The sequence below is a fragment of the Lissotriton vulgaris genome, chromosome 4_1 (genome assembly GCF_964263255.1).
Source record: "Lissotriton vulgaris chromosome 4_1, aLisVul1.2, whole genome shotgun sequence".
In the NCBI taxonomy this organism is placed as follows: Eukaryota; Metazoa; Chordata; class Amphibia; order Caudata; family Salamandridae; genus Lissotriton; species Lissotriton vulgaris.
The window spans coordinates 2,037,777,576-2,037,921,754 of record NC_141691.1 but is presented as its reverse complement, the minus strand read 5'-3'; positions in this window follow the sequence as shown (position 1 = coordinate 2,037,921,754).

Below are 144,179 nucleotides of genomic sequence, written 5' to 3'. Positions count from 1 at the left end.
CAATACCAATTACTGTGTTTTTTGCAATTTCTGTACTCATATTACATAATGATTTGCCTTTAAAACAGTACATTTCTAAATAAACATTTCAAATATTCACGGTTTCTCTTTTAATCCATAATCTCAACTGAAATGATTTCATATTGAAAAACTATTCATGGGTTCCACATAACCTTAACTTTAGTCACTGAGGACCTTATTTATGAAGACCTTCCGCCGCCGGTGCCTCATTTTTTAAAATGGGAAACAGTGACGCACCGGTGGCGCAAGGCCTTCATAAATAAAGTCCTGAATGTTTTCTTTTCTCGACCTCACTTACTGATACTAGAACCTGCAAGCCAATTACGGCCCGTGAACTCTTTCTTAGTAGGTCGCGCACCGTACAGACAGTTATACCACTGTTAAAAAATTTTTTTTACTGTTACCAAGCACTGCCACAGTTCCGCTTCACTCAGACTAAATCACTGCTTCCACGCTTCTACAGGCCAAATGCTATGTCGTATTTCTCTCCTTATCACCCTTTCATCTCCACAATAACAAACAGTTCTCCGCCAGCCACCACAGAACAGAGTCAGATACAGAGGCACCAAAGAGTGAACCCATCACCAACTGCCATCTCCGGCTGTTTCCATGGTTACACCTCATTCTGCACAAAGCTGAAGGCACAGGTCAAAAGTTCATGTCTCAACGTTCTACAACAAATTAAGAAGACTATTTTCCCTCCAGAAACACCTGCCAATCCACAGCTCTGTTACATGTCTTGTTTTTTCACACCCAATAGTACTTTTCGTTTAACATAAACATTAACATGCAACGTACTGTTCAATCTCCACTTATTACAGTCAACCAATCATTTTTATTTTTTTAACCACACCCAGCCTCTTCCTTTTTCTTCTTTTAGAATTTCAACTTCTAACTACCATTCCACTTCCAGAACCGATCGGAGGACGACTACAAATCCCTTGAAAATGAAGGTCTGGCTTATAGGACACAGTTATATTCACTGGAGTGAAAAATATGCAGTAAGCAGACGAATTTGCAACCTCGGCTTACCAAATGTACACATAACATGGATTGCCAAAAGAGGATTGAAATGTCACCAATTGATTCCATTGGTGAAAACTTTTATGCATCTCCCAGAACCAGACCTTATAATTGTGCACTGTGGTGGGAACGATCTAGGCACAATCACTGGGGTAGGTCTGGAAATGCTTCTAAAAGACACCTTTCGACAATTGATGACACTTTTTCCTCGATCTGCCTTGGTATATTCCAATATATGCCAAAGACAGAAATGGAATTGGTCCAATCAACATTGTGCACAATTTGAGAAAGCAAGGAGACATGTAAATAAATCTGTTTCTGCGTTCCTCAGAGATTATGGCATGGGTTCTATTTACCACAACAACTTACGATACCACATGCAAGACGTCTATAGGAGAGACGGTGTTCATTTCACGAATGAGGGAAACAGAATCCTCCTCTGCAACATCAGGCTCTGCATCGGTACTTACTTATAAATGCAGAAAACACTCAATTAACACAATGGCTCTTTTCAGAGCCACCTTATATCTAAGCACTCAAACTTCTGATTTATCTCCATTTTCACACTCTTGTAAATAGGTGTGCGCGACCGGGTGCGCGCTCCCCGTATTTTTTTTCGGGAAAAAATTATATCTTTTTGCGTTTAAGGGCCTTACTTCACACCCCGAGAAAAGCTACGCAGCAAAACAATCTCTACCTTCTCCCCTTTCCATGTTTCAACGCTTTGAAATGAACAATATATTTACTCGCAGTGACAAAATGGCGAACAAAACTTCCTGATTTCCTTCGAATCAAATGTTAACAGACGTCACGCAGCAAAAAAAAATTCCGCTCACGCGCAGCCGCTTGAGTGCACGCACGCGTGCGCGCCTATAGATATATAATTGACTTTAACTTTAATTTTCTCAACAACTACTGAACGGATTTACACCATTCCAAAAAAAGCGTAATCTGCGAACCGGACTCTACAGTTTTGCCAAATTTCTTATAAATCCATTCAGCCGTTCGACCTGTAGCCGAGTCTAAAGGTCCTATGGAAAATAACATGCAGAAAACACGTTTTGGGACCCCCCTTATATCTCAGCCCCCACTTGACCAATCCCCCCCAAACTTTCAGGGAAGGAGCGCAGCGGACCGAACCATCTTTTTTGAGAAATTCGCTAAGATTATTCAACCAGGGCCAAAGTTATTCCAAATAGAATGTTGAGGATTTCCTATGGAAAACAATCCTAACTATAACTACCTACTGGCGACCGCCAGTAGGTAATATATATATATATATATATGTATATATATATATATATATATATATATATATATATATATATATATATAAATGCTCCTAGTGCATTATAAACAAATCACTCGAGGACGTGTGCTCACATTCGGCGATGCATTCCGCTCCTATAGTAGCTCAAAATGTCCTCATATAGGGGGAAAATAAGCACTCACTGGCGGCGTTATCAAGGATCTTTATTCCTTGAACAAATGTGTTTCGGCGGTCTGCCTTTGTGGTGTTACCAACACACTGTGGTCAGTCGTCTTTTAATCAGTTACATCAGAGGGTAAACATCAAGAATGGATGCAATGGAACCAACAGAAAGCGTTAAAAATTTCACGCCATCTTGTAATGTATAGCAAATAGATATTATTCCTCCGAATGCTAATGCATTACAAAGTAAACATATTTACAGTTGCACCCTTAGTTCTTTCACATTAATGAATTTCATTGATCGATTGCGATGTGCACGGTGAGATCACCATTGTGGAATTGATTGATGTACTTTAGGCAATTCCCAAATCTATTGCCATGTTCAACGTTCTTCGCAATTTGCTATAATTATTTAATGCAACCCTTGTGGATCCATAATTTAAATTGTTTACAACATCTTTTGTTTAAAATCATCAAGCCGTGGATCGGTCAAGGTCCATTGCACAGTTGATACCCTTATTATATCAATTCATTGACATGTCACAAATAATTGTCAACAACAGACTATTAAATGACTAGATTAAGACATCTATCCATACATCTAGACCACTTCACAGTTCATGACAGCACAATTATGTTTTATGTGGCCTGATATCACAGTATTGCACATAGATAAATCACACTGAGTCACTTAATGAAATGTATACTGTCCTCCATCCTCCGATTCATAATCGAATCCACAAATTCATGGTATTACATAATACAATGCTGTACATGGCTCACTGCAATACTCCAATGATCTAATGGGTTTTACCCAATACATGTATCAACTACTATGCATTTATTGCTGTGAATCAGCAAACCGCTGTTGTGACTATTACCTGCATTTTAAAATTGTATTACAGATTCAGGGAGACGAACAGATATTACATACACCCAAATGTGATGTCTATTCCTCACTACTGTTTAACCCTCTAGGGAATTGTGTAGATCAATTATATACTGTGACTATAGTCTGTGCAGTCTTTTTAATCTGTCTCCACCTCTTATTTTGTCTATCACATAATCTAGGCCAAAATACTGTAACACATTTCTATTACTCAAGTGTTTCTCAGCATTAAGCTTTGCCACTGGGTATGATGCATCGTTCTTAGCTATTGCCCTTAGATGTTCCAAAATCCGGATTTTCAGGGGTGGCTGGTACTGCAAATGTAGCGTAAGCCACACGGGCAGACTAGATAATCGACTGCTTAGAAATTGCTACAGGTCAAAAATTTGGTTGTAGGTCTTTTCAAATTGATGTCTGGAAAGTTATATGACAGAACTCTCTTGCTGTTGGTGCAGGTTTTGCACTTTCAACACAGAAATAATCCCTGCATTTCCTTTAGGGTTCCCAACTCTTGTGGTTGCTTCTCTAGATGACTGCGATCCAGCATATCTATGAAAGATCTAGCCTTCTTAAAAGGTCACTAGTGGAAATGTCGTAATATCTTCACTTAAGACATTATCCATTTTTAAGATACGCCAATTTTTTCTCATTGTGCATTTCAAGAAATTAGCCTTGTCTGAGTTGGTAGTAATCTTGCTAAACTTCCCTTCATTCGCAACACTGAACCCTCTCTTTGGACTTTTATTGTCTTTTAACAGTTGTTGACTGGGGATCTTTCTCACTTTTTGAAGTGTGCTTTCTAGAAGGGCCGAATCATAACTCCTCATCTCAAACCTAGCCAAGCTTTCTTTAGCTGCAACTTCAAAGTCCCATGTTCTGGAGCTATTTCTTTTTACCCTTAGTAATTCTCCAGAGAATATACTCTGTTTCAATGTAGACAGGTGTTTGCTGGTTGCAAATAGAGTTGAGTTACCCGCTGTTGTTTTGCGGTACAGGGCTTTATTTAGTTGACCTTCTGAAACGAACAACTTCAGGTCAAGGTTAGTCCACTGCAACTGGACTCACTATTCCTGAAAAGTAAAAATTAAGGTTGTTTTCATTTAACTCATCAATATATCCTCATACAGATTTAGGAGTGCCGTCCCACACAATAAAAAGGTCATCTATATATTGATGCCAAACTATAGCACAGCCTTTATTTTGCCCTCTAATATAGGTTCTGACCACCTGCTCTTCCCACCAGCCAACAAACAAATTTGCATAGCTGGGAGCAAAGCAGGTGCCCATCGCTGTACCAGAGATCTGTCTAAAAAAAGTCTTCAAATACAAAGAAGTTATTTGTGAGGCCAAATGTTGTAAACTCAATCAACATGCCATTGTGTTCAGCAAACAGTAGTTGTCATTATTTCAAATAAAATTGTACAGCTTTTAGACCATCATCATGATTTATACGCATGTATTAACTAGTAATAAACAACAACACTAGTTGATACGAAGTGTCCCAAGTTATATTACCAATCTTATTCAAAAAGTCTTTTGTGTCCTTAACATATGAATCTAGTTCCATCACAAATTGGAAAAGGAAATGGTCAATTATCATAGATACATGTTCTGTCAGACTCCCCTGTGATGACACAATTGACCTACCTGGTGGGTGCAGGATGTCTTTATGGAGCTTCAAATATGAAAACAAGTAGCTATGACTGGATTGCTGTTACTTAGAAATAAATGTTCGTCTGTCCCCAGCATAGACTTAATGTACCATTTCCCTATCAAAGTCTTATAACCAAGTAAACTTTGTTGGTAATCCTTTTGTGTGGTCGGTATATAGTATTGGCTATCTGACAATTGTCTCAAGGTATCTTCACAGTATTGCATCCTTGTTTGCAACACTACATTTCCGCTATTATCTGAAGGCTTGGTTACAATCGACGTATCTTGACGTAGACCGTTCAGGGGCTGTTTCTCTTCAATTGTCAGATTGTCCTTCCAAGGACTTCTGAAGTTTTTGCATCTGAACTTAAGTAGATCATTGACAATAGCATCAGAGAAGACATCTATAGTGTCAAAAGGCATCTGCGGTTTGAATATATATTTAGATTAAAATTAGGCCTGGGCATCAAAATCCGTTCCGCTCGTGGAAATTTGCGATAATTTGACATTTTCGCGTTCCGCGGAGAGCGCGAAAATGTCAAAATTTCCGCAATCTGCATGGTACCAGAATTCCTGCTCGCGCTGTAAAAATACATTCTCGCGCGTGCATTCGCCTTACCTGTATCCCCGCATTCGCTGACAAGTGTTTCCAAACTGGTCGCGTTCTCCATGAGATGTTGGATTGTTGGTAGCCATTTTGCGCTATCTCGTGAGAGTTGGCACCCGCGATCACGTTATTCGTCTTGTGATTACGCCATTCGTCTCGCGATCATGCACCGTGAGAGTATGAGATCTCAAACACGTCGTTCTTCACCGCGAGCGAGAGCATTAAGACGCGGACACGTCGTATCGAACGTGAGAAGGAGCGAGAGAACCTGAACATGTCATATCTAATGCGACAGGGAGTGATAGAATGCGATCATGTAATTTTGGACACGTCGGCGGAAGTGATGTGAAGCTCGAGAACTCGAACATGTAAAATTTTAAATTTGGAGAAGAATGGAAAGGGGAGACCTCTCGGTCACCCCGAACATATGGCTGGGTGCCCCGACCGCCCTGGAAACCTTTGCAGGCGCGGGCGACTCCCCGGCCGGTATGCCCAAAGTGGCGTGGTTGGAGCAAGTCCCCGCCGCCTAAGAAGGAGGTCCTCACACCCAACCGGAAGTCCGTGCACTTCCGGGTGGGAGAAGGATGCCGGCCCGCCTCCTGCTGCAAGTTTAAAAGGCGCAGGGGTCCAGGCAGGCATCCTCTTGTTCCCGCGCTCTCAAGGCTGCACCACTCTTTGCTCGTGAGTCCTCAAGGGAACAAGCAGCAGTTTTTTGAATGTGGTAATTGTTGTTTTTCAGTTTCAGTCATCGAGGCGTATCTGGGATCCGAGGAGCTGCTGGAAGCAGGCGGAGGAAAAACAGAACGTCGGATATGCCTGGAAAGAAGAATGGGAAGAGCTCCGAGATGGAACGGATGCTGCGCACACTGGTAAACAAAGTGTCGGCAATGGACAGGAAGTTTGGTAAGCTGGACCGCATGGGTCACAGCTTAGCGGAACTCCAGAAGAAAGTGGAAGCTCAGGCTAGGCCCGCAGGGAGACCTCAGAGGTTTGTGGGGCCTGCTTTGCCAAACGTTACTCCAGGGGTGGACAAGGGGAAGATGAAGAAAGAGAAAAGGGGTCCTAGCAAGGCCCCGGTCCCGGAGGAGGTTCCGCTGGTCCCAATATTCCCGGTGGCCAGTCCGGTGCCCGCACCGGATGGGGGATTGCCAATCCCTGTGATTATCACACCACTGGATGAGGAACAGGTACCCCCCGAACTGGCGATGCATTTAGCAGCAGTATTGCCTTGGTTGAAGAAGGGAGCTGGGGATCCGTGGTGGCGGAAGATCCAGCTGAGGAGGCCAGGCGAATTATCGACCAGCTCAGTAAGGCAAGGGGCTCTGGGGCAGAGAATGTACCTTCTACTCCTCTGCAGGTGACGAACACGGCCGCGGTCGAAAATCAGAAAAAGGCGACAGACGCAACCGGAGGTGCGACAGAAAATGGTAAGAGGCCGCTCCCAATAATGGGGGAGGGCGCTGTGCCGTCAAGGCGGGAATGCCTGGCACAACATGTTCCGATGTCCATGAAAGAAATGGTGTGGGCAAACAAATATATTAATACGTTTTCATTGTTGACGGACAATCGTGAATTTGAGTATGCCAAAACCCAGAAGGAATGGATGCACCCCAGTGAATGGAGGGCAAAAATGGCAGAATTCAGGGTAGAGGAGTCTATAATGAATTGGATCAAGGCATTTTCTGTGTTTATTGCAATTATGGGTGAGCGAACACCAGAATTGATGGGAGACCTGGCTTGCTACCAAAGCAGGATCACGGGCTTCAATGAGAAATTGGGGGGACGAATGGAAGGGGTATGATGTGTTGTTTAGAAAAGCGAAAGAGTTTAATAAATCGTTGACTTCGGATTGTTTGGACACAGTATCATGGCATGCGCAGTTCGCGCCAGGCCCGGCAGGAGGAGCAGGGTCAAGTGCGAATGGTTTCAGGTCTTTCCAGCAGAGACACCCACAGCCCTTTTGACCAGCCCACGGGTGAGAAACTCAGACTAGATTGGGCGGGAGTGGGAACAAACGAGGGGTATGTTGGGGTTTTAACAAGGGAACGTGTAGTAGGCCGCAGGGAACATGAAGGTTCAGGCATGCCTGCGCAGGTTGTGGTAACACCTCCCACCCCGAAACTAGCTGCCGATCATCCAGAGGCAATGTTACCGGGGGAAAAGGGGGTACCAAGCAGGATTGACACGGTGGCCCGAATGGCTAAGCAATCACCCGTGGATATTTTGGCTATGACCCCCTGGCTGAGCAAATACCCTGATCATGTGTCCACCGGGATCCTGCGGGACGGCTTCTCGTATGGCTTCAGGATCCCGGCGGGTGATTTTCGGGGGGGCCCCATATGCAGGAACTAACTGACCGTTACGCACAACCCGTCTGTGGTCGCCACAAAAATTGCAAAGGAGGTTCCGGGTTGCAGGACCTTTTGGTGAAATACCAGCTGCCAATTTTGTGTGTTCCCAATTATGGGTAGTCCCCAAGAAGGAGCCGGGCGAATTCAGGCTCATACATAATCTGTCTGCGCCAAGGGGGGCTTCCGTGAATGAGACAATCGATGCAGGCATTTGCAGTGTGAGGTATGCATCGTTCGATGACGCAGTGGTCATGTTGAATCGCCTATGCCCCGGGGAACTGTTAGCAAAATCGGATATTGAATCCGCATTTAGATTACTGTCGGTGCATCCCGAGAATCAGCACTTGTTGGGTTTTGCATTCCAGGGGAAGTACTTCATGGATATGTGCATGCCGATGGGTTGTTCAATTTCTTGTGCTTACTTTGAAATGTTTAGCTCATTCCTGGAGTGGGCATTCTCGAGGGCCTCAGGGCACCAACATGTGATGCATTATCCCGATGATTTCCTGATTCTCGGCCCGGCGGGCTCTCGGGACTGTGCGCGTGCATTGCAGGAATTTTGCGTGCTCATGCGGGGTTCCGTAGGCGCCAGGTAAGACAGTGGGGCCAACTACCACCCTGGACTTTCTGGGTATTGAACTAGACTCCGCGGATGGTTGTTTCCATCTGCCGGCGGAGAAGATCGCCAAATTCAGGGCCTCCTTGCTACAATGTCTTAGGAACGACAAGGTGACACTGCATCAACTGCAGCAAACAGTGGGACAGCTGAATTTTGCGCTGAGGGTTATACCGATGGCTCGCCCTTTCTCATGATCCATTGCCCAGGCCATGGCTGGCCTCAAGGAACGGCACCATCGCACGAGACTGTCGGCAGCGGTTCGCCAGGACATGCTCATTTGGCTGGCATTCCTGGCGGATTTCAATGGCCGAGTAGTCTGGAGCAAAGCCCCGGCCTCGTCACCAAAGTTAGGTTTATGGACTGACTCTGCGGGCAGTGTGGGGTTTGGCGCGATCCTTGGTAACAGATGGTTGGCCCAGAAGTAGCCATCATAGTGGGAGGCGAGTGGCTTGACGAGCAACATTGGTTTCCTAGAGTTATTTCCGATCTGGGTAGCGTTGTCGGCCTTGCCAGAAGAGTTCCGTAACCTCTCTGTGATATTCTGGTCTGATAACATGACTGTGGTGGAGTGCATTAACCAGCAGGAAGCACGCTGCAAGTGGATATTGCGATTGTTGAAAGAAATTGTTTTGAAATGCTTGAGGCTAAATGTACAATTCAGGGCAAACATGTGCCGGGAGTACTGAATAATGCAACTGATGCGCTCTCTCATTTCAAAATGCAGGCTTTCAGGGATTGTTTACCCTCAGCGGAGCTAATGGCAGCGCCCTTTCCCGAAGCGCTATGGCAAATCGGTGCCCCAGACTACAAAACCTTGTGGCAGCCAGTTTAGTGCCCAGGACAAGGAAAGCTTATGAAGGGGCGTTCCACTCTTACTGTGCCTTTTTTGGCCCTCATTGGGAGCATATAAGGGGTCTGGAGGGGTCCTTTACCCAATTTTTAGTGGCACTTCATGAGGAGGGCCGGTCGGCGACAACTGCCAGTCAGTATAAGGCCGCCATATTGTTTATGGCTCAGCTCCAAGGGATCGGGGACCCGACAGACTCTTTTATAGTCAGAAAGGCGCTGCGCGACTGGCGGCACTTAGAGGGGCGCAAAAGGGATAACAGGCATCCGATAGGATTTGACAGGTTGACCGCCTTGCTGGATAAACTGGGGGAGACGTGCTACTCACCTCGTGAGGTTGTCCTATTCCGGGCAGCATTTGCACTGGCGTTCTATGGGGCCCTGCGGGTAGGCGAACTGGTGGCTGCCAATAAAAGGGATACCGAGGGCGGTCTGTGCAGGGACCACATGCATGTGAGGGGGGATTCCCTTCTGATCACGGTTGCCAGGTCAAAGACAGACCAGGAGGCCCAGGGGAATAGCATAGTGTTGCAGCGCGCTCCGGGTAGTCGCTGTTGTCCAGTGATGCACGTTGAGGCCTACCAAAAGCAAACGGTGATGACGTGGGGGGGGGCTTGCTGCGGCATGCTGACGGCACCCCGGTATCAAAGTTTCAGTTCCAAAGGGTGTTGGCGATCACGATCACAGCTGCGGGCTTGAACTCGAGTAATTTTGGAACTCATTCCTTCAGGATAGGGGCCGCTACAGAAGCGACGGCCGGGGGTCTGCATGCAGACAATGTTAAACAGATGGGGAGATGGTCATCAGACTGTTTCAAACGTTATGTGCGGTTGCACATGTTGTAACTTATTTGAGAAGTGCACTCACGCTTGTTGTCTTTTGTTTGGATTACAGTTTCGCGAGCCTGTGACGCAAGGCAGAAATTGGGACCAGCCCAGTATCAGCTAACCACCACTTCAAGAGCAATGAATGGAAGAAGAGTGGTCTGGGTCGTGGGCCACTCATACGTGAGACGGGCCGCGGACATTTACAGGGCAGGTGATGCGATCCACACATCTGAGGAATATGGTTTCAGGGTGTCCTTCCATGGGAAGGGCAGTTTGTGTATTGACCAACTGCGAAATTTTGTGGAAGAATTGTTAGGGCGGCACAGGTCACCGCCATCAGTAGTCATAGTGCACATTGGGGGAAATGACTTGGTGATGTTGGGCAGACGGGCATTAATTGAACACATACTTTCAGCAGTTAGTTGGTTGGCAAAGACACTCCCGGGGTACACAATAGCTTGGTCCCACGTGATTCCGAGGAGGGTGTGGAGGGGTGGGTTGTCCACGACAGCGTCGAACCATTCGGTAAAGAGGGTCAACAATAAAATGGAGAAGTTGTTTTGATCTAACCACCTTCAAAGTATACCTCACTGGTGCATCTGGGGGGACCACTGTAATTCACATGATGGGGTACACCTGTCCAGAGAGGGAAATGACATATTGATAGCAGACATGATAGCTTGGCTAGTGGGATTGAGGAGACATGACCTATAGGAGTTGTGGGGGGGCCAGATAGTCGGTCAACTATCTGGCCTGTGGCGGTAAGGTCATGATCGGTGAGCAGTGATTTCAAGGTCCCTAGTGGGGGCGCCACCCATTATGGATGGGAGCGCCCAGGGGAAGGCGGCCATTGGCCCCTGCCACGGGGGGGGGGGGGCACTCATTACAGATGGGATCGCCCATTGGGAGTCGGCCATAGGCCCCTCCCAGGAATGAGACGGCCATAAGCCCCTCCCACGAATTTCCTGGGAGCCGGATATCCGCTGCGGCGGAAGGTAGTGCGGGGAAAGGAAGGGAGTTCACTCTGTCCTTCTTACGGTTACCCCGCACGGGAACTCGGACGTCCTTAAGATGGCACCGAGTGGAAGGGGACCCCCATGACAAGGGAAGTTACGGATGGCTACCAAGGTAAAGTCCTTTGCGCATGCGCCACTCATACGTGAGGGCAGAATTGGTTGATAGGGATCTGACACCGGTTAAGACCTTGCCGTTGGCCCCTAACGATAGGATGTACAAAATTTGTATGCAATGCATGATGTTAGACTCGGTTAGGAAAATCTTTGTATTAGAGATTTGTTAAGGTTAGCCTGGATACCTTTCTACATCAAGTGTAATGGAAAGTTGAATTTTGTACATGACAAATGAAACGTTTTTTAATTTAAAGTTTTACATTTTGTTTCATGTTTTTAATAAATACGGCCAAAAAGTTCAAAACATGTCTGTCTACTACCATTGGGATTGGTGGTGGAAGGGGTGGCGGGCATTCCGGACCATATGGAAAGGGGAGACCTCTCGGTCACCCCGAACGTACGGCTGGGTGCCCCGAACGCCCGGGAAACCTTGGCAGGCGCGGGGCGTGTCAACAGCCGGTATGCCCAAAGGGGCGTGGTTGGAGCACGCTCCCGCCGCCTAAGAAGGGGTCCTCACACCCGCCCGGAAGTCCGTGCACTTCCGGGCGGGAGGGGGATGCAGCCCCGCCTCCCACTGCAAGTTTGAAAGGTGCGGGGGTCCAGGCAGGCGTCCTCTTGTTCCCGCGCTCTGAAGGCTGCACCACTCGTCACTCGTGAGCCCTCAAGGGAACAAGCAGCAGTTTTTGACCCACCCACCAGCCCCTGTTGCAGAAGTTTGGGAGTAAATAAAATTGTGATTTGCAATTAATTGTGATGCATAAACGTCATGTCTAGGCCTTTGTTCCCATTGTAGATTGATACTAAAAATTGTGTATGCAATAGAATACTTGTCTCTCTGCATTTTTCCTTTGTAGAATGGTGATAAACTGTATGCAATAAAATGGTTTCTCTGTTATAGGACCTTTTTTCCTTTGTAGCAATGTTGATAGTATGTTGGGTACTATTCTGGGGACATCCGCTCTACAAGGGCGGGATTAGCAGTGAGGGATATCTCTAGCAATGGTATGAATTATGCCTAGGTTTTTTCCCACTAGTAGGTCATTACCTGTCGTATTTATTTAGACTTCGGTCGGGCGGTAAGGTCATGATCGGTGAGCAGTGATTTCAAGGTTCCTAGTGGGGGCACCACCCATTATGGATGGGAGTGCCCAGGGGGAGGTGGTCATTGGCCCCTACCACGGGGGGGGGGCACCCATTACAGATGGGATCGCCCATGGGGAGATGGCCATAGGCCCCTCCCAGGAATGAGACGGCCATAAGCCCCTCCCACAAATTTCCTGAGAGCCGGATATCCGCTGCGGCGGAAGGTAGTGCAGGGAAAGGGGGGAGTTCACTCTGTCCTTCTTACAGTTACCCCGCATGGGAACTCGGACGTCCTTAAGATGGCACCGAGTGGAAGGGGACCCCCATGACAAGGGAAGTTACGGATGGCTACCAGGGTAAAGTCCTTTGCGCATGCGCCACTCATACGTGAGGGCGGAATTGGTTGATAGGGATCTGACACCGGTTAAGACCTTGCCGTTGGCCCCTAACGATGTACAAAATTTGTATGCAATGCATGATGTTAGACTCGGTTAGGAAAATCTTTGTATTAGAGATTTGTTAAGGTTAGCCTGGATACCTTTCTACATCAAGTGTAATGGAAAGTTGAATTTTGTACATGACAAATGAAACGTTTTTAATTTAAAGTTTTAAATTTTGTTTCATGTTTTTAATGAATACAGCCAAAAAGTTCAAAATATATCTGTCTCCTACCATTGGGATTGGTGGTGGAAGTGGTGGCGGGCATTCCGGACCATATGGAAAGGGGAAACCTCTCGGTCACCCCGAACGTACGGCTGGGTGCCCCGAACGCCCGGGAAACCTTTGCAGGCACGGGCGTGTCCCCAGCAGGTATGCCCGAAGGGGCGTGGTTGGAGCACGCCCCCGCCACCTAAGAAGGAGGTCCTCACACCCGCCCGGAAGTCCGTGCACTTCCGGGCGGGAGGGGGATGCTGCCCCGCCTCCCACTGCAAGTTTGAAAGGCGCGGGGGTCCAGGCAGGCGTCCTCTTGTTCCCGCGCTCTGAAGGCTGCACCACTCGTCGCTCGTGAGCCCTCAAGGGAACAAGCAGCAGTTTTTGACCCACCCACCAGCCCCTGTTGCAGAAGTTTGGGAGTAAATAAAGTTGTGATTTGCAATTGATTGTGATGCATAAACGTCTTGTCTAGGCCTTTGTTCCCATTGTAGATTGATACTAAAAATTGTGTATGCAATAGAATACTTGTCTCTCGGCATTTTTCCTTTGTAGAATGATGATAAACTGTATGCAATAAAATGGTTTCTCCGTTATAGGACCTTTTTTCCTTTGTAGCAATGTTGATAGTATGTTGGGTACTATTCTGGGGACATCCGCTCTACAAGGGCGGGATTAGCAGTGAGGGATATCTCTAGCAATGGTATGAATTATGCGTAGGTTTTTTCCCACTAGTAGGTCATTAACTGTCGTATTTATTTAGTCTTCGGTCGGGCGGTAAGGTCATGATCGGTGAGCAGTGATTTCAAGGTCCCTAGTGGGGGCGCCACCCATTATGGTTGGGAGCGCCCAGGGGGAGGTGGCCATTGTCCCCTCCCACTGGGGGTGGCACCCATTACGGATGGGATCGCCCAGGGGAGACAGCCATAGGCCCCTCCCAGGGGGAGATGGCCATAAGCCACTCCCACGAATTTCCCGGGGGCCGGATGTCCGCTGCGGCGGAAGGTAGTGCGGGGAAAGGGGGGGAGTTCACTCTGTCCTTCTTACGGTTACCCCACACGGGAAATCGGATGTCCTTAAGATGGCGCCGAGTGGAAGGGGGCCCCCATGACAAGGGAAGTTACGGATGGCTATGAGGGTAAAGTCCTCTGCGCATGCGCCACTCATACGTGAGGGCGGAATTGGTTGATAGGGATCTGACACCGGTTCAGACCTTGCCGTTGGCCCCTAACGATAGGATGTACAAAATTCGTATGCAATGCATGATGTTAGACTCGATTAGGAAAATCTTTGTATTAGAGATTTGTTAAGGTTCGCCTGGATACCTGTCTACATCAAGTGTAATGGAAAGTTGAATTTTGTACATGATAAATGAAACGTTTTTAATTTAAAGTTTTACAGTTTGTTTCATGTTTTTAATAAATACGGCCGGGAGGGTCGCAAGGCCCCCCTGCCTTCCAAAAAGTTCAATATGTGTCTGTCTCCGACCATTGGGTTTGGTGGTGGAAGGGGTGGCGGGCATCCCGGACCATATATCAAATCCTTCTGCAAATGATGGTTTGGATGAAAAAAACTCCTCAGATTGACATTTGGCTGTCCTTTTTGGTGCAAGGAGTCCATTTTTAAAAAAGGTGGGGAGAGGAAGGAAGTGCCACAGAATCTCCAACTACCTGTTACTGTCCAGCAGGCTCCTCCCAGTGCTTTGTCCATCCTGCTCATTCTGCCTTTGTATTTTGAGCTGTAAAGATAACTCTTTTCGTCTGCTGCATCATTGCAATTGAAATTGAGGATTTTTGAATAGGATATTTTACAAGTAAGTGGTTGTTGCTTGTTGTTGTGTCTGTTTGATTGGGGGGCATTGTAGTTGTTGCAACTACAATGTAATTTTGGTAACTATCATTCCTTTTTTTTTTTTAATGTTGTGGGTAGTAGTCAGTAGTAGGCCTGAGCTAGTCATGGCCTCGTGGGTGTGTGCATGATGAATCAACCGTTCATTTGGTGTTTTTTGAATGAATTTCATTTTCAAGCATTATTTAGGGCCTGGATGGCATTGGGTTGAATTGGTAAATGTGTTTTTAGGGGTGGGCTTTCTGTTGTTGGGCCTGGCCTTTTGGCCGGTGGCCACTTAGACGCCTAGGCCTGCAAGCTTGTCTGGCCTTGTCTGCCAACAGGCTTGCTTTTATCCAGAGGCCTCAGAGCAAATAGCCACAGCTTTATTAATCAAGTTTTTCTGTGTGGTCTGTTGTATTTTTAGACTTCATTTAGGGCATGGATGGCATTGGATTGAGTTGGGAAATGTTTTTTTGTTGGGGTGGGCTTTTTGATGTTGGGCCTGGCCATGTGATTGGAGGCCATTTTGAAGCCTTGGCCTGCACGCTTGTCTGGTCTTATCTGACAACAGGCCTGCTTTCACCCAGTAGGCTCAGAGCTGGTAGCCACAGCTTTATTAATCAAGTGTTTCTGTGTGGTCTGTTGAATTTGTAGACATCATTTAGGGCATGGATGGCATTGGAGTGAGTTGGGAAATGTGTTTTTTTGGGGTGGGCTATCTGATGTTGGGCCTGGCCATGTGGCTGGTGGCCTTTGTGAAGCTTAGGCCTGCAAACTTGTTTGGCCTTGTCTGCCAACATGCCTGCTTTTATCCTGTAGGCTCAGAGAAGGTAGCCACAGCTTTATTAATCAAGTGTTTCTGTGTAGTCTGTTGAATTTTTAGACATCTTTTAGGGCATGGATGGCATTGGATTGAGTTGGGAAATGTGCTTTTTTAGTGAGGAGTTCGATTTCTGGGCCAGGCCATGTGGCTGGTGGTAAGTATGGGCGTAAAATCTGTTTCGCTTGTGAATTTGCTAACTTTTTATGATTTCGCGATCCGCAAATTTCGCAAATTTACCCAATAATCTCCAAATTCGGAAGCTACGAATTATTTTGCGTGGTCGTGCTTGAAAAATACTATATCGCGAACGTGGCGTTGACTTACTGTGATTCTGAGTCTGCCGAGTTGTTTTCCTCCAGGTTTTGCGTGTGCTGCGCCATTTTCGATCTTGCTGCGTGATCGCGCGAGAGTTTTTCGAACGCAATTACGTTATCGCGGCTTGCCATCTTGCATTCCGAGAGTTTGACAACGCAAAAATTGCAATTCTGCACAAGAAATCCACCGCAGGATGCATAAACCTTGTGAAAATGATGATTTTGATCAGAATAACTCCCCAGATTGACATTTGGCTGCACTTTTTGGTGCAGGTGTCCCTTTTTTGGGGTGGGGTGGGAGAAAGGAAGTGCGCAGAGTCTCCAACTTCCTATTCCTGTCCAGCAGGCTCCTCCCAGTGCGTTGTGCATGTACTGGTCACTTTTCATTTGGCTGGAAGGATTACTTTATGTGACTGCTGCTGGATTTGTATTTGAGGACTTTTTGGACTTTGGAGTTTAGATCCCTTTTGGACATGAGATTTTACAAGTAAGTTGTTGTTGTTTGTTTGGGGCATTGCAGTTGATGCAACTACAGTTCTAAAACTTTTTTCACAAATTTAACAAAATATATATTGTGGTGGGTAGCCACAGTATCCAGTAGGCCCAGGGTAAGTCATGGGTGCATGATACAACTGTTTCTGTGATTTGTTTTTTAACTTAATTCTCATTTATGTCATGGAATTTTGGCTCACTGTTATATGTTGATTTTTTTTAAATTTTGGGGTGCCTGGAAAGCCTCACTAGCCAGTAGGCCCAGGTGTAGTGAGTGGTGCATGGGCCTAGTCTTTCTGTGGGGTGTCTTGAATTTAAAAATCATTGAGGGCATGGATGGTATGGGATTGTTGTGATTTTTGAGTGTTTTTCGACTTTTTGGGGTGTTGTTGGGGCCTGGCCATGCGGGTGGGGGCCATTTTGAGGCCTGGTACAGGCAGGGCCTGACCATGTGGTGGGGGTCAAGGGGTCATTTTGAAGCCAGGCAGTGTGCTCAGGCCTGCACAGAGTTTGCCTTGCTTTCAACCATTATGCCAGGGGTACTCAGTGGTGCATGGGCCCAGTCTTTCTATGGGGTGTCTTGAATTTATACACATTGAGGGCATGGATGGTATGGAATTGTGGTGATGTTTGAGTGTTTTTCGACTTTTTGGGCTCTTGTTGGGGTCTGGCCATGTGGGTGGGGTCCATTTTGAGGCCTGGTACAGCAAGGCCATGGCCATTTGGGGGATCAAGGGGCCAATTTTAAGCCAGGCAGTGTGCTCAGGCATGTACCCAGTTTGCCGTGCTTTCAACCATTATGCCCAGGGGTACTCAGTGGTGCATGGGCCTAGTCTTTCTATGGGGTGTCTTGAATTTATACACATTGAGGGCATGGATGGTATGGGATTGTGGTGATGTTTGAGTGTTTTTCGACTTTTTGGGCTGTTGTTGGGGTCTGGCCATGTGGGTGGGGGCCATTTTGAGGCCTGGTACAGGCAGGGCCTGTCCATTTGGGGTGTCAAGGGGCCGTTTTTAAGCCAGGCAGTGTGCTCAGGCCTGCACCCAGTTTGCCTTGCTTTCAACCATTATGCCCAGGGGTACTCAGTGGTGCATGGGCCTAGTCTTTCTGTGGGGTGTCTTGAATTTAAACATCATTGAGGGCATGGTTGGCATGGGATTGTGGTGATTTTTGAGTGTTTTTCGACATTTTGGGGTGTTGTTGGGGCCTGGCCATGTGGGTGGGGGCCGTTTTGAGGCCTGGCACAGGCAGCGCCTGGCCATGTGGTGGGGGTAAAGGAGACGTTTTTAAGCCAGGCAGTGTGCTCAGGACTGCATCCAGTTTGCCTTGCTTTCAACCATTATGCCCAGGGGTACTCAGTGGTGCATGGGCTTAGTCTTTCTCTGGGGTGTCTTGAATTTAAACATCATTGAGGGCATGGATGGCATGGGATTGTGGTGATTGTTGAGTGTTTGTCGATTTTTTGGGGTGTTGTTGGGGCCTGGCCATGTGGGTTGGGGCCATTTTGAGGCCTGGGACAGGCAGGGCCTGGCCATGTGGTGGGGGTCATGGGGCCATTTTTAAGCCAGGCAGTGTGCTCAGGCCTCCACCCAGTTTGCCTTGCTTTCAACCATTATGCCCAGGGGTACTCAGTGGTGCATGGGCCTAGTCTTTCTCTGGGGTGTCTTGAATTTAAACATCATTGAGGGCATGGATGGCATTGGATTGTGGTGATTTTTGAGTGTTTTCCAACTTTTATGGGGGGTGTTGGGGCCTGACCATGTGGGTAGGGGCCATTTTGAGGCCAGGGACAGGCAGGGCCTGGCCATGTGGTGGGGGTCAAGGGGACATTTTAGTGTTTTTTTACTTTTTGGGGTGTATTATTGATGTTCCTCTGGCTTCCATTGCTTTTAGGTGCACAAGAAAACCACCAGTGCCAGGAAGAAGTCCTGCAGCGGTGTGTGCAGCACAACATTAGGTTATGTCACGTGTGGCCACAGACAATACAACTCTGCAACTTGTGCAACTGCGGCCTGCTGTTCTGACATCTCAAGAAGATGGCCCCAACAAAAGATGGCCTTAGCGCCTCAGCAAAAAATGTTGATAGTGCCACTGCCAGTAAGAAGGAGCAGAAGAAGCAAGTGGCACCACCTACCAAGGAGACTGGTGTGCCCACTGACACCTTTTTTGGGAAAAAAAACTATGCCTGCAGCAGCAGCGGTGTCCGCCGGGGACCAAGCTGGAAGCAGCACCTCCGCTTCATTGGGCTCAGTGCCACCACACCAAGTTAGGTCCAAGACCACCATGAGTGCTGCTGCTGCAGCCACTTTGGTTGTTGAATCGCCATCGACCAGTGATCTTGGCTCATCACAAGCAAGTACCATCCAATCAATGCCAGGTGTAACTCAGCTGACGAGTTTTAAGCAACCACAGCCACAAACACAGGTGCAACTAGTACAAGCGCAAGTACATGGGCAAGAAGAGGAGCAAGTACAGCCACAAGGAGAGGCGCAAGTAGAGGCGCAAGTACAGCCGCAAGGAGAGCCGCAAGGAGAGGCGCAAGTAGAGCCGCAAGGAGAGGCGCATGGACAGGTGCATGGAGAGGTCCGACTAGAGGTTCATGGAGTGGCACAACTGCCTACAACGCTTGTTCCTCCAGAAGTAGGGGCACATCAGGAAATTGCTATTCAAGAGGAGGTATCATCCGAGGAAGCCACTCCTCCAGATGATGATCCATTGTCTTCCAGATCCCCAGCAAGATAAAGGTCAAGGAGGGATACTAAAAGTTCTTCTTCAAGCCCCCTTCCTTCTGATGATCTTGATGTTGATTGGAACCCACCATTGCAGTGTTAGAGTTAATCACGGCATGAGTCGACAAAGGTAGCTAAGCCTAAAAGGAAGGCTCCCGTAAAGCTTCGACTTATGGCTGATGACGACGAACAAGAAGTGGTGTCTTCTGCTGCTGATGAACAGTCTGACGATGACCCAGTCATCACAGTCGTCACTCAAGCCCCAGCAGGCATGCAGCAGACAGACATTTTCACCCTAGCCCGAATGGCTGCTTAACGGGATATGGGTGGCGTGGCACTGGTACCACCACCGTTAACTACAATACCAAAACGATCTACCGCTTCCATCTTTTTTAGTCAGAAGGGCCGGCAAGGACCTCCATCCACCTCGACCTCATGTAGTGGTGCTGTAAGTGAACAACTGAAACAAATTCAGCCATGCTCATCATCCACTTCATCTGGCATTGAAAGTAGCACCTCCACCTTCAGCAGACATCACCAGTCCCCAGTTTGGGACGTCTTTACTGTTAGCGCAAAGGTGGAAAACATGGTTGTTTGTTCGATTTGTAAAGCATGCGTTAGTCGGGGTAAGCTTGGTACCAACTATGGTACCGAAGGCCAGAGAGGTCATCTCAAGCAATAACACACTATCATTTGGGAAACACACATGAGGAAGATCGAGGAAGGCAAAAGAAAAACAAATCCAAATGTATCCATTGATATTGCATCTGATGATGATAAGAATCTGATCGTGCAGGGGGGAAGTGAAGAAGCGACAGACATTTTTTCTGGTACACCCAGTACCCCTGGCAGCAGCACTGCAGTGGTATCGCCCACACCCTCTACCCCTGCAACATCTATGAGGCACACTAAAAGTGTTGGAGAGACACCAATGCGAAAAAATACATCAATGGGCCTAACTGGTTTGAAGACGATATCATCATCATTATCACGTAAAATGATCCAGCCCACCATTCGCGGAATGTTCTGGTCGGAGGCGCCATTTGAACGCAACCACCCAACGGTACGTCTGTATAACTTAAAGCTGGCTAAAATGCTAGTGCTGGACATTCTCCCCTTTTCTTTCGTGGGAGGGGTGGGGTTTCTAGAATTAGTGGAAACAGTCTGCCCTAAATGGAAGGTTCCTAGCCGGTCCTATTTTGCCAGAGTTGCGGTTCCAGCACTACATCAAGATGTGCTGGAGGTGATTGGGGCAGCTTTGCAGAAAAGTGCTGTTCACACTATCCACTTGACAACAGACATGTGGACTAGTTGCCAAGCCCTTGATTACATGTGCATCACTAGACACTGGGTCTCTTTTGCAGGGTCTTTTGCAGGGGTTAGAGACAAGTCAAGTGCAGCTGTTGACGTGGACACAGTTTTTCAATCTACTCGGAAACATGCAACATTAGCCATGTTTGCCATGGAGAAAACTCATACTGCAAAAAACATTTTGGATGAGTTTAACCCTTTCGATGCTGATGACGAGCTCAGCTCGTCATGATGCACGGTTGAGCTGTGCTGATGACGAGCTGAGCTCGTCATGACACCAGCAAAATGGTAATTTCCAGCACAGGACGGGAAAACTGCTAGCAGCCAAGGTGTTAACAGTAAGGCCTCTGAATGGCTACAACCAAGAAATCGCATAGTTGGTTATGTTTCCACGGATAATGGCAGTAATATAGTTAAGGCCATGCAGGACGGTGAATATTTCAGAGTGCCGTGTTTGGCGCACTGTATAAACCTGGTTAACCAAGATTTCTTGAAAACTAAAAACCAAGTCAAGAAGTTACTGTCTACCTGCCGAAGAATCTGCACACATTTCAGCCATTCTTTTAAGGCCCAGAAGCAGCTGAGGAGCATTCAACATGTACGTAAAGTGCCAGTCAAAGGACTCATCCAGGAGGTTGCAACACTTTGGAACTCAACCTTTTACATGCTTGAGCATCTGTTTGAGCAGTGCATGGTAATCAATGACTATATCTTTACAGTAGGTTCTCCTATTAATGACATGAGGTTAGAGTTGGAGGAATGGCAGCTAGTTAAAAGCCTGACAGATATGCTTCGTCCTTTTGAGGTGTTCACGCGTGAAGTCATCAGGGAGGACTGTTCTTTGAGCAAAGCTATCCCATTGTTGCGCATGCTAGAGCACCAACTGAAGGCGGTGTCTTCAACGTTGAGATGATGGTGGAAAGCAAGCTGCACATCTGTTGGCGGAGAACTTATTAAGCCGCCTAGTTGTCAATGAAAGGCTTTCAAAAGATACATACAGAACAACATTACATTTGTGCCACTATTCTGGATCCACTGTACAAAAAAGCATTCATTCCTTTTGATGAGGCAGATGTTTTCAAAGTAAAAACATTGGATAGCTGTGTCAGCCAGTCGGTTCGAAATAGATCGGCTGAAAATTCAAGGAGCTGTCAGAAGTCCAACTGAATCAGCAGATGATCCAGAGTCAAGTTCCACTTCTGAATATGTGGGCGAAGGGAGTAACTTTCCCTCACAGCCGTTAACAACACCAGCAGCAACCCTATCATCATTCTCACCTGCACCAGGCCCACCCATAATATTGTCGGAAACGGATTGGCTAACTCATCAAGGGGTTGGTTATTCCAGTGCTGAGAAGGCCACCAATGATATACAAAGTGGAGCAACCGTGGAGAACCTTGAGTTGATGGTGCAGGCCTATCTGGATGACCCAACACAGGTCTTTGTTAATACAAACCCATTGCTGTATTGGTACAGGAAAATGGCTCTATGGCCACTGATCACCAACCTGGCTATAAATTATTTGTCTTGCCCACTCGCAAGCGTGTCTTCAGAACGTGTTTTCAGTGCTGCTGGTGCCATTGTAACTTCAAAAAGGACTGCCTCTCGGCCAAAAATGTGGAGAGGTTAACACTGATCAAGATGAATCAGCACTTGATACCACCAGATTACAAATTACGTTAATGCACGCAAGAAGAAGAGGACACTGACTTAGGTGACGGAAGTTCTTCTCTGTTTCCTGACCTACTCCCATCTCAATTCATGGAGTTGAAGGACGAGCTCTACTTCCCTGACACCAAGCCCTGAAAATGACTTCCTTTTTTTGTCCTTATTCACTTTTATTCCTGTGTGTCTTTCTTTGTTTTGCAACTTATACCACAACAAAACTCCAATCAACTAATCACAGCAAGTCCATCAGCAGCACTGTCTTCATCTTTTATTCCTTATTGATTTGAAGGTGCCGCAGTCTGCATTCCTGAGGTTCACAAGTTCACAACTCAATCATGCTCCTTTATACTCCTCCTCCAGACTCCCCCTATCCATTTCCCTCAAAGCAGATGGATGGATTACGACGAGTTCCCTCAAGTGGGACTGAAATTACTGACTGACTACATGCTTGCTGATTGCTGACAGAGTTACTTTTGATATTTACAGGAGAGGCTGTCCTGTGGGCCCTCACTTTCCGAAGAAGATGCGGACAAAAAGTCTAACAGGTAATGAATAATTGAGAAGATGGCATGCACTCGACAGCAATGGCTGTCTGGCTCTGATGAAACCAATTGCTGTTTGTTTTTTGTGCATGAAATTATGATTCATATGTCTTGTCTTAGTTATTATTTAATCTTTTGCACAGTAATTGTAACTCATGTAAACAACTCTTTTTTTTACCTTGTTTAATTAAAATTGTACTTCAAATTCAGGGGCCACTATATTGCATTTCACAAAATATGCAAAATGTCCTTGGAGCGGACTCACTTGCCAATATACCATGATGATTGATTAAATATTATATCTTTTTTCTTTACAGTCACTTACTGGGATGGATGGATCATCAGCGTCGATTTACGGAAGAACTATGGCCAATTCGTGAGTGGCAAACAGGTAAACCAGTCTACAACAACTACTACAGCAGGACTACATGTCTATTCGTGGTATGTATTGGTCAAGGGCGAGGCAGTATACTGTTGTTGTTATGCCAGGCAGAGTCCACAGACAGAAGTTCATGTAAAATTGGGGCTATGTGGCTTGCTGCATACAATTAGATATGCTTTGTCTGTCTGACAAAGAGCCTAGGTATAGTACATCAGGTTGCTTCACTCAGGGGTGCCTGCCTTGACCCTCTGCATGGCACTGCCTCAAGCTTGGGCCAAACCTCCGTTATGTTTGCAAAATTTGCTGATATTCAGTATTTCGCAAATCTTCCGAAAGTACAGAAAAAACGCAAATTCTTGAGCGGAACGGATTTTTGGCCCATGCTTGCGGCAGGGCCATGCAGACGGTCAAGGCAGGCACCACTGAGTGAAGCATCCTCCTGATGTAGCATACCTAGGCTCTTTGTCACAGACAGACAAAGCATATCTATGGTTTAGGGTTCTGTGCGATTTACTAGGGTTTTTGGGTTTACGTTGGTATGGTTCACGCTGATTCTAGGGCCCGATGCAGGCTCGTTCATAATGATGTTAAAAATGTTTTAGGGGAGTTTGGTGATCTTTGGTCCAGAATTGGCAGAATTATGGCCTTTTTGGTTGTTTTGCGGGCGCGTGTGCGCGTGTGTTTGGGTGAAAACTAAGTGAAAACTTGTCGTAGACCTTCTTCTTCTTCTTCTTCTTCTTCAAAGAGCGCAGTGGTTTGATTTTGTTCTGCCTTGCTGAGATTCCTGTGAATCGCTGGAACAAGTGACTGTCCAGGTGAGTTTCAAGAGGATCAAAGTAGTGGAAGTTCTGAAAACAGCAATGTTTTGTGAACAGCGCAATTTGCCATGATTTGAATATACCAGTATTGCATGTTTTGAGGGGCTGTTTGGGGGTGTTCTAGATTTGTGGGGGAGGGTGTGGGGGTCTGGGAGCACTGCTGGGATAGCATAATTTTTATTGGAAGTGATTTGAAGAAAATCCATGGTGGGAAAGAGCAGTTAGGGCCTAGCTGCGAAGCGCGTTTCGACCAATGTTGACTGATTGGCTGAAAACTTTGTATGAGTTTTTGCATTTTTGCTTTTTGCCTGTTTAGGGGTGTTCTGCTTTTTTGCGGGTGAGTGCAGGGGCCTGGGGGCATAGCTCGGAAGGTCTAATATCAGAATCAAGTGTTTTGGACCAAATCCATGGTGAAAAAGTTTTTGCATTTATGCTCCCTTGCCTGTCTTTGGGGTGCTGTTTGGGGGGCTTCTAGGTTTTTGTGGGTGGGTTTTGGGTTCTGGGAGCACTGCTGGCACAGTCTAATGTTGATTGCATTTGTTTTTCAGGAAATCCATGGTGGAAAAGGGGAGTTAGGGCCGAGCTGAAGAGCGTACTTGGACTGAATTGAAGGTAGGCCCATTTTTGCTTTTTGCCTGTTTGGGTGTGTTCTGCTTTTTGGCGGGTGGCTGCAGGGATCTGGGGGCTTAGCTCGGAAAGTCTAATATCGGAATCAAGTGTTTTTGACCAAATCCATGGCGAAAAAGTTTTTGCGTTTTTGCTCACTTGCCTGTCTTTGGGGTGCTGTTTGGGGGGCTTCCAGGTTTTTGTGGGTGGGTTTTGGGGTTTGGAATCAAGTGTTTTGGATCAAATCCATGGCAAAAATGTTTTTGTGTTTTTGCTCACTTGCCTGTCTTTGGGGTGCTGTTTGGGGGGCTTCTATGTTTTTTTGAGTTAGTTTTGGGGTCTGGGAGCAATGCTGGCACAGTCTAATGTTGATTACATTTGTTTTTCAGGAAATCAACGGTGGAAAAGGGGAGTTAGGGCCTAGCTGCACAGCGCATTTGGACTGAATTCCAGGTAGGCCCGAAATTTGCTAAGTCTCACTTTTTGCGGTTTTGCTTTTTGGCTGTTTGGGGGGGTTAAACGTGTTTCTACCTGGGTTGATGGGTCTTGGGGCATTGCTGTGAAGGTCTAACACCGGGTAAAAGTGGTTTGGAGAAAATCGGAGGTGAAAACGTTTTTCCATTTTCAGGCATTTTGTTCACTTTAGCATTTTTGGGGGGCTGTTTGGGGGGTTCCTGGTGTTTGTGGGTGGGTTTTGGGGTATTGGAGCAACGCTTGGTATGGATACTTTTGATTGCAAGAAGTTTGACGAAAATCCATGGTGGCAAAGGTGAGTTAGGGCCTAGCTACAGAGCTTGCACAGAGTGATCTGGGAAATATGCAGAAATTTAACAAAGTGCCCATTTTTCCATGTTTTCTTTGTGGCTGTTTGGGGGGGTTAAACTTGTTTCCACCTGGGTTGATGGGTCTGGGGGCATTCCTGTGAAGGTCTAATACTGGATAAAAGTGGTTTTGAGAAAATCGGAGGTGAAAAAGTTTTTCCATTTTCAGGCATTTCGCTCATTTTGGCATTTCGAGGAGAGTCTGGTTGAAGGAATCATGGAAACCGCTCTGTGCAATGACAAGTTTATGGTACTCGGGGATCTCAATCTACATCTTGATAACCCCTCAGACAACGTCAGTAAGATTTTTGGTCAGGCACTGAAAGCCCTCCAACTAACCCAAATTGTTAGAGACCCTACCCATCAACTGAGTCATCTGCTGGACCCCATATTTGTCAACTGGGGGGAAGCGGAAGCTATGACCCCAATTCCCATTCCATGGTCGGACCACTATTTGGTCCCTTTTTCCATACGAATCCCTGGAAGCAGATCCCCACAGCCATCAGTCATGTACCACCTCAAACGGAAATGGGCTACTTTCTCTCAGTCTAAATTCTGTGAAGAATTAACAAAAGGAGGAAGCCCAGGAGGGGAGGATGCTGACACGGCCAATGCTAACCTCTGCATACGCATTAATCAGGCACTAGACTGCACAGCCCCTTTGCTAAAAACCAAATCTGGGGGACGCGTAAACAAAACTGCCCCGTGGTTCAACGCTGAACTAAGAGTTCAGAAAACCGCACTGAAAAGAACCGAAAGAGAATGGCGCAAGACTTTCTCTGAAGAAACCAGAACTAATTATCTAACCGAGAGACGAACCTACCATGGACTAATCAGAAAGATGAAAACAGCATACTTTACGACTAGGATCTGTGAGGTTGGTAACTCGACGAAAGAGCTGTTTTCAGTCTATAAAACTCTTTCAAGCGGAAACTCAGCTATTGTCCCTGATGACTGCTCACCAGAACTGTGTGACAAAATCGCAGACTTTTTTTCAGAAAAAATAACAAAAATCTACTCAGCATTCCCTACGCAGCCCAAAACCGGGGCAGACTTTGTTGAAAACCCAAGGGAGTGGGGAGATAAACCAAGACTTACCAACTTCGTTATCCCTCCCACGGAAGATCTTCTAAAAATCTGTAGGTCGGTGAAGTCGGGCTCTCCTCGAGACCCAACCACACCCAAACGCCTGACGGATAGTCTGAGGGTACCTGAACCATACATTAGACATCTACTCGATGTATCTTTTAGCACCAAGACAGTACCTAGGGATTGGAAAAAGGCGGTTGTTCTACCCCTCAGGAAGAAACATACCATCAGTTTTGAGAAACTTGACAACCTTCGCCCAATTTCACTCCTGCCCTACATGGCCAAGGTGGCTGAAAAAACGGTCAATATACAACTAATGGACTTCGTGGAAAAGGCTGCCCTATTGCACAACACCCAATTTGGATTCCGCCCTCGCCACTCTACAGAGTCCGCACTGCTGTCAGCAGTTGAGACCCTACGTCAGGGGTGGATGAGGGACACACCATGGCCCTCATCCTATTGGACCTGAGTGCAGCATCTGACACTGTGGCGCACGACAACTTGCTACAGTGTCTGAACAATGGAAGAATATCCGAAGCTGCACTCCAATGGTTACAATCCTTCCTGACAGGGAGAAGCTTCCAGGTTCGCCAGGGCGACCACTACTCGAGAGACATAGGTTTGGGACAAGGCGTTCCCCAGGGTTCGTCCATGAGCCCAACCTTGTTTAATCTCTATGTCTCTCCAGTGGCTTTATTTGCCGTGAGTCACGGATTGAGCATCCTGTCATATGCCGATGACACGCAGCTGGCTATCTCCCTATCGTGTGCACCCGGTCTTGCGATGGACAGTTTCAGGGATTGCATGCAAGAGCTTGCAACCTGGATGTCCACCAACTGCCTTAAATTAAACGGCAACAAGACCGAGGTGCTCGTTGTGGGGAGGAACCCATTTGCTTGGTCATCGGCGTGGTGGCCTCCATGCCTGGGTGAGGCTCCCATACCCCGCCAGGGAGTCAAAAACCTTGGCGTATGGCTCGACACTGACCTATCTTTTGGACCCCAAATAGACCGAGTTGCAGGTGTCTGTTTTAGCGTCCTAAAGACCATAAGGAAGGTCCTTGACCTCCTTCCTATGTCAGCACGGAGAACACTGGTACACGCCTTTGTGACATCACGCCTAGACTACGGCAACCTACTTTACCTGGGTACCACTTGCAAAGATATGAATCGCCTTCAGGTAATACAGAACGCGGCAGCCCGTCTCATTCTAAAAATCCCTAAACGATCAGACACCAAAGCCGCTCTCAAAACCCTCCACTGGTTGCCAGTAAAAAGCAAGTGGAATTCAAAGCCCTCTGTACATGTCACCGCATCCTGGCTAAGAAATCACCTATCCCACTCCAGAACTTAGTGGCAAGGTATACACCTGCACGCGATCTGCGCTCCTCATATGGGGGCCTACTTCTGGTTCCTAGGGTCAAAAGGGCCCTTATGGGCGGACGCTCCTTCCGCCATCTGGCAGCGAAAAGCTGGAATTCCCTCCCTCTCCATCTCCGTCTTGATCCATCCGAATCCAGCTTCCGCAAGAACCTAAAAACATACCTGTTCTCCTGATAACTGATCAGTGGTCTCCAACCCCGCTCAGAGTTCTTCAGTTGTAGCACGGGGACACGCTTCTGCGTAACCAAGTGCTTTATAAGCTACCCTTATATTATATTATATTATTTTCGGGGGGCTGTTTAGGGGGGTTCCTGGTGTTTGTGGGTGGGTTTTGGGGTCTTGGAGCAACGCTGGGTATGGATACTTTTGATCACAAGAGGTTTTAAGAAAATCCATGGGGGCATAGGCGAGTTGCAGAAAGCGTTTGACACTATTTTAAACTTAGGGCTCGTTAGGGTTAGCAGTAATGCATGTGTTTGGGAGTGTTCGAGTTTTTGGCAACTGGGTTCTGGGGTCTACTCTTGGAGCACTTGTCAAGAAATGTCTAATTTTGGTTGCAATTGGTTTGAAGAAAATCCATGGTGGGAAAGGGGGGATTTGGGCCTACTTTACTTTAAAAGTACGTTTTGTCACCATTTTCCACTAGGCCTCAGACAGGTAGCAGTATTGTACGTTTATTGTGGTCTGATTGGTGGTATTATACATTTTATCATCTCTGCTTAAGGGTCTTGGAGCACTGCTGGGAAGGTCTAATTTTGTTCTAAAATCGTAGTTGTAGGAAGGTGGATATCTGACTATGGTTACCCCCAAACTTTTCGACTGTATTTTAGCTGGTTTTTGACTTAGTTGGCCTGGGATCCTGCTATTCAGGGCCCCAGGCTAATTGCTCTCTCCTTAAAATGGACTCCATGTACCTTAGGTACATACACAATTGGAACTGGTTCACCTTATAGGCCCCTGTAACAGTGTACCCTAGGTACCCAGGGCATAGGTGTGACCAAGGCCTACCAGGGGCTGCAGCATGTATTATTCCACCCCTGGTCTGGCCTCCATATTTGACACAACTGGCTGATCAATCAGCTGGGGTAAGTTGGTGTAATCACCTCTTACTTGAGTATAGTATATCTATATCTAACATATCTGGACACATGTTAACCTATAAGCCACTCCTATGGAAGGCCTCGACAATCCTGGAGGCAGAATGCTTGGTTTCATGTGAGATGGTGCTTTGGCATGAGCTGAGCATGTCTGCAGCTGTCGGGAACAACTCCCTTAGCTGTTCCGGGTTATTGCCATACCATATACTCTTAAGTGCATTATAATCCTCGCGGTTACTTGCTAACTTTGGTTTGGCTTTATCAAAACATGTCGAGTAAGGTGTCATACAAATTGGAATACTACCCCCTCGCCAATTCTGGTGATGGGGGTAGCATTCCACCCTTATAGAGGGACACGACATGTACATAACCTGAACCCCGGTTAAAGTTAACTCGAGCCTCAGCATCACAAAATGGATGCTGCAACCACAGACACAAGTCTGACCTCCGGCTGCTGGGAGTCCTTTCCGTGAGGGAGGCTTGGACAAAGGGTTTCCTGCCTTGGGAGGTGCAAGCACCACCCCAGACAGGATTTTGTGTATTGGGTAGGACAGGGCTGAATAGAATGAGACATGTCTGGGGCACACAAGGTGTCCCTGTGCATAAGCCAGTCCAAACCGGTGCTGGGGCTTTCCAGCCCCAGTCCTGGTGCAGAGCTGGACAAAGGAAAGGGGGTGTAAACACCCCCCTTCCAGGTCCCACCAAGAGGAGGGACTTAGCAGGTGATCCAGCCCCTAGATTTGGAATAAGAGTAGGAGCTGTGTCCCAAGACTTCAGATCATCCTGAACTCGACTTGAAACTAAGAAGAAAACTGGACTTTGACATTCTACTGCACAGAAGACTGAAGAGAATCTCCCTTGTGGCCAAGGAGTGACCACCCTGTGAATACAGGCACCATCCAGCAACTTGACGTCTGCTTTGCCGCCACCTCCCGCCGGAGCCCGAGCCCAGAGCCCAACAAGACCCAGATTCCCAGACATCTCAGAGCCCCATCCACAGTCCCTGCAAAGAAGAGACCTGTGGAGGCACCGAGAGAAGTGGGACTGGCCATCTTGGAAGATTCACGAGAAGCTGACTGCGCAGCACCCGAGGCACCCTCCATGCTGTGCTTTGGGATTTAAAAAGCCCCCCCCCCCACCGAGCAGTATCTGCACTAGAGATCAGCCCTCCAGCATCTCCACAATCTGTGTGGGGCCCTTTTGCATTTTGCAACTCGATGCGTCATCCCGGTTACTGGCCCGTTGACTAGTGACCATCTTGGCAACGAAATCCAAAATCAACACCACTGGTCTGGTTGCTCCAGACTGGCCCTCACTCCTGTAAAAAGGAGCGGCTCCTCTGACCTGGCTGGTCCGAGTGAGAAGCTTGCATTGTTTCCTGCGTGACTTGTATTTGCCAAGGCCTGTTTGCTCCAATCAAGAAGCGGACACCGCCATCAGCTAAAGCCTTTGTGGGACAGCTCGTGATTGACGCCTGGACATCCTCGACCTCTTCATGTCCACGTGGTTGCAGAGACAATCTTCACTTCTTCGCCTGTTTGTACCCGACATCGCCTGGTTCCCTCTTGGTTCCATGGTAGTCACTGGCTAGTGGCTTTGAACATTGTCCTCTCTGCTTTCAGGTCTTCACCTCTTCAGATCCACCCTTGGATCCACCGGAACTCTACTCGACGACCCGCCTGCAACATCTTCATCTAAAGGCTCCATAGACCAGCGCGACAAAACCCGACACACTTTGAGACATATGCACCCGCTTCCTGTGAGTGAGGTAACCCTGGCACTCCGGTACTCCTGTGTAACAATACACCTCTAGTGTCTATGTTCCAAGTTGCTAGGTTCTAGGTCATACGGAAGGTTCCCTTTTCAGTAACTTTGTACTTTTTACGCACCATTGACTTTGTATTGGTGCATGCGTGTGCTTTAAGCGCTGCACCCGAGTCCCGCGGGCCTTTCCTGACTTAGTCACTGCTAGTCCCGAACAGCTCCAGCGATTCCCAAGGCCTACTTCCTTTTCGATTAGTGATACTTATACCACTATTTTAGTATATGGTTTTAGTGGCCCCTAAGGCCTATCCATATTGTGCAACTTTTGTATATTTAAACAGTGTTTTGTTTTAACGCATTTGCTTCTGTGCTCATAAAGAGTATAGGGGATATTTGTAGTAAATAAATATATATATATATTTTCAATATATATCTGTGTGGTGTGCTTTCATTTGGTATTCAAGGGGATTGTATATGGTAAAACAGCTTGCTTCAAATGCCTTTACAGAGTTTGGCAAAAGATTGCTTTGTCCACGCTACCTCCTGGAAAGTTGGTCTATAAGGTTGACTTACAACCAATCATCATAAGGGTTGCTTGGCATGGTACAAGGTGATCACTAGAACTAGTGAGCATTATATACCAGGCCAACTTCTCACGGTAGTTTACACTACACCTAGCTTGAGGAGAAAGATCCGCAAAATTCGCCCATACTTTTTTATCCTTCAAAAGGAGACTCAGAGTACGCCCTTTCGAAACTATTGTGCTGTTTATTCTAAAACTGAAAGTGTGACTTTTTGCACTACACAGCGTACGTACCTTATATTTATTTCTCAGTGGTGTGTTAATATTACTTCCTGTTTTGCATCAACATTTACAGGGTAGCTTTCACCCTGTGCAATGGAAAAAAGGATGAAGTCAGGCTTCACAATAGCGACCCGCAATTCAGCCTCCGCCAGACAGGCAGTGGACAGGGTGTCTGGACACCAACATTGATCGACGGAGCGTCAGATGGAATGGAGGAGTACAGCAAATAAGAGGAATGGCTTGATGCATGCAACTTCCCAAATTCAACAGGACAAGTACAACAACATACAGTAACAGTATCCATTCATTTATACTTATCTTTTAAGTAATGTTATTGCTGTGAACTTCTATGAGTGTGACTCTGTATTTCTTTGCTCTCTGCTTCTAAATTCATCCCTCCAGCTATTGTATAGTTTTACTTTGCTATTTTTCAAACTAATTTAATGAAAAAAGTGTTTCTCTGAGTTCTGAGATAGGCAAAAACACATAATTACTGCAGCCCTGTACTGTTGCATTCTTTCATTTATTAGAAAGTGCTACTTAGTTTAAGTAACCTAACCATCTATTTAGCAATCAACTTCATGCCTGCAAAAGGGCATGCACTTCCTTTATGTCCCTTAAAATATTTATGGATATCTTCGTATCCAAAGATTTTTTTATCTTCATTTGTTGTTTGCCATGCTGCGTTTTTTTCCATCCTTAATCGCCATTTGCCATGCAGCCAGCCCTGTGCCTAGCCCTATTTTCAAACATGAATTACAGATAAGATAAGCGTTTGGGGGGAGGAAGAATAATGGAGTAGTATGAGAGACGAGAAACTGGCCGTAGTACTAGTAAAGTCCTAGGACAATTGAATTCACTAACTCTGTGAGAGGCACTTACTTTTGTAAACATTTGGGCAATTACTGACACAATTTGAATCAAGACACCACTTAAGTTTCAGGGAAACAAACTTACAGTTAACCCCCCCTCCAGCCTTAACTGCAGTAAAAACACATATGCTATGTTTAAGTTGAAAGTAATAATTATTTATATCCATAACAAAAAATGACTATCCCGCAAGACTCAACCCACCCCCCCACCTAACCCCAACGAATGTCCATGAAATAAAAAGTCCCCCAAGTCCAAAAAACCCAACAACCAATTCCCCCCCCCCCCCAAAGTATTTAAAAAAGGGGCAAGGGGCAGTCTCTCCTTCTCTAATGCCGCCGCCGGCGTACTTTTTGGGCCAGGTGGTCATGCTCCTTGCGGAGGTTCTTGAGCAGGATTCTCAGTTACTTCTGATTCTGCTCAAGGTAGGACACCCTGAGGGTTAGGCGGTGCACGCGTGCCTTGCACCTGCTGTGGGGGGCAGCTGATTTTTTGCTGCTTGTCGGTGGTGGATGGCTGCGGTACCATGGCTCAGTACCGCTGAAGGCCTGCACTGACTGGCTGACCCAAGGAGCACAGAGGAGGATGCAGCTGTCCCTGTGTATGTTGTGTCGACTGCGTGTCCTCCTCCTCCTGGGTCACCAGCCGCCGATATTCGGCGACAGTCGCCTCCAGTTTCCATTGCCGGGCCTGCCTAGCCGGTCCTTCCGTGACAGTTTGGAAGGAGCATCTATATGAATAAAGAAAAAAATAGTCTGTAACCAATGCTCTTTAAGATTAACACAAAATAATTCAGCAGAAAGTTGTGTCACAGTAGAACTAGCAACTTGCAAGCCCAGTACATAACATTTGTGGCCTGTATCTATCTAACCTCCCACTTCTTCAGCCTTGCTCTAACATTAGTGGGAGTTTCAGGAATCAATTCTATGAGTACTATGGACTCAGTACATTAGAGTCGACTATGACAGTACACCAGTCATATTCTCCTTCTTCTCTCTTGTTTAGCAAAATTGGTACATAAAGTTCTGGAAGCCGGCATGATGCCAGCGCAGTCAACTTGCATGCCATGATGACACAGGCTTGCGTTACTGTACCAGTCCAGTACATGTAGGTGGTTAAGCTCTTACTTTTCTATTACGGGTGGCACTGAGAATACTCTGTTACAAGGGCTACTGCTTAATTAATTTAACTTTCACCCTACAGTGCCAATGACTAATAGAAAAGGAAAATGAAGAAGATAAATAATATGATTATCTATCCCTTCACAGGATATGTATTTGATTAAATATGGGATGACTTTAGGTGCTTTGTTTTTTATTGAGTGAACACTGATAGGCCACACATGAATGACAGAGTTGTACTAAAATTAATAACAGAGGTAGCGAGTGGCCCCCGTAATCGCCGGATATATGCTGTGCTTGCAATACAAAGTACTGCTACTATTTATGGTAGTATTCGGAAAAATTACAGCTTCTTTTCCATTCCTTTCCTACACTGGAACGGACGTGCGGGTGCGGTGTTACATGCTCTTCAAAGCATTCCAGTGACCGTCTACTCTCTCTACATACACATATGCTATCTATGAGTCAGATAGTACCATGACCCAGGCATCCATCCATTCAAAGTAAATGTCAATCATTCTTCTTAATGTCTCAAGTGGACAAACCTTACTTTTTCTCACGGGAAAAGAACATTTTCATTTTGGTTTTGGAAACCGCAAGCCATGCATCCGTGCTTGACTTGCATTTGAATTTCATCCAAAGGATATATTGCGCACACATACAGTTTCTGTTTCACCCACCCAGGCAGTCCACTTTCCTATCTCCTTCCACCCATCCTTGCTTCATCCTTCAACCGGACATGCATCATATTTCCAGCCACCTCGGGCAGCATTCAAAAACACGTATTATTCTTTGCCAGTCATCATTACTTTTAACTCACTCGTCCTTCCACACTTACTTACAACCTTCTTTCCCTTTTCGTTCATCCCATCCATTAAGTTCATCTCTGATCTTACTTGGATTCTCGAAAAAACTTTCACAGCTGAGTTGAAATCAATTTAGAGGAGGCTACTACCTGGTTAATAAAAACTTAGTTCTAAATTTGTAAGTCTTCTTAACAGTATAGTATACTTGTACTGAACAACATATACACCCGTGCAGAGAGCATATTCTGCAGTCTGCTATCTCAATACGTAAGGAATATAATAGCTTACAACTGTCCGCCACTACCGTGGCATCCCCCTCAGCAGCTTCCGCTGGCTGTTGCACCGCCTCCGCCCCAGGAGTGCCCACCTCCGCGCCGGCCCCGGCACCGGCAGATGGCTGTGCCGATGTTCCGCCCAGAAAATACATTTCAGATTCTCTAGGAGCCATATACACCACTCCCTAGTATTTTGTCTAGGAACTACGACTACACAAACAAATGTAATCATTTTTGACTGTCTAGTCACAACTAAAAATGTGACTTTTTTTCAGGGAAGGGTGTTGTCTTGATACACTTTTTGGCACAACTGATGAATGTTTGCTTTTTAACATGCACCGTTTTGCCCATAACAGACAGAAGCTTCCCTTCTAAGAACAAGAGCAACATCATATCATCATCAGTAGGACAGAGTCAGCAACTATTCAGCACCACAAAGAAGATTTGAAGTTCCAACCAGGTGAGGGCTCGCCCACAATTAATGTGTGAGATCACTAAGCACTTTTCCATTTTCAATCCACTGTTTATGTCGTATGATGAACTTGATTTTAATAAATGCTTTTACTTTTAATAAAGCTTTAAAACTTACATAGACTCTGTGGTGTTTAGTCATAAGTGAGTGAGCGAAAGGGTTTCCAATTTGCAGGCATGGGTCCGTGGCTCTGACAGTTCTGGACTCTGACTCCGTAGTCTTATGTCCTGGGTTGGATAATCATCATTGGGGATCAATCAACGATGGATGAATTAGGGAGCTAAATGACTCTGTCACTCTAGCTAGTCAGTAAGGAGATTGGGGGTTCAAATTCTGTTATGACTTAGGTATGTGGAAAGTCTAACTGCACCTATTATAATTGATAAACGATGCACTATTTAGTGTCCATACTTCTGTTTGTGCAGAATTGTCCCTGCAACAATAGTAGTATGGATTGTCCTCCTATCCAATCAAAAAGTAAAGTAGTATCTTATTCTTTCTTGGTGGTCATTGACAGTTTATTGTTGGGAATTGTCAAAGCATAAACATTTAGAAGATTTCAAAAGACATTATGGACAACCCAGAGGACTGCACTCAGTGCATAGAGCTATTGCTGAATAGAATGAGAGTTTCGTTTAACACCTTTTGCCAACTGTGCAAGCTTGGTTAGCTACACAGACAGACTAATAATAATCAAGTAGTACCACAGGGAGTCATAGTAGAGGCAGGATAAGAATTTAGAAACAGTCTACAAGAAGATCAAAGACGATGTAGGAAAAATCGAATGTGGAACGTTAGTAAAAAATAGGTACTCTAAAAGATAGGGAAGTATAATTATTAATATTAACATGAAAACTTACTGGGGCCAACAGAGGAGCCCTCGCCTGACCGATCCTGGCCTTCCTGGTCCTCGTCTGCCGGCACCGCTACCTCCTCCGCTATCCTGTTGCCCCTGGGGGAGCTGATGTACAACATGAAAGAAAGACCCAAACATGGATGATTGTTATCAACCAAATCAAACATTTCAAAAGAACACTAACAAATTATTTCGGGGAAATAGCAAATAGACAACAATTGTACTACATTTATTGACCTATCTGATGTGGTCACATTTTAGCGTTTCTCACGCATAGCGCCACACTATCTGATATACATCATAGCGCGACCTTGCTTAGGCTGTTCTGCATATTATTTCAATAGACTGCACACTCGGCGCATTTGAGCATTTGCTGCCCCTGTCTTGCTTTCCCTTTGACCCTCAATTTTGTTGTTGGTTTCCCCTGGCCCGCCCCTCATCTCCGCTACCGCCTCCCTGCTGCCCATCCCACCCACGAATACTGAGCCTTCCACCTCCCCGGCCAAACTGTGACCGCCTGGACCTTCCCCAGTACGGTCACTCCCCCACGCTCCTGATCTCTAACAGCTGCGACGCTCTGTGCTGCAACGCCTTACTGGATCCGGCTTCCATTCACTACCGGTATCGTTACAACTGTAATTGACATCGCATTGTTTTGCCGGTCTCCGTAGCATTTTAGCGTTTCTCACTCATAGCGCCGCACTATGTGATATACATCATAGCGCGACCTTGCTGAGGCTGTTCTGCATATTATTTCAATAGACTGCACACTCGGCGCATTTGAGCATTTGCTGCCCCTGTCTCGCTTTCCCTTTGACCCTCCATTTTGTTGTTGGTTTCCCCTGGCCCGCCTCTCATCCCCGCTACCGCCTCCCTGCTGCCCCTCCCACGCTCCTCCCCATTCACTCTCCATTTATGTCAGATGTCCACATGTGCTGCGGCCGTGCCGAAGGTGCGCCAAAGGTAAGCCCGTCTACGCCCGTCCGCGCCTGGACCGCGCCCAGCGCCAGAACCCCTGGCCCCCGTCCCACCCACCTCACCCGCATCTCATACGACGCCTCCACCCTCTTAGCCCTAAACCCCGGCCGACTCCCCAACTGCTCCCTAGCCCTCCTGAACACACCCATGGACCCTTCACATGCAACTCATGCAAGTTTGACGGCACCAAAACCAACTCCTCATCCACAAACACCAAACAGAGATCCGACACCAACCACCTTAAATGCATTCTGCTCAACACCCCCTCGGTCCACAAACACGCAATCGACCTTTGGAATCTACTAGACACCATCTCTCCGGACGTCGCTTTCCTAACAGAAACATGGATGAACGCCTCCTCAGCCCCAGACATCACCATTGCCATCCCGGAAGGCTACAAGATCATCCGATGAGACCGCACCCACCATACAGGAGGAGGCATCACCATCGTCCACAAGAATTCCATCCGCATCTCAACCAGCTCAGACATCAACCTCGCTAGCGCCGAACACCTTCACTTCCAGATCCACACCGACCCCAAGACCACACTCAGAGGCATCCTCCTCTACAGGCCACCAGGACCCCGGGCACAATTCAGTGAAGACATCACTGACTTTATCACCCCACACGCCCTCCCCTCCGAGGACTACATTCTATTCAGAGACCTCAATTTCCACCTGGAAAAGAGCAACGACCGCAACACTACCACCCTTCTGGACAATCTTGCCAACCTCGGACTTAAACAACTCGTTAATACCCCCACTCACTACGCAGGTCACACACTCGACCCTATCTTCACCTCCAGCAAACATATCTCTTTCAGTCACACCACAGTTCTCCATTGGACGGACCACAGCTGTGTTCACTTTATCTACAAAAAGACCACAACCCACAACCATCCTCAACCTACTCTACGAAGAAACTGGAACAAAATCACCATCAACCAGATCACCTCATCGCTTCTTCAAAACCCCCCCACCCACTCCTCGAACCCCAACCAAGCAGCCATTAACCTCACTCAATGGCTAACCAACCGCGCCGACAACCTAGCACCTTTGAAAAAACGTCAAATCAAACTAGGCTGCAAAAACGCCTCCTGGTTCAACAATGATCTTAAGAAATCCAAGAAACTCTGTCGCTCCCTTGAGAAGGCCTGGAAAAAAGACCCAAACACCAGCACCAGGGACGCCTTCAAAAACGCCACCCGCATACACCACCAACTGATACGAACCGCCAAGAAAGCCGCATTCAAAGACCGACTAGACAACAACGCCCACAACAGCAAGGAACTATTCAACATCGTCAAAGAGTTCACCAACCCCACTGCCAACTCCAACAACATCACTCCCTCTCAAACCCTCTGCGACTCCCTAGCTTCGTTCTTCCACGACAAAATCAAAGACATCCACAACAGCTTCGACAACCAACCCGGAGACCAACCTACACAACCTTCTGCTGTACCTTCACCCCCCCTTTGAACATCCTTAATGACTGGAACCCAATCTCCACTGAGGACACCATCCGCCTGATGAACTCCATCCACTCAGGATCCCCCACAGACCCATGCCCTCACCACATCTTCAACAAAGCAGACTCCATCACAGCACCACACCTCCGAGACGTCATCAACTGCTCCCTCAACTCCGCCACCTTCCCGGAAAGCTGGAAACACGCCGAACTCAGCACCCTTCTGAAAAAACCCACAGCTGACCCCACCGAACTCAAAAACTACCGCCCCATCTCGCTCCTTCCATTCCCGGCCAAAGTCATCGAGAAAGCTGTCAACAACCAGCTCGCCGCCTTCCTCGAAACCAACAAGTCCCTCGACTCCTCACAGTCCGGCTTCCGAGCCAAACACAGGACTGAGACCGCACTCATCGCAGCAACAGACGACATTCGAACTCTACTGGACAATGGAGACACAGTCGCCCTCATCCTCCTCGACCTCTCCGCAGCCTTCGACACAGTCTGTCATAGCACCCTGTCACAACGCCTCAGAAACATCGGAATCCAAGGAAAAGCACTGGAATGGATCACCTCGTTCCTTGCCGGAAGAACTCAGAGAGTCCGCCTCCCACCATTCAAGTCAGAGGCCACTGAAGTCATCTGCGGAGTACCACAAGGATCTTCACTTAGCCCCACCCTCTTCAACGTATACATGAGCCCCCTCGCGTCCATCGCACGCCAACACAACCTCAACATCATCTCCTACGCTGATGACACTCAACTGATCCTCTCACTCACCAAAGACCCTAACACCGCCAAAACCAACCTACATGAAGGAATGAAAGAAGTAGCCGAGTGGATGAAGCACAGCCTTCTGAAACTGAATTCAGACAAAACAGAAGTCCTTATCTTAGGTACCTCCCCCTCCGCCTGGGATGACTCCTGGTGGCCAGAGGCCCTTGGAAAAGCACCCATCCTGACGGACCACGCACGGAACCTGGGTGTCATCCTGTACTCCTCACTCTCGATGACCAGACTAGTCAACGCCGTCTCATCATCTTGCTTCAACATTCTCCGCATGCTCAAAAAAACTTCTCGCTGGATCCCCACCGAAACTAGAAAAACGGTCACCCACGCACTGGTTACAAGCCGCCTGGACTACGGAAACACCCTCTACGCAGGTACCACCGCAAAACTTCAGAAAAAACTCCAACACATCCAGAACGCAGCAGCCAGACTCATACTAGACATAGTAAACCAGTGCGGCCACCTCCTCTGCGCTGAAGATCTCCCGGGCTGTTACTAGCTCCCCCGCAATCGCCTGCATGGGAGCCAGGTACGGGGTGCGGGACCCTTCCCCTTCTCCTTCCTGGCTCCCTTTGCCATGGCCCTGTACGGCAGAAAGAAAAAAAAGGAAAGAATAGGGAAAAAGTAAAGTAAAAAAAAAAGTTTAAAAAAGTAGCTTTAAAAGTAACGAAAAGTTGAAAAAAACACAAAATATAGATCTAGAAAAAAAGATGGATAGATATAGAGTAGGAAAGATAAAAAAAAGTCCAAAGAAACAAAGGATTGCACAGATGAAAGGAGGATTAGAAAACATGCACAGAACCATAGCAATGAATGAAAAACAAGATGGCCGCGCACATTGAGGACCGCGTGGGTAAGTTCGCGAGATTTTTCCCCTGCGAGTACGCAAAAACACACGTGAACTCGTAATAGCGCGCCGCACACAACGCAACATTGTCAATAGCGCCCGGAAACAGAAATATGCAACGCGTACAAGATGGCCGCGCCAATGTACAACCGCATGGGCAACCTCGCGGTCGGTGCGCTGCAAGCGGCCAGCGAATAAGCAAAAAAACGGGTGAACACGCAAAAAAAAGAAATCTGCAAATTCGCTTGAATTCGCGGATTGCAAGTTTGATTTCGAGCGAATTCGCGCCCCGCGAATCTCACGAAATTGCAGGAAAATTCATTTTGGAAAACCGAAAGCCCTTAACAGGTGCAAAAGTTCAAGTTAATTTGTAACCATTCCCTGTAGTGCTTCCTGAGGGGCCCCTCCAGAGTTCAGATGCCTATTTGCAACTATTCTTTGACCCTGCTCTAACCCTCAAAGCGGGGTCAGAGAATAGTTACAAGTATGGCACAATGCTCCTGTAAAAAAAACTTAAACTGCAACAGGAAGCACTTACCGCTAAGGAAGCAGGTGCCAGACTTGAAGCTCAAATTCAGTGACACATTAACCAGCCCCAAATGAATTCATCTCAGTTGAGGCTGGGAAGGTGTGCTTTGCTTTCCCCCCATAATCTACAGTGGTGAACAAGAGGGTGGTAGTGGTGAACCAGAAGGTGCTGCGATAAACTAGAGGGGACAGTGATGATCCAGAGGGTGGCAGTGGCAAACCAGAGGGTGGCAGTGATGAACCAGAGGGTGGCAGTGATGAACCAGAGGGTGGCAGTGGGGAACCAGAGGGTGATGCACCAGAGGATAGCAGTTATGAACCAGACGGTGGCAGTCTTGAACCAGAGAGTGGCAGTGATCAACCAGCGGGTGGCAGTGATGAACCAGAGGGTGGCACTGGTGAACCAGAGGGTGGCAGTGCGGAACCATAGGGTGGCAGTGATGAACCAGAGGGTGGCAGGGATGAACCAGAGGATGGCAGTGATCAACCAGAGGGTGGCAGCCTTGAACCAGAGGGTGGCAGTGATGAACCAGAGGGTGGCACTTGTGAACCTGAAGGTGGCAGTGATGATCCAGAGGGTGGCAGTGGCAAGCCAGAGGGTGGCAGTGATGAACCAGAGGGTGGCAGTGATGATCCAGTGGGTGGCAGTAGCGAACCAGAGGGCAGCAGTAATGAACCAGAGGGTGACAGTGATGAACCTGAGGGTGGCAGTGGTGAACTACAACGTTATGAACCAGAGGATAGCAGTGATGAACCAGAGGGTGGCACTGGTGAACCAGAGGGTGGCAGTTGGGAACCAGAGGGTGGAAGTGGCAAAGCAGAGAGTGGCAGTGATGAACCAGAGGGTGGCAGTGATGATCCAGAGTGTGGGAGTGGTGAACCAGAGGGTGGTAGTGGTGAACCAAAGGGTGACAGTGGTGAACCAGCGAGTGACAGTGGTGAACCAGAGAGTGGCAGTGGTGAACCAGAGGGCGCTGTGATGAACCAGAGGGTGGCAGTGGTGAACGAGAGGGTGGCAGTGGGGAACCAGAGGGTGCTGTGATGAACCAGAGGGTGGCAGTGATGAACCAGAGGGTGGCAGTGGTTAACCAGAGGGAGATGAACCAGAGGGTGGCAGTGATGATCCAGAGGATGGCAGTAGTGAACCAGAGGGTGGTAGTGGTGAACCAAAGGGTGACAGTGGTGAACCAGCGAGTGACAGTGGTGAACCAGAGAGTGGCAGTGGTGAACCAGAGGGCGCTGTGATGAACCAGAGGGTGGCAGTGGTGAACGAGAGGGTGGCAGTGGGGAACCAGAGGGTGCTGTGATGAACCAGAGGGTGGCAGTGATGAACCAGAGGGTGGCAGTGGTTAACCAGAGGGTGATGAACCAGAGGATAGCAGTGATGAACCAGAGGGTGGCGGTCTTGAACTAGAGGGTGGCAGCGATCAACCAGAGGGTGGCAGTGATGAACCAGAGGGTGGCACTGGTGAACCAGGGGGTGGCAGTGCGGAACCAGAGGGTGGCAGTGATGAACCAGTCGGTGGCAGGGATGAACCAGAGGATGGCAGTGATCAACCAGAGGGTGGCAGCCTTGAAAAAGAGGGTGGCAGTGATGAACCAGAGGGTGGCAGTGATGAACCAGAGGGTGGCACTGGTGAACCGGAGGGTGGCAGTATTGATCCAGAGGGTGGCAGGGGCAAACCAGAGGGTGGCAGTGATGAACCAGAGGGTGGCAGTGATGATCCAGAGGTTGGAAGTGGCGAACCAGAGGATGGCAATAATGAACCAGAGGGTGGCAGTGATGAACCAGAGGGTAGCAGTTGTGAACCAAAAGGTGATGAACCAGAGGATAGCAGTGAGGAACCAGAGTGTGGCAGTGGTGAACCAGTGGGTGGCAGTGATAATCCAGAGGGTGTCAGTGGCAAACCAGAGGGTGGCAGTGATGAACCAGAGGGTGGCAGTGGCAAACCAGAGGGTGGCAGTGATGAACCAGATGGTTGCAGTGATGATCCAGAGGGTGGCAGTGGCGAACCAGAGGGTGGCAGTATTGAACCAGAGGGTGGCAGTGAAGATCCAGAGGGTGGCAGTGATGATCCAGAGGGTGGAAGTTGCAAACCAGAAGGTGGCAGTAATGAACCAGAGGGTGGCAGTGATGATCCAGAGGGTGGCACTGGTGAACCGGAGGGTGGCAGTATTGATCCAGAGGGTGGCAGGGGCAAACCAGAGGGTGGCAGTGATGAACCAGAGGGTGGCAGTGATGATCCAGAGGTTGGAAGTGGCGAACCAGAGGATGGCAATAATGAACCAGAGGGTGGCAGTGATGAACCAGAGGGTGGCAGTTGTGAACCAAAAGGTGATGAACCAGAGGATAGCAGTGAGGAACCAGAGTGTGGCAGTGGTGAACCAGTGGGTGGCAGTGATAATCCAGAGGGTGGCAGTGGCAAACCAGAGGGTGGCAGTGATGAACCAGAGGGTGGCAGTGGCAAACCAGAGGGTGGCAGTGATGAACCAGATGGTTGCAGTGATGATCCAGAGGGTGGCAGTGGCGAACCAGAGGGTGGCAGTATTGAACCAGAGGGTGGCAGTGATGATCCAGAGGGTGGCAGTGGCGAACCAGAGGGTGACAGTAATGAACCAGAGGGTGGCAGTGATGAACCAGAGGGTGGCAGTGGTGAACCACAAGGTGATGAACCAGAGGATGGCAGTGATAAACTAGAGGGTGGCAGCCGTGAACCAGAGGGTGGCAGTGTTCAACCAGATGGTGGCAGTGATGAACCTGAGGCTGGCACTGGTGAACCAGAGAGTGGCAGTGGTGAACCAGAGGGTGCTGTGATGAACCAGAGGGTGGCAGTGGTGAACCAAAGGGGGTGCAGTGATGAACCAGAGGGTGGCAGTGATGAACCAGAGGGGGGAAGTGGTGAACCAGAGGGTGATGAACCAGAGGATAGCAGTGATGAACCAGAGGGTGGCAGTCTTGATCCAGAGGGAGGCAGTGATCAACCAGAGGGTGGCAGTGATGAACCAGAGGGTGGCCCTGGTGAACCAGAGGGTAGCAGTGCGGAACCAGAGGGTGGCATTGATGAACCAGAGGGTGGCAGTGATCAACCAGAGGGTGGCAGTTGTGAACCAGAGGGTGGCACTGGTGAACCAGACGGTGGCAGTGATGATCCAGAGGGTGGCAGTGGCAAACCAGAGGGTGGCAGTGATGAACCAGAGGGTGGCAGTGATGATCCAGAGGGTGTAAGTTGCAAACCAGAAGGTGGCAGTAATGAACCAGAGGGTGGCAGTGATGAACCCGAGGGTGGAAGTGGTGAACCACAAGGTGATGAACCAGAGGATAGCAGTCATGAAGCAGAGGGTGGCAGAGGTGAACCAGTGGGTTGCAGTGATGATCCAGAGGGTGGCAGTGGCAAACCAGATGGTGGCAGTAATGAACCAAAGGGTGGCAGTGGCAAACCAGAGGGTGGCAGTGATGAACCAGAGGGTGGCAGTGATGATCCAGAAGGTGGCAGTGGTGAACCAGAGGGTGGCAGTAATGAACCAGAGGGTGGCAGTGATGATCCAGAGGGTGGCAGTAGTGAACCAGAGGGTGGCAGTAATGAAACAGAGGTTGGCAGTGATGAACCAGAGGGTGGCAGTGGTGAACCACAAGGTGAAGAACCAGAAGATAGCAGTGATGAACCAGAGGGTGGAAGTGGTGAACTAGAGGGTGGCAGTGATGATCCAGAGGGTTGCAGTGGCAAACCAGAGGGTGGCAGTGATGAAACAGATGGTGGCAGTGATGATCCAGAAGGTGGCAGTGGCGAACCAGAGGGTGGCAGTAATAAACCAGAGGGTGGCAGTGATGATCCAGAGGGTGGCAGTGGTGAACCAGAGGGTGGCAGTGATGAACCAGATGGTTGCAGTGATGATCCAGAGGGTGGCAGTGGCGAACCAGAGGGTGGCAGTATTGAACCAGAGGGTGGCAGTGAAGATCCAGAGGGTGGCAGTGATGATCCAGAGGGTGGAAGTTGCAAACCAGAAGGTGGCAGTAATGAACCAGAGGGTGGCAGTGATGATCCAGAGGGTGGCACTGGTGAACCGGAGGGTGGCAGTATTGATCCAGAGGGTGGCAGGGGCAAACCAGAGGGTGGCAGTGATGAACCAGAGGGTGGCAGTGATGATCCAGAGGTTGGAAGTGGCGAACCAGAGGATGGCAATAATGAACCAGAGGGTGGCAGTGATGAACCAGAGGGTGGCAGTTGTGAACCAAAAGGTGATGAACCAGAGGATAGCAGTGAGGAACCAGAGTGTGGCAGTGGTGAACCAGTGGGTGGCAGTGATAATCCAGAGGGTGGCAGTGGCAAACCAGAGGGTGGCAGTGATGAACCAGAGGGTGGCAGTGGCAAACCAGAGGGTGGCAGTGATGAACCAGATGGTTGCAGTGATGATCCAGAGGGTGGCAGTGGCGAACCAGAGGGTGGCAGTATTGAACCAGAGGGTGGCAGTGATGATCCAGAGGGTGGCAGTGGCGAACCAGAGGGTGACAGTAATGAACCAGAGGGTGGCAGTGATGAACCAGAGGGTGGCAGTGGTGAACCACAAGGTGATGAACCAGAGGATGGCAGTGATAAACTAGAGGGTGGCAGCCGTGAACCAGAGGGTGGCAGTGTTCAACCAGATGGTGGCAGTGATGAACCTGAGGCTGGCACTGGTGAACCAGAGAGTGGCAGTGGTGAACCAGAGGGTGCTGTGATGAACCAGAGGGTGGCAGTGGTGAACCAAAGGGGGTTCAGTGATGAACCAGAGGGTGGCAGTGATGAACCAGAGGGGGGAAGTGGTGAACCAGAGGGTGATGAACCAGAGGATAGCAGTGATGAACCAGAGGGTGGCAGTCTTGATCCAGAGGGAGGCAGTGATCAACCAGAGGGTGGCAGTGATGAACCAGAGGGTGGCCCGGGTGAACCAGAGGGTAGCAGTGCGGAACCAGAGGGTGGCATTGATGAACCAGAGGGTGGCAGTGATCAACCAGAGGGTGGCAGTTGTGAACCAGAGGGTGGCACTGGTGAACCAGACGGTGGCAGTGATGATCCAGAGGGTGGCAGTGGCAAACCAGAGGGTGGCAGTGATGAACCAGAGGGTGGCAGTGATGATCCAGAGGGTGTAAGTTGCAAACCAGAAGGTGGCAGTAATGAACCAGAGGGTGGCAGTGATGAACCCGAGGGTGGAAGTGGTGAACCACAAGGTGATGAACCAGAGGATAGCAGTGATGAAGCAGAGGGTGGCAGAGGTGAACCAGTGGGTTGCAGTGATGATCCAGAGGGTGGCAGTGGCAAACCAGATGGTGGCAGTAATGAACCAAAGGGTGGCAGTGGCAAACCAGAGGGTGGCAGTGATGAACCAGAGGGTGGCAGTGATGATCCAGAAGGTGGCAGTGGTGAACCAGAGGGTGGCAGTAATGAACCAGAGGGTGGCAGTGATGATCCAGAGGGTGGCAGTAGTGAACCAGAGGGTGGCAGTAATGAAACAGAGGTTGGCAGTGATGAACCAGAGGGTGGCAGTGGTGAACCACAAGGTGAAGAACCAGAAGATAGCAGTGATGAACCAGAGGGTGGAAGTGGTGAACTAGAGGGTGGCAGTGATGATCCAGAGGGTTGCAGTGGCAAACCAGAGGGTGGCAGTGATGAAACAGATGGTGGCAGTGATGATCCAGAAGGTGGCAGTGGCGAACCAGAGGGTGGCAGTAATAAACCAGAGGGTGGCAGTGATGATCCAGAGGGTGGCAGTGGTGAACCAGAGGGTGGCAGTAATGAAACAGAGGTTGGCAGTGATGAACCAGAGGGTGGCAGTGGTGAACCACAAGGTGAAGAACCAGAAGATAGCAGTGATGAACCAGAGGGTGGAAGTGGTGAACTAGAGGATGGCAGTGATGAACCAGAGGGTGGCAGTGATGAACCAGAGGGTGGCAGTGGTTAACCAGAGGGTGATGAACCAGAGGATAGCAGTGATGAACCAGAGGGTGGCGGTCTTGAACTAGAGGGTGGCAGCGATCAACCAGAGGGTGGCAGTGATGAACCAGAGGGTGGCACTGGTGAACCAGAGGGTGGCAGTGCGGAACCAGAGGGTGGCAGTGATGAACCAGTGGGTGGCAGGGATGAACCAGAGGATGGCAGTGATCAACCAGAGGGTGGCAGCCTTGAACAAGAGAGTGGCAGTGATGAACCAGAGGGTGGCAGTGATGAACCAGAGGGTGGCACTGGTGAACCGGAGGGTGGCAGTATTGATCCAGAGGTTGGAAGTGGTGAAGCAGAGGATGGCAATAATGAACCAGAGGGTGGCAGTGATAAACCAGAGGGTGGCAGTTGTGAACCAAAAGGTGATGAACCAGAGGATAGCAGTGAGGAACCAGAGTGTGGCAGTGGTGAACCAGTGGGTGGCAGTGATAATCCAGAGGGTGGCAGTGGCAAACCAGAGGGTGGCAGTGATGAACCAGAGGGTGGCAGTGGCAAACCAGAGGGTGGCAGTGATGAACCAGATGGTTGCAGTGATGATCCAGAGGGTGGCAGTGGCGAACCAGAGGGTGGCAGTATTGAACCAGAGGGTGGCAGTGATGATCCAGAGGGTGGCAGTGGCGAACCAGAGGGTGGCAGTAATGAACCAGAGGGTGGCAGTGATGAACCAGAGGGTGGCAGTGGTGAACCACAAGGTGATGAACCAGAGGATGGCAGTGATAAACTAGAGGGTGGCAGCCGTGAACCAGAGGGTGGCAGTGTTCAACCAGATGGTGGCAGTGATGAACCAGAGGGTGGCACTGGTGAACCAGAGGGTGGCAGTGGTGAACCAGAGGGTGGTATTGGTGAGACAGAGGGTGACAGGGGTGAACCAGAGAGTGACAGTGGTGAACCAGAGAGTGGCAGTGGTGAACCAGAGGGTGCTGTGATGAACCAGAGGGTGGCAGTGGTGAACCAAAGGGGGGTGCAGTGATGAACCAGAGGGTGGCAGTGATGAACCAGAGGGGGGCAGTGGTGAACCAGAGGGTGATGAACCAGAGGATAGCAGTGATGAACCAGAGGGTGGCAGTCTTGATCCAGAGGGAGGCAGTGATCAACCAGAGGGTGGCAGTGATGAACCAGAGGGTGGCCCTGGTGAACCAGAGGGTAGCAGTGTGGAACCAGAGGGTGGCATTGATGAACCAGAGGGTGGCAGTGATCAACCAGAGGGTGGCAGTTGTGAACCAGAGGGTGGCACTGGTGAACCAGACGGTGGCAGTGATGATCCAGAGGGTGGCAGTGGCAAACCAGAGGGTGGCAGTGATGAACCAGAGGGTGGCAGTGATGATCCAGAGGGTGGAAGTTGCAAACCAGAAGGTGGCAGTAATGAACCAGAGGGTGGCAGTGATGAACCAGAGGGTGGCACTGGTGAACCGGAGGGTGGCAGTATTGATCCAGAGGGTGGCAGGGGCAAACCAGAGGGTGGCAGTGATGAACCAGAGGGTGGCAGTGATGATCCAGAGGTTGGAAGTGGCGAACCAGAGGATGGCAATAATGAACCAGAGGGTGGCAGTGATGAACCAGAGGGTGGCAGTTGTGAACCAAAAGGTGATGAACCAGAGGATAGCAGTGAGGAACCAGAGTGTGGCAGTGGTGAACCAGTGGGTGGCAGTGATAATCCAGAGGGTGGCAGTGGCAAACCAGAGGGTGGCAGTGATGAACCAGAGGGTGGCAGTGGCAAACCAGAGGGTGGCAGTGATGAACCAGATGGTTGCAGTGATGATCCAGAGGGTGGCAGTGGCGAACCAGAGGGTGGCAGTATTGAACCAGAGGGTGGCAGTGATGATCCAGAGGGTGGCAGTGGCGAACCAGAGGGTGGCAGTAATGAACCAGAGGGTGGCAGTGATGAACCAGAGGGTGGCAGTGGTGAACCACAAGGTGATGAACCAGAGGATGGCAGTGATAAACTAGAGGGTGGCAGCCGTGAACCAGAGGGTGGCAGTGTTCAACCAGATGGTGGCAGTGATGAACCTGAGGCTGGCACTGGTGAACCAGAGGGTGGCAGTGGTGAACCAGAGGGTGGTATTGGTGAGCCAGAGCGTAACAGGGGTGAACCAGAGAGTGACAGTGGTGAACCAGAGAGTGGCAGTGGTGAACCAGAGGGTGGCAGTTGTGAACCAAAAGGTGATGAACCAGAGGATAGCAGTGAGGAACCAGAGTGTGGCAGTGGTGAACCAGTGGGTGGCAGTGATAATCCAGAGGGTGGCAGTGGCAAACCAGAGGGTGGCAGTGATGAACCAGAGGGTGGCAGTGGCAAACCAGAGGGTGGCAGTGATGAACCAGATGGTTGCAGTGATGATCCAGAGGGTGGCAGTGGCGAACCAGAGGGTGGCAGTATTGAACCAGAGGGTGGCAGTGATGATCCAGAGGGTGGCAGTGGCGAACCAGAGGGTGACAGTAATGAACCAGAGGGTGGCAGTGATGAACCAGAGGGTGGCAGTGGTGAACCACAAGGTGATGAACCAGAGGATGGCAGTGATAAACTAGAGGGTGGCAGCCGTGAACCAGAGGGTGGCAGTGTTCAACCAGATGGTGGCAGTGATGAACCTGAGGCTGGCACTGGTGAACCAGAGAGTGGCAGTGGTGAACCAGAGGGTGCTGTGATGAACCAGAGGGTGGCAGTGGTGAACCAAAGGGGGTTCAGTGATGAACCAGAGGGTGGCAGTGATGAACCAGAGGGGGGAAGTGGTGAACCAGAGGGTGATGAACCAGAGGATAGCAGTGATGAACCAGAGGGTGGCAGTCTTGATCCAGAGGGAGGCAGTGATCAACCAGAGGGTGGCAGTGATGAACCAGAGGGTGGCCCTGGTGAACCAGAGGGTAGCAGTGCGGAACCAGAGGGTGGCATTGATGAACCAGAGGGTGGCAGTGATCAACCAGAGGGTGGCAGTTGTGAACCAGAGGGTGGCACTGGTGAACCAGACGGTGGCAGTGATGATCCAGAGGGTGGCAGTGGCAAACCAGAGGGTGGCAGTGATGAACCAGAGGGTGGCAGTGATGATCCAGAGGGTGTAAGTTGCAAACCAGAAGGTGGCAGTAATGAACCAGAGGGTGGCAGTGATGAACCCGAGGGTGGAAGTGGTGAACCACAAGGTGATGAACCAGAGGATAGCAGTGATGAAGCAGAGGGTGGCAGAGGTGAACCAGTGGGTTGCAGTGATGATCCAGAGGGTGGCAGTGGCAAACCAGATGGTGGCAGTAATGAACCAAAGGGTGGCAGTGGCAAACCAGAGGGTGGCAGTGATGAACCAGAGGGTGGCAGTGATGATCCAGAAGGTGGCAGTGGTGAACCAGAGGGTGGCAGTAATGAACCAGAGGGTGGCAGTGATGATCCAGAGGGTGGCAGTAGTGAACCAGAGGGTGGCAGTAATGAAACAGAGGTTGGCAGTGATGAACCAGAGGGTGGCAGTGGTGAACCACAAGGTGAAGAACCAGAAGATAGCAGTGATGAACCAGAGGGTGGAAGTGGTGAACTAGAGGGTGGCAGTGATGATCCAGAGGGTTGCAGTGGCAAACCAGAGGGTGGCAGTGATGAAACAGATGGTGGCAGTGATGATCCAGAAGGTGGCAGTGGCGAACCAGAGGGTGGCAGTAATAAACCAGAGGGTGGCAGTGATGATCCAGAGGGTGGCAGTGGTGAACCAGAGGGTGGCAGTAATGAAACAGAGGTTGGCAGTGATGAACCAGAGGGTGGCAGTGGTGAACCACGAGGTGAAGAACCAGAAGATAGCAGTGATGAACCAGAGGGTGGAAGTGGTGAACTAGAGGATGGCAGTGATGAACCAGAGGGTGGCAGTGATGAACCAGAGGGTGGCAGTGGTTAACCAGAGGGTGATGAACCAGAGGATAGCAGTGATGAACCAGAGGGTGGCGGTCTTGAACTAGAGGGTGGCAGCGATCAACCAGAGGGTGGCAGTGATGAACCAGAGGGTGGCACTGGTGAACCAGAGGGTGGCAGTGCGGAACCAGAGGGTGGCAGTGATGAACCAGTGGGTGGCAGGGATGAACCAGAGGATGGCAGTGATCAACCAGAGGGTGGCAGCCTTGAACAAGAGAGTGGCAGTGATGAACCAGAGGGTGGCAGTGATGAACCAGAGGGTGGCACTGGTGAACCGGAGGGTGGCAGTATTGATCCAGAGGTTGGAAGTGGTGAAGCAGAGGATGGCAATAATGAACCAGAGGGTGGCAGTGATAAACCAGAGGGTGGCAGTTGTGAACCAAAAGGTGATGAACCAGAGGATAGCAGTGAGGAACCAGAGTGTGGCAGTGGTGAACCAGTGGGTGGCAGTGATAATCCAGAGGGTGGCAGTGGCAAACCAGAGGGTGGCAGTGATGAACCAGAGGGTGGCAGTGGCAAACCAGAGGGTGGCAGTGATGAACCAGATGGTTGCAGTGATGATCCAGAGGGTGGCAGTGGCGAACCAGAGGGTGGCAGTATTGAACCAGAGGGTGGCAGTGATGATCCAGAGGGTGGCAGTGGCGAACCAGAGGGTGGCAGTAATGAACCAGAGGGTGGCAGTGATGAACCAGAGGGTGGCAGTGGTGAACCACAAGGTGATGAACCAGAGGATGGCAGTGATAAACTAGAGGGTGGCAGCCGTGAACCAGAGGGTGGCAGTGTTCAACCAGATGGTGGCAGTGATGAACCAGAGGGTGGCACTGGTGAACCAGAGGGTGGCAGTGGTGAACCAGAGGGTGGTATTGGTGAGACAGAGGGTGACAGGGGTGAACCAGAGAGTGACAGTGGTGAACCAGAGAGTGGCAGTGGTGAACCAGAGGGTGCTGTGATGAACCAGAGGGTGGCAGTGGTGAACCAAAGGGGGGTGCAGTGATGAACCAGAGGGTGGCCCTGGTGAACCAGAGGGTAGCAGTGTGGAACCAGAGGGTGGCATTGATGAACCAGAGGGTGGCAGTGATCAACCAGAGGGTGGCAGTTGTGAACCAGAGGGTGGCACTGGTGAACCAGACGGTGGCAGTGATGATCCAGAGGGTGGCAGTGGCAAACCAGAGGGTGGCAGTGATGAACCAGAGGGTGGCAGTGATGATCCAGAGGGTGGAAGTTGCAAACCAGAAGGTGGCAGTAATGAACCAGAGGGTGGCAGTGATGAACCAGAGGGTGGCACTGGTGAACCGGAGGGTGGCAGTATTGATCCAGAGGGTGGCAGGGGCAAACCAGAGGGTGGCAGTGATGAACCAGAGGGTGGCAGTGATGATCCAGAGGTTGGAAGTGGCGAACCAGAGGATGGCAATAATGAACCAGAGGGTGGCAGTGATGAACCAGAGGGTGGCAGTTGTGAACCAAAAGGTGATGAACCAGAGGATAGCAGTGAGGAACCAGAGTGTGGCAGTGGTGAACCAGTGGGTGGCAGTGATAATCCAGAGGGTGGCAGTGGCAAACCAGAGGGTGGCAGTGATGAACCAGAGGGTGGCAGTGGCAAACCAGAGGGTGGCAGTGATGAACCAGATGGTTGCAGTGATGATCCAGAGGGTGGCAGTGGCGAACCAGAGGGTGGCAGTATTGAACCAGAGGGTGGCAGTGATGATCCAGAGGGTGGCAGTGGCGAACCAGAGGGTGGCAGTAATGAACCAGAGGGTGGCAGTGATGAACCAGAGGGTGGCAGTGGTGAACCACAAGGTGATGAACCAGAGGATGGCAGTGATAAACTAGAGGGTGGCAGCCGTGAACCAGAGGGTGGCAGTGTTCAACCAGATGGTGGCAGTGATGAACCTGAGGCTGGCACTGGTGAACCAGAGGGTGGCAGTGGTGAACCAGAGGGTGGTATTGGTGAGCCAGAGCGTAACAGGGGTGAACCAGAGAGTGACAGTGGTGAACCAGAGAGTGGCAGTGGTGAACCAGAGGGTGGCAGTTGTGAACCAAAAGGTGATGAACCAGAGGATAGCAGTGAGGAACCAGAGTGTGGCAGTGGTGAACCAGTGGGTGGCAGTGATAATCCAGAGGGTGGCAGTGGCAAACCAGAGGGTGGCAGTGATGAACCAGAGGGTGGCAGTGGCAAACCAGAGGGTGGCAGTGATGAACCAGATGGTTGCAGTGATGATCCAGAGGGTGGCAGTGGCGAACCAGAGGGTGGCAGTATTGAACCAGAGGGTGGCAGTGATGATCCAGAGGGTGGCAGTGGCGAACCAGAGGGTGACAGTAATGAACCAGAGGGTGGCAGTGATGAACCAGAGGGTGGCAGTGGTGAACCACAAGGTGATGAACCAGAGGATGGCAGTGATAAACTAGAGGGTGGCAGCCGTGAACCAGAGGGTGGCAGTGTTCAACCAGATGGTGGCAGTGATGAACCTGAGGCTGGCACTGGTGAACCAGAGAGTGGCAGTGGTGAACCAGAGGGTGCTGTGATGAACCAGAGGGTGGCAGTGGTGAACCAAAGGGGGTTCAGTGATGAACCAGAGGGTGGCAGTGATGAACCAGAGGGGGGAAGTGGTGAACCAGAGGGTGATGAACCAGAGGATAGCAGTGATGAACCAGAGGGTGGCAGTCTTGATCCAGAGGGAGGCAGTGATCAACCAGAGGGTGGCAGTGATGAACCAGAGGGTGGCCCTGGTGAACCAGAGGGTAGCAGTGCGGAACCAGAGGGTGGCATTGATGAACCAGAGGGTGGCAGTGATCAACCAGAGGGTGGCAGTTGTGAACCAGAGGGTGGCACTGGTGAACCAGACGGTGGCAGTGATGATCCAGAGGGTGGCAGTGGCAAACCAGAGGGTGGCAGTGATGAACCAGAGGGTGGCAGTGATGATCCAGAGGGTGTAAGTTGCAAACCAGAAGGTGGCAGTAATGAACCAGAGGGTGGCAGTGATGAACCCGAGGGTGGAAGTGGTGAACCACAAGGTGATGAACCAGAGGATAGCAGTGATGAAGCAGAGGGTGGCAGAGGTGAACCAGTGGGTTGCAGTGATGATCCAGAGGGTGGCAGTGGCAAACCAGATGGTGGCAGTAATGAACCAAAGGGTGGCAGTGGCAAACCAGAGGGTGGCAGTGATGAACCAGAGGGTGGCAGTGATGATCCAGAAGGTGGCAGTGGTGAACCAGAGGGTGGCAGTAATGAACCAGAGGGTGGCAGTGATGATCCAGAGGGTGGCAGTAGTGAACCAGAGGGTGGCAGTAATGAAACAGAGGTTGGCAGTGATGAACCAGAGGGTGGCAGTGGTGAACCACAAGGTGAAGAACCAGAAGATAGCAGTGATGAACCAGAGGGTGGAAGTGGTGAACTAGAGGGTGGCAGTGATGATCCAGAGGGTTGCAGTGGCAAACCAGAGGGTGGCAGTGATGAAACAGATGGTGGCAGTGATGATCCAGAAGGTGGCAGTGGCGAACCAGAGGGTGGCAGTAATAAACCAGAGGGTGGCAGTGATGATCCAGAGGGTGGCAGTGGTGAACCAGAGGGTGGCAGTAATGAAACAGAGGTTGGCAGTGATGAACCAGAGGGTGGCAGTGGTGAACCACAAGGTGAAGAACCAGAAGATAGCAGTGATGAACCAGAGGGTGGAAGTGGTGAACTAGAGGATGGCAGTGATGAACCAGAGGGTGGCAGTGATGAACCAGAGGGTGGCAGTGGTTAACCAGAGGGTGATGAACCAGAGGATAGCAGTGATGAACCAGAGGGTGGCGGTCTTGAACTAGAGGGTGGCAGCGATCAACCAGAGGGTGGCAGTGATGAACCAGAGGGTGGCACTGGTGAACCAGAGGGTGGCAGTGCGGAACCAGAGGGTGGCAGTGATGAACCAGTGGGTGGCAGGGATGAACCAGAGGATGGCAGTGATCAACCAGAGGGTGGCAGCCTTGAACAAGAGAGTGGCAGTGATGAACCAGAGGGTGGCAGTGATGAACCAGAGGGTGGCACTGGTGAACCGGAGGGTGGCAGTATTGATCCAGAGGTTGGAAGTGGTGAAGCAGAGGATGGCAATAATGAACCAGAGGGTGGCAGTGATAAACCAGAGGGTGGCAGTTGTGAACCAAAAGGTGATGAACCAGAGGATAGCAGTGAGGAACCAGAGTGTGGCAGTGGTGAACCAGTGGGTGGCAGTGATAATCCAGAGGGTGGCAGTGGCAAACCAGAGGGTGGCAGTGATGAACCAGAGGGTGGCAGTGGCAAACCAGAGGGTGGCAGTGATGAACCAGATGGTTGCAGTGATGATCCAGAGGGTGGCAGTGGCGAACCAGAGGGTGGCAGTATTGAACCAGAGGGTGGCAGTGATGATCCAGAGGGTGGCAGTGGCGAACCAGAGGGTGGCAGTAATGAACCAGAGGGTGGCAGTGATGAACCAGAGGGTGGCAGTGGTGAACCACAAGGTGATGAACCAGAGGATGGCAGTGATAAACTAGAGGGTGGCAGCCGTGAACCAGAGGGTGGCAGTGTTCAACCAGATGGTGGCAGTGATGAACCAGAGGGTGGCACTGGTGAACCAGAGGGTGGCAGTGGTGAACCAGAGGGTGGTATTGGTGAGACAGAGGGTGACAGGGGTGAACCAGAGAGTGACAGTGGTGAACCAGAGAGTGGCAGTGGTGAACCAGAGGGTGCTGTGATGAACCAGAGGGTGGCAGTGGTGAACCAAAGGGGGGTGCAGTGATGAACCAGAGGGTGGCAGTGATGAACCAGAGGGGGGCAGTGGTGAACCAGAGGGTGATGAACCAGAGGATAGCAGTGATGAACCAGAGGGTGGCAGTCTTGATCCAGAGGGAGGCAGTGATCAACCAGAGGGTGGCAGTGATGAACCAGAGGGTGGCCCTGGTGAACCAGAGGGTAGCAGTGTGGAACCAGAGGGTGGCATTGATGAACCAGAGGGTGGCAGTGATCAACCAGAGGGTGGCAGTTGTGAACCAGAGGGTGGCACTGGTGAACCAGACGGTGGCAGTGATGATCCAGAGGGTGGCAGTGGCAAACCAGAGGGTGGCAGTGATGAACCAGAGGGTGGCAGTGATGATCCAGAGGGTGGAAGTTGCAAACCAGAAGGTGGCAGTAATGAACCAGAGGGTGGCAGTGATGAACCAGAGGGTGGCACTGGTGAACCGGAGGGTGGCAGTATTGATCCAGAGGGTGGCAGGGGCAAACCAGAGGGTGGCAGTGATGAACCAGAGGGTGGCAGTGATGATCCAGAGGTTGGAAGTGGCGAACCAGAGGATGGCAATAATGAACCAGAGGGTGGCAGTGATGAACCAGAGGGTGGCAGTTGTGAACCAAAAGGTGATGAACCAGAGGATAGCAGTGAGGAACCAGAGTGTGGCAGTGGTGAACCAGTGGGTGGCAGTGATAATCCAGAGGGTGGCAGTGGCAAACCAGAGGGTGGCAGTGATGAACCAGAGGGTGGCAGTGGCAAACCAGAGGGTGGCAGTGATGAACCAGATGGTTGCAGTGATGATCCAGAGGGTGGCAGTGGCGAACCAGAGGGTGGCAGTATTGAACCAGAGGGTGGCAGTGATGATCCAGAGGGTGGCAGTGGCGAACCAGAGGGTGGCAGTAATGAACCAGAGGGTGGCAGTGATGAACCAGAGGGTGGCAGTGGTGAACCACAAGGTGATGAACCAGAGGATGGCAGTGATAAACTAGAGGGTGGCAGCCGTGAACCAGAGGGTGGCAGTGTTCAACCAGATGGTGGCAGTGATGAACCTGAGGCTGGCACTGGTGAACCAGAGGGTGGCAGTGGTGAACCAGAGGGTGGTATTGGTGAGCCAGAGCGTAACAGGGGTGAACCAGAGAGTGACAGTGGTGAACCAGAGAGTGGCAGTGGTGAACCAGAGGGTGCTGTGATGAACCAGAGGGTGGCAGCGGTGAACCAAAGGGGGGTGCAGTGATGAACCAGAGGGTGGCAGTGATGAACCAGAGGGGGGCAGTGGTGAACCAGAGGGTGATGAACCAGAGGATAGCAGTGATGAACCAGAGGGTGGCAGTCTTGATCCAGAGGGAGGCAGTGATCAACCAGAGGGTGGCAGTGATGAACCAGAGGGTGGCCCTGGTGAACCAGAGGGTAGCAGTGCGGAACCAGAGGGTGGCATTGATGAACCAGAGGGTGGCAGTGATCAACCAGAGGGTGGCAGTTGTGAACCAGAGGGTGGCACTGGTGAACCAGACGGTGGCAGTGATGATCCAGAGGGTGGCAGTGGCAAACAAGAGGGTGGCAGTGATGAACCAGAGGGTGGCAGTGATGATCCAGAGGGTGGAAGTTGCAAACCAGAAGGTGGCAGTAATGAACCAGAGGGTGGCAGTGATGAACCCGAGGGTGGAAGTGGTGAACCACAAGGTGATGAACCAGAGGATAGCAGTGATGAAGCAGAGGGTGGCAGAGGGGAACCAGTGGGTTGCAGTGATGATCCAGAGGGTGCCAGTGGCAAACCAGATGGTGGCAGTAATGAACCAAAGGGTGGCAGTGGCAAACCAGAGGGTGGCAGTGATGAACCAGAGGGTGGCAGTGATGATCCAGAAGGTGGCAGTGGTGAACCAGAGGGTGGCAGTAATGAACTAGAGGGTGGCAGTGATGATCCAGAGGGTGGCAGTAATGAACCAGAGGGTGGCAGTAATGAAACAGAGGTTGGCAGTGATGAACCAGAGGGTGGCAGTGGTGAACCACAAGGTGAAGAACCAGAAGATAGCAGTGATGAACCAGAGGGTGGAAGTGGTGAACTAGAGGGTGGCAGTGATGATCCAGAGGGTTGCAGTGGCAAACCAGAGGGTGGCAGTGATGAAACAGATGGTGGCAGTGATGATCCAGAAGGTGGCAGTGGCGAACCAGAGGGTGGCAGTAATAAACCAGAGGGTGGAAGTGATGATCCAGAGGGTGGCAGTGGTGAACCAGAGGGTGGCAGTAATGAAACAGAGGTTGGCAGTGATGAACCAGAGGGTGGCAGTGGTGAACCACAAGGTGAAGAACCAGAAGATAGCAGTGATGAACCAGAGGGTGGAAGTGGTGAACTAGAGGGTGGCAGTGATGAACCAGAGGGTGGCAGTGATGAACCAGAGGGTGGCAGTGGTTAACCAGAGGGTGATGAACCAGAGGATAGCAGTGATGAACCAGAGGGTGGCGGTCATGAACTAGAGGGTGGCAGCGATCAACCAGAGGGTGGCAGTGATGAACCAGAGGGTGGCACTGGTGAACCAGAGGGTGGCAGTGCGGAACCAGAGGGTGGCAGTGATGAACCAGTGGGTGGCAGGGATGAACCAGAGGATGGCAGTGATCAACCAGAGGGTGGCAGCCTTGAACAAGAGGGTGGCAGTGATGAACCAGAGGGTGGCACTGGTGAACCGGAGGGTGGCAGTATTGATCCAGAGGTTGGAAGTGGCGAACCAGAGGATGGCAATAATGAACCAGAGGGTGGCAGTGATGAACCAGAGGGTGGCAGTTGTGAACCAAAAGGTGATGAACCAGAGGATAGCAGTGAGGAACCAGAGTGTGGCAGTGGTGAACCAATGGGTGGCAGTGATAATCCAGAGGGTGGCAGTGGCAAACCAGAGGGTGGCAGTGATGAACCAGAGGGTGGCAGTGGCAAACCAGAGGGTGGCAGTGATGAACCAGAGGGTGGCAGTGGCAAACCAGAGGGTGGCAGTGATGAACCAGATGGTTGCAGTGATGATCCAGAGGGTGGCAGTGGCGAACCAGAGGGTGGCAGTATTGAACCAGAGGGTGGCAGTGATGATCCAGAGGGTGGCAGTGGCGAACCAGAGGGTGGCAGTAATGAACCAGAGGGTGGCAGTGATGAACCAGAGGGTGGCAGTGGTGAACCACAAGGTGATGAACCAGAGGATGGCAGTGATAAACTAGAGGGTGGCAGCCGTGAACCAGAGGGTGGCAGTGTTCAACCAGATGGTGGCAGTGATGAACCAGAGGGTGGCACTGGTGAACCAGAGGGTGGCAGTGGTGAACCAGAGGGTGGTATTGGTGAGCCAGAGGGTGACAGGGGTGAACCAGAGAGTGACAGTGGTGAACCAGAGAGTGGCAGTGGTGAACCAGAGGGTGCTGTGATGAACCAGAGGGTCAGAGAATAGTTACAAGTATGGCACAATGCTCCTGTAAAAAAAACTTAAACTGCAACAGGAAGCACTTACCGCTAAGGAAGCAGGTGCCAGACTTGAAGCTCTAATTCAGTGACACATTAACCAGCCCCAAATGAATTCATCTCAGTTGAGGCTGGGAAGGTGTGCTTTGCTTTCCCCCCATAATCTACAGTGGTGAACAAGAGGGTGGTAGTGGTGAACCAGAAGGTGCTGCGATAAACTAGAGGGGACAGTGATGATCCAGAGGGTGGCAGTGGCAAACCAGAGGGTGGCAGTGATGAACCAGAGGGTGGCAGTGATGAACCAGAGGGTGGCAGTGGGGAACCAGAGGGTGATGCACCAGAGGATAGCAGTTATGAACCAGACGGTGGCAGTCTTGAACCAGAGAGTGGCAGTGATCAACCAGCGGGTGGCAGTGATGAACCAGAGGGTGGCACTGGTGAACCAGAGGGTGGCAGTGCGGAACCATAGGGTGGCAGTGATGAACCAGAGGGTGGCAGGGATGAACCAGAGGATGGCAGTGATCAACCAGAGGGTGGCAGCCTTGAACCAGAGGGTGGCAGTGATGAACCGGAGGGTGGCACTTGTGAACCTGAAGGTGGCAATGATGATCCAGAGGGTGGCAGTGGCAAGCCAGAGGGTGGCAGTGATGAACCAGAGGGTGGCAGTGATGATCCAGTGGGTGGCAGTAGCGAACCAGAGGGCAGCAGTAATGAACCAGAGGGTGACAGTGATGAACCTGAGGGTGGCAGTGGTGAACTACAACGTTATGAACCAGAGGATAGCAGTGATGAACCAGAGGGTGGCAGTTGGGAACCAGAGGGTGGAAGTGGCAAAGCAGAGGGTGGCAGTGATGAACCAGAGGGTGGCAGTGATGATCCAGAGTGTGGGAGTGGTGAACCAGAGGGTGGTAGTGGTGAACCAAAGGGTGACAGTGGTGAACCAGCGAGTGACAGTGGTGAACCAGAGAGTGGCAGTGGTGAACCAGAGGGCGCTGTGATGAACCAGAGGGTGGCAGTGGTGAACGAGAGGGTGGCAGTGGGGAACCAGAGGGTGCTGTGATGAACCAGAGGGTGGCAGTGATGAACCAGAGGGTGGCAGTGGTTAACCAGAGGGTGATGAACCAGAGGGTGGCAGTGATGATCCAGAGGATGGCAGTAGTGAACCAGAGGGTGGTAGTGGTGAACCAAAGGGTGACAGTGGTGAACCAGCGAGTGACAGTGGTGAACCAGAGAGTGGCAGTGGTGAACCAGAGGGCGCTGTGATGAACCAGAGGGTGGCAGTGGTGAACGAGAGGGTGGCAGTCGGGAACCAGAGGGTGCTGTGATGAACCAGAGGGTGGCAGTGATGAACCAGAGGGTGGCAGTGGTTAACCAGAGGGTGATGAACCAGAGGATAGCAGTGATGAACCAGAGGGTGGCGGTCTTGAACTAGAGGGTGGCAGCGATCAACCAGAGGGTGGCAGTGATGAACCAGAGGGTGGCACTGGTGAACCAGGGGGTGGCAGTGCGGAACCAGAGGGTGGCAGTGATGAACCAGTGGGTGGCAGGGATGAACCAGAGGATGGCAGTGATCAACCAGAGGGTGGCAGCCTTGAAAAAGAGGGTGGCAGTGATGAACCAGAGGGTGGCAGTGATGAACCAGAGGGTGGCACTGGTGAACCGGAGGGTGGCAGTATTGATCCAGAGGGTGGCAGGGGCAAACCAGAGGGTGGCAGTGATGAACCAGAGGGTGGCAGTGATGATCCAGAGGTTGGAAGTGGCGAACCAGAGGATGGCAATAATGAACCAGAGGGTGGCAGTGATGAACCAGAGGGTGGCAGTTGTGAACCAAAAGGTGATGAACCAGAGGATAGCAGTGAGGAACCAGAGTGTGGCAGTGGTGAACCAGTGGGTGGCAGTGATAATCCAGAGGGTGTCAGTGGCAAACCAGAGGGTGGCAGTGATGAACCAGAGGGTGGCAGTGGCAAACCAGAGGGTGGCAGTGATGAACCAGATGGTTGCAGTGATGATCCAGAGGGTGGCAGTGGCGAACCAGAGGGTGGCAGTATTGAACCAGAGGGTGGCAGTGAAGATCCAGAGGGTGGCAGTGGCAAACCAGAGGGTGGCAGTAATGAACCAGAGGGTGGCAGTGATGAACCAGAGGGTGGCAGTGGTGAACCACAAGGTGATGAACCAGAGGATGGCAGTGATAAACTAGAGGGTGGCATCCGTGAACCAGAGGGTGGCAGTGTTCAACCAGATGGTGGCAGTGATGAACCTGAGGCTGGCACTGGTGAACCAGAGAGTGGCAGTGGTGAACCAGAGGGTGCTGTGATGAACCAGAGGGTGGCAGTGGTGAACCAAAGGGGGTGCAGTGATGAACCAGAGGGTGGCAGTGATGAACCAGAGGGGGGAAGTGGTGAACCAGAGGGTGATGAACCAGAGGATAGCAGTGATGAACCAGAGGGTGGCAGTCTTGATCCAGAGGGAGGCAGTGATCAACCAGAGGGTGGCAGTGATGAACCAGAGGGTGGCCCTGGTGAACCAGAGGGTAGCAGTGCGGAACCAGAGGGTGGCATTGATGAACCAGAGGGTGGCAGTGATCAACCAGAGGGTGGCAGTTGTGAACCAGAGGGTGGCACTGGTGAACCAGACGGTGGCAGTGATGATCCAGAGGGTGGCAGTGGCAAACCAGAGGGTGGCAGTGATGAACCAGAGGGTGGCAGTGATGATCCAGAGGGTGGAAGTTGCAAACCAGAAGGTGGCAGTAATGAACCAGAGGGTGGCAGTGATGAACCCGAGGGTGGAAGTGGTGAACCACAAGGTGATGAACCAGAGGATAGCAGTGATGAAGCAGAGGGTGGCAGAGGTGAACCAGTGGGTTGCAGTGATGATCCAGAGGGTGGCAGTGGCAAACCAGATGGTGGCAGTAATGAACCAAAGGGTGGCAGTGGCAAACCAGAGGGTGGCAGTGATGAACCAGAGGGTGGCAGTGATGATCCAGAAGGTGGCAGTGGTGAACCAGAGGGTGGCAGTAATGAACCAGAGGGTGGCAGTGATGATCCAGAGGGTGGCAGTAGTGAACCAGAGGGTGGCAGTAATGAAACAGAGGTTGGCAGTGATGAACCAGAGGGTGGCAGTGGTGAACCACAAGGTGAAGAACCAGAAGATAGCAGTGATGAACCAGAGGGTGGAAGTGGTGAACTAGAGGGTGGCAGTGATGATCCAGAGGGTTGCAGTGGCAAACCAGAGGGTGGCAGTGATGAAACAGATGGTGGCAGTGATGATCCAGAAGGTGGCAGTGGCGAACCAGAGGGTGGCAGTAATAAACCAGAGGGTGGCAGTGATGATCCAGAGGGTGGCAGTGGTGAACCAGAGGGTGGCAGTAATGAAACAGAGGTTGGCAGTGATGAACCAGAGGGTGGCAGTGGTGAACCACAAGGTGAAGAACCAGAAGATAGCAGTGATGAACCAGAGGGTGGAAGTGGTGAACTAGAGGATGGCAGTGATGAACCAGAGGGTGGCAGTGATGAACCAGAGGGTGGCAGTGGTTAACCAGAGGGTGATGAACCAGAGGATAGCAGTGATGAACCAGAGGGTGGCGGTCTTGAACTAGAGGGTGGCAACGATCAACCAGAGGGTGGCAGTGATGAACCAGAGGGTGGCACTGGTGAACCAGAGGGTGGCAGTGCGGAACCAGAGGGTGGCAGTGATGAACCAGTGGGTGGCAGGGATGAACCAGAGGATGGCAGTGATCAACCAGAGGGTGGCAGCCTTGAACAAGAGAGTGGCAGTGATGAACCAGAGGGTGGCAGTGATGAACCAGAGGGTGGCACTGGTGAACCGGAGGGTGGCAGTATTGATCCAGAGGTTGGAAGTGGTGAACCAGAGGATGGCAATAATGAACCAGAGGGTGGCAGTGATAAACCAGAGGGTGGCAGTTGTGAACCAAAAGGTGATGAACCAGAGGATAGCAGTGAGGAACCAGAGTGTGGCAGTGGTGAACCAGTGGGTGGCAGTGATAATCCAGAGGGTGGCAGTGGCAAACCAGAGGGTGGCAGTGATGAACCAGAGGGTGGCAGTGGCAAACCAGAGGGTGGCAGTGATGAACCAGATGGTTGCAGTGATGATCCAGAGGGTGGCAGTGGCGAACCAGAGGGTGGCAGTATTGAACCAGAGGGTGGCAGTGATGATCCAGAGGGTGGCAGTGGCGAACCAGAGGGTGGCAGTAATGAACCAGAGGGTGGCAGTGATGAACCAGAGGGTGGCAGTGGTGAACCACAAGGTGATGAACCAGAGGATGGCAGTGATAAACTAGAGGGTGGCAGCCGTGAACCAGAGGGTGGCAGTGTTCAACCAGATGGTGGCAGTGATGAACCAGAGGGTGGCACTGGTGAACCAGAGGGTGGCAGTGGTGAACCAGAGGGTGGTATTGGTGAGACAGAGGGTGACAGGGGTGAACCAGAGAGTGACAGTGGTGAACCAGAGAGTGGCAGTGGTGAACCAGAGGGTGCTGTGATGAACCAGAGGGTGGCAGTGGTGAACCAAAGGGGGGTGCAGTGATGAACCAGAGGGTGGCAGTGATGAACCAGAGGGGGGCAGTGGTGAACCAGAGGGTGATGAACCAGAGGATAGCAGTGATGAACCAGAGGGTGGCAGTCTTGATCCAGAGGGAGGCAGTGATCAACCAGAGGGTGGCAGTGATGAACCAGAGGGTGGCCCTGGTGAACCAGAGGGTAGCAGTGTGGAACCAGAGGGTGGCATTGATGAACCAGAGGGTGGCAGTGATCAACCAGAGGGTGGCAGTTGTGAACCAGAGGGTGGCACTGGTGAACCAGACGGTGGCAGTGATGATCCAGAGGGTGGCAGTGGCAAACCAGAGGGTGGCAGTGATGAACCAGAGGGTGGCAGTGATGATCCAGAGGGTGGAAGTTGCAAACCAGAAGGTGGCAGTAATGAACCAGAGGGTGGCAGTGATGAACCAGAGGGTGGCACTGGGGAACCGGAGGGTGGCAGTATTGATCCAGACTGTGGCAGGGGCAAACCAGAGGGTGGCAGTGATGAACCAGAGGGTGGCAGTGATGATCCAGAGGTTGGAAGTGGCGAACCAGAGGATGGCAATAATGAACCAGAGGGTGGCAGTGATGAACCAGAGGGTGGCAGTTGTGAACCAAAAGGTGATGAACCAGAGGATAGCAGTGAGGAACCAGAGTGTGGCAGTGGTGAACCAGTGGGTGGCAGTGATAATCCAGAGGGTGGCAGTGGCAAACCAGAGGGTGGCAGTGATGAACCAGAGGGTGGCAGTGGCAAACCAGAGGGTGGCAGTGATGAACCAGATGGTTGCAGTGATGATCCAGAGGGTGGCAGTGGCAAACCAGAGGGTGGCAGTATTGAACCAGAGGGTGGCAGTGATGATCCAGAGGGTGGCAGTGGCGAACCAGAGGGTGGCAGTAATGAACCAGAGGGTGGCAGTGATAAACCAGAGGGTGGCAGTGGTGAACCACAAGGTGATGAACCAGAGGATGGCAGTGATAAACTAGAGGGTGGCAGCCGTGAACCAGAGGGTGGCAGTGTTCAACCAGATGGTGGCAGTGATGAACCTGAGGCTGGCACTGGTGAACCAGAGGGTGGCAGTGGTGAACCAGAGGGTGGTATTGGTGAGCCAGAGGGTAACAGGGGTGAACCAGAGAGTGACAGTGGTGAACCAGAGAGTGGCAGTGGTGAACCAGAGGGTGCTGTGATGAACCAGAGGGTGGCAGTGGTGAACCAAAGGGGGGTGCAGTGATGAACCAGAGGGTGGCAGTGATGAACCAGAGGGGGGCAGTGGTGAACCAGAGGGTGATGAACCAGAGGATAGCAGTGATGAACCAGAGGGTGGCAGTCTTGATCCAGAGGGAGGCAGTGATCAACCAGAGGGTGGCAGTGATGAACCAGAGGGTGGCCCTGGTGAACCAGAGGGTAGCAGTGCGGAACCAGAGGGTGGCATTGATGAACCAGAGGGTGGCAGTGATCAACCAGAGGGTGGCAGTTGTGAACCAGAGGGTGGCACTGGTGAACCGGACAGTGGCAGTGATGATCCAGAGGGTGGCAGTGGCAAACCAGAGGGTGGCAGTGATGAACCAGAGGGTGGCAGTGATGATCCAGAGGGTGGAAGTTGCAAACCAGAAGGTGGCAGTAATGAACCAGAGGGTGGCAGTGATGAACCCGAGGGTGGAAGTGGTGAACCACAAGGTGATGAACCAGAGGATAGCAGTGATGAAGCAGAGGGTGGCAGAGGTGAACCAGTGGGTTGCAGTGATGATCCAGAGGGTGCCAGTGGCAAACCAGATGGTGGCAGTAATGAACCAAAGGGTGGCAGTGGCAAACCAGAGGGTGGCAGTGATGAACCAGAGGGTGGCAGTGATGATCCAGAAGGTGGCAGTGGTGAACCAGAGGGTGGCAGTAATGAACTAGAGGGTGGCAGTGATGATCCAGAGGGTGGCAGTAGTGAACCAGAGGGTGGCAGTAATGAAACAGAGGTTGGCAGTGATGAACCAGAGGGTGGCAGTGGTGAACCACAAGGTGAAGAACCAGAAGATAGCAGTGATGAACCAGAGGGTGGAAGTGGTGAACTAGAGGGTGGCAGTGATGATCCAGAGGGTTGCAGTGGCAAACCAGAGGGTGGCAGTGATGAAACAGATGGTGGCAGTGATGATCCAGAAGGTGGCAGTGGCGAACCAGAGGGTGGCAGTAATAAACCAGAGGGTGGAAGTGATGATCCAGAGGGTGGCAGTGGTGAACCAGAGGGTGGCAGTAATGAAACAGAGGTTGGCAGTGATGAAACAGAGGGTGGCAGTGGTGAACCACAAGGTGAAGAACCAGAAGATAGCAGTGATGAACCAGAGGGTGGAAGTGGTGAACTAGAGGGTGGCAGTGATGAACCAGAGGGTGGCAGTGATGAACCAGAGGGTGGCAGTGGTTAACCAGAGGGTGATGAACCAGAGGATAGCAGTGATGAACCAGAGGGTGGCGGTCATGAACTAGAGGGTGGCAGCGATCAACCAGAGGGTGGCAGTGATGAACCAGAGGGTGGCACTGGTGAACCAGAGGGTGGCAGTGCGGAACCAGAGGGTGGCAGTGATGAACCAGTGGGTGGCAGGGATGAACCAGAGGATGGCAGTGATCAACCAGAGGGTGGCAGCCTTGAACAAGAGGGTGGCAGTGATGAACCAGAGGGTGGCAGTGATGAACCAGAGGGTGGCACTGGTGAACCGGAGGGTGGCAGTATTGATCCAGAGGTTGGAAGTGGCGAACCAGAGGATGGCAATAATGAACCAGAGGGTGGCAGTGATGAACCAGAGGGTGGCAGTTGTGAACCAAAAGGTGATGAACCAGAGGATAGCAGTGAGGAACCAGAGTGTGGCAGTGGTGAACCAATGGGTGGCAGTGATAATCCAGAGGGTGGCAGTGGCAAACCAGAGGGTGGCAGTGATGAACCAGAGGGTGGCAGTGGCAAACCAGAGGGTGGCAGTGATGAACCAGAGGGTGGCAGTGGCAAACCAGAGGGTGGCAGTGATGAACCAGATGGTTGCAGTGATGATCCAGAGGGTGGCAGTGGCGAACCAGAGGGTGGCAGTATTGAACCAGAGGGTGGCAGTGATGATCCAGAGGGTGGCAGTGGCGAACCAGAGGGTGGCAGTAATGAACCAGAGGGTGGCAGTGATGAACCAGAGGGTGGCAGTGGTGAACCACAAGGTGATGAACCAGAGGATGGCAGTGATAAACTAGAGGGTGGCAGCCGTGAACCAGAGGGTGGCAGTGTTCAACCAGATGGTGGCAGTGATGAACCAGAGGGTGGCACTGGTGAACCAGAGGGTGGCAGTGGTGAACCAGAGGGTGGTATTGGTGAGCCAGAGGGTGACAGGGGTGAACCAGAGAGTGACAGTGGTGAACCAGAGAGTGGCAGTGGTGAACCAGAGGGTGCTGTGATGAACCAGAGGGTGGCATTGGTGAACCAAAGGGGGGTGCAGTGATGAACCAGAGGGTGGCAGTGATGAACCAGAGGGGGGCAGTGGTGAACCAGAGGGTGATGAACCAGAGGATAGCAGTGATGAACCAGAGGGTGGCAGTCTTGATCCAGAGGGAGGCAGTGATCAACCAGAGGGTGGCAGTGATGAACCAGAGGGTGGCCCTGGTGAACCAGAGGGTAGCAGTGCAGAACCAGAGGGTGGCATTGATGAACCAGAGGGTGGCAGTGATCAACCAGAGGGTGGCAGTTGTGAACCGGAGGGTGGCACTGGTGAACCAGACGGTGGCAGTGATGATCCAGAGGGTGGCAGTGGCAAACCAGAGGGTGGCAGTGATGAACCAGAGGGTGGCAGTGATGATCCAGAGGGTGGAAGTTGCAAACCAGAAGGTGGCAGTAATGAACCAGAGGGTGGCAGTGATGAACCCGAGGGTGGCAGTGGTGAACCACAAGGTGATGAACCAGAGGATAGCAGTGATGAAGCAGAGGGTGGCAGAGGTGAACCAGTGGGTTGCAGTGATGATCCAGAGGGTGGCAGTGGCAAACCAGATGGTGGCAGTAATGAACCAAAGGGTGGCAGTGGCAAACCAGAGGGTGGCAGTGATGAACCAGAGGGTGGCAGTGATGATCCAGAAGGTGGCAGTGGAGAACCAGAGGGTGGCAGTAATAAACCAGAGGGTGGCAGTGATGATCCAGAGGGTGGCAGTAGTGAACCAGAGGGTGGCAGTAATGAAACAGAGGTTGGCAGTGATGAACCAGAGGGTGGCAGTGGTGAACCACAAGGTGAAGAACCAGAAGATAGCAGTGATGAACCAGAGGGTGGAAGTGGTGAACTAGAGGGTGGCAGTGATGATCCAGAGGGTTGCAGTGGCAAACCAGAGGGTGGCAGTGATGAAACAGATGGTGGCAGTGATGATCCAGAAGGTGGCAGTGTCAAATCAGAGGGTGCTTTGATGAACCAGAGGATGTAGGTGATCAACTAGAGGGTGGCAGTCTTGAACCAGAGGGTGGCAGTGGTGAACCAGAGGGTGCTGTGATGAATCAGAGGGTGGCAGTGGTGAACCAGAGGATGGTAGTGGTAACCAGAGGGTGACAGTGGTGAACCAGAGAGTGACAGTAGTGAACCAGAGAGTGGCAGTGGTGAACCAGAGGGTGCTGTGATGAACCAGAGGGTGGCAGTGGTGAACCAGAGGGTAATAGTGATGAACCAGAGGGTGGCATTGGTGAACCTGAGGGTGGCAGTGATGAACCGGAGGGTGGCCGTGATGAACCACAGGGTCGCAAACAGGCTGGACACGTAGAAACAGCATGGCCACGACCGTTACGACCACACAAGTAAGTTTGCGTTCCCGAAGTTATAAAAAACCCTTGCGAACTGGCAAAAACCCTTGCGAACGTGCAAAAAAAGCAAATTCGCAAATCCGCAAGAATTCGCGGATTTTGCGGATTGCGAGTTCACTTTTGCACGAATTTGTGGACTGCAAATTCCCAAATTTCGCCCAAGCTTAGCTTAGCTGGTGGCCATTGTGAAGCTTAGGCCTACACGCTTGTTTGGCCTTGTCTTCCAACAGGCCTGCTTTCTTACAGTAGGCTCAGAGCTGGTAGCCACAACTTTATAAATCAAGTGTTTCTGTGTGGTCTGTTGAATTTGTAGACATCATTTAGGGCATGGATGGCATTGGATTGAGTTGGGGAGTGTGTTTTTTGGGGTGGGCGTTCTGATGTTGGGCCTGGCCATGTGGTTGGTGGCCATTGTGAAGCTTAGGCCTGCACGCTTGTTTGGCCTTGTCTGCCAACAGGACTGCTTTCATACAGTAGGCTCAGAGAAGGTAGCCACAGCTTTATTAATCAAGTGTTTCTGCGTGGTCTGTTGCATTTTTAGACATCATTTAGGGCATGGATGGCATTGGATTGAGTTGGGAAATTTATTTTTTCGGGGTGGGGTTTCTGTTGCTGGTCTTGGCCATGTGGCTGGTGGCCATTGTGAAGCTTAGACCTGCAATTCTGTTTGGCTTTGTCTGCCAACAAGCCTGCTTTCATACAGTAGGCTCAGAGCAGGTAGACACAGCTTTATTAATCAAGTGTTTCTGTGTGGTCTGTTGAATTTTTAGACATTGTTAAGGCATGGATGGCATTGGATTGATTTAGGAAATGTGTTTCTTTGGGGTAGGGTTTCTGTTGCTGGGCCTGGCCATGTGGCTGGTGGCTATGTTGAAGCCTAGGCCTGCAAGCCTGTCTCGTCTTGTCTGCCAACAGGCCTGCTTTCATCAAATAGGCTCAGAGCAGGTAGCCACAGCTTTATTAATCAAGTGTTTCTGTGTGGTCTGTTGAATTGTTAGACATCATTTAGAGAATGGATGGCATTGGATTAAGTTAGGACATGTGTTTTTTTGGGGTGGGGTTTCTGTTGCTGGGCCTGGCCATGTGGCTGGTGGCCATTTTGAAGCCCTGGCTTGCAAGCTTGGCTGGCCTTCTCTGCCAACAGGCCTACTTTCATCCAGTAGGTCAGAGCAAGTAGCCACAGCTGCATTAAAGAAGTGTTTCTGTGTGGTCTGTTGATTTTCTGACATCATTTAGGGCATGGGTGGAATTCGATTGATTTGGGAAATGTGTTTTTAGGGATGGGGTTTCTGTTGTTTGGCCTGGCCATGTGGCTAGTGGCCATTTTGAAGCCTAGGCCTGCAATCTTGTCTGACCTTGTCTGCCAACAGGTGTGTTTTCTTCCAGTAGGCTCAGAGCAGGTAGCCACATCTTTATTAATCAAGTGTTTCTGTGTGGTCTGTTGAACCTTTAGACATCATTTAGGGCATGGATGGCATTGGATTGAGTTGGGAAATGTGTTTTTTTGGGGTGGTGTTTCTGTTGCTGGGCCTGGCCATGTGGCTGGTGACCATTTTGAAGCCTGTGCCTACAAGCTTGTCTGGCCTTGTCTGCTAACAGGCCTGCTTTCATCCAGTAAGCTCAGAGCAGATAGCCACAGCTTTATTAATCAAGTGTTTCTATGGGGTTTGTTGAATTTTTAGACATCATTTAGGGCATGGATGGCATTAGTTTGAGTTCGGAAATGTGTTTTTTTGGGGTGGGGTTTTCGTTGCTTAGGCCTGGCCATGTGGCTGGTGGCCATTTTGAAGCCTAGGCTTGTCTGGCCTAGGCTTCAAAATGGCCTTCTCTGACAACAGGCTTGCTTTCATCAAGTAGGCTCAGAGCAAGTAGTCACAGCTCCATTAAACACATGTTTCTGTGTGGTCTGTTGAATTTAGACATCATTTAGGACATGGATGGCATTGGATTGAGTTGGGAAGTGTGTTTTTTGAGGTGTTTTTCTGATGTTAGGCCTGGCCATATGGTTGGTGGCCATTGTGAAGCTTAGGCCTGCAAGCTTATTTGGCCGTGTCTGCCAACAGGACTGCTTTCATCCAGTAGGCTCAGAGGAGGTTGCCACAGCTTTATTAATCAAGTATTTCTGTGTGGTCTGTTGCATTTTTAGACATCATTTAGGGCATGGATGGCATTGGATTGAGTTGGGAAATGTGTTTTTTGGGGTGGGGGTTCTGTTGCTGGGCCTGGCCATGTGGCTGGTGGCCATTTTGAAGCCTAGGCCTGCAAGCTTGTCTGGCCTTGTCTGCCAACAGGCCTGCTTCCATCCAGTAGGCCCAGAGAAGGTAGCCACAGCTTTATTAATTAAGTGTTTCTGTGTGGTCTGTTGCAATTTAAGACATCATTTAGGGCATGGATGGCATTGGAGTGAGTTGGGAAATGTGTTCTTTTGGGGTGGGCTATCTGATGTTGGGCCTGGCCATGTGGCTGGTGGCCATTGTGAAGCTTAGGCCTGCAAGCTTCTTTGGCCTTGTCTACCAGCATGCCTGCTTTTATCCAGCAGACTCAGAGAAGGTAGCCACAGCTTTATTAATCAAGTGTTTCTGTGTGGTCTGTTGATTTTCTGGCATCATTTAGGGCATGGATGGAATTTGATTGAGTTGGGAAATATGTTTTTAGGGATGGGGTTTCTGTTGTTTGGCCTGGCCATGTGGCTGGTGGCCATTTTGAAGCCTAGGCCTGCAATCGTGTCTGGCCTTGTCTGCCAACAGGCCTGCTTTCATCCAGTAAGCTCAGAGCAGATAGCCACAGCTTTATTAATCAAGTGTTTCTTTGTGGTTTGTTGAATTTTTAGACATCATTTAGGGCATGGATGGCATTGGTTTGAGTTCGGAAATGTGTTTTTTTGGGTGGGGTTTCTGTTGCTTAGGCCTGGCCATGTGGCTGGTAGCCATTTTGAAGCCTAGGCCTGAAAGCTTGTCTGGTCTTCTCTGCCAACAGGCTTGCTTTCATCCAGTAGGCTCAGAGCAGGTAGCCACAGCTCCATTATACACATATTTATGTGTGGTCAGTTGAATTTAGACCTCATTTAGGTCATGGATGGCATTGGATTGAGTTGGGAAGTGTGTTTTTTGGGGTGAGCTTTCTGATGTTGGGCCTGGCCATGTGGATGGTGGCCATTGTGAAGCTTAGGCCTGCACGCTTGTTTGGCCTTGTTTGCCAACAGGACTGCTTTCATCATGTAGGCTCAGAGCAGGTTGCCACAGCTTTATTAATCAAGTGTTTCTGTGTGGTCTGTTGCATTTTTAGACATCATTTAGGGCATTGTTGGCAGTTGGGAAATGTGTGTTTTTTGGGGTGGGGCTTCTGTTTCTGGGCCTGGCCATGTGGCTGGTGGCCATTTTGAAGCCTAGGCCCGCAATCTGTCTGCCAAGAGGCCTGCTTTCATCCAGTAGGCTCAGAGAAGGTAGCCACAGCTTTAATATTCAAGTGTTTCAGTGCGGTCTGTTGCATTTTTAGACATCATTTAGGGCATGGATGGCATTGGATTGAGTTGAGAAATATATTTTTTGGAGTTGGAGTTTCTGTTGCTTGTCCTGGCCATGTGGCTGGTGGCCATCGTGAAGCTTAGGCCTGCTATCTTGTTTGGCTTTGTCTGCCAACAGGCCTGATTTCATACAGTAGGCTCAGAGCAGGTAGACACAGCTTTATTAATCAAGTGTTTCTGTGTGGTCTGTTGAATTATTAGACATCGTTTAAGGCATGAATGGCATTGGATTGAGTTGGGAAATGTGTTTTTTTGGTGTGGGGTTTCTGTTACTGGGTCTGGCCATGTGGCTGGTGGCCATTTTGAAGCCTAGGCCTGCAAGCCTGTCTGGTCTTGTCTGCCAACAGGCCTGCTTTCATCAAGTAGGCTCAGATCAGGTAGCCACAGCTTGTGTGAAGTAGTGTGGCTCACTGGTTAGAGGCGGCAGACCCGAGAGCAGAGGACGGGCCGGGACCAGGGTTCGATTCCCGGCGCGGCAGGTTTCTGGACCCGGGTCAGCGGACTCGATAATTCTCTCGCCTCAGTGCCCACTCTGATCAGCGATCACACTCGGCAACTCTGGGCATTAGCTTGCCTCATCTTCACTAACGGCCCCACCAGACCGCCGGGGATGCCTGGTCTCACCCTGGAGATACCCATTAAGGGACCATCTCTCAGGGAAGCCAGGAAGGGTTTCGCAGCGGTCAAAGCACCTTGGGACCCTACGGGTAAGTAGTGCGCTATATAAATGCCTATACATTTACATTTACATTTAGTAATCAAGTGTTTCTGTGTGGTCTGTTGAATTGTTAGACATCATTTAGAGCATGGATGGCATTGGATTAAGTTAGGAAATGTGTTTTTTTGGGGTGGGGTTTCTTTTGCTGGGCCTTGCCATGTGGCTGGTGGCCATTTTGAAGCCTAGGCTTGAAAGCTTGACTGGCCTTCTCTGCCAACAGGCCTGCTTTCATGCAGTAGGCTCAGAGCAAGTAGCCACAGTTTCATTAAACAAGTGTTTCTGTGTGGTCTGTTGATTTTCTGACATCATTTAGGGCATGGATGGAATTCGATTGAGTTGGGAAATGTGTTTTTAAGGATGGGGTTTCTGTTGTTTGGCCTGGCCATCTGGCTGGTGACCATTTTGAAGCCTAGGCCTGCAATCTTGTCTGGCCTTGTCTGCCAACAGGCGTGCTTTCTTCCAGTAGACTCAGAGCAGGTAGCCACATCTTTATTAATCAAGTGTTTCTGTGTGGTCTGTTGAACTTTTAGACATCCTTTAGGGCATGGATGGCATTGGATTGAGTTGGGAAATGTGTTTTTTTGGGGTGGGGTTTCTGTTGCTGGGTCTGGCCATGTGGCTGGTGGCCATTTTGAAGCCTAGACCTACAAGCGTGTCTGCCCTTGTCTGCCAACAGGCCTGCTTTCATCCAGTAAGCTCAGAGCAGAAAGCCACAGCTTTAATAATCAAGTGTTTCTGTGTGGTTTGTTGAATTTTTAGACATCATTTAGGGCATGGATGGCATTGGTTTGAGTTCAGAAATGTGTTTTTTTGGGGTGGGGTTTCTGTTGCTTAGGCCTGGCCATTTGGCTGGTGGCCATTTTGAAGCCTAGGCCTGAATGCTTGTCTGACCTTCTCTGCCAACAGGCTTGCTTTCATCCAGTAGGCTCAGAACAGGTAGCCACAGCTCCATTAAACAAATGTTTCTGTGTGGTCTATTGAATTTAGACATCATTTAGGGCATGGATGGCATTGGATTGAGTTGAGAAGTGTTTTTTTTTTTGGTGTGGGCTTTCTAATGTTGGGCGTCTTAAAGACATGCCTTTGTTGTGTGTGTCTGGTGTGTGTTGGTGTGCAATTCATTCACCCTGCAGACGTTTTTGGGGCATGTGAATTTTTGTATTTGCCTTTTGCTGCATTAAAAAGGCAGAGCAGTGTGATTTCGCATGCATCCTTTGCCTGGCTTTTATAGGCCTTTTGTCTGCTCCTGGTGTTTCCCAGGCCCCCTGATTGTTGTTTGTGATTTGTGAGTGTCCTTGTGGCTGGTGGCCTTTTTTGTGGTGGGTGTTATTAGTGTCCTGCTTTTGCAATATAGGCATGCATGATTTTCCTATTGACTTACTGCTTCCATCCATCCACCGCCTTTGCCAGCAGCAGCTCTATGAATGATGTGATGCTCGAATACTTTATTGGCAAATAGGGTCCACCCCATTTCCATTACATTTTTATTTTGGTGGTTCTTATTCTCTTTCCTATCCCTCCTGAGAGTGTAGTATGTGTACACAGTAATATAACATAGCCCTTGTTGACAAAGTCTCAGAAATGGCTAGACTATATCTTTTGTTTTGCACTAGTACAGTAGTAACTGAACCACAACAACAAATGCAACATTTCACTGATATTCTTCTCCTGGCTTATTTGCTTTTAGGTGCACAAAAAGCCAGGGGAGGAGGTGTCATCATCATCTGTTTTACTGCCAGCCAGACAGAAGTCCTGCTGCACATCACGTCCACATGTGACCACAACTTGTTGTGCATCTGCGTCCTGCCTGACATCTGAAGAAGATTGCCCCAAAGAAAGATACTAGGTCCAGTACCAAGAAAGTTGCCAGTGAGAAGAAGGAACAGAAAAAGGAAGTGCCAGCATTGAACATGACTGGTGTGCTGGCCAATGTTTTGTTGGGACCAAAAAACTTACACCTGCAGCAGCCTTGTCCGGGAACCACCAGCGGTCAAACATCTTGAGTGTCGCCGAGGTAGCCAGTCTACTAACGAGCAGCGATGTTGAAATGTCATTATCGCAAAGTACTTCACAATCAACGCAGGCGGAAACTCAGCAGATAAGTGTGCAGCCGCAGCAGCAGCAGCCGCCGCAACTACAGCAGCAGCAGCCGCAAGAACAGCAGCTGCCGCAAGAACAGCCCACAATAGTAGTTGTTGCTCCTGAAATAGGGGCATTTCAGGAAATTGAGCTTCCTACAGACAAAGTAGAGCAAACCACTTTTTCGGACGGTCTATTGTCTTCCAGACCACCAGCAAGGAAGAGGAGACTTAGTTCATCATCTTCTTCTTCAAGCCCCACGTCTGATGATCGTGATGCCACTTGGCAGCCACCAGCTCAGTCTAAGAGTGATGCACGCCACAAGACAATGCTTCTGAAAAGGAAGGTTCCAAAAAAACCTGCAGTTATGGAGATAGATGTACAAGAGGGGGATGATGTTGATGAAGAGTCAGACGAGCCATTCATAACGCACATCACTCCCCCCCAAAGGGGATGAAGACCAACATTCTCACCCTATGCAGATAGGCTGCTACTGAGTGGGATGTAGCACGGATACTCCCAACACAGGTTACACCACCACGACCTCCAGATGCCATACTTTCAAAGGCCCGGCAGGGACCTACAACATCCAGTTTAACCCTTTCAGTAGGTAGTGGTGGTAATAAAAGTCACAGTGTAGCTGCACAGAGTCACATTCCAAGCACACCCTCCAGTTCGTCTGGCACTGAAAGTGGCGCATCCAGCAGTGCCAGATAGTTCTCCTCCCCAGTTTGGGACTTCTTTTCTGTTAGCACCGGGGAGGAGAACATTGCTATATGCTCAATTTGTTGCACCGGTGTTCGGCATGGTAAGCTTGGTACAAACTATGGTACCGGAGGCTAAGCAAGTCATTTCAGAAAACACCACACTATCGTGTGGGAGAATCCCCTACTTCACTTAAAACAAAGTAAAACAACTCAACCTAATTGAAGTTGGGCATGAAGAATCAGGGGACGATATTATTGCGGTGTAAGGTGAAGAAGAGGAAAGCATTTCTAGCCCTGTTCCAGAGGTACAACCACATCCTCCTCTGTAACATCGGAGTGGCACCACAGTAAGAGCCGTACTCAGAGTCAGCTTGAGACACCAAGGTGACCGAATACTGCAATGAGACAAGCAGTGTCGTTCAGCCTAAGTGGGTTATTGAAAACAACAGCACTAAAAAGGAAAGTAATCCAGCCTACCATTGATAGCATGCTCAGGTTTGAGGGGCAGTTCCAATGCAACCACCCAACGGCACGGTTGTACAATGCGAAGCTGGCTAAAATGTTAGCACTGGACCTTCTCCCTTTTTCATTTGTGGAAGGGGTGGGTTTCCCTGAATTTGTGTCAGCCATCTGCCCTAAATGGAAGATTCCCAGCCGGTCCTATTTCGCAAGAAATGCTGTTCCAGCACTACATCATGATGTGCTGGAATTGGTTTGCAGCAGAGTGCTGTTCACAATATCCACCTGACACCAGACATGTGGACCAGTTGCCAAGCCACAGATTACATGTGCATCACTACACACTGGGTCTCTTTTGTGGGGGTTAGAGATAAGCTATCTGAACGAGGAGTTGTTGACACAGCTGAGATTTTTAAAGTTACTCGGAAACATGCAACTGTAGACATGTTCGCCATGGAGAAATCTCATACTGCTCTAAACATTTTGGACGAGTTTCACAGCAATGGGTGCGCCTAAGAGGGTTTTTTTTGCCACAGATAATGGCAGTGATGTACTTAAGGCCATGGACCTTGGTTCCTATTGCAGGGTTCAGTGTTTGGCGCACTGCATAAATATTATAGTTCAAGACTTTCTAAAAAAATCAATCAATCAATCAATCAATGCATTTACAGAGCACGCTACTCACCCGTGAGGGTCTCAAGGCGCAGGTGGGGGGGGGTGCATCTACTGCTCAAATAGCCAGGTCTTTATATGTTTCCTGAAGGTGAGATGGTCCTCGGTTAGTCGTAAATGTGCAGGGAGGGAGTTCCATGTTTTGGCTGTCGGGTAGGAGAGCGATCATCCTCCGGTGGTGGTTCTGCGAATCCATGGCATGGTGGCGAGGGCGAGGCTGGAGGAGCGGAGCTGGTGGGTAGGAGTGTAGAATGAGGTGCGGTTGTTGAGGTATTCGGGGCCCATGTTGTGGAGTGCCTTGTGTGCCTGGGTGAGGAGCCTGAATGTGATCCTCTTGTTAACGGGGAGCCAGTGCTGGTTTCTCAGGTGGGCAGATATGTGGTTGAGGTGAGGGATGTCGAGGATGAGTCGTGCGGAGGCGTTCTGTATGCGTTGTAGTCGTATCTGCAGTTTGGTGGTGGTTCCAGTGTATAGGGCGTTTCCGTAGTCCACTCGGCTGATGACGAGGGCCTGGGTGACGGTCTTTCTGGTTTCGGTGGGGATCCACCTGAGGATCTTTCGGAGCATGCGCAGGGTGTTGAAGCAAGAGGATGGCGGCGTTGACTTGCTTGGTCATCGTGCGGGAGGAGTCCAGGATGAATCCCAGGTTGTGGGCGTGTTCCAAGGGTGTCGGCGCGGAGCCCAGCGCTGCGGGCCACAAGGAGTCGTCCCAGGCAGAAGGGGATTGTCCGAAGATGAGGACCTCCATTTTGTCTGAGTTCAACGTCTTTCATTCCTTCTTGGAGATTGGTTTGGCGGTGGCTGGGTCTTTGGTGAAAGAGAGTATCAGCTGGGTGTCGTCGGCATAGGAGATGATGTTGATGTTGTGTTTGTGTACGATGGCGGCGAGGGGGCTCATGTAGATATTGAAGAGGGTTTGGCTGAGCGAGGAGCCTTGGGGTACGCCGCAGAGGATCTCGGTGGCCGCTGAGCGGAAGGGTGGTCAGTAAGTGGTCAGCAACTTACTGACCACCTGCCGAAGAATATGCACTCATTTCAGCCATTCTTTTAAAGCTAGGAAGCAGCTGAGGAACATTCAACGTGAACATAAGATGCCTGTCAAAGCACTCACCCAGGAGGAGGCAACACGTTGGAACTCTACGTATTACATGCTTGATCGTCTGTTTGAGCAGTACAGGCTACTCAATGAATATGTCATGCAAAGAAGGGATGCTACTGTGAAAGTCATGATTCTTCAGATGGACCAATGGGGCCTAGTTAAATGCCTGACTGAAATGATTTGTCATTTTGAGATCTTCACAAGTGAAGGTAGCTAGGAGGGCAGTACAATGGGCCAAGCTATCCCATTATTGCAAACGCTAGAGCATCAGCCAGAGGTCTTCTGTCAATGGAAGATCTGGACAGCATAACCCCAGTTAACTTTATTCTATCTCTTGCAGAACTGGCAATGAAGCAAAACTATTTCAAATTTGAAGAACAGCTGTTTCTACAGATCTCCGGGACCTCCATGGGGAGTGTCTTTGCCCCGAGTCTGGCAAATATTTATGTACATCAAATGGAACAGACTCACATCCTCAACCATAGCAACCCATTTTCTAAACACCTGGTGCTATGGAAGAGGTATATAGATGACGTCCTGGTAGTGTGGCGAGGCTCTATCCCTGAAGTACAGGCTTTCCACACTTGGCTCAATGGATGTAATCCTCATCTTAAGTTCACACTTGAGTACAGTCATATAAGACTCCCCTTCCTTGACCTATCTATCTTCCCCGAGGATGGAAGTCTCCGCAGTGAGTTGTTTACCAAACCTATGGCAAGAAACTCACTCTTGTCATTTAACAGTCATCACCCACGCTCCCTTAGGGAGAACCTTCCGGTGGGCCAGTTCCTCCGGGTTAGGAGGAATTGTTCATCCAGAGAACTTTTCAACAAACATGCAACCACACTAGCCACTCACCTAGAGGAACGCTATTACCCCAAGCATCTTGTGAACAAAGCATGGAAACGTGCCTCGAACAACAACCGCGAGGCACTGATTGAAAAACGTCCATCTAAACCACCAATGGAGCGCCTGACATTCGTTAGTACGTTCAGTACAATGTCTAACTCTGTCCAGAAAATGGTTCGCAAACACTGGACGATTTTGAATAGTACTGGGGCAAACCTTCCATTACCATTGTTTTCATTTAAAAGGGCACCTAGTCTTCGAGATACTCTTGTCCATACAAGACCCAGGACTACCAAGACTGACGGCTCAACAACCCTATGGAACCTTCCTCCAGTTTCTGGCCACTACCCTTGTGGGTCATGTAGTGTCTGCCCCCAGACTGAGAAAACCACTACAGTTGACATAGGGACTGGGAGGACATGGTTGCTCAAGAAGCATACTAATTGTAACACCGACAACGCTATCTACATGATAACGTGTCCCTGTTCCCTTAGATATGTTGGCTATACCACCCGCAAGATTAAAATAAGAATAGGGGAGCACAAAAGCACCATTAGGTGTCGCAAACAGGCTACCAAACTAACAAACCACTTTCTGGAGCGAGGACACACTGCTGATGAAATGAAATGGGTCATTTTAGAACGGCCATTCATTCCGTCTCACATCAGTGACGTGGCCAAATTTCTTTTCAGGAAGGAGCAAAAATGGATTTTTCTTTTGAAAAGTCACATGCAAGGTTTGAACGATGACATACCGTGGACATCGCTGTAATCCAACTAGTCCAGAGTTTTTTGTCATCTGTCTTCTTCATTGACTCATCCTGTTACCATCTTTGAGGTCATTCAAGATTCCGTCTCAGACCATATTAAGTCAATTTTCGCCTGATACATTATTCCACACATGTAATTGCTTATCTTTAGTACATATAGTCCAATTGTCAATACTTATAGTCATTAGGAGTACATGCACAGGTGCTTCCACTATGGCATAATCTATACATAAATACTTACTTTTCCCAGATTGGTAATAGGGACTATAAATGAGCACATATAATCCCCTTACATCTTTCATTAATTATATTTCTGTGCCTCTGATACGGCTGTCTGTTTGTTGGACAACAGTAACGCTCCTTTTTACTCTGTGGTGGTACACATCGGCAGTATGATCGCCATTGGATGTGTTTTAACATCAGCGCATGCGCAGTACACTCTGGCGCATGCGCGGATCGATGCACATGGCTCAGAGCCCGCGCATGCGCATTGCGGCCGAAGCGCCGTGCGCATGCGCGTTTACAGTTCACTGCTCACGCGTCACACTATTGGGATGCCTAGCGCATGCGCATTGTAGCGCGGGCATCCCTTTAACAAAGCGGACGCGAAGGTAAATAGAAACAGCTGCAACCAGTTACCCAATCAACTAGGGTATAAATACACATGCGCGCTGTGCGTCGGTACCTCCGTTCCTTCTCGGACGCCGGCATCGAGGTACCGACGGACAGGTAGGGTACCAGACCTTCATTTTGCTATCTCTATAGGGCGAGTCATTTTAGTACTAGCAGGAGTCCCTTGAGGAGTGGCTCTGCCTACCTAAGTCTTCAGTCACTTGCCCAATACTTGGTTACTGATAGCGTCAGTGCCTCTTTTAGTCATTTTATCGCTAGACACAGTCCTCCAAGGAGTGGCCTTGCCCTCCTACTTTGGTTAACTAATTCTTTGCAGAGTCTTATAGTCATTTTTCTTAAACTTGGTTGAGTCTTTTTTCTGTTTAAAGCTAGGTCTTGTTAAGAATAATTTTGGAAATGGTAGCTATTATTGTTGTTAGTCCCTTTGCTATTTTTCAAAGGTACTTTCCTGTCCATTTTCCCTCGTTAACTAGAGCGGGGCCTCCCTTTTTCCCGAGTGGGTTCCGGGTGAGGTGAGGCGTACTCCCACATAATGCTGGGTAAGTTACCACATCCATTCCCATTTATGTGATTTTTTTGCACTGATTAAAATATAGTAATATAATTAGCGGGGAGAGAGTGTCTCCATCGCCCTGTTTGTGTGCTTAGCATCTTGTGCTTGTTTTCCTGAAATCAGTTGTGCACTACATGGTTTTTGATTCACGCTTATGTCTCTTCCTTAGGAGATACATACAGTTCTGGACTTCCTACAGTATTCATCTGGGCTCAGAGGAACTGGTAGGACTTATCCAATGTACATTAGCGTGCATCACTAATTTTTTAATTTTTTGATTTGCAGTCGCAGTTTCCTAAATGGTCCTGAAGAAAGCTATGACCAACAGTCAGTACAGCTGAAACATGTCGACCTTCACTCACTTTGCCCACATATAGTTATTATCTCAAACTATTTTGGCAAAATTTTAATCTTGACCCGAGCGCCATACTGATTAAAATTAATTTTGGCCCTTGGAGTCAATTTTACTTTCACGTTTTTCACTTTAATTTTTTGCACTGCACCCCATTAGCATCACCAGTGAAGCCCAGTGGTCTGTATTTACACCATGTTAATCCATCTCTGCACCATGACTAGGTGCGCTGTTTGAGAATTGGATTGGTGACATCTCCTACATGACGACATTCCACCACATGGGTGGGCTGATGGGAATTTTCCTAACAGACCCGGGTTATCACTTCTAGTGCTACTAATGGTCTTGGGGCACTAGTTCAGTTGCGGCACACTTACAGGTTTCTGACCAGGCCACTTTTTGTTTATTGAGGGTGTCTGAATCATACCAATTTGTAGAGGAAAAAAAGGAAGCCTATGACTTGGTGGAGAGCTTAACCCGTCGCTTAGCTGAAAATATAAGGCTGCACAGTAAGATTTGGTCACAAGAAAATTTAATTTCTGCCACAATTCTAGATCCATGGGCAAAATTTGGACTGAAGACAATCATTCCTTTTTTAAAGATGGATGTTGCCCGCTACAAAACATGGATAGCTGAGGCAGCGAGTAAGTTGGAAAATGAACGGCTGCTACTTAAAATCCCGGTAGATCAACCCACAAGAAGTACTGCGGCAGGGCATGCAGCATCAAGTGCAACTTTGGAGGCTGAGGGCAAAGCATTTAGCTAACAACGCTCACCTTTACTATCAACAACAGCAACATTAATTGGATCTTTAGTCCCAGTAGAATCGTTACACAATTGGTGTTTACAGTTAGCCATTAATAGGCACAATGCTGATGCACAGAGAAAAGAGCCCAAAAGGTTCGCAGCAGCACCCCTGAAAATTGAGCGGATGGTCCAGGCCTAGCTGGATAACCCAACAGAGATGTACATTGATCAAAATCCATTGCAGTATTGGTATGGGAAAAGGGCTGAATGGCCACTGCTCAGCAGGCTGGTGATAAGCTATCTGACTTGCCCTGTCACAAGTGGTTCTTCCGAACGTGTTTTCAGTGCTGCTGGTTCCATTGTAACAGTGAGAAGGACCAGTCTGTCGCCCAAAAACGTGGAGAGGTTAATAATGATCAAAATGAATCAGCACTTCATACCACCGAATTACACAACACATGAAGCAACTGAGGAAGATGAGGACAGTGGCTCAGGTGACAGAAGTAGTGTGTCACATCATGATTACCTACTACTAGCTGAAGCCCCAGAGTTTGAGGACGAGCTATACTTCCCTGACAATTAAGCTTGCACTTACTGTCTTCCTCCTTTTTTTCCCTTTATTTGTGTGTCTGTCATTCTAGTTACAAACTTTGAATCACAACAAATCCATTACCAACATCTTCTACTCTTCATATTTCAATATCCAAGTTTAAGGTGTCTGCATTTGACAGTACAGTCTTCCGAATCTAGCTCCTCCACTCCATCATACTGAATCTCCTGCCTAAATCTCATGCCCTCATGATGATTGGATGATGGAAAATAGAAGAAAAAATAAAAACCTTTTCTAGTCCCGCCAAAGAAGTGGAACATGATGACTACTATAGCTATCCTTCTTTCAGACTAACTAACTGAAAAGGAAATGTAACAGGTAATGACTGATGCCATGCATTGGACGCAGAGTCGCAGACTGAGTGATTTTTTTGTTGTTTGTTGTGCATGAAGTTATGTCATTGTGCACTAATCATCTTTCTACAATACATACAAAACGTAACTCAAGGCAAGGTTCCCCTTCTTACAAATAAGAAATTTGTACTTCTACTGCAGCTTGATACATTTCTTTGGATTGAATACAGGAAGGGGGCTCATTCTTCACACTGAGTATGACAACAGCACCGTCCATGATGATGATGGTAATGAAAATGAATGGCATGCATTGGATACCTGATTCTGAGTGATTGGTGTTTGTGTTTTCGTTGTTTGTTTGTTGTGCATGAAGTGAAGTCAAAGTGTACTAGTAGTCTTACTGTATACACTAAAGAGTGACTCAAGGTAATAATATTTCTACTCTTGTTGTGTAATAACAAAAATTTACTTCTACTGCAGGCAGATCTTCACAGTCAGTTAGTACAAGTATCGGAGATGATTGATGGAAGAATAACATGGCAGGAGGACGGTTCATGAGTGGCATAAAAAAAGCCTAAATGTAAACACGTCAACAACAACCACAGCAGACCCAAATGACCGTGTAGCAGTAGAGTCGGGTGTAGCAGTGGGATGACTGCGGTGCCTTGATTTACTAAATTAAATTGTAAAATGCAATGTTTGGAATGGATAAGTACTTTGTCCAACTCTTTAAAAAAAAAGTAATCTAAGAGGAGGATGTGCTAAGCAACATGCCCTCACTGTAGGCCTGCTCTGTCCTGTTGTTGTTGAAGGTCAATGCTGGAAACAGACTAGAGTATAGATGATACATACATGCTGCCTCGGAAAGTGTTCTTGTTGTACTACAGCATAACTTGTACATTTGTTTCAACTTTGTTTCTGCATATCCCCTTTGGTTTTCCATCTACAATTACAGGCTGGGCCTTACCCTATACTTGGGAAAACATTACAATACACACTTAACTTACCAATAAATTTACATTTTTTGGCGACTGCCGAGTGGCGACACCCAAGATTGATGGACGAGAGGACCAAGAGGAATGCCGAGATGCAAATCCAGTCCACATTTTTGACCAGGATAACACAGTAACAGTATCAACTTTCATCTTCTTTTAAATATTTTGATTCATTTTTTGGTCTACAATTCATTTTTTTGTCTACAATCTTTACAACAGTGTGTTGTTGTTGTTGTTGTTATTATCATTAGGTTTGCTCTCTTTTTATGTTTCATCCCTACCAACTTTTAAAAATTGTATTTGCTATCCGGAACAACTTATCAATCATTATCATGCATGCATTTCCTTTTTCTCCCTTAAAATATTGATATGGATATGGTAGTTCCAAAGATTGTCGTTTGTTGTTTGTCCATGTGTAAAAGGGAGAATGGGTGGAAGGAGGAGGTGTCCCCCTCAAGCGACTACTGGGTTGCTGACTCTGCCTTCCCCCCTTCTTTTCAATAACCTCAAGATGACTGATGCACGGACAAATATCCCCTCTTTTCATCACCAGAAGAGCACATGGAAACGGCTCCTTTAACTGGGCGAATGTGGATGAATTAGCCACGCCCCCATCTGCAAGAACGGTGGGATTAGTCAAAAGAGAGGAAGAGCAAAGGTCAGCGTCTGACGACACCCAGGAGGCGTACGGAGTTCAGCAGTTGGAGAAGAAAGGAGCCGGTTACGAGAGCGAAGGAGGAAGACGAGCACTAGCTGAAGGTGTAGCTGAGCCAGGAGGCCACCATCCCCGTGAAGCGCCATGCTACACTCCTGAGGGAGGAGTACGGCTTAAGCAGGTACAGCAGCTAATCCCAAGCTGGGTTGGGAGGCAGGGTGACTCCCCTCCATAGTGCCGCTAACATCTGGTGTGCAGCCTTTGTTTATAGTGTACATACTCCTTTCTTTACCCGCTTTTCCGTATCTCCTCCCTCTCACTGTTTCCTTACAATCCTTCTCACTCCCCTTGTGCAGACCCCTAATACATACAGCCCGTGTACAGCTGTGACCCTATCACTTCCCCAGTTCCCCTCGGGCATTTGGACCAAAAAGCAGTGTCCTGATAGCCCCTCCTCTTTGTTCCTTTCCCTCACGGTCAGTGGTTAGAGCAACCCGGGACCCAGACGAGAGGAGGAAAACCAGGAAGAACAAAGCCACTGAAACTGTACCTGGTTGGAGTGACACCACAAACACGGATCCGGCAGAAGAGAAAGACTTACGTCCTGATACAAAAGAACTTACATAAAATAAAACCCTACTTACTCAGAACAAGTCTCCGGCCCCTTCATAGAACACCGCCACACCATGCGTACTGTTTTTCACTGTCAAACCGTTCCTCAAACCCCTTTCCCATCCATTTAACAAACCCTAACCCGCTCCCCCAGGGCTGTGTGACTTATTGACTAAATTAAATGTACATCAATAATTAATCACATGCTTGCTGGGGGGGGGGGCGAAAGCAACAGTACTTAATTTCAAGGCATAGTGATGATATTCTTCTGCTTGCCCACCCATGAGCAGTATATTTTAGAGGTGATTTTAACAAAGGAACATATACCTCAGCATTATTTGCCGGCATTGATTGGATTTGTTGTCATGATCATCCTCATACACAGCAATAACTGTTACGCTGTAGGCCTAGTCAAGTGACTCGACAAAACTATTGTTTGTAACTCTGTCTAGTAGGCTATCCCCACCACCATGATGTTTTTTTGTACAATATTTGCGCATATTATTGTTGCTCGGTAAGTTTTGTACTGTACTTCATTCTACTACTCCTCGAACAGTCTCTCAAAGGTGACTGACTGTCTCATTTCTTTTTTTGCAAATGCTGCTGCCCTGCCAGTGTATAATACTACTACTACCACCACAATCATGGCATGTTAGAAAAAGAAAACCATCATGCAGCCATTGCTGTGCCTAAGTTAAACACTAAGCAAAGGTGAGAGAATTTTGGGGGAGCCCTAATTAATAATGGACATGTTTTCAGTCAATTCACACACCCCTTTGAGTCCAGATGAAGAATGCATAGACTAGAAGAAAGAGACCGGCAGTACTAGTAGGACAACTTAATCAGTGAGGGGCGTCACATCTATCTGTTTGTGTCTTACACAGTCAGCCAATTATTTAAATCAAACACTGGCTATGGGCGGATCTGCACTACCGAGGAAACAGTGTGATGTAAAACAGTAACCCCACCCACAAAACATTAACAAGATTGTATGTAAAGTACAAATATATATATTTAATATAAGCCTAACAAAAATAAACTATGTAAAACATTTTTTTAAGGTTGACCCACTCCCCTCCCTAACCGCAACCAATGTCCGTAACCATAATGAAAGTCCAAAATGTCCAACTCCAACGCCCAATTCCCACCCTCCAAAACAAGAATGAAAAAAGTGGCAATAGACAGGGTCTATGTGTGGCGGGATTGTCTCTGGAGGACACGTCGCATTTGCTCTTTTAGTTTGGCGACGCTGCGCTTTACAGTGCAGCAGTTGCAGCCACAGTGGGGGTGCACCAGAGATAGTAAGGCGGTGGCGGGTGGCCACCAGACAGTGGTGCCGTACCGCCGTACCTCCTCTTCCAAAACACAAGCCACCGATATTCACGCTGGATCACCTCCAGCTTGTGGCGCCGTGCCTTGGCTGCCAACTCCTTCTGATCAGGTTTGGAACTGGAAGGAGTGGCTGTATATCAAAAGGAAAAAACAAGAGAATTGTAAAATATACTCTTAGAAAAACAGTAAGACAAGTTATTTATACACATAGTGTGGCATGGTAGCACTATAAAGCACAGTACAGAACATTTGTGGTATTTATCTATCCTCCCACTTGCTTGGGCTTTAACATTTGAAGGATTTTTTTCAGGCATTCAACCAACCATGCATCGGATTCTTTACAATCATCATCCTTTGCAATTTGCATGCTTGCATCACACGTATCTTTCTGTCAGTCATAAATATTAAATCTCGCCCATCTTTCTTCTTTCCTACTGTCTTTCACTTTTTTTTAGTTCAACGCCAGGTGATCTGATCTGACTTTTAGTCTTCTCCATAAAACTTTCAAAGCGGAGTTGAAATCACAGATAGATTAATCCATTTGTTACTCAATACTCCCACCCCTAATGCCTTTACTAATGCCAATTAAAGGGTGTCTTCACTCTTCAAACGTTCACAAAAGCTCTTACGTAAGTCCGCCCGCCATCCTCAGGCTAAAAGGGACCGCCCGCTATAAGGGCGGGGGTCCCGTGGGGGCAATTAGGATGCGCCTGCAAGAGTGGCAGGCGCATCCCGAAATTTCAACATTGTGGTGGGCGGTGCTGAAAGCAACGCCCGCCGCAATGCTAAAAATACATGTTGTGCTTTTCCAAGCACAACGTGACAGGCCCCTGCAGAGCCTGCCACGTGGTGCTTTGAAAGGCAGGGGGTACCATAGGTAGTAGGTACCCTCCATGGGGGCCCACAAAGGGCACCCCAAGCATACTCTGCATGCCTTTCTGTGGCGGCAATGCCGCCATGGAAAGGCATTCCAAAATGCAGATTATATGGCTGGCAGTGTGTTTCATATTGAACCCTTTTCCGCCCATATTGAACCCTTTTCCGCCGGGTGGACATGTTGAGTGTGCAGAAAATCGGTGGACGGTTTCTATTCGCTGCGGACCCCCCTGCCATTTGTAATAAGGCAGAGGGTCTTTTCTACAGGGATGGCGGGAGGTTTGCCCCGGCGGGGGCAATCTTCCCACCATCCTAATGGTGCCCTAAGTCTCAACAGTACAGTATACATACAGTACACCCTTGGAGTGAGTATAATGTCAATAGTTAAGGACTATAAATCTAACTTACCACCGGCCGTCACTGGTGCTGGCACTCCTCCTACCGCTCCATCAGTATCGGCAACTGCCGCATCCTACTCCTCCGCGTGGCATTCACCTCCAATGGCCCCGGCAATGGTGGTCGGTAGTGCGCCTAGAAAACATTACATATTTTTTAGGCATCATATCGACCTCCCCCTATTGGTCAGTAGCAAGACTGAAAAGTTAGTTAATAGTATATAACATACACCACTAGTACGAATCAGGTAGTAGTAGAGTAGACACTAGTAGTTATACATGGTCCCTAGGGTCATTCTAGCCTTTGCTTAGTTAGCCGGAGCCATTCAACCATTTTACCTATGTGTCTTATTTTATCACATGTGATGTTACCTTAAAGCTGTTGTATAAGACACCTTGAGCCCATGCTGCGTACAAGTGGTCAACCAAAACATTAACAAGCCACTTTTTTATGAAGTTCTGGTGTACTGTTAATCCATATTGCTTATCTATAAATGCTGTACTTTTTGGAACGGCTGAGAAAGGCTTGCAATATACTAACGTGCACCATTTCATTTTTCACATTACAGACAGAAGATTCCCTTCCTTGAATCAGAGCTTTGCAGAGATTATGATGCAACAACTACCAGTACTCGGTTTTTCTAAGGTGAGGGTCCCCAGGATTCAGTCAGAGAGCTAAATGTATATAAACTATATTCCTACGTAGGGGATGGTCGTGCTTCCACCACGGTTTAGTTATCATGATTTATTTCCCAACTGTAAGTAAGTGTAACAATATTTATTGTTTTAATGTTATTGATTTTCCTGTTGGTTGCGCATTATAGAACAACGTACAGAGCTTGTCAATTCAAAATAAAAATTTTGAACTTACATAGACTTGATGGTATTTGGTGAGGACTTACACAAGTGAGCAAGCGAGCGAAAGGAAGGGTGTGCATGTTCATTGCTTCTACGACCGAGAGGTTGGGTGTGTTCTGTTCTGGGTTGTCTACTTGTTGGGTATCTTGGGGGGAGGGAGTTTGGAGAGCTAATAGTTATGACAAGACACTACTATAACTAGTCGGGCAGGGAATTGTGGTGGGTTCTGAACTTCAGATTGAGGTGTGTGAGGAAGGTCCAACCTCCCTTTCCCAACATCCTATTTTTTTGTGCAAAGTTCTGTATGTGCAAAATCCCTACATTAATAGTAATATGTCCTATCATATCAAAATAGTAATAAATCTGGTTGGCCATATGTTGGTGTGAATTGTCAAAGCCTCAAGATTAACAAAGATCAATAAGACTGGAAGAGGATGACCCAAAAGACTGGACTCGATGACTAGAGCTACTGGTGAATCTGAATTTTATTTAAAACCTTTTAAATAAAGAGTGGCCAACTGTTACAGCTTAGCTACTACAGTACAGACAGACTAATAGTAGTAGTAGTACAGGGAGTCATTATAGCAGAGGCAGGGATAACAGGATTTTCGAAACAGTACAGATCTAAGGATATTTTTTGGTAAAAATAGAATTAGGAAATGGAAACAACAGTTCGGGAAAAACATGGTTCAGTAAAAGTTATGGAATAAGAATTATTATTAAAAACAAGAAGAGTTACTAGGGCCAGCAGAAGATCCTGCGTTGGTGTCCTCCTTCTGCTGTTGATGGTGTTCTCCCAGGTCAAGTCAAGTCAAGTCAATGAATTTATATAGCGCGCTACATACCCAGAGGGTCTCAAGGCGCTTGAAGAGGGGTGGGGAATTACTGGTCGAATATCCACGTTTTAAGTTGCTTTCTGAATGCTAGGTGGTTCTGAGTGAGGCGAAGGTGAATGGGAAGTGTGTTCCATGTTTTAGCAGCCAGGTAGGCGAAGGATCTTTCTCCCATGGTGGTTTTGTTGATGCGAGGTACAGCAGCAAGGGCTTGATTGGAAGAGCGCAGCTGGCGGGGGGGGGGTGTAGAAGGAGAGTCGTGTGTTGAGGCATTCTGGTCCGAGTTCGTAAAGTGCTTTGTGTGCGTGGGTTAGGAGGCGGAATGTTCTCCTTTTATTGACGGGGAGCCACTGAAGGTCTTTCAGGTGACCAGAAATATGGTCTTTACATGGGATGTCTAGTATGAGTCTGGCTGCTGCGTTCTGGATGCGTTGGAGTTTTTTCTGAAGTTTTGCCCCTATCTGCCTGCCCCTAGGTGCAGAACAGGAAATATATAAGAAAGAGACAAACATTGATGAATGGTGTCAACCAAATAAAATATTTTCAAAGAACGGTCGAAACCTATGTAAACAACAATTGCATATAACTAAATTGACCAATCTCATCTGGTCAACAAGTAGTATTGGGGGATTCGCGGATCGACCACTTACTATTTATCAACACTAATCCACTCTTCCATTCTGATTCCAGAATACTAACTAAGCCTTAGTAAAACGTACCACCTGACCTGGCCCACCTATTCCACATGTGCCAATTGTACATTAAAGTATGTATTTCCACTTATTTTAGTCCTCAACAATGCATATGGTCAAATGGAGGACACATGACTACATTTTTGTATACACCAAATTTTTGGTGATTGATTTATGCTGATGTTCTGCTATTGCTGCTAACCATATTACCACTCATTGAATAAATATAAAAAAAGTAGGTAAAAGAAATTAAAATAGCAAGCAATAGAAAAAGAGTGTAAAAGTAGCGAAAAAACACAAAAAAGTAGACAAAATCTAAAAATATAGAAGCAGGAAAATAGTCTGAAAAATAATAAGTAAAAAATATTTAAAAAAAAATTCTAGAAACAAAGGATTGGAAACATAGAGGGAGGATTGAAAATCAGTCCCCAGAACCATATCAAGAGTGAAAAACAAGATGGCTGCGCACATTGCGATCACATGCGCAAGTTTGCGCAATATTTTCTCCCCGAGCAGGCAAAAAGCAACACGAACACGTAAAAGCGTTCCCGAACAGGAAATACGTAACACAGACGGGCGTGAGCATGCATTGCATGACCCGGAGCAGAAAGTAAGTAGCACGAGCGGGCGGGACAAGTGAAAACAAGATGACCAAATACAACAATATTGGACTCTATGAAGGGCTTGGAATTAGAATTAGAATAAGAATTGGCAACCACATCCAACGAAGGCAGCAGATGCGCAAATTACCCACTGCCTTGTCGGTGACATAGTTACCAAGAACAACAATACTGGGCTCCATCGAGGGCCTGTAATTGGAATTTGAATTAGAATAACAATTGGCAACAATATCCAATGAAGGCAGCAGACGTGCAAATTACCACTGCCTTGTCGGGGAAGTAGTTACCAAAAACAACAATACTGGGCTCTATCGAGGGCCTGTAATTGGAATTAGAATTGGCAACCATATCCAATGAAGGCAGCAGACGTGCAAATTACCTACTGCATTGTCGGGGAAGTAGTTACCAAAAACAACAATACTGGGCTTTATTAAGGGCCTTTAATTGTAATTTAAATTAGAATTGGCAACCACACCCAATGTAGGTATCCGACGCGCAACTTACCCACAGCCTTGTCGAGGACGTAGTTGCCAAAAACAACAATACTGGACTTTATCGAGGGCCTGTAATTGGAATTAGATTTGGCAACAACATCCAACGAAGGCAACAGACTGGAAAATTACCCACTGCCTTGTTGGGGAAGTAGTTACCAAAACAACAATACTGGGCTCTATCGAGGGGCTGTATTTGGAATTAGAATTAGAATAAGAATTGGCAACCACATCCAATGAAGGCAACAGACACGGAAATTACCCACTGCCTTGTTGGGGACGTAGTTTCCAAACAGAACAATACTAGACTCTATTGAGCGCCTGTAATTGAAATTAGAATTAGAATAGGAATTGACAACCACTTCCGACGAAGGCAATAGATACGCAAATTACTCACTGCCTTGTCGGGGACGTAGTTATCAAAATCAACAATACTCGGCTCTATCGAGGGCCTGTCATTAGAATTAGAATTAGAATTGGCAACCACATCCAACAAAGGCAGCAGACGTGCAAATTACCCACTGCCTTGTCAGGGACGTAGTTTCAAAACAAAACAATACTGGACTATATAGAGGGCCTCTAAAGGGAATTAGAATTGACAACCACACCCAACGAAGACAGCAGACACGCATATTACCCACTGCCTTGTTGGGGACGTAGTTGCCAAAAACAACAAAACTGGACTCTATCGAGGGCCTGTAATTGGAATTAGAATTGGCAACCACATCCAACTAAGGCCTTTTGGATGTTCGCTTTTCCAGTCCATTAGACAGAGTGTGAGTCGGAGTCAACAGTGGGAACCTGAGAAACGGCTACCACATCCAAGGAAGGCAGCAAGTGTTGGGGACGTAGTTACTAAACACAACAATACTGGGTTCTATTGAGGGCCTGTAATTTGAATTAAAATAAGAATTGCCAACCACATTCTATGTAGGCAGCAGACACGCAAAATTACCCACTGCCTTGTCGGAGACATAGTTACCAAGAACAACAATACTGGGCTCTATCGAAGGCCTGTAATTGGAATTTGAATTAGAATAACAATTGGCAACAATATCCAATGAAGCCAGCAGATGTGCAAATTATCCACTGACTTGTCAGGGAAGTAGTTACCAAAAACAACAATACTGTGCTCTATCGAGGGGCTGTAATTGGAATTAGAATTGGCAACCATATCCAATGAAGGCAGCATACGTGCAAATTACCTACTGCAATGTCGGGGAAGTAGTTACCAAAAACAACAATACTGGACTTTATTAAGGGCCTTTAATTATAATTTAAATTAGATTTGGCAACAACACCCAATGTAGTTAACCGACGTGCAAATTACCCACAGCCTTGTCGAGCACGTAGTTGCCAAAAAAAACAATACTGGACTCTATCGAGGGCATGTAATTCGAATTAGATTTGGCAACAACAACCAACGAAGGCAGCAGACGCACAAATTACCCACTGCCTTGTTGGCGAAGTAGTTACCAAAACAACAATACTGGGCTCTATCGAGGGGCTGTAATTGGAAGTAGAATTAGAATAAGAAGTGGCAACCAAATCCAATGAAGGCAACAGACGAGGAAATTACCCACTGCCTTGTTGGGGACGTAGTTTCCAAAAACAATAATACTAGACTCTATTGAGGGCCTGTAATTGGAATTAGAACAAGAATTGACAACCACTTCCAAAGAAGGCAGTAGATGCGCAAATTACTCACTGCCTTTTCGGGGACATAGCTACCAAAAACAACAATACTCAGCTCTATCGAGGGCCTGTAATTAGAATTAGAATTAGAATTGGCAACCACATCCAACAAAGGCAGCAGACACGCAAATTACCCACTGCCTTTTTGGGGACGTAGTTACGAAAAACCACAATACTGGACTCTATTGAGGGCCTCTAATTGTAATTAGAATTGGCAACCACATCCAACGAAGGCAGCAGACACGCAAATTACCCACTGCCTTGTTCGGGACGCAGTTACCAAAAACAACAATACTAGACCCTATCGAGGGCCTGCAATTGGAATTAGAATAATGTTTGACAACCACATCCAACGAAGGCAGAAGATGCGCAAATTACTCACTGCCTTGTCGGGGACGTAGTTGCAAAAAACAACAATACTGGACTCTATAGAGGGCCTCTAAAGGGAATTAGAAATGACAACCACATCCAGCGAAAGCAGCAGACACGCATATTACCGCTGCCTTGTTGGGGATGTAGTTGCCAAAAACAACAAAACTGGACTCTATCGAGGACCTGTAATTGGAATTAGAATTGGCAACCACATCCAACTAAGGCCTTTTGGATGTTCGGTTTTCCAGTCCATTACACAAAGTGTGAGTCGGAGTCAACAGTGGGAGCCTGAGAAACGGCTACCACATCCAAGGAAGGCAGCAAGTGTTGGGGACGTGAAGTAGTGTGGCTCACTGGTTAGAGGCGGCAGACCAGAGAGCAGAGGACGGCCCGGGACCAGGGTTCGATTCCCGGCGCGGCAGGTTTCTGGACCAGGGTCAGCGGACTCGATAATTCTCTCGCCTCGGTGCCCACTCTGATCAGCGATCACACTCGGCAACTCTGGGCATTAGCTTGCCTCATCTTCACTAACGGCCCCACCAGACCGCCGGGGATGCCTGGTCTCACCCTGGAGATACCCATTAAGGGACCATCTCTCAGGGAAGCCAGGAAGGGTTTCGCAGCGGTCGAAGCGCCTTGGGACCCTACGGGTAAGTAGTGCGCTATATAAATGCCTATACATTTACATTTACATTACATTTACTAAACACATTAATACTGGGTTCTATTGAGGGCCTGTAATTTGAATTAAAATAAGAATTGCCAACCACATTCTATGTAGGCAGCAGACGCGCAAAATTACCCACTGCCTTGTCAGGGAAGTAGTTACCAAAAACAACAATACTGGGCTCTATGGAGGGCTTGGAGTTAGAATTAGAAGAAGAATTGGCAACAACATACAACGAAGGCAGCAGATGCGCAACTTACCCACTGCCTTGTCGGGGACATCGTTACCAAGAACAACAATACTGGGCTCTATCGAAGGCCTGTAATTGGAATTTGAATTAGAATAACAATTGTCAACAATATCCAATGAAGCCAGCAGACGTGCAAATTATCCAGTGACTTGTCAGGGAAGTAGTTACTGAAAACAACAGTACTGGGCTCTAATGAGGAGCTGTAATTGGAATTAGTATTAGAATAAGAATTGGCAACCACATCCAATGAAGACAACAGACGCAGAAATGACCCACTGCCTTGTTGCGGACGTAGTTACCAAAAACAACAATACTGGACTCTGTCGAGGGCCTGCAATTGGAATTAGAATAAGAATTGGCAACCACATCTAAGGAAGGCAGCAGACGTGCAAATTACCCACTACCTTGTCGGGGAAGTAGTTACCAAAAACAATAATAGTGGACTCTATCGAGGGCTTGGAATTAGAATTAGAATAAGGATTGGTAACCACATCCAACAAAGGAGGCAGACGTACAAATTACCCACTGCCTTGTCGGGGAAGCAGTTAACAAAAACAAATATACTGGACTCTATCGAGGGCCTGTAATTAGAATTAGAATTGGCAACCATATCCAACAAAGGCAGCAGATGAGCAAGATGAGCAAATTACCCACTGCTTTGTCGGGAACGTAGTTGCCATAAACAAAAATACTGGACTCTATCAAGGACCTGTAATTCAAAATAATATTGGAAACCACATCCAACTAAGGCCATTTGGATGTTTGGTTTTCCAGTCCATTACACAGAGTTTGAGTCAGAGTCCACAGTGGGAACCTGAGAAACGGCTACCATATACAAGGAATGCAGCAAGTGTTGGGGACATACTTTCCAAAAACAACAATACTGGGCTCTATCGAGGGCCTGGAATTGGAATTGGAATTAGAATTAGAATAAGATTTGGCAACCACATCCAACGAAGGCAGCAGACGCGCCAATTACCCACTGCCTTGTCAGGGAAGTAGTTGCAGAAAATAACAATAGTGGTCTCTGTCGAGGGCCTGTAATTGGTATTAAAATTGACAAGCACATCCAACGTAGACAGAAGACACACAAATTACCCACTGCCTTGTCAGGGACTTAGTTGCCAAAAACAACAATACTGGACTCTATCGAAGGCCTGTAATTGGAATTAGAATTGACAACCACATCCAACGAAGGCAGCAGAGACGCACATTTCGCAATGCCTTGTCAGGGACGTGGTTCCAAAAACAACAATACTGGGCTCTATCGAGGGCCTGTAATTGGAATTAGAATTAGAATAAGAATTGGCAACCACATCCAACGAAGGCAGCAGATGCTCAAATTACCCACTGCCTTGTCGGGAAGTAGTTCCTAAAAACAATATTAGTGAACTCTATCGAGGGCTTGGAATTAGAATTAGAATAAGTATTGGCAACCACATTCAACGAAGGCAGCAGACGTACAAATTACCCACTGCCTTGTCGGGGAAGTAGTTACCAAAAACAATAATAATGGACTCTTTCGAGGGCTTGGAATTAGAATTCGAATAAGAATTGGCAACCACATCCAATGAAGGCAGCAGACGTACAAATTACCCACTGTCTTGTCAGGGAAGTAGTTACCAAAAACAACAATGCTGAACTCTATCGAGGGCCTGTAATTGAAATTAGTATAAGAATTGGCAACCACATCCAAAAAAGGCAATAGACATGCAAAATACCCACTGCCTTGTCGGGGAAGAAGTTACCAATAAAACCAAGACTGGGCTCTATCGAGGTCCTGTAATTGGAATTAGAATTTACATTCCATTCCATTCCAAAAAGCTTTATTTTTGTTGGAAATAACCATAAAAGCACATACATGGTTATTCCTGTTAATCAATCTTCACAGTTTTTTTAAATCAGAAGTACATTTCATCACAATCCATTTAGTTTAAAATACATCAACACAACGAGGTATCAGAAATGGGGAAGGAGAATTTAAGATTTATAAAATTTTAAATTAGGTCTAAATAACATTAAAAGAGCATAAGAAGTTACATGTTTACACAAATTCATTCCCAAGATCAATTAATACAGAAGGATTACATGGTTTAACTAGACTATTTCCTTCGCATTTGCCACATTACGAACAGGAACTTTGCAAATACAGCGACTATCACAGGACTAGTATCAGTTCTCAAAATCCTGTAAAAAACAAGGTTCAGTTCAGTTCATAAAGCTTTATTTTGGAACATAAAGACAATGTCCATAAAAGCACAGAAATACAAGTAAAATACATTCATAAAAAAAAAGCAATGGTCCATAAAATAGTTAAAAAATCATACTTTTCCTGGCCCTAATCGCTTTCAGAAGAAAAGTAGCATTGTAAAAGCAGATATCAACATGATTTAAATTAAAAAGCAGTTTCAAAGCATCATGGGCTCTCCTAACACCAAACTTAATAAAAACAGGTTTTAAAAAGGCGATACGAAGGTTTTCATATAACTTACATATCAGAGTGCTTTGTGCGGATCTATTGTTGCACACGCCCTCTGGGTGCTTGTTCTGGAAAGGGAAAGCCACCAGATGGTGCACAATCCCCATCCTCATCCGAGTCAAGACAAATCGGTGGGACGCCCTATTAACATGCCTTAAATAAGGTTGAAAACCCGCATTTTCATTATATTTGGCATAGTGGGAACAAGTGGACAAATTAGCGCCATTGTTTTGTCGCTGTTCAGACTTAAACAATAAAAAAGCATTCTTTAGTTCAGCTTTAGACAAGTCGGAGGCTGCTAGGCTATCCCCCTTTACATCAATTCCAATGATCTCCTTAAAGGTGTTAATCACATATTTAATCCAGGGGATCTTAAGATAATTGTCTAGGGAAAGACAGTCCCCTATAATAGCTCTGTTTAAGGACGTTTCTTCCTTCGCCCACACAGCAAGCCATAACATTAGAGGTCTTAGAGCAATTAAATCAGACAAATGGGGGATGCCTAGTTCCTTGTGTACTAAGTCATTAGAAGATGATTTGGGTAAACACAAAAGTCTTTTAAGGAAACAATTTTCCTCCACCTGGAGACTACTTGCAGATACAGAACCCCATATCCATAAATTGCAATCGATAGCGATCTCGCCTCATAGATCTTAAGCATATCTTCAATCTGCCTATCTCCCAATTTAGTGGTAAATTTGCATACCCCATGTGCGCTTTTTGCCTAACGTTATTGAGATCACAACCCCAACCTTTATTTTTAGAAAACGTAATACCCAAGTAGCAAAAGTTATCTACAAGTTGGACCTTCTGGCCATCAATAAAATATGGGTGATGTTTCCCCCTACCTTTACCACATTCCATAACATAAGTTTTGGATTTATTAATGACCAGTTTACGTTCACCAATAAAAAGAGAGAACCTGTCCATAAGTCGCTGCAAACCTAGGGGGGTCCTTGACAGCAGCACCGCATCATCCGCGTATAATAATACCGGGACGTCGATGTTATTGACTTTAGGGGCGTCTGCCGCAATAGTTTTAAGAACTTTATCAACTTCATTGATAAAAAGGGTAAAAAGGAATGGTGCGAGGATGCACCCCTGCCTTATACCCCGCCCTACCCTAAATTTGGGTGTGCGTTCCCCCTTTGGGCCATAACGGACACTCGTACGTAGGTTGGCATAGACACGTGCTAGGAAATGGACAGGCGCTCCCAGTTCTAACAATTTGGCCCAAAGAATGCCATGGTCTACCAAGTCGAAGGCGCTTCTCAAGTCTGCAAAGCACAGATAGAGAGAGCCTGACTTTGCCTGGGTATACTTCCCTATTAAGGGTTCCAGATTGAGCATTGTTCAATAGTACCCCTCCCCTTCCTGAAACCATGTTGGCAGTCTGCAAGGATATTATTTGAGGTGGCCCACTCTTCCAATCTTGTAAGTAGAACTCAGCTCATAATTTTTACAGAGGAGTCTAATAGCTAAATGGGGCGATATTTCTTCACCTCCCCCCTGTCACCTTTCTTGTAAATTGGGACAATGACAGATTCCTCCCATGAGGGAGAGACCCCACAACAGACTGCAGCATTAAAAACTTTGGTTAACAAGGTTCCCCAGAGCTCAGGAATAAATTTGTATACGTCAATAGGTACCCCGTCAGGCCCCTGTACTTTGCCCCCTTTATTGGCGTTAATGCTATCCTCAACTTCCGTCAGGGTAATATTTAGTGGGACAATAGGTCATGTATCATCACGGACCTTAGCCCAGCCTTCCGAGTCAAAGATACCTGAAAAGTGGGTGAACCAAGAGTCAGAATCAACATTAGAAGTCAATTCGGTAATTTTGTCATCCTTTAGGAAGGAGCCATTCACTGTGGTCCAGAATAGCGTATTATTGGAAGTTTCTGCTGCCAGAGCCAAGTTATCCCAGGCTTCCTGCTGCAGTTCCTTCTTTCTATGCTTAACTTCCTCCTGGTAAATAAATCTAAGTTGTTTTACCACACTCGTTACTCTCGGTTTTACAGTGAGTGCCTCCTTCAACTTTTTCAGTGCGCGGGTGCAGGCATGGTCAAACCACCCCCTCTGCCGGTCAGTTTTCCCCTTGCCAGCTTTGGTCATTACTCTCTCAGTCAGAGCATTGATGCCAATGAAAGTGGCTACAGTCTTACTGTTATCCACATCACTGTCCAGGATAGCAATTATATCAGAAAAACAGTTCCTAATGATGGCAGTAGAAATCGTTTCTGCTTTGTTCCCCTTTCATCTTTTCTATTAGTTCTGTGTGGTTCAATGTTGACAATAGCACCATTATTAAGGATAGAATTTGGCTTCAAAAAGGTCACCTCAATTGCTACACAGTTATGATCGCTATGCAGGGAGGAGTCCACAACCCTAGGTGCGCCACACCAGGAAGTGAGGTGGGAGGACATACAGATGTGGTCAATTATGGAACTTGAGTTCCGTCCTGTGTAGGTGGGAATGTTGGCACCAGAGGTATCTTTAGCGGAGGGCAAAATTACCATATCGTAGGCAGCTAACAGGTTATTCAGAGCATCCCCATATTGATTGTGTGGGAAATGTATATCAATATCCCCATTCAAGTCAACAATCTCACATACCCTTCGATCAGAGAGAGGACAAACCACCAAATTAAAGTCACCTACCCATATCATTTCAAAAACAACATTAGAACCCTTAGTAATATCTTCAAGTGCACTCACTAGGGCAGCAACCACCTGGTGCTGTGAGCTGTCAAAAACATTGTTATAGAAAATAATTAAGAGAAAGTTTCTGCCATTATCCTGTTTCAGCCATAAAATCTGTGAATGGGCGCTCACTAGCACATGTTTTTTCACCATGATAGGGAGTTTAACAGATATCAGAACCAAGAGCCCTCCCTTCGCTCTTTCTGATGGGGATGCCAGAGCGGGTAGAGTGTAAGAGACATATCTATTAAGGTTAATAGGTTCTTTGGACCAAGTTTCCTGGAAACATAATATATCAAAACTATTTACAAACTCTGTCCAAGTATGACACTCCAGTTTGGATACAATACCCGCTATGTTCCAACTACCAATTAGACAGGTTGGTTGCCCGGAACCTTTATCCAAAGCATTAAGTGGCCTGTCGCTACTATTATTAGGCAAATCACATTCCTTTCTTATAATCAGTTCAGGGAGTGACTGGGTTCCACTACAATCTATAGGCTTACTGAGGGTGGATACAGATAAGGGGGACTGTACGGCCTCTATGTGTTCAGTGCGTCAATCCACAGCGTCTAATTCACTAAACCGATTATAGCAGGGGGTGGTAAAGGGGACATATTGTGGGCCCATCCATTCTGCATATTGCTGTCGGTCATTGTAATGTATTCTCCCCGCCCTTCGATGTATTGAAGTCCAGCCATCGTTTACCGTCCCCTCCAAAGTATTTTGGCTTGGGTCCCCAAACCTTTCTTGCCCCCACCCTCCCCTGGGATCATTAGAACCCCTCATCCAGCTCCATCTATTGTCCACTGGCTGAGCTGGCATATAGAAAAAAGAGAGTGGTCTTGCCACAATTGATACTCCATTATTACTCTTTGCCCACAGACAAATATGATCTACTGTTCTTGGATCTTCAAAGGTTACCACCACACAGTCTCCTTGTATACTCTTTCTAGTTTTTCCCACCCAGGGAACCCTCTGAACCATACAGATGTTGCTAGTTACTGTTGTTGGGAGGGGATGATTAGAACTTAGCCAGTGAAGCACCTTGTTTTTAAGAGCCCAAAATGGTTCCGTGGCTTGTGGAACCAGTTCAGGGACCCCAGTTAGTATTACCACATATGCATGCTTCAGGTGGTAGATTAATCCCTCTACGTTTTTCAATCCTATCCTAGGTGAAGTTTATCAGGACTGTGAGTGGGGATAGTTAAGGTAACTGGTTTATTCGCGATAGCCTCAGTGTTCGAAGTGGGTTTATCACATTTTTTGCTTATTGCCTGTGGGCAAGGGTTTGGCAATGTTGTTTTGGGGGGTGGTTTTTTAGCTTCCATAGATGGTTTATCTATTATTCATGATTTATTGGCAGGTAGATTAGGTTGACTTACTTTTTTGCCTGAGTCAAGCGCAAGGCTTCTATATCCTTGTGTAAGACATTAAGGCGCCGATTCCGATCTGGTAAAAAAATCCCCTGTACGATTCGTATTCGTAGCCGAATCCGTACGAATAGAAAAAAACATCCTACCTGCGTAGTACGATCCATTTGCACCTATTCCCGTACGAATACCAGCCATCCGTACGAACAACAGTCGAAGCCCCGTACGACTCTGCGTTGGAAATCAAACCGTACGATTTGTAAACCTGCCGTACAACCACACAAGTACGATCCAGTTGGGGAACCCAGTACGCGATTCGTACGGGCCAAAGTAGTCGCGCATGAAGATGGATTCATATGGGATCCCATGCCTCACAGCAAGCGCAATCAATACATACCACTCGTGTACCCCTCGTGCAAGCCTACGCGAGCCCCCCACCCGCCAACGGCCCGTACAACTCAATCGCACGCCCAAGTACCGTACGCACCACCCCCCCAACAAGCGTACGCGAGCCCCCCCCCCAACGGCCCATACAACTCGATCGCACGCACATGTACCGCACGCACCACCCCAAGCAACAAGATCGCACGCACAAGTACCGCACGCATCCCCCCAACAAGCGTACACGAGCCCCCCACCCGCCAACGGCCCGTACAACTCGATCGCACGCACATGTACCGCACGCACCACCCCCCCAACAAGCGTATGCGAGCCCCCCACCCGCCAACGGCCCGTACAACTCGATCGCACCCACAAGTACCGCACACACACACAACGCCAACACCCAAACCAGCACAACAACACCAAACATGTCTCCTGTGTACAGGCCATTGAATAAGAATGTACTGGTCACAGCTAAACAGGCAAACAGAGGTCAACACTGACACCCACCCCATTTATTACACACACAACCAATTCAAAATAAGCCACACCCACTTTTTCACCAATAAAAGGGTCCACACATACAACCCATCATCCTTTGCAACATACCCATTATTGCGAAGAAACTGAGAGCACACCAACAATTGCAGCAACATACCTTCCCACATACACCCTATCACATCTACACCCACACCACCCCCTTCACAATTAGAACAACACACCCTCATCCATACACACCATCACCCCCTCAATCTCATACACCCCACATCATGACCACACACAAGAATCCAAAGTTCACAAACCCGTAGATGGAGATCCTTACAGATGAAATCATCAGAGTCGAGCCACAGCTGTTTGGCGCATTGGTCAGACAGTCCAGCATGGCACAAAAAACTCGCCTGTGGGAGAGGATTGTAGACCGGGTCAATGCTGTTGCACCCATCAGGCACACCAGGGGAGAATGCCAGAACAGGTGGTATGATCTGCGGCGGATGGTCAAGAAGAAGATGGACCAGGACTACGCCAATGCACACTACACTGGAGGTGGTGGTCCCCGCAGACCTCCTGTATACCATCCCTGGGAGCAGAAAGTCATGGAGCTGCTGGCACCAGTGGGAGTACACAGAAAAGGAGGAGCCGTTGAGCCTGGTGAGTGTAGAAGAAAAACATGTTACAGGGGTGGGCTTAAAACAGTGCCCAGCAGCATGGGGTGGGTGGCCATGAGTCCCAGCATGACTAAACAACATGGGGATTGATGCAAGGGGGAGGCACAAAGTGTGGAAGGTGGAGGGTAGGAGGCTACTCACGTCCCAGGGACACACCCAATCACCATGCCCAATGCACAGGGATAGGGAAATATCACACAAGATAGTATACTACAGTTGCCAAACAATTTCATGTGTTGGACACTCTTTCCAAAGAAGCAACATTTTGTGGCACTGTAAGGCAGTGTAGCGTGCAAGCAAGCACAAACAACCTGGCTCCATCCCTGTCTCCCTCTCCCTCCCACTCCCACTGTCGCCCACTCCCTCTGTTGCTCTCTCCCTCTGTCGCCCCCTCCCCCTGTCGCCCCCTCCCCCTGTTGCACTCCCTCCCTCTGTCTCCCTCCATCCCTCTGTCTACCTGCCTCAGTCACCTCACCTCAGCCCCCTGGGCATGCAGACAGTTGCACCCAAGCACTGCACAGGCCTTCAAAACACCATAGAGCTGAATGTGCAGGGATAGCAGTCATCTACTAATTGCCTGCAACACACCCACCATTTGCAGTGGACAATGTAGGGTGTCAGGACACACATTTGGGAATGCTCTGTAGTACACAATGGGAACAGGTGTAGGCACCACAAGTCTCTCATGTGATCACTGCAAACACAAAACACCAGGACAAGGTCACACATCCTGTGCATGAACCCAAAATCACAAATATGCCAGCATGTCACATCAGGGGGCAGCCAAATAATGAACGATGGGCGCTTGCAAATCACACGCAAAATACTAACATGGCCTGTCATACACCCCCCTTACAGAAACTCATCCCCTGGGGACAAGCATAGGAGTGCAACAATGTCTCAATTGTCATGTATCACAACTGAACACTCACTCATATGAATACGCATACAAGTAATACATGCACATTTCAGAAGCTCCCATCCATTGTGCCTCTCAAACAATGCACGTGCCCCATCTCATGACTGATGTGGATGCACGTAAGTAACAACGTGGACATGGGTATTGACAAGGTGATGCGTCTTAGAGAAGTGACAAGTTCAAAAGTCATGATCGATAAGTGTGTGTACAGGTCCAGGGGTGTTGGCATTGTGTGGCCATCAGGGAACAGCAAAATACATCCAAAGTAGTTGATGTCATGCAAATTAATGATGCCCTGTCTCTAACATCAACATGCTGCATCTAAACTCTGTGCATGCTTGATGCAGACATAAGGATTTTCACCGTATCCTGGATGTTGTGTGAACCTGAGCAATGCTTAACATGTGTAGTGCCGGCAAGACAAGACACAGCAATGGCTGTGTCAGTCATTGTCAAGAGAATAGTGTGGCTCACTGGTTAGAGGCGGCATACCCGAGAGCAGAGGACGGCCCGGGACCAGGGTTCGATTCCCGGCGCGGCAGGTTTCTGGACCAGGGTCAGCGGACTCAATAATTCTCTCGCCTCGGTGCCCACTCTGATCAGCGTTCGCACTCGGCAACTCTGGGCATTAGCTTTCCTCATCTTCACTAACGGCCCCACCAGACTGCCGGGGATGCCTGGTCTCACCCTGGAGATACCCATTAAGGGACCATCTCTCAGGGAAGCCAGGAAGGGTTTCACAGCGGTCGAAGCGAATTGGGACCCTCCGGGTAAGTAGTGCGCTATATAAATGCCTATACATTTACATTTACATACATACATACACCCCTGAGTACATGTCAATTTACTACAACTATATGCACAACTGAACAATGACAACAATCTAAAGCATGTGGAACTGTGATGCAGATAATGGATAAATAAACAAGATGTCACTTGATAGTACCTTAACAGTGTCTCTCTCTCCCACACACAGGGCAACGTGTGGAGCCCCCCCCCCCCCGGGGGGAGAAGGATCCCAGTCCCAGGCTCAGCCGGACACAGACCCCACCGACAGCCACGCCACTCAACGCACTGTGGATGACCCCAACCAACCTGGCACCTCTGGATCCCAAAGACCTGCAGCAACTGTACCAGCTACATCTCTGCCAACCACCGGAACCATTCCCAACACATCACAGCAGACAGGTCAGAGCCCTGCACATGATCCATCAGAGGGCCTGTCTGAAGATGAGGGACACCCTTTGTCGGGCCCCCCTGAGGTGGCAGACAACCTCCACTCTGCCAGCACTCGGGGGGCCCGTCGACCGGATGTGCCCACAAGCGCAGGCGGTGCTCATGTGGGTCAGGGTGGTGGGAGAGGTGCAAGGCGGAGGCTGGAATCTGGCCAGCCAGCTGCATGGTCCATTATGCCTGAACTCACTAACATCCTGGAGGCATGCCAGCGGGACACCAGGGAGGTAGGCCAGCTTGCAGAGGTCCTCAACCAGGTGAAAGAACAGCAGGCAGAGCAAATAGCCAGGCAACAACAACATTATGGAAGGGTGGAGAAAAGTCTGGCTCAGCTCTTGACGGTGCATCGGGAAATGAGCCAATCGCTACGTCAGATAGCTGCCAACATGCAGCACCCTCCCTGTGTCACAAGGCCAGCAACATCACTGCAAAGTGTGACACCAGCCGCAGGGAGGGGGGAGGAGGAGGAGGAGGAACTCTCTGATGTAGCGTCCCATGCATCGTCCAGGCCTGCAACTGAGGGTCCCTCAAGGAAGGTGGGTCGTCCACGGCTAAGACGTTAAGGGGCAGTGGGCCATGCACAACTCCCAGGACACAGGACCTGGCATTTTGCCCCAGGGTGCAACAGTATCCCCTATGCGACTCTCCCACATGGACTTGCTGGTCACAGTCTACCCGATGATGCCAAGCACTGTGGCCTGGACTATGTTGACAGTAACTGTAAGGCATCTCATCTCCACCACTGAACTTTGGATTCAACCCCTTTATGTACAGCACCTATTCACGTTTCCTGCACAAGATCACCAAATAAATACACTGAACCTCATACGCATTTGTCGATTTATCTTTGAACCACAGCATAAAATGATAAGTGTGTGCAAATGTATACAATGCAAGGGTATCCAACAAACAACAGCAATCCACACACTTGTATCAGATTCCGTGTGAGGACACACATCGGTCAGAAATCACTAACAACTACATACATGGATGGCAAGACACACCTGTGTGGGATATTAAATGCTGGAAGGGGGTTTTAGATGCCAAACTGCTATCACAGCCAGGCCCAGGAGAGTCACATTGAGGTGTACGGATCATAGTGGCAAAACTAGTTGTCCACGTAGGGAGTACCTACAATTGTGTCCTAGGGTTATGTGAACTATCATCAACATGATGCAGTACTGTGGATGTCATGAATGGCGCACAGGACAAGGGTGGCAGGACAGACTGTGGGCAATGGGCTGTTGTACTCTACACAGGCACACCTGACTAGGTGACCTACCCCTATGTAGCTACAAGTACTAGACTCCTGTTATGGGAGCAACGCATACAGAACAACTACCCACGTCTGACAAATACCTGCACCAGACTGGGTAAATCACACCACAACCAAGAGACGTGGTCATGGTGTGTGTCCCCTGTGGCAACTTTACTGACTGTGATAGCTATGTCGAAGTGGTGTGACCAGGTTGTGTACTGCCACGTGACTGTTAGCAAGATGATTTTTCCTGCTGTGGTGTTGACAAGGTAACACTGTACAATATTGTGCCTATGGAATGTGTGTGTGTGCTGTACACGGCACAAGACCTGGTGGTACGTAGACCCAATGTCACGTGAATCTGCATAGTTGTGCCAGTATGTGCTGCACACACAGACACATAAGCTGCAGTGGCTGAGTCAGAAGCATTGTGATAACAGGAGGGTGATTGTCTGGTGTTGTCTGTGTGTAGGGTGGCAGGAGCATGCTCTACAAAAGGATGGAAGGAGGGTCATCCTGTAGGTGTCTGTGTACCTGGATCGTGTGTGCTGCATCGTGCCTGTGCATGCAGCAGCAGCAATGAGTGAAGACATGACGGCAGGAGGGGTGTGACAACTTGCCAAATGGGCACATACCGCAAGGGCATTTGCAAGCCACAGTTACATGTGAATGTGAAGGCAGGAGTGTCTGACTCACTCGGGGTCACTGCAAATTAAATGGCACAGTAATGACCAAAGATCACAGTCACTGTATCAGGGCCCTTACAGACAAGTGGGGCACAGGACACACAGCGTCAGCAGGTGTAGACTACAGCTAGTGTGTGGAAAGCTAAAAAGCTTCTACAAAGCCATCGACCATACACAAAATATAGTATTACAGCCTTCCCAAACACCATGCATGTGCCTGCTGGACAAGTCAACACATAACAAGCATAAGCATACTACATGCCAAATAGTACATGCACATTAGAAGGACATGTCCGTTGACATGAAGGTGGCAGAATCTTAAAAAAATAACACACGTCATGCACAACATGAGTTTTTTACATTGTGAGCCCATGGAGCACTGTCAAACATACATGTGCATTGGCAAGGACTCAAAATGACACTATTAATGATGTCACCTGTAATGCAGCAGTAATATTGGGTACAAGCCTGTCAAGGACTGGCCGTACCTTTCTTCATCAGAGTGGTGTGATGCTCAAAGGGTTCCACCTCCAAATGGCCCCTTGGTCTGAGTACAAATGATAGACACAAAAGGGTGATCAGACGACGGAAGGAGAGGATGGGAACTGCTGGGAGGGAGACCTGAAACAGAGGCAAATAACCATTAGGAGTACATTCTCATGTCACTGCTAATACAAAAACCTCATGTGATACACTGTACCAGTCACACCTGTGAAGTAAAATGACTGGAGACAACATTAGAATAGTCATCATGCTATCACATCAGATCCGATGCTATGACACAGACACATAAAACCTAGGACAGTCTGTGATCCATTAGAGTATTGTGAATCGCTCACAAGTGAGCGACCATGCAATGAGACCTATGTTGTTAAAAAATCATTCACTGGTTCAGATGAGGTGGACCTCACAAACAAATGAAAACAGTTAGCAATGCTACTTACGCAGACTGTAATATCTGTTTTTGATCATGTGTACCCATAAGGGCCATGTAGGCAAAATTTACTTCACCCACAACAGCTGTAAGAATCACATATGATGAGGAAGCTAATGACCTACATGCAATGAAGGCACTCTGTAGCCAGTCTTTTGATCTATTAACATAGCATTACTAAGCTAAACATGAGATGCTGTTAGAAGAAATATCAACTGCAAGTGAAGTTGAACCAAACCACAAAATGATACCCTACCATTGCACATAAATGCTGCACGGGACTCGAGAATCATGTGAATAACCGCACTCCACTCGTGCAACACAATAATTAACATATGCCTCATCCCAAAATTGTCATGTCTCAAGCAAAACATACATGGCATAATGTGATTCAAAACAGAAGTGCTACTCACTGTGAAGGCTGGTGGAGCACTATTTTCAACCTGCACGGAGGTAACGACATGACAGTGACATGAAATAGTGCAACAAGGGGCAATGCATCCATGTCCACAGATTCACAGGACAGTTCTCAGGACATGTGGAACATACAGTGGGCAACACCTACACGACATGGTAGAATGGCAACTAAACTGGACTGTCCCACAAGGTGGAGGTGAGGATCCAGTCACATTCAAATGCGCACAGTGATGCTGCAATCCCCCACAGGGTCCGTGTTTGAGACCTCTGACACAATGTCAAACCATGGTATATGCAATGTTGCAGTGTCAATGTCTACACACATTGATGCATCCACCAGAGCATACAACTATAACAGATGACTGTCAGATGGGGTGACTATCCTGTCATGGGAGTGGGCATACATGTAATAAGTAACATATTGTTGTTGCATGTATTCATGGTCGCACTACATGCCCATGAACATGTACCACACATTTCAACACATACCAACGGTAAACAGCCTCGTATGAGTCCTTACCCAAAATGACTTCTCCACATGTCCATGCATGCTCCGTTGATTAGGCTAACGTTGCAATCATAATGAGCAATAGCAGGGTGACCACGATGACCCAAACGGACAACAGGCAGGGTGAGCGGTGGATGAGAGTGGCACACAAGGGGTCAAGTTCTGTACAATGTCATTCAGACAATGTCCTGTTGGATATCCAGATGTTGTAGTACACCTGTACATTCCAAGTACACACAAAGCACGTATGTGTGTTGCATTACATCCGCACCTGTGTGACACAGCACTACAGACATCCAAGTGACATTGCATACAGTCTGCTGCATACACATCATGCTACCCATGCAACTCTGTAGTACATGTATTACATACCAGCAGCTATGACTCACCATTATGAGAAGAAGTTGCGGGTGAGGTGACTCCGGATATCATCTTCTACCTCCTCATCACTGGTATCCTGGGCAAGGCCTTCATCCTCTACGGGCGGATGTTCCAGCTCATCAGGGTCAAGGTAGAGCGGCACGGCCTTCTCCACTGCCATGTTGTGAAGCATGCAGCACACAGTGAATATGTCACACACCTTGCGTGGGCTGTATTGGAGGGCTCCGCCTGTCTTGTCCAGGCAACTGAACCGGCTCTTCAGGACTCCAAATGTCCACTCAATCACCCGCCTGGTCTTCCCATGAGCATTGTTGTACCGCTGGTCTGCAGCTGTCCTGGGGTTGGGTAGTGGAGTCAATAGCCACGGCATGTTTGGATATCCAGCGTCTCCTGCAAATACACATCATGGAAATGAGTGTGTAATATGATTCAGAAGAAGAAGGTGTGACATACTGACATACATAGCTGACAGAGTATACTCACCAACAAGACATGCCCGGTGGTTGTGCAGCTGCAGCATCATCTGTGGTACCCTGCTACGCCTCATGATGAAAGCATCGTGGCACGATCCTGGAAAACGTGCAGAGACATGTGAGATAATCATGTTGGCAAGACACACCACCAGGGCATTTATTGAGTGGTAGTGTTTCCTGTTGCGATACGCTTGCTCCTGAGCCTGTGGTGGCACCAGACTAACATGTTTACCATCAATTGCACCAATTACATGTGGCATGCGTCCCAGGGCATAGAATTCCCCCTTGACATCTGTCAACTGTTCTGGAGTAGGGAATGTGATGAATTCATCAAGGTGGAGCAACATCGCTGCCAAAACATCTGTCAATACACGGCTGAACATGGTCTGAGACATCTCTCCCACATCAGCTATGGTCAATTGGAACGTACCTTTGGCAAAGAAATGGAGGGCTGCCATCACCTTTACCTTGGGTGTCAGCACCGTTGGATACCTGTGTCGTGGTTGCAGGTGAGCCTCCAGTCTGTCCATCAGGTCCTTGATCATCTGTCTGGTGAAGCGATAACGACGGATGCAATTGCGTTCCCTCATGGCTTCCAAGTCAGGTAACGGCCGTTCCAGAGGGGGTGCCCTGCAATACACAAATTTTAGAAAATGTGTTCAACTGTCTGACTAAGACAATAACAATGTACATGGCACAAGCAACACTGCTTCAACAAATCTAGACAAGTGTGAGTGTGGGGTAGGAGACACACTGTTGTAACATGTTCCAACTTCCAGCCACTCGTCTGTGAACAGTAAAAGACCTGTGGTCTGTGGAATGGATATGACATGCATACAAAATATCTGATGGAAAGGTCTTATTGAGCATGACAATGTATCATGTCAGTGACACACGGCATGTGAATGTCAGTAGGAGGTTGTCTGCACATCCAGACAGCTTACAGCAATACACACACACCACATGTGGCATCATTTGCACAATTCTGACATAGTCATGTTGCTGTGTGATATTTCCCTAACTATTACATGAACATCATCATAAAGCATTAATGTTTGATTAGTCACAAATGTGTTGTGATGCAATCACACATATGAGGGCTTCATTAACACAAGTGGCATGGTGTACGTACATTTGAAACCCTGTAATCACGGCAAAGACACAATATGGATGCTCCTACAGCAGATGTACTGAAATGTATGAACTGGTTACTTACCTTTTGTAACAAAATATCATAATGGAACAGTAGTACGTAGCATATCCCTGACTTTGAATACATACCAATCTTCAGACAAATTTGCCTCCCTGGATGCCATCTATGTGAGTTGGGGATATTGAGCCATCACTGGATGAAATACGGTGTCGCTGACTGGCATCCTACAAGTGCTTGGCCAAGTATTGCCCATACCTACAATGCACATTCTGCCAGCAGTTACACAACCATGTCCCACAGACAGTGTGGGAAGCGGACAAAGAGGCATGTGTTGTTGGAAGACCTCAGTCCCAGACTCAGGGAGGATGATGACATCTGTCTGTACTGCTTAGACCTCTTGGATACCCTCTACAGCGGAGCTACGGGGAATGTGGTCTGTGATTTGGCGGGCTGGATGGCCATGTTCTTTGGGGTGGGGTGGGAGGACAGGGAACATGGTCAGTCCGGGGAGGGGTGTGGTCGTCTGACAACGTGCCTATCTACAGCCAAACATGCAGCGTGCCTGTACATGCAGAACAATATAGATACAGTACATTCTTCAGGATAGGCCTGCAGAGGCTCAGCGGAGCGTGACTGCACTTGAAGGACCTCAGTGAGGAGGTTGGTCCTCACCGCGGCAACGGAGAAATGAATGGGCAAGGCTCTGGCCGCCCACATAAACATTACACTGTACATTGGCTGCTCATCCATTAACACGTTTGGAGTAGAGACATCACCAGTGTCTAGCTAGGTGTCCAGACCACTTGCATGCCCCAGTCCACCTGTCCTGTCACCTTGGGACCGACACTCATGTGCCAGTGGGTCTTCAAGACCCTCCCAATACTCATTGACTCCCATTCCCTAATAATCAGGCTTGTCATGATCTGTGCCCGGCTCGTGTCTGGCACAAATGCGCCGCCTACGTCAGGGACAAAGTGAGTGATGGCGTCAGGGGCAAATCACCAGACGCGCTAGTGCCCCCAGGAGGGTCCGCTGGGCCAGAATCCGCCACGTAGGCCTTTGTTGGTGTGAGGGACATCATGGACATGAGGACCACAGGTCGTGGTGCAGGCTACTACGGCTGCAAATCTGACAGAGCCGCGTGGGCAGTGTCACCCGAATCCCATGCAGCATTGCACGTGCATTGTGGTGATTTGGAAGTGTGATGACATCTCTTTCACATATATGGGTTACCTGACGACTTGGCCCTGGAGGACTGATGTCAAATCCAGGGGCTATGATGTCTCAACACCCACGCCCAGGGACTCCTCCTACGTCCAGACCATGAGCCATTGTGGTGCAGGGACAACTGCTGGAGTCTGAGCGGCTTGTGTGACCAATCACACCTGGAGTCCCGGCAGTCGGAGCAGCTCTACTTGTCTTGCTTGACGTGAACACTGTTGAGACACCAACGGTGAGGGTCAGTCACCAACATGAGAGGGTTGCAATCCTCACAGGCTTTGAAACGGACATTCCTATTGGCACCATCCTGAGTCAGACAATCCAAGTGAAATGGTCAGAAGTGATCATACTATGATCTTGTTTCAAAAATGAGTTAGGTTACACTTATACGGGACCAGCGCAGGTGTTGTTAATACAGAGGACCTGATGTGAGCACGCTGAGGTCACGTATGAGTACCCAGACAACGTCATCACGGCACACACAACGCCAACAGCACACGGTGAGCTGCAGGACATGCCTACCGACACACAAGTGTACTACTGAGCTGAAATTGCCATGTCCAGGATGACACGTGGGGATATTCTAAGGTGAGTAATATGATACTGTCCTGAACATTTCATATGCAAACAGCAGGCACAATGTCACATATGGCACACACATGACGTGGTGACTCAGGGTCATGCTGTGCGTCTATTACACCTCTGTCACAGTGGCCATGTTGCTGTCATAATGTGCCAGTTCCCTGTACTGAATGGTGTGCCATTCCAGTGTTGATGTGCATCACAATAAGTTGTAGCCGTTACACTGGTGCAAAGTGTTGTATGCTAAAGGAGTAATGACAAGTCTTGCCAGCTCTTCACACATGCACTAGGTCACAGTCCCTGTGCTTCTTCAATGTCTAACAATATTATGTGATGTGCACTCCTTATTTAAACAATTTTATATCTTTTTGCTTTCAATAATTAAGCCTGGTGCTAACCCATATCTTGACTAGCCCCTAGCCAAGTTGGTACAAATAGAAACAATTCACAGGAACCTGTGTTATGGGAAGCACTATTCACTTATTCACTATACGTGATGGCTTTTTTCTTATTCTTCATACATTTTCAATCAAATCTCAACATGTTAAATCTATCAGCCTTGTATTTCACCAAAAGTTCATGCAAAATTTTCTCCGCAGTCTTGCGAATCAGACTGCTAATGTGACCATCATACAAAGCATACAAAGCAAAATATGAATAAAATCTCATCAAAACGATGGTCGTATCTCTTTTCTTCAAGGTTGTTTTTATTCTTCTTATTTATCAGAAGATATACTACTTGGAATTCTTCAAACAACTCTTCATCTCTTAACAATGCATTTCGGTATGCACCTTCGTCAGGGGCATACACTACAAGTAACAAAAAATTCCATCATATAATGACCCAACATTTTTTTTACTATTTACAGTCACAGCTCAACTGTTTTTTTACTTTATGTGATAAACAGAAACCAGACGATCGTCTGGTTTCTGTTTATCACCCCAATGGTACGTGCATGTGTACGCCTCGTTTCCCTATTGCATTTCAGCCATACGTGAGCAAAGCGTACCCCAATGGTACGTGCGTGTGTACGCCTCGTTTCCCTATGGCATTTCAGCCATACGCGAGCAAAGCGTACCCCAATGGTACGTGCGTGTGTATGCTTCGTTTCCCTATTGCATTTCAGCCATACGCGAGCAAAGCGTACCCCAATGGTACGTGTGTGTGTACGCCTCATTTCCCTATTGCATTTCAGCCATACGCGAGCAAAGCGTACCCCAATGGTACGTGCGTGTGTACGCCCTGTTACACCATTGAATGGGTTGCATTAGCAACGGCAATGTCACCTTACTTGTGTGGGTATTTGATTAAATACATAGGGAACATTTAGGGGAACAGTAGACTGATCAAAATGCAACCAGGTTGTCATGGATACAGATTTTTTTGAGCCTCCTACAGGTGTTCTAGAAAAGTCAGTTGGGCAAAAGTATACAATGTTGCAAAAGTTGTTGTTCAGCTCAGGCTCAGTTTTCAAACCATGCATATGTGTGTCATCTCCTTATGTGTGATGTGATTGGATGGAACGTAGGATGCTAACTATGGTGGCCTATCAAACACTACTCCTTGGACTTACAGCCCCTCTGCAGCACAGATATAAGGCAGCATGTGGCTGTGGAAGGGCACTTGCCTGCACAACATTGGTGTGGTAACCACAGCTGCTGTCTCTGAAACCTCTGGACCCTGATTGGCTTAGCATGGAGAGGGCACCTGCATTCACTGATGGTGAGAACAAGGCCTGCTGGATGCCCTCCTGCCTAACTACAGCAAGCTGTATGGGAGACCAGAGGATCAGGTGAGTGATGTGTGCAATACCTTGGAGTGTGCACCTGGTGTGTGTGTGACATTATAGCCACTGTGTATGTATAGTGTCTAGATGCAATGTTGTTGGGAGTGAGTGCCAGGGTGTACAGTGTTGTTTCTAGAGGGTTCTTTGTTGCAGTGGGGTGTGTGACAGTGTGTCACGTGCTGCAGTGCACCCAGATGTTGCATACATAGGTCTGTGAGTGCCATGCTCGAAGAGTGTTTAGCACCCGTCATGTCATCTGTAGCCTTTCAATGGCATTTCATGCAGTGGTGTTTGCTCACAGGCCACATACTCATGGCCAAAAATGCTAATGTGTTTTTAGCTTACAATGCCCTGTTATCATCAAGTTTTTTGTGCACATATGTGTGTGTTTGGAACATGGACCAGGTGTACTGATGCTGTTTTACTTTACATTTGTGACAGGTATCTGCCTATGAGAAGGGTGAAATCTGGCTGGACATCGCCAGGGCTGTCAGGAGTGAGGGGGGGCCTCGCAGGAGGCTCCGGAACATCAAGAAGAGGTGGCAGGACATCCGGTGCTGGACCCGCCGCATCGCCAGAGTACAGCTAAAGCTGGAAGGTCCACGCCGGCATGGCGGCAGCCGCCACCTCACCCCCAACATGCTCTGGGTCCTGGAAGTGGTGTTCCCAGACCTCCATAGGCAGTTGCAGGAGGGACAGCAGCAAGTAGTGGGTAGGTTTATGTCTGTTTGTTGTGATGTGTGTCACATGCTCCCTGCAGTGCTCCAAGGCATGGTTACACTCCCATAGTTTGAGTGTTGTGGTCAGACAGGCACTCCATGCATTGGCATCAGAATGTCCCAGTTTCTGCAGCTGCTTCTTTACATGCCTTGCCCTAATCCACATTTGACCTGCGCTTTGGATGATGTTTGTTTTTCACATGTACTCCTATGATGCAATGTCTCTGTATGCATCTTCCTTTGCACATCATCATGTTGGAGGGGGGTCTGTGACACCTGTTGGAACCTTACATGTGGCACCACATGTGCACTGTGTCTGCCGGGCTTCATATTTAGGCACTGATCTTGAGTCTAAACATGTGTCTCCTGCACGAGTCAGCCTCAGTGGCCTTTGTCCATGGTACTCTTTCAAATAGTCATGTGTTGGCTACAGGTGCACAATGTACATGTGCAATATTTTGGGCTTATGCATACTCACACTGGGCAGTGCGTGTGTGCATAGTTGCCAAATAAGTCGAATGTTGTTTGTAATTACTATTGATGGTCAGTCACACAATGAGGCTTGGGGTGTCAACAACTGTGATGCCAGTGCGAGGTGATGTTACACTTGGTTCAGGTCCCAGGATGGCATCGCATGTCAGTTCAGGAAGGACTTTTCCCATGTGGCACAAGGTGTAAGGAAATTCAACATGTGCAGGTCTGGGTTTGGGTGGCAGGGTGTGTAAATGAGCTGTGATGCTTCATCATCTATCCTGTTGTCAGGCAGTCAATCATCATTGTGTCGCTCATGATAGATTTTTCACTTCACTGTTGCTTGTATCCTACTATACATTATGCGTAGTGTCTCTCGCAATTGGCCACAACTAGACTTATCATTGTGCAGTGTTCAGTCTCATGTGACTCATGATGCATGCCATGTTCAGAAATGAAGTCTAATGAATTGTAGCTGACATGTCTGATGTGTACATGTGACTGATATGTTTTTATTCTTCTCCTTGGCCACAGCATCATCATCTGAATCTGGAGGGGACACAGGCGCGGACCAGGAAGAGGGTCACACCGACAGTGCCACCTGCTTTGAGGAGTCAGAGGGAGGCAGTGGCACGGAGGGTGACGAGAGTCTGCAGGCCGGACGACAAGTGACTGACACATCTTACCATGCCGACGACTCCGAGTCAGACTCTCAGGAGGAGGGGGAATATGCAGCAATGGTATAGGAATTTATATAGCGCAAATCACTCCATCATCTTTGGCTGGCGTCCCCTCCTCAAGTACCATCTCCACCCTCCCAGTCAGTAGTGTCCCTAGGGTCAGTGCTAGCACCCGTGTCTCCTTTGTTCCCGGCACCGCAGCCCCTGCCCCTGTGCCCCCTGCTGCCCTCAGTGCTGAGACTGCGGACCTACTCCGGCAGATTGCAGTAGGTCAGACATCCATACTGACTGTCCTCCATGGACATACACAACTGATTACACAGTTGGTGTCGTTCATGGAGGGCATGTCATCGGCCATGTCTGATCTACGTCGGAGTGTGGCTGCCATAGAGTCAACACTGACGGCAGCAATGTACACCCAGCAGCATCTGTCTCCCCCCCATCCTTCTGACCCATCCACCTCTGCCTCTCCCATATTTACACAACATACACGCAGACGCCACAGGTCACACACACCCAGCACACCCACATGTCAGAAAAAGCTCAAAGCTCCACGCACCCAATCTCAAGGGGATGTAGGCACACCCACAGGGAGAGGGGACACAACACACACACGCATCCACACACCCAGGAGTACAGACTCACAGCCCTCTACCTCCACCCCCAATGTGTCCCCGGGTTCAGTTTTTCCGCACTGGCTGAGGTGTGCAGCCAGGTTTTCGAAGCTACTTTTGGCAATACACCAGCCAGTGTGGCTGAATCCACTACATCTGCACCCACTCCACCTGTCCTTCCCTCTCCTGTCCATGCGGTGCCGGAGGATTCCACAGATGGTGGCCACATCGTTTCCACTGCGGATTAAACGCCATGTGCAGGCAAGTTTGGGTGTGGCCACACCCATGGAGGTACAAACTGTTGCTCAGACTTTTTTGGACTGGACATTGGCCTTTAATGAGCAGGGACTCTTATTTGCGTTTCTTTTTTGGAGCAGCTGAATAAAGCAATTCTTGTTATTTTCTGAAGTTGACTTTGTGTGATAATGTCTGTGACTACTGTGTGCCTGGGAGCTGGTGTCAAGTTGTAATTTAGGTATGTTTATATGTGTCAGTCTCCAGATGGTAATGCGGTTCACAATGGTATGTGTTTTTGTGTAACAGCTGGGCATGGGGGGGTGTTAGCCACACACTCTGATGCTGGGCACTGGTGGGCACTGGTGGGGGGATGTTAGCCACACACTCTGATGCTGGGCACTGGTGGGCACTGGTGGGGGGGTGTTAGCCACACACTCTGATGCTGGGCACTGGTGGTCACTGGTGGGGGGGTGTTAGCCACACACTCTGATGCTGGGCACTGGTGGGCACTGGTGGGGGGGAGTGTTAGCCACACACTCTGATGCTGGGCACTGGTGGGCACTGGTGGGCACTGGTGGGGGGTTGTTAGCCACACACTCTGATGCTGGGCACTGGTGGGCAATGGTGGGGGGTGTTAGCCACACACTCTGATGCTGGGCACTGGGGGGCACTGGTGGGAGAGGGGGTGTTAGCCACACACTCTGATGCTGGGCACTGGTGAGCACTGGGGGGGGGGTGTTACCACACACTCTGAAGCTGGGCACTGGTGGGCACTGGTGGGGGGTGTTAGCCTCACACTCTGATGCTGGGCACTGGTTGGCACTGGTGGGGGGTGTGTTAGCCACACACTCTGATGCTGGGCACTGGTGGGCACTGGTGGGGGGGTGTTAGCCACACACTCTGATGCTGGGCACTGGTGGGGGGGTTGTTAGCCACACACTCTGATGCTGGGCACTGGTGGGCACTGGTGGGGGGGGAGGTTTAGCCACACACTCTGATGCTGGGCACTGGTGGGGGAGTGCTAGCCACACACTCTGATGCTGGGCACTGGTGGACACTGGTGGGCACAGGTGGGGTGGTGTTTGCCACACACTCTGATGCTGGGCACTGGTGGGCACTGGGGGGGGTGTTAGCCACACACTCTGATGCTGGGCACTGGTGGGGGGTGTTAGCCACACACTCTGATGCTGAGCACTGGTGGGCACTGGTGGGGGGGGGGTGTTAGCCACACACTCTGATGCTGGGCACTGGTGGGCACTGGTGGGGGGTGTTAGCCACACACTCTGATACTGGGCACTGGTGGGCACTGGTGGAGGGGGTGTTAGCCACACACTCTGATGCTGGGCACTGGTGGGCACTGGTGTGGGGGGTGTTAGCCTCACACTCTGATGCTGGGCACTGGTGGGCACTGGTGGGGGGGTGTTAGCCACACACTCTGATGCTGGGCACTGGTGGGCACTGGTGGGGGGGTGTTAGCCACACACTCTGATGCTAGGCACTGGTGGACACTGGTGGGCACAGGTGGGGGGGGTGTTAGGAATACACTCTGATGCCGGGCACTGGTGGGCACTGGTGGGGGGTGTTAGCCACACACTCTGATGCTGGGCACTGGTGGGCACTGGTGGGCACTGGTGGGGGGGTGTTAGCCACACACTCTGATGCTGGGCACTGGTGGGGGAGGGTGTTAGCCACACACTCTGATGCTGGGCACTGGTGGGCACTGGTGGGCACTAGTGGGGGGGTGTTAGCCACACACTCTGATGCTGGGCACTGGTGGGCACTGGGGGGGTGTTAGCCACACACTCTGATGCTGGGCACTGGTGTGAGGAAATATAAATTTTATGGTCAAGTTGTGTTCCCTAGCGTGTACCCCACCGTCTCCATGTACCAGCTTAAAGTGCATGTTACTTCCCTCCTGTGCCAGCTATGAAGACGCAAATACATTTGCGTCCAACGTTAACATGTCCTCTTTCAGATCCACCCTGAATGGGTTGAATAGCCCGTTCCTAAGTATGCTATGCCAACGTCTTTTTGTAGTGTACTTTACACGTTTTTCAGCTCTGGCAAAGTAGGCCCTGAATTTCTGCCATCGAGCCTTTTTTCTGGCTTCCGACTCTGAAAGCCTCAGCCCAGGCTGCCTCTGTACCCGTGAACTCTGACTTACTTCCAGCGCGGCCCACCGCGCTTAGCTCAGCCTGCTGCCTGCCAAGACTGACTACAACCTTCGAATTATCTGTTCCGCTCCTCGAAAATACATTCCTGCCTACTAGTTTAAGTAAACATTCCCCAGCTGCAGAGCCAAAGGGCCGGCCTGTCTCCATGCAAGTAATTCATAGCCACTGTTACCATGCTCCCATGGAAGGCCCATGCCCCCACGCTTCTCATGCAGACACTCAGGTGCTTATACACGCACTCACAGTCAGTATAGAATAGCTTCTGCCCCAGAGACCTTTTCCGTTCAGATAATATGGTTCCCAAACATCAGATATCAGATATGATAGAAGTACGAGTTGATCTGACATGCCAGACTTCTGTCTCTTTCCGTCAGTGTAAATGTCAAGCCCCCTGCACCCTCCAGTTTCACGTTAATCACACGTCATGCAGCTGCGCGCGCATCCAAGCCTCTGATTTCTGCTGACATTGCAACATTTCTGTTTAAGTGCCACCCCCTTGTGACACCTACTTGTGACGTTTCTAGTTCACGCCTAGTCCACGCCTTCTGATTACGTACTAGTAACACGTGGATGCTGTTATCTTGTCTTCTCTCAGCTGTTACGCCTTCTATATTGGTTTCTATGGTGTAAATTAAGTATATAAGCTATGTATTGTCAATAAAATATTGCTCTATCCCTTCCTGGACCCTGTGTGGTGCCAGGAACCTGATATCCAGTTCCGGAACGATTCCTTTTTAAGGAATAAAACCCCTAAGAACTCTAACACCACGGACTCTGTTTCTTTCTTTCCGATTGATTTATTATTGATTAAGTACTTACCTGCATAGAAATTAAGACGGTAAATTATATATTTACAACATTTTGGCGCCCGAACAGGGACCCCTCCCCCACCTCACGCGCCGGTTGGTGCGTTGCAAGCTCTGTCCCCTGCCATCAGTTAGAAGGAAACTACACGTACCGGCAGGATTTCCTGCATCTCCCTCTGGCCCACGGAGGTGACGAAGTCTGCGATCAGTACCCAGACGAGGCGGTGAGGAGTGCGGAGGATCCCGACCAGAGCCTAGCCGAAAGAAGCAAGGTCCGAGGTGTCAAGAGGCCCACCAGTTTTCCGAAGTTTTCCGAAGTTTTCCGAAGAATCCACGTGTCGAGTCGAGTCCAGTCCAGTCGAGTTTTCCGAGGCCTTCTGTTTTCCGTGCTTCCCGGTGAGTACCATTGCTGGGACGTATCTAGACGGGTTTGGGTACACAAGTCCGGTCTGCACTGTTTTTAGACAGTGTATCTGTACTGTTTAGCAGTACATCCGTTATTTCAAGTTTTTGCATTGTCTCCGACAGTGTATCTGTACTGTTTAGCAGTACATCCGGTATAGGGGGTAGTCATATATGTCTCAAATGCCATTTCATGTGATTAATGTCGTGGTATGAGTGTAACTGTTTTTAATGTGCATTATTGTGTTCTTGTATAAATAGCTGTATTCAGTATTAAGTAGCAAGGATTGAGCATTCAGTACTAAGTAAACAAGATGCCGTTTTTCAACAAGTTAAAGCAGATAGGAACTAGGAAAGGGATATTAGAGGAAGAAATTCCTATCCCCCCTAGGGACACTCCAGGAAATTTTATGTACCACAAGCATGGCATAGATGCCATATTATATCTAGACTTATGGGCCGAGTATACTAAACATCTAGACGAAAGACACAGATGGCCTGTTACCGGAACATGGGATGCCGAGTGCATCATGAAGGTAGAGGAAGCACTATGGAAAAAGAAAGCCAGACAATCTCAGAAAGACGCCATAGAGTTTTGGCGTAAGGAATCACATAAGCGTGCTGAAAAAGAATTACGTAGAGAAGACAGACTTAGAGAATCAGATAAAGCACAAGAAAACGAATTAGTTTCTGAAGGGATCCGAGTAAAATCAGAGCAAGTAGACCGTGCACGAAACAATCTCGTAAACGGTATGTATCTCGCGGCCGAGGGTTCGCCTGAGGCCATTTCAGAAATACCGAAAAATCTGCCGTCACCATTGGTTCCAACTAAAGTAACTCATAAGACCACTAAAGACATATTCCTGAACTCCTATCTAGAGGATGTAGCACCCGCTTACACCAATCTGCCTGTCTGCGCCCTGCCTAACGACAGGGACGGGGGTGGTAACCCGCCCCAAGATCATATTCCACCAGTACCACAACAGATTCCTCCTGTTCCACCACCTCCACCACTTCCCGTACCTAAAACTGATCTACCGAAACCACGTCTACCTGACCCTACTAAAAGACAAATTCAAGTTCAGATACAGACTCCACAGAGGGATAATGTCCAGGCTACCGCCTCAGGAGGTGCGATGGGGGGTCTCAGGACCCCACCATTAACACACAGAGTAAACCTTAGGGATATGCAGAGTCCTTTCACGTTCAAATCACCCCGCCTCGACATACTCAAAGAAAACCTTTCAGTTTGCAGATATGATCCAGTACCCGGCAAAAACGATAGAATGATGATGGCATCACTACGGTTAAGATCTGCTACGGATTTTCTGCTGTACTTTGCAGGAATGAAGGAGCGCCTAGATAGAATATATCAGTTTGTTCAGACTGGGAAAGACCCTGACAGTATTAAGGATGCCATGGAGCATCAGAAAGTTGACGTTCAAGCACAGATACTACGTTTTTTCATAAATTGCCTAATAAGAGAACGAGACAGGCCTGGGACAGATCAGAGTGAATTAGATGCACTGAACAAGTGGGGTCAAAATATATCTGAAGGAAAACACGACAAGGGGACTTGCATAGCCAGTATGTACAGGAAAATAAGAAAGGAAGTGATAGAAATACACAAGGAAGAGAAAGAAAAGGCTTCCTCCGAGGAGGAAGAAGAACCTGAAGAACCAGAAAGGACTACAGACACTATAGCGTATGTAGGTAAGGGAACTTACCTTAGGAAAGGCACTCGTCCAGAAAGCAAGAGAGTTTTTCTCTCTGCCTTAACAAACCCGAATTCTTCTGAACATCAGTTCCAGGAGACTGATAAAAGGCTCCGAGAGAGAATGGGGTACCATGTACTCAATTCTATGGATGAACAAGAACTAGCCCGGTCAGCCGTATTATGGACTGAAAATCGGATATATATAATGATGACACCGTAGCGCAGACATTCCTGAACCTTTCCCCAGACGAGCAGAAATTAGCAGGTGTATACATGATTCAGCACCTCCTCACGAAATACAGAAACCAACATTCTGATCCAGGTCCCTTACACGAAACATTAGAAGCACTACTCATGGATAGATGGAGAGGTCTCAGTACCAAGTTAATACAAATAATTCTAGAACAAAGACATAGATATAACACTTTCATAAACTCTGAATATGTTCCCGCTCCGCCCCCAGAAAGAAAAATGTATCATATGGAACGCCTGAATGGCATTGAAAGTCAGAACCCCTTACGAGAAGTACACCCAGTTATGGGTGAGGATCATAACTTGAAACGTGTGTATGTACACACGCCACTGACTAAGTTAGAACTGTTAGAAATGAAGAAACTAGTCCCGTGCCATGATAAAGACCCTGCAGGGTTTCACAGAGAACTTAAAGACATGTTACTGATGGGGGATTACACATATGAAGATATCATGAAAATGTTAAAGGTACTGCTGCCCACGGGCATCTACGAGAAACTAAAGGAAAAAGAATGGGAGGTGGGAGAGAAAAAGATTGTATGGGCGGAAATAGAAGACGAAGAGAACAAACGTGTTCCAGGGGTAGGCCTTGGGGACAAAACTAAAGCATTACCAGGTTTGATAGTACAGGTTCTGCCAAGATTGCTGGCAACAAGAAAGGAAGACTGGGATGCAATCTCAGCATGTAAACAGAAACCCGACGAAGATACTAGTGACTTCTATTCAAGATTCGAGAAATGTTTTATTATTAATAGTGGTCTTAAACCAAGTAGCGAGTCGTACCCGCATCTTTTTGTATCCAAGTTAGTTGAGAATTCCCTGTTAGCAGTCAAGAATCGTGTATACAAGGTTGAGAGTACATGGCAAGCAAATACGCCATCACAGATGTTACAAATGTTACAATACCATCAGAACAGAATTAGAGAAGAACAGGATCAGGAACAGAAACGTATGAAAGACACGAAAATGAAAATGTTAGTAGCCCAGTCGGTCCCAACCGACGGCCACAGAAAGGGTACGACCCAGACAGGTCACGCCGCAGCTCCCGTTAAAGGGACATGCAACTATTGCAAGCAGCCGGTCACTACGTACATGAATGTCCAGTTCTGAAACACAACATATCAACAGGTAAAACTAAAGAGAGACCGCATCCACCAAGACAAGATCAGGTCCAGCAACAGACCTCACAGAATGTACAGCCTATGCAGAACACGCAGCCCATGCATGCTTCACCTCATACAGCACAGACAGTAGCGGTATCACAGCCACAGCCCATTGCCGCGACTCAACAAGTTTCTCAACAGATGTACCAGTATGCCCAAGCTGCTTATCCCGATTACCAACGATACGCATGAAATAGCCTAGAGAGGGAGATGGGTTTGCCTCTTATTGAAATTCCTGTAGATCAAGAAGGTCCTTATGTACACAGTCAAGTATTGGGAAAAGACAGAAAGTTTTTAATTGACACAGGGGCAAGCCGCACCACAATTAGCCATGATGAAGTCCCAGGGGCACCCCTCTCAGGCTCACAGAATGTTTCCCTTGGTTTTTCAGGACAGCCCATTGTAAATGAAGTATCAGAACCAGTCCCCCTGGCTGTGGGTCCATTATCACGAGTTACAGACTTGTTACTTACGAAATCATGTCCAGAAAATCTGTTAGGAATAAAAACGTTGAAGGCTCTAGGAGCCATAATTTGCTGTTCCCCGGAGGGAGTTAGACTCTTTCTGCGGGATTTCAAGGGTCATTACGTTTTACGAGAGTTCGATGTCAGATTGAAAAATGTACCAGATTACTTGTGGGCAAAAGGCCCAACTGATGTAGGCTGTATGCATATCACACCATACCGTGTTACACTCAAGACAGGAGTTGTTTTACCACGAATCAGACAATATAAGTTACCACCCGATGCTGTAGTGGCTTTACTGGAAATCATTGAAGAGCTCATTGCCCAAGGAGTGGTCGTAGAGACCGACTCCAATATCTGTAATTCACCCATCATTCCAATTCTTAAACGTACTGATCCCAATGCACCGCCAGTATATCGGCTGGTGATTGATCTGAGAGAGCTGAATAAATGCATTGTACCACAGTACCCTGTGGTCCCTGATATCTCTTCCCTATTGACTGCTATTGATTCAGAAGCAACGTTCTTCACTGTAATTGACCTTAAGAACGCTTTCTTCAGTGTACCTATTGATCCAGAGAGCCAATATCTCTTCGGATTCAGTTTAAATGGACGAAGTTTCAAATTTTCCCGCGCACCTCAAGGATTCACAGAAAGCCCCAGCATCTATAGTCAAGCACTGAAAAGACAACTAGATTGTATTCAAATGCCAGTTAACACCGCTTTACTGCAATACGTCGATGATCTGCTGATCACCGCACGAAGTGAGCCCGAATGTGAACAAGCATCACTGACAGTTTTACATTTCCTGGCCGACAAGGGACACAAGGTGTCTCCTTCGAAGCTACAATTCTGTGTTCAGCAAGTTGTGTACTTGGGTCACTTGCTGTCCAAAGTGGGGAGACGGCTCACTCCCGATCGCATTCAGTTAATTGTAAATATGCCACAACCCCAGACACAAAAGGAAGTGCGGGCCTTTATAGGCCTCACCTCGTACTGCAGACAATGGATTCCTCAATATGCATTTCTAGCTAAACCACTCATCCAGTTAACGACACAGGAGGCAGCGACTTCGACTGTCCTCCCTTGGACTCAGGAACACACACAAGCCTTTGAGGAATTAAAGAGAGCATTATGTCGAGCACCAGTTTTAGCGACACCATGTTACAGCAAACCGTTTACACTTTTTGTTACAGAACGTGATGGCACAGCATTGTCTGTCCTCACCCAAGATCAAGCAGGTTCACATAAGCCTTGTGCTTATTTTTCAAGTACATTGGATTCAGTAGCCCAGGCACTCCCTGCGTGCTTAAAGTCGGTAGCAGCAACAGCATTAGCAATCAGACAGAGCGATTCGCATGTTTTAGGCCATCAGTTAACAGTACAAGTCCCACATTCTGTAGAGGTTCTTTTAAATAGAACCCAGACTCAGCACTTGACTATAGCACGACTGACAGGTTACGAATTAACGCTATTCCAGCCACACATAGAAATCAGACGCTGCAGCATTCTGAACCCCGCAACGCTGTTACCTTCAAATATGACAGATCCAGCCCCGCATGATTGTTTAGAGATCATTAATGCAGTAACAAAGCCCCGACGAGACTTAACAGATGTTCCACTGACAAATCCGGACCTGACACTTTATGTGGATGGTTCATGTATGAGAACAAGTACAGGAGAATTAGTGGCCGCGTATACAGTGACCACTGAAACCGAAATAAAAGAAACACATCGTATTGACACACTGTCCGCTCAAGCGGCAGAGCTTATTGCTCTGACCCGAGCCTGTATATTAGCCAAAAACAGAAATGTCAACATATACACTGATTCCCGTTATGCGTTCGGAGTTGTACACGACTTCGGAATGTTATGGCAAGAACAAGGTTTTCTGACCTCTCATGGTGCCAAGATCCAACACGGTCCCCTCATTCAAGCACTGTTAGAAGCAATACATCTGCCTTCAGGCATATCCGTCATGAAGTGTAAAGCACATACTAAAGTTACAGATTCTGTTTCCCAGGGTAACGACCTGGCAGATCAGACAGCAAAACATACAGCATTGACTCACACTCAGACAACTGACATGACAAAGACAATAGGACCGACAAATTGTATGACAGTCAGAGATCCCACACTAGATGTTATCGATATTCAGACACATGCTACCCCAGATGAAATAAAGAAATGGATTGAACTAGGAGGGATCCAGACAGATCAAGGTTGGATGACAAAGGGAAAATCTACATGGTTTCTCCCTGATTCTATGGTTCAAGTCATGATCAATACAGCACATAGTCCAGCACATCTAGGAGAGAAAGCAATGTTAGACAGTTTACAAAATCTTTGGAGCAATAAACACTTACGAGCAGCAGCAAAACAGAAAGTGCGTACTTGCATGATCTGTTGTCAGTTCAATCCAGGTAAAAGCGTCCCTGTAGAGCAAGGTGGATTCCATCCTCCCGATCACCCTTTTGAAGTCCTCCAGATGGATTATATCCAGATGGACCGTTGTCGAGGATTCAAATATGTCCTCGTAATTGTTTGTGCACTGTCCCGTTGGACCAAAGCATATCCAGTCCCAGATTACACTGCTCCGACCACTGCCAGGCAGCTGGTTCGTGAATTCTTCCCACGGTACGGCATGCCTCGTGTCGTGTACTCAGATAACGGTCAGCCATTCTCATCCGAATTAATGAAGCAAGTTTCCTTGCTGCTAGGATATCAATGGAAATTCCATTGTGTCCGACATCCCGAAGCCGCAGGCCTTGTAGAGAGGCATAATCAGACATTAAAAACCCGCCTTGGAAAAATATGTCAAGAGAAAGGGGTCGACTGGATAGTCGCCCTGCCAGTGGCACTGTTCTATATGAGAATGGCTGCCCACTCGAGATCAGGACTATCCCCGTACGAAGTGGTCTTTGGTAGACCACCGAATATGTGGGGGACGCCCATTCCTAAGAAAATTACTGATGTTGATTGCAATATGTTGACAGATTACCTTGCCTCCTTGATGTCTGCACTCCAATCATGTCGTTCACAGGTTGCCGCAGCCTTCCCTGACAACACTGATGTAAAGCCGCATGATGTCCGTCCAGGCGACCTGATTTTAATAAGGAACTTTGACAGGAAAAGTCCGCTGGAGCCCCGCTGGAAAGCACCGAAGACCGTTCTACTTACTACGAGGACAGCGGTGAAAGTGGAGGGCAGAAAGGGGTGGATCCACACGAGCCATATTAAACTATGCAATGAACTGAAACCAGACCCAGGCTCGTCCACCCCTTCCAAAGACTGTATCGAGCCCAGTGACTTTAAAGTTTCCGACCGAGAGAAAACTCCCCAAGAAGAGTACAGATCAAAGCTCCGATCTAGCAAGTCAGACAGTTTAATTGTTTAAGTCCTCCCCTAGGTGAATCGGTTAAATAGTTTCTGACATGTATCCCCTAGATCGAGATAGAGAGAGAGAGAGACAATTCAAGAAACGTACATACTGCAAATCACTGCGTAGTCACTGTATAGTGACATTGTTAATAATGTTTTTTCTAAGTATTCTTATTATTATTGCAAGCATATTACTTCCTATCTACTGTCCTATTTTCAAGCGTGAACCATCTGCTTACAATGTTTCTGCTGAACATTCTTTTAGCGAGTTACCTCCACATGAACTTTCTTACAGACTTGCGCTGCGCAACAACACATTCATTAGTATGCTACACCATTCCCATCAGACTAATAATGCTACAAACTGCTGGATATGTGGCCGACTCCCTCCCTACCAGAATTACAAGGGAGCTCTGCCCCTCTTTCCGTATCCGTTCACTCACAACGGCTCCTGTGGTGCATGGTTTAAAATAATTAATTCCTTAGATCCTGATATTGCTGTTTCCGACGGGAGCTGGGTTTGGGGAAACTTGAACTTAGTTCTGCTCAACGTCTGTTACCCTGATAAGGAGGGACTTCCCACTAGAGTAGGAACTGATCTAGAAAATGAAGTATATGGTTTAAGTAATTACACAATTAACCTTATGATTCTTACAGTTGAATCCGAAGCTACACCAGTTCTGCCCGCTATGTCAGTATTACCAGTCACTGGTGAATTATGTGTCAGGAAGAAAGGTTCAGTACACTTAGGTCATAGTAAATGTACTACTGTGGTCGAATTCAGTGATCATGGTAAATCGTCCTTTAAAGCTACCCGTCATTCTTATTTTGTTTGTGGTCATACCGCATACATACGTCTACCTCCAGATTGGGATGGTACCTGTTATATTGCATTCCTTCTGCCACCTGTTTTTCTAGCTCCTCCTGATTATCACAGAAATACAAATCTAGTAAAGAATAGACTCAGAAGAGATATTCCGCTTGTCGACTACACCGAAACGGCATGGGAACAGTACACCGATTTTAATAAAGGATTCTTTTTCTTTTTAGGCCCTGTCCAAAATAGTAAACTAATACGCAGATTAACTAGAACACTTGAAGCAGTAGTGAATGAAACTGCCTCCGCCCTAGGTAACTTAACCGAAGAACAGTCCGCCATGCGGGTTGTTGTCCTTCAGAATCGTCTTGTTATTGACGTCATCTTGGCAGATAGAGGTGGAGCCTGTAAGGTCATCGGGTCAAGTTGCTGTGTTTTCATTCCAGAAAACGCGCCATCTGTATACAAAGCTATTACACGTCTTCATAAAATTGCTAATCTGATACATCAGAATCCAGGCACCTGGACTTGGTCCGGTTGGTTCTGGACAACGTTAACAGCTTGGGGATGGAAGATCCTATCCTTCCTAGGCATTGGCCTAGTCCTAGTATTCAGTTGCTGCCTATGCTTACAGTGTGGGCCAGCGATTTGTGGACTGTGCGCCACATCATGCATTGAACATTCCAGTTTTCTTTCAAGACGTGAAAGAAAGAAAGAAGAACAAATGATGTTACAAGAACAAACTGATCGATTCATGAGGATCGATATATCATGAAGGGTCCGTAGGGAACAAGGAGGGAATGAGGAAATATACATTTTATGGTCAAGTTGTGTTCCCTAGCGTGTACCCCACCGTCTCCATGTACCAGCTTAAAGTGCATGTAACTTCCCTCCTGTGCCAGCTATGAAGACGCAAATACATTTGCGTCCAACGTTAACATGTCCTCTTTCAGACCCACCCTGAATGGGTTGAATAGCCCGTTCCTAAGTATGCTATGCCAACGTCTTTTTGTAGTGTACTTTACACGTTTTTCAGCTCTGGCAAAGTAGGCCCTGAATTTCTGCCATCGAGCCTTTTTTCTGGCTTCCGACTCTGAAAGCCTCAGCCCAGGCTGCCTCTGTACCCGTGAACTCTGACTTACTTCCAGCGCGGCCCACCGCGCTTAGCTCAGCCTGCTGCCTGCCAAGACTGACTACAACCTTCGAATTATCTGTTCCGCTCCTCGAAAATACATTCCTGCCTACTAGTTTAAGTAAACATTCCCCAGCTGCAGAGCCAAAGGGCCGGCCTGTCTCCATGCAAGTAATTCATAGCCACTGTTACCATGCTCCCATGGAAGGCCCATGCCCCCACGCTTCTCATGCAGACACTCAGGCGCTTATACACGCACTCACAGTCAGTATAGAATAGCTTCTGCCCCAGAGACCTTTTCCGTTCAGATAATATGGTTCCCAAACATCAGATATCAGATATGATAGAAGTACGAGTTGATCTGAAATGCCAGACTTCTGTCTCTTTCCGTCAGTGTAAATGTCAAGCCCCCTGCACCCTCCAGTTTCACGTTAATCACACGTCATGCAGCTGCGCGCGCATCCAAGCCTCTGATTTCTGCTGACATTGCAACATTTCTGTTTAAGTGCCACCCCCTTGTGACACCTACTTGTGACGTTTCTAGTTCACGCCTAGTCCACGCCTTCTGATTACGTACTAGTAACACGTGGATGCTGTTATCTTGTCTTCTCTCAGCTGTTACGCCTTCTATATTGGTTTCTATGGTGTAATTTAAGTATATAAGCTATGTATTGTCAATAAAATATTGCTCTATCCCTTCCTGGACCCTGTGTGGTGCCAGGAACCTGATATCCAGTTCCGGAACGATTCCTTTTTAAGGAATAAAACCCCTAAGAACTCCAACACCACGGACTCTGTTTCTTTCTTTCCGATTGAGTTATTATTGATTAAGTACTTACCTGCATAGAAATTAAGACGGTAAATTATATATTTACAACAGGTGGGCACTGGTGGGCACTGGTGAGGTGGGGTGTTAGCCACACACTCTGATGCTGGGCACTGGTAGGTGTTCTGCACACCACTTACAATCACATGGCAGGCGTATTTGCCACACGTCTATTGCACTGGTGTTGTGCGGTGACGTACCGTACCCCGTGGTCGATGACGGAGGTGTGGCCGGTCACCGTATTGCACTGGTGTAGTGCGGTGACCTGCCGTACCCCGTGGTCGATGACGTAGGTGCGGCTGGTCTCCGTATTTCACTGGTGTTGTACGGTGACGTACCGCACCCCGTGGTCGATGACGTAGGTGCGGCGTATTGCACTGGTGTACTGCGGTGATGTACCGTACCCCGTGGTCGATGACGTAGGTGCGGCATATTGCACTGGTGTAGTGCGGTGACGTACCGTACCCCGTGGTCGATGACGTAGGTGCGGCCGGTCTCCGTATTGCACTGGTGATGGATCAAGCCCTGATCTTTGGACTGGGTAAGAGTGGTCTGCTTAATTCAGACACTCTGTTCATCACCACCCCCTTTTCTGAATCATTTTTGTCCACCATAAGCGTGGAAGGGTATACTCAGATGTGAGTCCCTTGCTCATTGCACCATCAGGATTCAAGCAAGCCGGGCCGAAGACGGCTGAAATGCCAGAAACCGGTCCCCGGTAGCTTGTTTCCTTCCCAGTATAAGAATTGGCTTGGTAGTTTGGTCTGCCCGGTTCCCATGATGCACTGGGCCAGGGTCAGACTAATTTGCATATAGCCAAGTTCTGAGCTGGGATGGTGCAGTGAGCTAAAAAACGGTGATGGATCAAGCCCTGATCTTTGGACTGGGTAAGAGTGGTCTGCTTAATTCAGACACTCTGTTCATCACCACCCCCTTTTCTGAATCATTTTTGTCCACCATAAGCGTGGAAGGGTACACTCAGATGTGAGTCCCTTGCTCATTGCACCATCAGGATTCAAGCAAGCCGGGCTGAAGACGGCTGAAATGCCAGAAACCGGTCCCCGGTAGCTTGTTTCCTTCCCAGTATAAGAATTGGCTTGGTAGTTTGGTCTGCCCTGTTCCCATGATGCACTGGGCCAGGGTCAGACTAATTTGCATATAGCCAAGTTCTGAGCTGGGATGGTGCAGTGAGCTAAAAAACGGTGATGGATCAAGCCCTGATCTTTGGACTGGGTAAGAGTGGTCTGCTTAATTCAGACACTCTGTTCATCACCACCCCGTTTTCTGAATCATTTTTGTCCACCATAAGCGTGGAAGGGTATACTCAGATGTGAGTCCCTTGCTCATTGCACCATCAGGATTCAAGCAAGCCGGGCCGAAGACGGCTGAAATGCCAGAAACCGGTCCCTGGTAGCTTGTTTCCTTCCCAGTATAAGAATTGGCTTGGTAGTTTGGTCTGCCCTGTTCCCATGATGCACTGGGCCAGGGTCAGACTAATTTGCATATAGCCAAGTTCTGAGCTGGGATGGTGCAGTGAGCTAAAAAACGGTGATGGATCAAGCCCTGATCTTTGGACTGGGTAAGAGTGGTCTGCTTAATTCAGACACTCTGTTCATCACCACCCCCTTTTCTGAATCATTTTTGTCCACCATAAGCGTGGAAGGGTACACTCAGATGTGAGTCCCTTGCTCATTGCACCATCAGGATTCAAGCAAGCCGGGCTGAAGACGGCTGAAATGCCAGAAACCGGTCCCCGGTAGCTTGTTTCCTTCCCAGTATAAGAATTGGCTTGGTAGTTTGGTCTGCCCTGTTCCCATGATGCACTGGGCCAGGGTCAGACTAATTTGCATATAGCCAAGTTCTGAGCTGGGATGGTGCAGTGAGCTAAAAAACGGTGATGGATAAAGCCCTGATCTTTGGACTGTGTAAGAGTGGTCTGCTTAATTCAGACACTCTGTTCATCACCACCCCCTTTTCTGAATCATTTTTGTCCACCATAAGCGTGGAAGGGTATACTCAGATGTGAGTCCCTTGCTCATTGCACCATCAGGATTTAAGCAAGCCGGGCCAAAGACGGCTGAAATGCCAGAAACCGGTCCCCAGTAGCTTGTTTCCTTCCCAGTATAAAAATTAGCTTGGTACTTTGGTCTGCCCTGTTCCCATGATGCACTGGGCCGGGGTCAGACTAATTTGCATATAGCCAAGTTCTGAGCTGGGATGGTGCAGTGAGCTAAAAAACGGTGATGGATCAAGCCCTGATCTTTGGACTGGGTAAGAGTGGTCTGCTTAATTCAGACACTCTGTTCATCACCACCCCCTTTTCTGAATCTTTTTTGTCCACCATAAGCGTGGAAGGGTATACTCAGATGTGAGTCCCTTGCTCATTGCACCATCAGGATTCAAGCAAGCTGGGCCGAAGACGGCTGAAATGCCAGAAACCGGTCCCCGGTAGCTTGTTTCCTTCCCAGTATAAGAATTGGCTTGGTAGTTTGGTCTGCCCTGTTCCCATGATGCACTGGGCCAGGGTCAGACTAATTTGCATATAGCCAAGTTCTGAGCTGGGATGGTGCAGTGAGCTAAAAAACGGTGATGGATCAAGCCCTGATCTTTGGACTGGGTAAGAGTGGTCTGCTTAATTCAGACACTCTGTTCATCACCACCCCCTTTTCTGAATCATTGGGGTAGACCCAGCAGATGTTTCATAAAGGACTGCTCAACCTTTAATAAGCTCAGTGCATTCTTATGTCCCCAGAGTTCTGCACCATACATAGCTGCTGACCTTGCCTGGGTTCTATAGATCTCAAGAACAGGGGCAACTGGTTTAAATTGTGATGTTTTGTGGAATTTGCCAATACCTCCTATAATCTGTGTGAGTCTCAGGGCGGAGCTAGATACCTGGGAACCCCAATCAAAGTCTTCGGTCAACTTGACTCCAAGATAAACAAAGCTTTTCACCCGTTCAAGCGGGTGCCATTCAGTACAGGGTTTGGTCGGGTATGCCTCGGGTGATTGAAGATCATAAACTTGGTTTTCTCCAAGTTTATCTCCAATCCCCGCGAGGCACAAAAGGTTGCAAACCCATCCAAAGCACGCTGGATGCCTGTTGATGTTCGGGACAACAGCAAGGTGTCATACGCGAACATCAAAGCGGGCACCCGGCCGTAGCCAACCACGGGGCATCACTATCCCTGACACCACCTAATTCATTCACCAAGCCGTTACCATAAAGGCTAAAGAGTGTAGGGGCTAGGGCGCAACCCTGGCGTACACCCCTGGTTACGGGGAAATGGACGGATAGTTCTGCGTTCCTCCCACACCTCACCTGGGCATAGTTCCCTGCATGGAGTCGAATCAAGAAGACATCTACTAAGTAAGACGGAAGGCCTAGTTCTTCCAGCACCTTCCAAAATCTCTCCCTGGGCACAAGGTCAAAAGCGGCCCGCAGGTCTACAAAGACAAGGTAGAGGCTGCCACCCTCTACTCTTGCAGTTTTCCAGAAAAGGACCTGCAGCCTAAAATTTTGGTCCAGGTTCGAGATGCCAGATCTAAAACCGGCTTGGAGGGTGGTTAATATGTTATGTTCCTCCATACACCCAAGTGTTCTGTCCAGTAGGATCTGGCCCATTCGGTTTTGAGTGGTATCTAATAGGTTGATGGGCCTGTAGTTAGATGGAACTAACGGGCAGCCCTTCTTATAAATGGGGACGATCTCAGCTCCCAACCAGGTTTCTGGTACCTCGGAACCCCAAAGGACCGTGTTGAACAGAACTACAAGGTACGGTGCCCAAATTTTGGGCTGGGAGCGAAAGAGGTCACCATGTAATTTATCATGGCCTGGAGCTTTGTTTGGGAGCAATCTGTCAATAGCAGATTCTGCTTCCTTGAGAGAAATTCTCTCGAGGTTTTCAAAGGGAATCGTCTCCCGGGCATCCAGCAGGTCCGACTGATGACCCAAGCCTGAGGCCCCCGGCAGTCGATGGGCTGGGGAGATCCGAGGGGCACTGTCTACTTCTGGCGCCTGGTCCTGTGGTTTGTACGCCTGGGCGCCAGTCTCGGGACTTGTGTAAAGGGCTGCAAAATGTGCCTCCCATACTGAGGGTGCAATGTTCGATAGAACAGCCGCTCCTCCCCCTTTAGCATCAAATTAACGATAGACCAAAATGATTTGGCATCCTTTGAGTGGAGCGCATATCTCAATTCCTCCCACCTTGCTTCCTCCCACTCTCTCTTGCCCCTGATGATCTCCTTTTTGTACAGTGATCTAGTTGCCCTGATTTTTACATTATCTTTAGGTTTGATTGCCGCAAGGAGATCCCTTTTTACTTTCTTACAGGTGCGATCAAACCAGGGGTGTGTCCTAAGCGTGCGCCGCTTATTTCCACTTGCAGGATAGAACACATCCCCTAGCGTCATGGCTAACTGCCTGTGTATTTCTACGGCTTGCTGACAAAGAGTTGGGTCACCCATCTCGCTTATGCGAGGAATTGCGATCTGATATATTTTTGCAAGCCGGGTAGTCCACAAAATGGGGCCATTTAATCCTTCTCCTGTTGTTTGTTACCATGAGAGGTGGCATCACCATGGCAAGGTTGGGGTCGTAATTTGTTAGCCCAAAAGACCCAGGCTTAAGGGTTAAAACCAATGCATTATGATCACTGTCATGCCTTGGCACGACCCTGAATTCTTTCAGCCTATCCCAATGTTTTGCTTCCATCATGAGGTAATCAATGATGGAAGTTTGGTTTGCCCTATTAAACGTGGCTAGGCCTGGCCAGTCAGGATCCAATCTCCCATTGCACGCCCGCAGAGACGTTGCAAGGGAGAGCACCAGCGGGGTCTATGCCCTGACCGGGGTGATCTTGGGTCGGGGATGCGCCAGAGTAGGACTACTTTGTCTTGTTCACACGACTCCAGACCGCCCAGAGGCTCGCACTGGCAATTGAAGTCACCTAGGATTAGCGTAATTGAGGGGTCTAATGCCTGGATAAAGAGATCAAGTGCTTTAATTGTGATTGATTCCCACCCGTTCCTGACTGGCCTTGAGTAGATATTTATTATAGCTACTTGTTGTTTATTTTGAGGTGTTAGTAAAACGCACTGGATGTCTAGGGAATTTGTTTGCATTTGGGTGGCCTGGATACCCAGATGAGTGCCTATCCATATTGATAGCCCACCAGAGGGGCATTAATGGTTTGTGGTGTGGAATTTCTCTTCAATACGAGTCAATCTACCTCCTCCAACATGCTAAATCTATTCCAGTGGGGTTGCAGTGGGTGTATGGGATTATGTGGAGGTGTGCCCTCCCCGGATGTTAGCCAGTGTTGCATTCTATTTGGTGTAGGAATAGCCCTATTGGAGTAAGTTGGTCTCGAGTTGGGAGTAGGGTAGAAATATGACAGGTGTAATGGGTGTATTTGGGAATTTGACCTACAGAGTGGAGCATTACAAATGTGGTCCACAGCAGAGGTGTCCCTAAATTTTATGATTACAACATCTCCTGACACTGTTTTTGGTCCCCTCCCAATCCAATCTATTCTTCTAACCGCCAATATTTCCCCTGATACATTTGGGGGTAGGGGTCTATTTACACTTAACCATTGGATGCACTTGTTTTTTAAATCAATCTCATTTTCTCTTTTCCCCTCACTAAGGACTGGAACTCCTGTGAGGGCTACCACATATGATAAGGCTTCCGGGGGTAAGTTAATGGCTAGCAGCTGGAGAGGAGTAGCTTTGGATGGTACATTCCTAAACGTTGGTGGCTGGATTTACTCCCATTTTTACTCTCCTTAGGCTTCGATCAAATTTTATCAGTGTTGGCAGGTAAGATTCCCCCTGCCTGGTGAGTTTGACCGTGTGTATTAATGCTAGGAGGTGGAGGAGGTGGAGCATGTGCAGACTTAGGGGTAATTATTGGAGTTCCTACATCTTTAGACTGTATTAAGGGGTTATTAGGTGCAGCTACCCTGTAACTAGGTGTGTTTTTCGGTGTATTACCACAGTCTGAGGGTGCTGAGTTACCCAAGGGATTAGCTGACTTTGTTGTCCCTACCTCCTTGCTGTTTAGGGATAGTAACCAGTCTATCAAGCTTTGACACCAGGGGTTTAATATGGCTGACAATAGTCTGCTCCAAACATGCTTGTAAGTCAGCCACCATGTTAGTGACCCAGCACGGTATTCCTGAGGTCTGATGTGACGTGTTAACAGTCGGGGTCACCAGATTGTGATTGGCCGAATTCTTTTTGCCCGATTTTTTTGGGAGGCTCTCTTTCTTTTTCCTAGGACGTGGTTTGCATACTATGGGAGTTTCCTTGGGAATAGGGGAAGTCAGACCAATAAGTGGATACTCAACATCTATAGGAGTCTCTAAAGGCACCTGTGCGCAGGGCAATCCTGTGTAGGACGATGTCAGGTAAGAGTTTAAATCCGGACCATCGGTTACAATAACTGAACAGTCATCTCCCTGTTTTTGCCGACATAATGTAGGTGTAATTGATAGTCTTCTCTCGGTATTTTCGACTGCAGTAGCCACAACCCCAATTGTTTTTTGCAGCATCTTATCAATTGCTGTTAAGCTGGGTAGAGACTGTGGTACTGCCGCCTGCAGTTTGGTGTTTGGTCGTGTAGCTGGGGTTTTTGCTTTTTTGCCCAAGTTACTCATTCTGTATGAATGGATGGTGATGGGTGGAAACAATGAACAGCTACAAGATCCCAATCACATTGGACTAACCCCTCAAAGTTATAGTATTAACTACTGTTATAGTATGTATATAGCCAGGGGGTTTGGGGTCCAAGTAATAGTACCTTTTTGAAGGGGACCCTTTTCCTTGTTGGTCTTCTCTGCAGATGAAAGGGGGGTGCCCTGTCCCGTCCTCTCTTGTCCCCTGACGGCCACAGGCAGCACGGCCTTTGCCCGGGCTACGCCCGGCACCCGCTCGCGTCCCACGTAGCGGGATTGTTGATTGTTTAAATAGTGGAGGGGGAGTGTCTGCCACGTCCTGGTCAGGTGGCTCTCACCACAAGGCTCATGGTCCCTGGAGTCCTCGCGTTTGCCCCGAATGTTGTTGTGGCTGTACTGCAGGCTCCACTGACCCCCCAGCAGCAGGCACACAAAAAACGGCACAGGGAAGCTCCAGAATCCGCTTCACCAGCGCCAACCGAGGAGCGGGAGCCGCAAGGCGTTTTGAGGTGGAGGGGGCGTGTCCGCTAGGTCCGGGTCAGGTGGCTCTCACCGCAAGGCTCCTGTTCCCTGGAGTCCACGCGTTTGCCCCAAATGTTGTTGTGGCTGTACTGCAGGCTCCGCTGACCCCCCCAACAGCAGGCACACCAAAAACGGCCCAGGGAAGTTCCAGAATCCGCTTCACGAGCGGCACCCGCGGAGTGGGAGCCGCGAGTCGTTTTGAGGTGGAGGGGGCGTATCAGCTAGGTCCAGGTCAGGTGGCTCTCACCGCAAGGCTCCTGGTCCCTGGAGTCCTCGCGTTTGCCCCGAATGTTGTTGTGGCTGTACAGTAGGCTCCGCTGACCCCCCAACAGCAGGCACACTAAAAACGGCACAGGGAAGCTCCAGAATCCGCTTCACGAGCGGCACCCGCAGAGCGGTAGCCGTGAGGTGTTTTGAGGTGGAGGGGGTGTGTCTTCTAGGTCCGGGTCAGGTGGCTCTCACCGTAAGGCTCCTGGTCCCTGGAGTCCTTGCGTTTGCCCCGAATGTTGTTGTGGCTGTACTGCAGGCTCCGCTGACCCCCCAACAGCAGGCATACCAAAAATGGCCCAGAGAAGCTCCAGAATCCGCCTCACGAGCGGCACCCACGGAGCGGGAGCAGCGAGGTGTTTTGAGGTGAAGGGGGCGTGTCTGCTGGGTCAGGGTCAGGTAGCTCTCACCCCAAGGCTCCTGGTCCCTGGAGTCCTCCTGTTTGCCCCGAATGTTGTTGTGGCTGTACTGCAGGCTCTGCTGACCCCCCATCAGCAGGCACACCAAAAATGGCACAGGGAAGCTCCAGGATTCGCTTCACGATGATATTACGGTCCACCATATCAAATGCGGACTTCAAGTCCACAAAATTCAGATAAAGGCTACCCCCATCCAGTACAAAGTGTTTCCAATGCAGGACTTGGAGCCTGAAAAGTTGGCCTATAGTTGAAATTTTAACCCTGAAACCCGCTTGAAGCGGGGTCAGGATAATATTTTCGTCGATCCAGGCCTGCAAACGTCACAGTAAAATCCGTGCAAAGATTTTCTGGCTCACGTTGATAAGGCTAATAGGCAGGATACCTAGTGTGGTGGGTAAAAGGGGAATTTGGTTGGGGATAAAAGTAGCTTACCTTCATGGTGATAATATTAGAAATAACACAATTCAGATTGGTCCTACAAACATGATCCACCACCGTTGGGTTCTGAAAGTTAATGACTACACAGTCCCCCTCCACATTTTTAGTTTTCGGGCCCACCGAACCAACCCTTCTGGCAAACAAAATTTGCGGTGATGGATTAAACCCAGATCTTTTGACTGGGTGTGAGTGTTTGATTGATTCAGATGCTCCTTCTATCACCACCCCCTTTTGTACCGCTTTTAGCCACCATAAGTGTGGCAGGGTATGCTCAGACGTGAGTGCCTTGCTCACTTTGCCACTGGTTTTGAGCAAGCCGGGCTGAAGACGGCTGGAATGCCAGAAACCGGTCCTCAGAAGCTTGTTTCCGGTCCAGGGAAGACGTGGCTTGGCAGATCAGGCTGGACTGTTCCGATGAGGCACAGGGTCAGACTGATTTGCATATAGCCATGTCTGAACTGGGGTGGCAGAGTGGGCTAAAGAACGGTGATGGATTAAACCCAGATCTTTTTACTGGGTGTGAGTGTTTGATTGATTCAGATGCTCCGTCCATCACCACCCCTTTTTGTACTGCTTCTGGCCACCATAAGTGTGGCAGGGTATGCTCAGACGTGAGTCCCTTGCTCACTTTGCCACTGGATTCGAGCAAGCCGGGCTGAAGACAGCTGGAATGCCAGAAACCGGTCCTCAGCAGCTTGTTCCCGGTCCAGGGAAGACGTGGCTTGGCAGTTTGGGCTGGACTGTTCCCATGAGGCACAGGGTCAGACTGATTTGCATATAGTCATGTCTGACCTGGGGTGGCAGAGTGGGTTAAAGAACGGTGATGGATTAAACCCGGATCTTTTGACTGGGTGTGAGTGTTTGATTGATTCAGATGCTCCGTTCATCACCACCCCCTTTTGTACCGCTTTTGGCCACCATAAGTGTGGCAGGGTATGCTCAGACGTGAGTCCCTTGCTCACTTTGCCACCGGATTCGAGCAAGCCGGGCTAAAGACGGCTGGAATGCCAGAAACCGGTCCTCGGAAGCTTGTTTCCGGTCCAGGGAAGACGTGGCTTGGCAGTTCGGGCTGGACTGTTCCCATGAGGCACAGGGTCAGACTGATTTGCATATAGCCATGTCTGAACTCGGGTGGCAGAGGGGGCTAAAGAACGGTGATGGATTAAACGCAGATCTTTTGACTGGGTGTGAGTGTTTGATTGATTCAGATGCTCCGTCCATCACCACCCCCTTTTGTACTGCTTTTGGCCACCATAAGTGTGGCAGGGTATACTCAGACGTGAGTCCCTTGCTCACTTTGCCACTGGATTCAAGCAAGCCGGGCTGAAGACGGCTGGAATGCCAGAAACCGGTCCTCAGAAGCCTGTTTCCGGTCCATGGGAAGACGTGGCTTGACAGTTCGGGCTGGACTGTTCCCATGAGGCACAGGGTTAGACTGATTTGCATATAGCCATGTCTGAACTGGGGTGGCAGAGTGGGCTAAAGAACGGTGATGGATTAAACCCAGATCTTTTGACTGGGTGTGAGTGTTTGATTGATTCAGATGCTCCGTCCATCACCACCCCCTTTTGTACTGCTTTTGGCCACCATATGTGTGGCAGGGTATGCTCAGATGTGAGTCCCTTGCTCACTTTGCCACTGGATTCGAGCAAGCCGGGCTGAAGACAGCTGGAATGCCAGAAACCGGTCCTCAGAAGCTTGTTTCCGGTCCAGGGAAGACGTGGCTTGGCAGTTTGGGCTGGACTGTTCCCATGAGGCACAGGGTCAGACTGATTTGCATATAGTCATGTCTGATCCGGGGTGGCAGAGTGGTCTAAAGAACGGTGATAGATTAAACCCAGATCTTTTGACTGGGTGTGAGTGTTTGATTGATTCAGATGCTCCGTTCATCACCACCCCCTTTTGTACCACTTTTGGCCACCATAAGTGTGACAGGGTATGCTCAGACGTGAGTCCCTTGCTCACTTTGCCACCGGATTCGAGCAAGCCGGGGTAAAGACGGCTGCAATGCCAGAAACCGGTCCTCGGAAGCTTGTTTCCGGTCCAGGGAAGACGTGGCTTGGCAGTTCGGGCTGGACTGTTCCCATGAGGCACAGGGTCAGACTGATTTGCATATAGCCATGTCTGAACTGGGGTGGCAGAGGGGGCTAAAAAACGGTGATGGAATAAACGCAGATCTTTTGACTGGGTGTGAGTGTTTGATTGATTCAGATGCTCCGTCCATCACCACCCCCTTTTGTACTGCTTTTGGCCACCATAAGTATGGCAGGGTATGCTCAGACGTGAGTCCCTTGCTCACTTTGCCACTGGATTCGAGCAAGCCGGGCTGAAGACAGCTGGAATGCCAGAAACCGGTCCTCAGAAGCTTGTTTCCGGTCCAGGGAAGACGTGGCTTGGCAGTTTGGGCAGGACTGTTCCCATGAGGCACAGGGTCAGACTGATTTGCATATAGTCATGTCTGACCCGGGGTGGCAGAGTGGGCTAAAGAACAGTGATGGATTAAACCCAGATCTTTTGACTGGGCTTGAGTGTTTGATTGATTCAGATGCTCCGTTCATCACCACCCCCTTCTGTACCGCTTTTGGCCACCATAAGTGTGGCAGGGTATGCTCAGACATGAGTCCCTTGCTCACTTTGCCACCGGATTCGAGCAAGCCGGGCTAAAGACGGCTGGAATGCCAGAAACCGGTCCTCGGAAGCTTGTTTCCGGTCCAGGGAAGACGTGGCTTGCAGTTCGGGCTGGACTGTTCCCATGAGGCACAGGGTCAGACTGATTTGCATATAGCCATGTCTGAACTGGGGTGGCACAGGGGGCTAAAGAACGGTGATGGATTAAATGCAGATCTTTTGACTGGGTGTGAGTGTTTGATTGATTCAGATGCTCCGTCCATCACCACCCCCTTTTGTACTGCTTTTGGCCACCATAAGTGTGGCAGGGTATACTCAGACGTGATTCCCTTGCTCACTTTACCACTGGATTCGAGCAAGCCGGGCTGAAGACGGCTGGAATGCCAGAAACCAGTCCTCGGAAGCCTGTTTCCGGTCCAGGGAAGACGTGGCTTGGCAGTTCGGGCTGGACTGTTCCTATGAGGCACAGGGTTAGACTGATTTGCATATAGCCATGTCTGAACTGGGGTGGCAGAGTGGGCTAAAGAACGGTGATGGATTAAACCAGATCTTTTGACTGGGTGTGAGTGTTTGATTGATTCAGATGCTCCTTCCATCACCACCCCCTTTTGTACCACTTTTGTTCACCATAAGTGTGGCAGGGTATGCTCAGACGTGAGTCCCTTGCTCACTTTGCCACTGGATTCGAGCAAGCTGGGCTGAAGAAGTCTGGAATGCCAGAAACCGGTCCTCAGAAGCTTGTTTCCGGTCCAGGGAAGATGTGGCTTGGCAGTTCGGGCTGGACTGTTCCCATGAGGCACAGGGTCAGACTGATTTGCATATAGCTATGTCTCAACTGGGGTGGCAGAGTGGGCTAAAGAACGGTGATGGATTAAACCCAGATCTTTTGACTGGGTGTGAGTGTTTGATTGATTCAGATGCTCCGTCCATCACCACCCCCTTTTGTACCGCTTTTGGCCACCATAAGTGTGGCAGGGTATGCTCAGACGTGAGTCCCTTGCTCACTTTGCCACTGGATTCGAGCAAGCCGGGCCGAAGACGGCTGGAATGCCATAAACCGGTCCTCGTAAGCTTGTTTCCGGTCCAGGGAAGACGTGGCTTGGCAGTTCGGGCTGGACTGTTCCCATGAGACACAGGGTCAGACTGATTTGCATATAGCCATGTCTGAACTGGGGTGGCAGAGTGGGCTAAAGAACGGTGATGGATTAAACCCAGATCTTTTGACTAGGTGTGAATGTTTGATTGATTCAGATGCTCCGTCCATCACCACCCCCTTTGTACCAACAAAATTTGCGAGCGCACATTCCTTGGCAGGGGTCTACAGATGTTTAGCCAATACATCTCTCTGTTTTTAAGTTCCGTTTATGATTTCCGTGGTTAGCTGCCAATTTGGGTACCCCTGTTAGGACCACTACATAAGGAGCACTTTCCGGTGGGAGATTAACGCATGGTGGTTCAAAGTGAGGAAGTACCTTCTTTTGTAGATCCAGGGATTTGCCGTTCGCCAATGGAGGAGGTCGTTGAGACCCTGCTACTCTAGATGGGCGTTTGTTTTGCCGAGCCCTCTGCAATTGGTCACAAGTGTCCAGTTGTGGAGTTGGCGGAATTGGAGATAGTTTGCGAAATCCCCACTGGGTTAGCCTGTACTCCGCCACAGCCTGCTGTAGCTATCATTTCCTTAGTATGATCAAAAGATTTTTCAGTTAAAGTCTCCAATTTTACCAGCCTATTTTCAATTGAAGTAAGACTCTGCTCTAATGGCTGTATAATTCAAGCCAGAGTCTCTGATACTTTATCAAGCAGCAGATCTAGATTAAACAAGTCACAACTTGGAGTGGTTGATTTGAATTATTGGCCACAGATACCACAAGATCGGCTGGCTCGGCTGACTCCGCACTAAAAGATTCAATGTTATTAGCTATTTTCTGCTGCTTCAGTTTTCTACCCCGAAGAGTAGGACCTGCGTGTTTCCTTTTGGGTATGAAGCCTTCATTATGCACATTGGAATCAGAGGGAGTAGGATCTTCTTAGATATACCGGGTCCTGGGACAGACGCCGTTCTGCTACGCCTATCTCACGTTCCAGTATCGATGATACCCTCACAATAAATTGGTCTAGGGTCCCGATAACATGCCCTGTAGTGGTGGTAGCATTCATTCCTCAACGGACCGCCATGAACCACAATCCTGAACAACAATGGGGAGTGAATGTACCTTCGTTTTTGGCGTTGGACGAAATGGAGTGGGTTTAATTCGGTCTCTTCCGGGCTATAACAGGATAGAACGGGCCCGCCCTTGGCCTGGGCTTCGCCCGTTCACGTCCGGTGCTACGGGATCAGGTAGTCAAGATATAGAGGCAGGACTTCCGCGGGAGGAGCGCTGTTCTGGCGCCAATAGCGGAGACTTCTGGTCAACGGAGACCCGCTGTGTCCCTCGTTCTCCCTCCTGGCAGTCAAGGTGGTAAACCAAGGTCCACGGCTGCGAGCGGCTCCCTTGAAGCGGGGGCCGTGAGCAGTTTTAAGGCTGCTTGTAGGTGGGGGAGGAGCGCTGGTCAACGGAGTCCCTCTGTGTCCCTCGTTCTCCCTCCTGGCAGGCAAGGCAGGTAATCCAAAGTCTATCGCTACGAGCGGCTCCCGCGAAGCGGGGGACGCAAGTGGTTTTAAGGCTGTTTGTAGGCGGGGGAGGAGTGCTGTTTTGGCGGCGAGGGCGGAGACTCCTGGTCAACGGAGTCCCGCTGTGTCCCTCGCTTTCCCTCCTGGCAGGCAAGGCAGGAATTAGAATTAAAGTAAGAATTGGCAACCACATCCAATGAAGGCAGCAGACGCGCAAATTACCCACTGTCTTGTGGGGGACGAAGTTACCACTAACAACAATACTGGGCTCTATCGAGGCCCTGTAATAGGAATCAGAATTAGAATAAGAATTGGCAAACACATCCAACGATGGCAGCAGACGTGCAAATTACCCACTGCCTTTGTCAGGGAAGTAGTTACCAAAAACAACAATACTGGGTTGTAACGAGGGCCTGTAATTGGAATTAGAATTGGCAACCACATCCAACGAAGGCAGCAGATGGGCAAATTACCCACTGCCTTGTCGGGGAAGTACTCACTTAAAACAGCAATACTGGGCTCTATTGAGGGTCTATAACTGAAATTATTATTGGCAACCACATCCAGCGAAGGCAGAAGAAGCTCAAATTACCCACTGCCTTGTCGGGGAAGTAGTTATCAAAAACAACAATACTCTGCTGTATTGAGGGCCTGTAATTTGAATAAGAATTGGCAACCACGTCCAACGAAGGCAGTAGACGTGCAAATTAGCCACTGCCTTCTCGGGGATGTAGTTACCAAAAACAACAAAATTAGACTCTATCGTTGGCCTCTGATTGGAATTAGAATAAGAATTGGCCACCACATCTAATGAAGGCAGCAGACGAGCAAATTACGCACTGCCTTGTCGGAACTTAGTTACCAAAAACAACAATACTGGACTCTATCGAGGGCTTGGAATTAGAATTAGAATAAGAATAAGAATTGGCAAACACATTCAACGAAGGCAGCAGATGCGTAAATCACCCAGGGCCTTGTTGGGGAAGTAGTTGCAAAAAACAACAATACTGGACTCTGTTGAGGGCCTGTAATTGTTATTAAAATTGACAACCACATCCAACGAAGACAGCAGACACGCAAATTACCCACTGCCTTGTCTGGACGTAGTTACCGAAAACAACAATACTGGACTCTATTGAGGGATTGGAATTAGAATTAGAATAAGAATACAAATTGGCAACCACATTCAACGAAGGCAGCAGATGCGTAAATCGCCCAGTGCCTTGTCGGAGAAGTAATTACCAAAAACAACAAAACTGGGCTCTATTGAGGGCCTGTTCTTGGAATTAGAATAAGAATTGGCAACCACAATCAACGAAGGCAGCTGACACACAAATTAACCATTGCCTTGTAGGGGAAGTAGTTACCAAAACCAACAATACTGGACTTTATCGAAGGCTTGGAATTAGTATAAGAATTGGCAACCACATCCAATGAAGGCAGCAGACGTGCAAAATATTCAATGACTTGTCAGGGAAGTAGTTACCAAAACCAGCAATACTGGGCTCTATCGAGGGCCTGTAATTGGAATTAGAAATAGAATTAGAATAGGAATTGGCAACCACATCCAATGAAAGCAGCAGACGTGCAAATTACCCACTGCCATGTCGGGGACATAGTTACCAAAAACAAAAATACTGGGCTCTATCAAGGGCCTGTAATTGGAATTAGGATTGGCAACCACATTCTACGAAGGCAGCAGATGCGCACATTACCTACTGCCTTGTCGGGAAGTAGTTATCAAAA